Source organism: Caenorhabditis remanei, chromosome III, assembly GCF_010183535.1.
Source record: "Caenorhabditis remanei strain PX506 chromosome III, whole genome shotgun sequence".
NCBI lineage: Eukaryota > Metazoa > Nematoda > Chromadorea > Rhabditida > Rhabditidae > Caenorhabditis > Caenorhabditis remanei.
Window position 1 is genome coordinate 17,111,961 of NC_071330.1, and position 143,316 is coordinate 17,255,276.

General features: G+C 39.2%; 23 protein-coding genes across 23 annotated transcripts; 8 read left to right on the top strand and 15 right to left on the bottom strand.

Moving 5' to 3' along the window:
* Positions 1-2,972: 2,972 nt before the first annotated feature.
* Positions 2,973-3,747, bottom strand: GCK72_011775 (uncharacterized protein; the record flags this gene model as incomplete). The annotated part of the gene is made up of 3 exons (XM_053728666.1): positions 2,973-3,200; positions 3,524-3,643; positions 3,691-3,747. 3 exons carry the CDS (start codon positions 3,745-3,747, stop codon positions 2,973-2,975), a joined length of 405 nt encoding a protein of 134 aa, XP_053588243.1.
* Positions 3,748-8,478: 4,731 nt separating this feature from the next.
* Positions 8,479-9,015, bottom strand: GCK72_011776 (uncharacterized protein; the record flags this gene model as incomplete). The annotated part of the gene is made up of 3 exons (XM_053728667.1): positions 8,479-8,664; positions 8,736-8,804; positions 8,851-9,015. The coding sequence occupies 3 exons, from the start codon at positions 9,013-9,015 to the stop codon at positions 8,479-8,481; spliced, it is 420 nt and encodes a 139-aa protein (XP_053588244.1).
* A 1,636-nt stretch (positions 9,016-10,651) lies between these two features.
* On the bottom strand, positions 10,652-11,173 carry GCK72_011777 (uncharacterized protein; the record flags this gene model as incomplete). The annotated part of the gene is made up of 3 exons (XM_053728668.1): positions 10,652-10,873; positions 10,948-11,067; positions 11,117-11,173. 3 exons carry the CDS (start codon positions 11,171-11,173, stop codon positions 10,652-10,654), a joined length of 399 nt encoding a protein of 132 aa, XP_053588245.1.
* Positions 11,174-11,796: 623 nt separating this feature from the next.
* Positions 11,797-12,197, bottom strand: GCK72_011778 (uncharacterized protein; the record flags this gene model as incomplete). The annotated part of the gene is made up of 3 exons (XM_053728669.1): positions 11,797-11,922; positions 11,974-12,093; positions 12,141-12,197. The coding sequence occupies 3 exons, from the start codon at positions 12,195-12,197 to the stop codon at positions 11,797-11,799; spliced, it is 303 nt and encodes a 100-aa protein (XP_053588246.1).
* Positions 12,198-24,172: 11,975 nt separating this feature from the next.
* GCK72_011779 (uncharacterized protein) lies at positions 24,173-27,854 on the top strand (the record flags this gene model as incomplete). The annotated part of the gene is made up of 10 exons (XM_053728670.1): positions 24,173-24,352; positions 24,409-24,528; positions 24,628-24,690; positions 25,032-25,430; positions 26,245-26,345; positions 26,394-26,613; positions 26,821-26,895; positions 27,206-27,466; positions 27,520-27,630; positions 27,723-27,854. 10 exons carry the CDS (start codon positions 24,173-24,175, stop codon positions 27,852-27,854), a joined length of 1,662 nt encoding a protein of 553 aa, XP_053588247.1.
* Positions 27,855-31,149: 3,295 nt separating this feature from the next.
* On the top strand, positions 31,150-36,719 carry GCK72_011780 (uncharacterized protein; the record flags this gene model as incomplete). Its single annotated transcript, XM_053728671.1, has 8 exons — positions 31,150-31,272; positions 31,375-32,224; positions 33,330-33,537; positions 33,926-34,294; positions 34,624-34,795; positions 34,841-34,977; positions 36,259-36,533; positions 36,580-36,719. 8 exons carry the CDS (start codon positions 31,150-31,152, stop codon positions 36,717-36,719), a joined length of 2,274 nt encoding a protein of 757 aa, XP_053588248.1.
* Positions 36,720-37,024: 305 nt separating this feature from the next.
* Positions 37,025-42,388, bottom strand: GCK72_011781 (uncharacterized protein; the record flags this gene model as incomplete). The annotated part of the gene is made up of 8 exons (XM_003100858.2): positions 37,025-37,084; positions 37,142-37,215; positions 37,494-37,676; positions 37,722-37,821; positions 41,330-41,425; positions 41,502-41,724; positions 42,124-42,242; positions 42,326-42,388. 8 exons carry the CDS (start codon positions 42,386-42,388, stop codon positions 37,025-37,027), a joined length of 918 nt encoding a protein of 305 aa, XP_003100906.2.
* Positions 42,389-46,022: 3,634 nt separating this feature from the next.
* Positions 46,023-48,768, bottom strand: GCK72_011782 (uncharacterized protein; the record flags this gene model as incomplete). Its single annotated transcript, XM_053728672.1, has 7 exons — positions 46,023-46,263; positions 46,310-46,448; positions 46,494-46,642; positions 46,877-47,446; positions 47,705-48,027; positions 48,274-48,649; positions 48,698-48,768. 7 exons carry the CDS (start codon positions 48,766-48,768, stop codon positions 46,023-46,025), a joined length of 1,869 nt encoding a protein of 622 aa, XP_053588249.1.
* A 1,155-nt stretch (positions 48,769-49,923) lies between these two features.
* On the top strand, positions 49,924-51,550 carry GCK72_011783 (uncharacterized protein; the record flags this gene model as incomplete). The annotated part of the gene is made up of 5 exons (XM_003100833.2): positions 49,924-49,973; positions 50,026-50,115; positions 50,161-50,467; positions 50,525-50,838; positions 50,962-51,550. The coding sequence occupies 5 exons, from the start codon at positions 49,924-49,926 to the stop codon at positions 51,548-51,550; spliced, it is 1,350 nt and encodes a 449-aa protein (XP_003100881.2).
* A 32-nt stretch (positions 51,551-51,582) lies between these two features.
* On the top strand, positions 51,583-52,087 carry GCK72_011784 (uncharacterized protein; the record flags this gene model as incomplete). Its single annotated transcript, XM_053728673.1, has 2 exons — positions 51,583-51,825; positions 51,878-52,087. 2 exons carry the CDS (start codon positions 51,583-51,585, stop codon positions 52,085-52,087), a joined length of 453 nt encoding a protein of 150 aa, XP_053588250.1.
* Positions 52,088-52,198: 111 nt separating this feature from the next.
* Positions 52,199-53,326, top strand: GCK72_011785 (uncharacterized protein; the record flags this gene model as incomplete). The annotated part of the gene is made up of 4 exons (XM_053728674.1): positions 52,199-52,205; positions 52,649-52,745; positions 52,796-52,928; positions 53,132-53,326. 4 exons carry the CDS (start codon positions 52,199-52,201, stop codon positions 53,324-53,326), a joined length of 432 nt encoding a protein of 143 aa, XP_053588251.1.
* Positions 53,327-54,145: 819 nt separating this feature from the next.
* GCK72_011786 (uncharacterized protein) lies at positions 54,146-57,771 on the bottom strand (the record flags this gene model as incomplete). Its single annotated transcript, XM_003100852.2, has 4 exons — positions 54,146-54,196; positions 54,243-54,476; positions 56,725-56,958; positions 57,439-57,771. The coding sequence occupies 4 exons, from the start codon at positions 57,769-57,771 to the stop codon at positions 54,146-54,148; spliced, it is 852 nt and encodes a 283-aa protein (XP_003100900.2).
* Positions 57,772-58,175: 404 nt separating this feature from the next.
* GCK72_011787 (uncharacterized protein) lies at positions 58,176-61,587 on the bottom strand (the record flags this gene model as incomplete). Its single annotated transcript, XM_053728675.1, has 7 exons — positions 58,176-58,415; positions 58,466-58,571; positions 58,629-58,725; positions 58,968-59,754; positions 59,992-60,504; positions 60,710-61,129; positions 61,483-61,587. 7 exons carry the CDS (start codon positions 61,585-61,587, stop codon positions 58,176-58,178), a joined length of 2,268 nt encoding a protein of 755 aa, XP_053588252.1.
* A 429-nt stretch (positions 61,588-62,016) lies between these two features.
* GCK72_011788 (uncharacterized protein) lies at positions 62,017-64,198 on the bottom strand (the record flags this gene model as incomplete). The annotated part of the gene is made up of 6 exons (XM_003100816.2): positions 62,017-62,214; positions 62,335-62,689; positions 63,136-63,380; positions 63,480-63,673; positions 63,721-63,907; positions 64,094-64,198. 6 exons carry the CDS (start codon positions 64,196-64,198, stop codon positions 62,017-62,019), a joined length of 1,284 nt encoding a protein of 427 aa, XP_003100864.2.
* A 2,085-nt stretch (positions 64,199-66,283) lies between these two features.
* On the top strand, positions 66,284-66,655 carry GCK72_011789 (uncharacterized protein; the record flags this gene model as incomplete). Its single annotated transcript, XM_053728676.1, has 1 exon — positions 66,284-66,655. One exon carries the CDS (start codon positions 66,284-66,286, stop codon positions 66,653-66,655), a length of 372 nt encoding a protein of 123 aa, XP_053588253.1.
* A 2,356-nt stretch (positions 66,656-69,011) lies between these two features.
* On the bottom strand, positions 69,012-70,321 carry GCK72_011790 (uncharacterized protein; the record flags this gene model as incomplete). Its single annotated transcript, XM_053728677.1, has 5 exons — positions 69,012-69,126; positions 69,195-69,256; positions 69,306-69,422; positions 69,472-69,560; positions 70,156-70,321. The coding sequence occupies 5 exons, from the start codon at positions 70,319-70,321 to the stop codon at positions 69,012-69,014; spliced, it is 549 nt and encodes a 182-aa protein (XP_053588254.1).
* Positions 70,322-72,507: 2,186 nt separating this feature from the next.
* On the bottom strand, positions 72,508-73,237 carry GCK72_011791 (uncharacterized protein; the record flags this gene model as incomplete). Its single annotated transcript, XM_053728678.1, has 5 exons — positions 72,508-72,611; positions 72,661-72,770; positions 72,825-72,905; positions 72,951-73,023; positions 73,192-73,237. The coding sequence occupies 5 exons, from the start codon at positions 73,235-73,237 to the stop codon at positions 72,508-72,510; spliced, it is 414 nt and encodes a 137-aa protein (XP_053588255.1).
* A 1,062-nt stretch (positions 73,238-74,299) lies between these two features.
* Positions 74,300-75,747, bottom strand: GCK72_011792 (uncharacterized protein; the record flags this gene model as incomplete). Its single annotated transcript, XM_053728679.1, has 12 exons — positions 74,300-74,345; positions 74,395-74,504; positions 74,559-74,646; positions 74,691-74,763; positions 74,818-74,867; positions 74,920-75,026; positions 75,072-75,156; positions 75,205-75,274; positions 75,321-75,370; positions 75,418-75,524; positions 75,570-75,652; positions 75,699-75,747. 12 exons carry the CDS (start codon positions 75,745-75,747, stop codon positions 74,300-74,302), a joined length of 918 nt encoding a protein of 305 aa, XP_053588256.1.
* A 165-nt stretch (positions 75,748-75,912) lies between these two features.
* GCK72_011793 (uncharacterized protein) lies at positions 75,913-79,933 on the bottom strand (the record flags this gene model as incomplete). Its single annotated transcript, XM_003100768.2, has 19 exons — positions 75,913-76,099; positions 76,146-76,212; positions 76,266-76,508; positions 77,629-77,710; positions 77,755-77,815; positions 77,865-77,971; positions 78,022-78,106; positions 78,156-78,225; positions 78,322-78,374; positions 78,427-78,533; positions 78,586-78,670; positions 78,714-78,830; positions 78,878-78,981; positions 79,028-79,112; positions 79,157-79,226; positions 79,276-79,328; positions 79,378-79,572; positions 79,620-79,689; positions 79,741-79,933. 19 exons carry the CDS (start codon positions 79,931-79,933, stop codon positions 75,913-75,915), a joined length of 2,034 nt encoding a protein of 677 aa, XP_003100816.2.
* A 3,863-nt stretch (positions 79,934-83,796) lies between these two features.
* On the top strand, positions 83,797-84,249 carry GCK72_011794 (uncharacterized protein; the record flags this gene model as incomplete). The annotated part of the gene is made up of 1 exon (XM_003100800.2): positions 83,797-84,249. One exon carries the CDS (start codon positions 83,797-83,799, stop codon positions 84,247-84,249), a length of 453 nt encoding a protein of 150 aa, XP_003100848.2.
* Positions 84,250-101,056: 16,807 nt separating this feature from the next.
* On the top strand, positions 101,057-103,259 carry GCK72_011795 (uncharacterized protein; the record flags this gene model as incomplete). Its single annotated transcript, XM_003100775.2, has 5 exons — positions 101,057-101,252; positions 101,297-101,607; positions 101,920-102,589; positions 102,869-103,020; positions 103,071-103,259. 5 exons carry the CDS (start codon positions 101,057-101,059, stop codon positions 103,257-103,259), a joined length of 1,518 nt encoding a protein of 505 aa, XP_003100823.2.
* An 86-nt stretch (positions 103,260-103,345) lies between these two features.
* On the bottom strand, positions 103,346-105,415 carry GCK72_011796 (uncharacterized protein; the record flags this gene model as incomplete). The annotated part of the gene is made up of 6 exons (XM_003100819.2): positions 103,346-103,519; positions 103,564-103,994; positions 104,043-104,145; positions 104,817-105,002; positions 105,049-105,210; positions 105,311-105,415. 6 exons carry the CDS (start codon positions 105,413-105,415, stop codon positions 103,346-103,348), a joined length of 1,161 nt encoding a protein of 386 aa, XP_003100867.1.
* Positions 105,416-119,443: 14,028 nt separating this feature from the next.
* GCK72_011797 (uncharacterized protein) lies at positions 119,444-120,370 on the bottom strand (the record flags this gene model as incomplete). The annotated part of the gene is made up of 3 exons (XM_053728680.1): positions 119,444-119,598; positions 119,648-119,774; positions 120,143-120,370. The coding sequence occupies 3 exons, from the start codon at positions 120,368-120,370 to the stop codon at positions 119,444-119,446; spliced, it is 510 nt and encodes a 169-aa protein (XP_053588257.1).
* Positions 120,371-143,316: the final 22,946 nt, after the last annotated feature.

A 143,316-nucleotide genomic window follows, 5' to 3' on the forward strand; every position in this document is an offset into this window, starting at 1 on the left:
GGTGACAAGCGGGAGGGAATTGATAGCAGGCGAGAAATTTTTGAATGGAATATTTGATATAGAAAAATGGGTGACCGAGTTTTCGGGATTTCTAGGTTATCAAATGGGATTTAGGGACTAAATAAGGGAAAATAATGAAGATAATATCAGTATTTTAAATATTTTACACCTAAACTTTAGAAAATAAGTTAGAAACCTCTTCTTGAATTTCCCACGAAAAAAAAGTGAGGAGCCTCCAGCGAGTAAATCTATTTGGCAGGTCCAATTGCCGATTTGCGGTTACTACTCCGAGAGAAAGATAGACAACGGCAGGCGAAGAGAGAAAACAACAAAAATCAAAAGTGATTGATGGGAGGTGGATATCAGTGAAGAAGTAAGAAGTTATGAGTCCAAGAGATAAAAATAGATTGATTTGGGTCTGCTTAACATGATCCGGGTCTGCTTAGTTGGGTGTAAGCAGACCTATACAGATCGTGCTACAGAGCGGATTTTCTCCGGCTTCTCACTTGCTTCACCTACGATTCCGGGTGGGTCCAAAAAAATGTTTTTAGTACAGATTTTTTTTGGTCTCTCCAATGTTTTTTTGTTTTTTGTGAAAAACATAAAAAAATACGTAGGCAGGCTCAGAAAGTCTTAATTAGCTAAAACTGAAAGCTCTGGCGCGCCAGTAGCTTAGAAGAAAGAAGATGAAAAAAGTGTCTAAAATTGTTGAAAACCGTCAAAACTCCGATTTTCAAAGAGAAATCCGTAAAAAAACGGCAAACCTCGAAACATACGGTCCTAAACCTTGAAAACCTTGATTTTCAGAAATACCGAAAAACGCGCCAAAGGCACGCCAAGGACCCGCTGGGTGAACGTTCGATAGGTTACCAGTTACGCTGAGAGCAAAAAAGCGGCAAAAATGTCGAAAACCGTCAAAATACGGTTGAAAACGTTGCGAATCGTAAAACTCGAAAAAACCGTAAAATCCGGTAAAACGCGCCAAAGGCACGCCAGACCAGTTACACTGTGATAACTTCAAGTATTCAAGGGCAACGACTTAGAACAAGAAGACTAAAAAAGTGTCAAAAATTATTTGAAACCGACAAAACTCCAAATTTCAGAAAGATATCCGTAAAACCCAAAAACGCGCCAAAGGCACGCCAGGGGAGCGGCTTAGCTGTGAGCACCTCCGTCTGCTAGGGACCTAAAACTGACATAGCTGGTGTAAGCAGACCCTGGCAGCTCCGCCCACCCATCTATATTTAGCACCATTTGTGTTTTGTATCATACAACAAAAAAAGCAAAAACTAAGAAAAAAAAGACGCCTAGCATAAGTAAAGATGATGAGTTGTTTGTCTCTCAGAGGCCCCCTTCCGAAAAAGTCGAGGGGGGGCTATGAAGAAAAAAGAAAAAGACAGAAAGAAGATGTGCAATGCTACTTGGATGTCGTCAGAAGAAGAAGATGTTTGCACTTCTTCTTCTACTTCCCCACGCTTCTTTTCCTTCCTTCTTAAAAAGAGAGAGAGATAGGCGCCCCTTTGGCTCAGAATGGGATGGGATTTTCTCTCCGTTTTTTCTTTCACTTTCTTGTCTCATATCTCTAAACTCTTCTTATATGTGTGTTCCAGTTGCAATGAGAGGAGATTGGATGACGGCAGTCGTTCTCATTTGATGGATTTGCAAAATTTGAGATTTCTTGCAGGTTCTGACGGATCGGACACAACTTTTGGAGTCGATGTCTTGAGACTTCTGTATAAAAAATAAGTAAAAAATCTGAAGCAATGTGAGGTAAGGTTTTTGGTGTCTTGTTACTGTCGAAAGAGTGTCTTGGTAAATATCTGTTCTGAAATGCAATGTTATTAGGTTGTCCCATAAGTTTTCGAACATTATTGAAATAAAATTTATTCAACGCCAGAATATTACAAAAATCAAACATAGCGAGCACCATTATCCACGACTGTTTGCCATTTAGTAGGTAGAGATTCAATACCTTTCCGCCAAAACTCAGGCTGCTTCGAGTCAGCCATTTCTCGACCTCTGACTTTTTTTGAAGTCCTGGCCTTCGAGGGATCGATGCATGTCGCTGAACAGATGTTAATCCGAAGGAGCGAGATCAGGGCTGTACGGAGGGTAAGCAAGGAGTGTCCAGTGGAATGTATCCAGGAGAGACTCGATCGTCTTTGCGGTGTGTGGTCTTGCGTTCTCATGGAGGTAGTGCACTCTGTGACCGTGTAGAGCAGAGTTGAGCGGAATTCCGCCTTCCGCTTTCCGCCACTTTTCTCTTTCCGCCTTCCGCTTTCCGCCCAAAAAATGTTCATTCCGCTTTCCGCCATTTCACAAACCGCATTCCGCTCAACTCTGGTGTAGAGGGGGAGGTTTTCAGTTTCGACCTCACCTTTTGTAATGGAGAAGAATAGTAGTCGGCGGTGATAGTTTTTCCCCTCGGGAAGCAGTTCCCAATAAAGCACTCCATGAACAGACCACCAGACAGAGAGCACTATTTTCTTAGAGTGTAACTCCTGTTTGACGACATCCTCTTGCTGTTTATCAGCATCAACCCACTGGGCTCTCCTGTGGTGGTTTTCGTATAAGACCCACTTCTCGTCCGACGTAACCAAATGATCCAGCCAGTTGAAATTAGGATGGAGGGTTAGAAGTTGCAGTGACATGTCCACTTGGCGCGTCAAAGTTAGACAATTTGTGTGGTATCCATCTTCCCTTTTTTCAACTTGCCAAGAGCTCCCAGTCATCTTTCTACCGTAGAGTGAGTAGAGCCCATTACTGTTTCCAGTTCACCAATGGATTGAAGTGGGTCACTTTCCACTACCTCCCGTAACTTGTCAATGTCGAACTCCACAGGTCTTCCAGAACGTGTTTCTTCGGCCAAAGAAAAATCATTATTTTTGAAATGATGGACCCAGCGGCTAATTGTCTGCCGTTGACGTCATAGGGGACTGGTGACATATTTTTTGTGAATCACTCCCATAGGGTTATATGCTGTGAAAATAGTTTGGATTGAAACAACTTTTTGCAACTGTGCCAAGAGTCTTACAGACAACGCCTCTTAATGACATCACAGACATCAAAAGTCTACTCACCTGCAGATTTTGGACTGTAATTCCAGCTTCTTTGCGATTGAGTGCCCCCCATCCTAAAGTTGCTCGCAACTCGCACACACGAATGGTTCCGCCACAACCGAGAGTTGGAACCCAATCGCACTGTAATTGAATTAAAATTTTTAAAAGATAAACAGAATTTGCCTTACTTCATAATATGCTGGGGCGACCCACTTAGGTATTGAAGTAAATAAATAAATGAACAGGATCTTTATTTTTTTTATGTTTGACAAGTAAAAACATTTATCCTCAAATGAATAATTCGCAGCAGAAGTTTTTTCCTTGCACGAACGGACCAGTATGCAAATTGTAGGAACATTTTTTGCCAAAATCTCCAACTCTGCGTATGGGTGTTCCCAACAGTTTGTTAATATTCTAAATTTTTTTAAAGTTTTGTTTTTTTCTTAATGGCATCACAGACTCACCTTGTGATAAATGACTAGGCCTTCAGCCTCTTCGCGGTCGAATACCCCAAATCCTACAGTGGAACGCAACTCGCACACATGAATGCTTCCGCCACAACCGATAGTTGGCACCCAATCGCACTGTAATTGAATTAAAAATTTTAAAAATTAACAGCATTTTGCCTTACCTCGTAATATGCTGGGGCGACACAGCTGACCAGCGCAACGAAAATAAGAAACTTCATTTCGCACAGGATGGAAATGATTCTTTACATGACTATGTATACTACAGAATAGAAACAAAACAACGGGGGAAAGTGAATCAAAGACAAAACATCTGACATAGAGTTGAATCACCTTTCCATTTCATTCGATGTGTCAAGCCGCGTGAGTCACTATACATCGCGGGCTGGGAAAATGTATCAAAAACGCGAAAATGGTCAACAAATGGCCGTCCGGCCCGTCGTACCATATCATAGTCAAAAAACCTAGGGAGGGGTATCAAAAATTTGAGAAGTTGGAGCCATACGAGTAAATTTTAATTGGGTCAAAATTGTAATTTTTCAATTCGACAAAATGATACGAACAGCTGACAGAAGTGGACTGAAACCGTCCAAACTTTTGTAAAGGAAATCTTTCCGTCGATTTTTAGATCAAACAAGCTTTATTAAACATAAATTTTGTGGAAATTTCAAGCTCGTCCATTTTTTAATAAGCAGGTGTCAAAATCTGACCGGTGAAGCATTAAATGACAGAACTGACCGTTTTGAGGTATTGAAAATTATTTTTGTACTTTATGTACTTTTTCTAAATTTCACAATTATGGAATGACGGATGTAAATATCCGAGAACGGAAGTCGGAAGTCGGAAATCATAAAACGTTACGGGCTGTTTTCAAAAAAGTGACGACGTGAAAGATTTTTTGATTTCATCGGATTCAGAAAAAATAGAGGAATCTAGACGTGCTGTTCGTTTCCGGATTGATCCACGTCATAAGAAATTATTTAATAATCGAACGTTTAAAAATCAGGTGCAAACGTGGGCTGAAAAGTGTGTCAGAAAGGTACTACTAATATACGACTATATATGTACTAGTGATAGGTTGGATGCAAGTAAAAACCCAACCCATCTAGTCCTGTTTTTCTTCTTGACCACAGAATACGAGCGAGTTGGGTGAAAGACACCCAAGCCATCAAGTATTCACCCAAATTACGAGCAGGTTCCGTAGGCTCGAGAATAGTTTCTCCGCATTCTGGGAGTGGTTTTCTGGAACATTCAAATCACCATAATTCGAGTTGATGCACGGAGAAGATGTTTGATTGTCCATCTGATTCTTCCCACTTGATCTCGATGTCTTCTGGGCACATCGAACTGTGATGAGTCTTCTTCCAGTGGCACTTCTCGTTGGAAGTGCATGGGATGTCTTCCTCGTGTGGAAGCAGACATTTGATGCAGAGTAGATCCTTCTTCAGCTTCTTCTTTCTGTCCTTGTGTTCTGGGTCATTGAAGCAACAACCTATATACTGAGAACTAGTTCTAAAAGTGAACAGCCTTCGACAAGCATTCAACTTGAGCTATGGTAAATCCCGAAGGATCCAACCCACCACTTTCCGCCAAATGACCCATCTTGACTGAACGTCCCTAACACACTATATACTGAGAATCAATTCTAAAAGTGAACAGCCTTCGACAAGCATTCAACTTGAGCTATGGTAAATCCCGAAGGATCCAACCCACCACTTTCCGCCAAATGACTCATCTTGACTGAGCGTCCCTAACACACTATATTCTGAGAATCAATTCTAAAAGTGAACAGTATTCGACAAGCATTCAACTTGAGCTATGGTAAATCCCGAAGGATCCAACCCACCACTTTCCGCCAAATGACTCATCTTGACTGAGCGTCCCTAACACACTATATTCTGAGAATCAATTCTAAAAGTGAACAGTATTCGACAAGCATTCAACTTGAGCTATGGTAAATCCCGAAGGATCCAACCCACCACTTTCCGCCAAATGACTCATCTTGACTGAGCGTCCCTAACAAACTATATACTGAGAATCAATTCTAAAAGTGAACAGTATTCGACAAGCATTCAACTTGAGCTATGGTAAATCCCGAAGGATCCAACCCACCACTTTCCGCCAAATGACTCATCTTGACTGAGCGTCCCTAACACACTATATTCTGAGAATCAATTCTAAAAGTGAACAGTATTCGACAAGCATTCAACTTGAGCTATGGTAAATCCCGAAGGATCCAACCCACCACTTTCCGCCAAATGACTCATCTTGACTGAGCGTCCCTAACAAACTATATACTGAGAATCAATTCTAAAAGTGAACAGCCTTCGACAAGCATTCAACTTGAGCTATGGTAAATCCCGAAGGATCCAACCCACCACTTTCCGCCAAATGACTCATCTTGACTGAGCGTCCCTAACAAACTATATACTGAGAATCAATTCTAAAAGTGAACAGTATTCGACAAGCATTCAACTTGAGCTATGGTAAATCCCGAAGGATCCAACCCACCACTTTCCGCCAAATGACTCATCTTGACTGAGCGTCCCTAACACACTATATACTGAGAATCAATTCTAAAAGTGAACAGCCTTCGACAAGCATTCAACTTGAGCTATGGTAAATCCCGAAGGATCCAACCCACCACTTTCCGCCAAATGACTCATCTTGACTGAGCGTCCCTAACACACTATATTCTGAGAATCAATTCTAAAAGTGAACAGTATTCGACAAGCATTCAACTTGAGCTATGGTAAATCCCGAAGGATCCAACCCACCACTTTCCGCCAAATGACTCATCTTGACTGAGCGTCCCTAACACACTATATTCTGAGAATCAATTCTAAAAGTGAACAGTATTCGACAAGCATTCAACTTGAGCTATGGTAAATCCCGAAGGATCCAACCCACCACTTTCCGCCAAATGACTCATCTTGACTGAGCGTCCCTAACAAACTATATACTGAGAATCAATTCTAAAAGTGAACAGCCTTCGACAAGCATTCAACTTGAGCTATGGTAAATCCCGAAGGATCCAACCCACCACTTTCCGCCAAATGACTCATCTTGACTGAGCGTCCCTAACAAACTATATACTGAGAATCAATTCTAAAAGTGAACAGTATTCGACAAGCATTCAACTTGAGCTATGGTAAATCCCGAAGGATCCAACCCATTAATCATGGTTATAGGGAATATTTTAAAGATGACCAAAAAAGAGAAAATAGATGAGCCATTATACAGTACGGAGAGATAGTGGACGACTGATGTGAGCCAAGAAAATGAGGTAATAAGACTGGGAGACAGTGAGAGGGGTCTAGAAAGAAAGCCGCCATCTGTTGGTCTAATAGGGAACAACAAAAAATTGATTCACCATGGAGATAAGTGAACAGGTGGTTTGTGTTAGCATTAATGAGACAATAGGACAGTGTCTATCTATTTCTTGTTGTCTAAAGAAAGGGCATGGGAAAGAGTGGACTGCTTGGAAAAGGGACAACTGGCTGTGTTCCACCAGTCTGACGTCATTACCACTCTTGGTGTAGTCTCGGCTCTGTTCCAAAATCGGAGGCCCATAAAAAAATCGGAGGCCCATGGCAGAATCGGAGGCCCATGGCAGAATCGGAGGCCCGTAAAAAAATCGGAGGCCCATGGCAGAATCGGAGGCCCATGGCAGATCAGCGTTGCGCATCATGTAGTTACAACATGGTTTTCAGACTTCTGCACTCATTCAGATGCTTATAAGGTAGTTTTTCATCATTTATAAACGATGAAATTCTCTATCTACCATGGGCCTCCGATTCTGCCATGGGCCTCCGATTCTGCTACGGGCCTCTTATTTTTTTATGGGCCTCCGATTCTGCCATGGGCCTCCGATTCTGCCATGGGCCTCCGATTTTTTTACGGGCCTCCGATTCTGCCATGGGCCTCCGATTCTGCCATGGGCCTCCGATTTTTTTATGGGCCTCCGATTTTGGAACAGAGCCGTAGTCTCTTCTCGTCATCATCTATTCGATTTCCCAGGAAGATAAGTGACAGATGGCTGTCAAGTGAATGTCTGCGCACACCAAATAGATTTTTAAAAAATGTTTCTTACAAAAACCACTTTACCCAACCATTCTGAACTTCAAAAACACTATATTCAGGTTTCAAATCCCAAATTTTGAAAAAAAAACTTCTTTCAACTACTCGACTCCATTAAATCCTAAAAACGCTCCCACGTCACCCCAACCATTCCCTTCTTATGCAAAGTCCATATTGGCACCTTGCCAACATCATTTCCCATCATTATTCATATTCATATTATTACTATTATCTACCTACCTATGTGTGTGTGTGTGTGTATTCTATATCTGTCCAATATGGCCCCGAGTACCTAGGTGAATGACCTCTCTCCTCACAACGGGAGGGTATATGCATAGTCGGGGGTAAGCAAGAAAACAAGACGCAGATGGCCTTACGATAGTGAAAAGTGACTAGGGAAGACCAGAGATAGGGGGAGGAATAGATGGTCGAGCGGAATTTCTCAAGGGCGCGTCTAAGGTGCACCAAACAAAGATACATTATTATTAGCTCTGCACAGTTCTTACACCTGCGCTCCACTGAAATGCTATTGAAAAAATGTCTCTTTTTCTCTGAGTATATCAATTTCGCTCAAAATTCTTTCCGGTTTCATTAGAGCGCGATTGTAAGAAGTGTGCCACTCTAATAGTAATAGAGAATAAGCCTTCCGTATTTTAGCATTGTCCTGAAGGTAATTTGCTATTTAGAAAAGAGCTCAAGGTGCGCCAGACAGGGAAGTTGGGAATTGAGAAACACAGCAATCCTTATTCTAGCACCAACTTGTTCGAGGCTTCTGAAGAAAATCAGTAATAAACAACAAAAGTGTTATTTTTATTTATTCGCAATGCAATACTGAAGTAAAGGGACAAAAACAACAACATAATTACTTAGAATTAGCAGTGAAGCTTTGGTCTGAGTTCGATGGGTACGCCAGGGCTTAGAAGAAATTCGAAGAACATTTCGTAAGCTCTTGGACCACCATACTGGTTTACCACATTGCACCACAGTCGTCTCCCCTTACACATCTCACCCAGTTCAGCGTTGTTCACGATCATAAACGTATTTAGAGGATGACGAAGCTGAAAGTTTCTTTTTTTTAATTTCTTCTGGTGGAAGAGTTTTATAGCCTATCTCTACTATTTCTGCTCACCTTTATGCGAGTGAGAAGATCGTTATCTGACTCGTCGTCTTTAAGAAATTCGAAATAATGTCCATAGTCCTTAAATATTTATGTTGATATGATAATTAAAAGTTGGTTAGCTAACCGTTTCGAGGACCGTGGCAGATTTGCATTGCTTCCCTACTCCTCGCCACTCGCAGCGCAGGTTGACGCACTGAGAATCATCAAAGAATACGTGTGGAAGAGTTGGAACGGCGGCAGATGGGAGTGAAATAGTAAGAAGCAACAACAGCAATCGACCTCCCACCATCACACTCTGGCCTTGTATTATGGACATCTAGATCTATCTAAATCTAGGCGGGGCAAATTACTTTCCTTTTCACCAACTGACCTTCGTCTCTCTTTCTTTCTTAGGCCGAAGGGTAGATGATGAATTGCAATGATAAGACACAACGGAGAGAGAGAGAGAAATGGTGAGCAAAAGAGGTATTCTAACGAGAAATACCGTAAAAACTGTAATATAGGCGCATGCACCTCTATTTTTCAACCCCCTTCCGAAAGTGCGCCTCTATTACAGGGGCGCCTCTAATAGAGGGTGCGCCTCTATTTTTCAACCTGGCTATTTATTTTTCAATTTGGCTATTTTTCGAGCCCTCAAGTCATCAATTTTCAACCAAACCAAGATTTTCGCTGACAAAATTATACGAAAACCCCACAATTTGCAGTATTTTGAACGAAAAAATTGGGTTTTTCTTTGTTTTTTTGACAAACATTGAAAAATAATGATTGAAAACCAGAAAAAATATATCAAACATATTGAGGGGGCGCCTCTATTAGAGGGAGCGCCACTATTATTCAAAGCGCCTTTCAGGGTGCGCCTCTATTACAGGGGCGCCTCTAATAAAGGGGCGCTTCTATTACAGTTTTTACGGTATATGATTTTCGACAACCAAACATGAAAAATCAAGTTTTATCAAGCAAAAATTTTGTTTTGAGTACGAATTTATAAAAACGGATTTTTTTCTATGAAAAAGTGGAACTTTGTCAAAAACCTTTCAAAACCTTCCCAAATTTGCCTGGTACTTCAACCCGCGGTACTTCAACCCAAAATACACTGACCAAGATACACTGACAAACAGGATTGAGTCGAATGCGGTGTGGTCACTGTAGTTTGGTCACCGTATTTCAATTATGACTACTTTTCCAGAGTAGTCTTCTGCCGTTATTAAGCCCGTCCCTCGACTATTTTCCCGTCCCTACACATTAACGAATAGTCATCCGGCCCGTATTGCAATACAGAGATAGAGCTAGCCGAGATCTACATTTTGGTATATTTTTCAGCTCAGAACATCCATGTATGCCTTCCAAGTATGGATAGATAGCGGAATTCCGCCTCTCCCTTTCGCCATTTCAAAAATCGCATTCCGCTCAACTCTTATCCGTATAACACAGCTCAGTCAGTGGTGACGATCGTTTTCAACAAAAACAGTTTCTGGTATACTTATAGTAGTTACTCAGAAACGTCACCCACAGAAAATTCAACTAAATCTGATAAAAGCTCCTAGAATAATTATTTGATTTCCCAAAAAGGAACTTTTTAAATGGAGATCATAAAAATGTATTTTGCCGTTCTAACGCACCTTTTCGCACCATCCTCAATTTTACAAGAATTATCATTGGTTTTGTGTTTTAACTCTTCATAAATATGTCATTTTAAACAATTTTCAAAATGGGGGTCGAAATGGTCGAACTATTGCGATTTTTGAATAAAAATAAAGCTCGAATAAATGGCGAAGCGAGGAAAAGATCTGAAACCACTAACAAATCTAAATCGGATGAGTAGAGTTATTGAGAATCAATAATTTCCGTGGTATTTTTATGCGAGACACTTTGCCGAGTGAAGGAATTGGAGAAAAAAAAGTTGGCATTGCTAAATCTAGTTTCTTCTAAAGGTAAACGTACTCATTGGGACTCTTTCTCTCTCCCGCCAACGACTTTGTCACTACTGTTGCTGTATAATACACTGTATAGTACATGAAAAGCACTTTTATTCGAACAGTCATTAATATGGTAATTTTGCAGCACAGGTTTTTTCCTTGAATCAATGGGCAGTCTTCTCCAAACTTGGGGTTTCCGACGATTCGTTCTCCGAACAGTTTGAGTATTTTCTGAAATTTTTGAAAATGTTTCTTTATTGCTATTTTGATGCTAAAAGCAGGTGATAAGAAAAAAGTCTACTCACCTGCAGATTTTGGACTGTAATAGCAGCTTCTTTGGGATTATGTGCACCCCATCCTACAATTGCTCGCAACTTGCAGACATGATGCGTTCCGCCACAACCGATGTTCGGAACCCAATCGCACTATACTTCAATTAAAAATGTTTAAAGATCAACAGAATGTATGCCTTACTTCATAATATCCTGGGGCGACAAAGCTGACGAGGGCAAAGAAGATAAAAAATTTCATGTTTGCACACGATGGAAATGATTCTTTCCATGACTATGTATACTACAGAATAGAAACAAAACAACGGGGGAAATTGAATCGAAGACAAAACATCTGACATAGAGTTGAATCACCAATTGTTTTGTGTTTGAATTTGACAAATAAATAGTAGAAAAGTACAAAAATGTGTAATCTTGTTAATTATTGTGATTAATGGGAAAGAAAAAAGGGAGCTGAATGCTGCGCGTTGAACCGAATTTCGGCACTTTGCCCACGAAATGGGCCATGTGGCCCAGAATATGGGCATGATGGCCCGCGTAGGGCGGGCCATACTGCCCATTTGGTGGGCCACATGGCCCATTTCGTGGGCAAAGTGGCCCAAAAATACCTGAGTAGGATACCAGTCGGTTAACGCAGCCTAACAGCTGTTCAACCTCCTTTTCTACACCACCCTTTTGGGTGTTACAGCGCCTGCGGCGCTTCTAAACTGGTTTAGACTGTCGAGGTCTCAGCATTCCCTTTACTACTGGATCGTATGAAGTATTCACATCATATGGATAAATCAGTTTCTGACTAGTAAAGATAATATATGTAACTTTATTTTTTTTGTTAGACGAGTAAAAAATATTTGTTGTCGTCATCCCTCAAAGGAACAATTTGCAGCAGAAGTTTTTTCCTTGCACGAACGGACCAGTATGCAAATTGAAGGAACAATTTTCGCCAAAATCTCCAGCTCTGCGTATGGGTGTTCCCAACAGTTTGTTAATCTTCTAAATTTTTTTTAAAAGTTTTGTTTTTTCTTAATGGCATCACAGACTCACCTTGTGATAAATGACTAGGCCTTCAGCCTCTTCGCGGTCGAATGCCCCCCATGCTACAGTGGCACGCAACTCGCACACATGAATGCTTCCGCCACAACCGATAGTTGGCACCCAATCGCACTGTAATTGAATTAAAATTTTTAAAAATTAACAGCATTTTGCCTTACCTCGTAATATGCTGGGGCGACACAGCTGACCAGCGCAACGAAAATAAGAAACTTCATTTCGCACAGGATGGAAATGATTCTTTCCATGACTATATATACTCAAAAAGTCCTGTGACGACACAGGCCTCTTGCCAATATACAATGCTGAAAGGTACTTTCTAGAATGCTAACAAGATGTTTAATTTGCCTCACCTTGTAGTCTCCTAAGAAGATAACCATAAGACGACAAGAATTAGCATGACTTCCATGTAGGGAGACAATGAAGGAAGCGTTCTCTGTAAAACTCGAGCATTGGCATAGTACATAAAGTACCGGACAAAAAGGTATCATTTTGGCTGTTTTCAGAGGAAAATGACCAAATTTGAGAGTGTATTTCGGTGTCACCTGATTGTCCGATAATCTCAAGTTTATATGGGTTGGACAGAGCAAAAATAGTAAATCATTTTTGTAGTTGATCATTTTTTTGCAGAGACACTACCATGAAAGTTATAGGTTGTCAAAGTGAAAATCTCCAAAATTTCGCTTAGGGAGAAATTATTTTGTAACTTTTTCGGTTGGGTCCCTACGAAAAAATGGTCAACTACAAACATAAAGTACTATTTTTGCTCTGTCCAACCCATATAAACTTGAGTTTGTCGGACAATCAGGTGACACCGAAATATCCTATCAAAGTTGGTCATTTTCCACTGTAAACAGCCAAAATTGATACCTTTTTTGTCCAGTACTGTAGGGGCCTAGAGTTTCTAAAGAAGTTAGTGTCTTTCTTTTTTTACAAACATGTACTATAGGTCTCTAGTAACCCACATGCACATTATTGGCTCCCAGCTCGCAGGTACGGTAGTACATACGGTCACTTACATTTTTCCTGTTCATTTCCTCAAAATTCCAAACATTCTCCGTCTTGTTGAACTGATCCATAATAATTCCATAAAAAGCAATAATCGTTGTTGTTCGACATCCATTCCGTTAGGATATCTGAAAATTATTGCTTTAATTCACCCGATATTCCTCGAAAATGCGTCCGAGGTACGCCAAATGAAAATTTTTCAATTATGTCATAGAGAACATTGTAAAAATTGCAGCTGTCTATATATAATTGAAAAATCACCTACCGTACCTTTGAGCTGGAAGCCAATAATAAGGTTACTAGAGACCCATAGTACGGGTACACGTTGCTTCTCTTACAGAGAACGTGCTATATACCACAGAATATAAATAAAACAAAATTGAAGCGCCGCGTTGAATCGAACACAAAACATCTGACAAAGTGTTGAATCACCCTTCTAGGGAATTATCGTCGTCCCATTCGATGTGTAACGTAAAGTTGTCAACTACAAAAATGGAACTTGTAAATACACTGACATATTATCGGAGTAAAAAAGTTCCGACATTTTTTCTCGTTGCGGACTTGAGATTTCGGCGACGCCCACTTTTGCAATCTTGCGGCGCGGTGTTTCGCAAGGTAAGCGCACAGTGGCGGTTTATAGTTTTTTCACGAGTAAAATATATGGAAAATGTCAGTTTTCTGTCAATTTTAAAGAATTTTCTCTGAAATATCATTCTGAAAAGCAATATTTACAATAATTGCGTGTGTTTTATAAGTTTGTGTCAGTTTTTCAACAAAACTCGTTAGATTTTCGCCGTATCTCGTTGTCCCTTTTATTTTTCCCTTTATTGCATGATTTTTGTTATTTTTCAGGTTCCAAATGACTCTCAAACAACGTCTCTACACGTGCATGTTCCATAATCCCCAAGTTTTGTGTTAGTTTGATTTCAGAACTTTGTTTTCTCTCCGCCATTCTTTTGTTTCAGAGTGATCGCTTCCAATGGACAGCCGCCGGACATGTCGCCAAGAAGTCAACGATGTCACCATCGCCAGCTATAAATTGGAGTTCAATTTTTGTTGTCGTGTTAGTTGCAGAAGTAGCTTTTGTTGTTCTCTCCGCCTGTATTCTTTCAGATCACCAACAGCACCACAAGTTCGGAGAGGAGTCAAAAACGATGAAGAAAGAAGGCTTCAGTGTGAAATGAAGGAATCAAATCTCAAGTCCGCAACGAGAAAAAATGTCGGAACTTTTTTACTCCGATAATAAATACACTGACCAAATTGACGTTCCGGTCATAACTCGCTTCAACATGAATATTATGCGTTGAAATATACCGCAAACTGTAGATCTCAGTGAGTTCTACCTCTGTAATGTAATACGCTATTCGAATTGAATATTTTTTTGCATGAATCGACGCAGAATTTAGGCTGGACAAAAAAATTCTTTTGAAGGTAGGTCAGGAAATTTGATTCAAGAGAGTTATGAGCTGTCAAAGTTGTCAAATCGCCCCTTATACTTTTTCGTTGAATTTTTCATTGAATTTCTTCATGGTGCACGTGAAAGTATAGTAAATTTCGAATAAAAACGTCATTCTTTTTTATAAAAATTGTTTTATTGGCGAAACTGAGAAATCTAAATAAGTTTACTCGATATTCGACCTAAATGTCACCTTCTGAAAAACGCTTACCAGTTTGATTTACTGTGAGATTATGCAGAAGAGAGCATAAAATCTCGATGCTCTCAGTTTTTTCGGTTTGCTTTTTTTCCTAACTTTTTTTCGATTGTGACCCACTGATTTGTATAAAAAAAATATGGTCGATGAATTGAAGAACTGAAAACACGTGTTACTTACTTATCTGGTACCTGAAGATATCTCCACTTATCACATTCTGTTGCTTTTTCACGTTCACTGGTACGAGATAAGTAAAATGTCGGAATTTGTTATGCTCGAAGGGTAGTTATACCTTTAATTCACCAAGTTAAGCAGTTTCATACTGTCGAAAAATATTTCACTTCCGCACAGCTCAGTAAACAATACAAACACTGATTTCTCTGTTACAGATGTTACAATATGTATCTCAATATGAGATAAGAACTAGCAGACCAATGAAAAACGCTAGCAGACCAATGTCAGGAGTTAGCAGACCAACGGTAGAGAGCTAGCAGACCAATTCACCCTGTTGTGAAAGAACTTCCTGTGCAGTAAGACCTGTAGAGTCCCCTGCGTCTGGATTGAAAAGAAATTGGGCTTTTACAGTATTCTCGAAAATATCTTCTTTTTTTGTTGTCGAGATGAAATTAATTCCGAATAGAAAAGCTAACAACTGAAATATGTCTCTGCAATAAATGCGATTTTTCGGAATATGGTCAGTGTAACATTTTTTAAACATTTCTGACATTATGGTTAAAAAATGGGATTTTTGGTCAGTGTAAGTTACACTGACAATTTTTTTTCAGATTTTTTTTCAGCCAGTCCTTTGTAGTTGACCATTTCTGGGAATCGAAGGTTTGGCGACATAATTGTTCCAGTTTTGTAGTAGAAGATTTAGCAATCTGAAAAATTCAAAATACCCCGTCCTCCATCGTCTGAAACTGTCTGTTTATCTGTAACTTCTAAGATTCCATTCCATATTGCTCAATACCCTCCTCCATTCGTCTTTCTCACCATCCCCTCTTTTCTTTTTTCTCTAACTTCCTGATTCTCATCGGTCTCGATGATTTTCTGGTGGTGAAGAGGATTAGACGTCAGATTATTTATTGTTATGAAGAAGAAGAGACTGAGGAGAAATAGATGGGGAAACAAAGAAAATAGGGGAGATTTAGGGATTCATTGGGCTAGATTTTATTTGTAACAGTTAGAATCCGGGGACGGCTCTAATTCGAGACAGTTATTATCTGTCTTGAACCGCTAAACTTCAAAACTTCGGGAAATTCCGAGAACCTAGGTGATGCTCCGTCTGCTACTAGAGGGTTCATAAACTTTTACAAGAGTCTGGCGCGCCTTAGGCGCTTTTTCTTGTTATATTCATCAGAACCCAATCAATTTTCCTAACTAAAATTGGCTAAAATGTAGGTTTTTACAGACATCTTTCACAATATCATTTATCATAATGTATTTTCTATGCATAAAACTGTATTATTTCTACAAATGTCAATTTAATTTGGTGCCCAGAATGACTGCCTTGCAAAATCCCCAAAATATCATCTAAAATACGCCGAAAAATATGTGTTAGATATCTACCGTACCCAAGCTCTCTAAACTTCAAAAACTCCGAAAAAAGTTTCTACATCTCGACTCTGTAAAACCCTAAAAACGCGCCCACGTCACCCCAACCAACCCCCTTAACCAATTTCTGTCCATATTGGCACCTTGCCAACATCATTCCCCATCATTATTCATATTCATATTATTACTATTATCTACCTACCTATGTGTGTGTGTATTCTATATTTGTCCAATATGGCCCCCCGAGTACCTAGGTGAATGACCTCACAACGGGGGAAGAGGAGACTATATGTATAGTCGGGGGGCAAGAAGACGCAGATGGCCTTACGATAATGAAAAGTGACTGGGGAGGAAGGCCATAGATAGGGGAGAAATAGATGAGCAAACGGGGCATTTCTCAAAACGCGTATAGGGTGCGCCAGGCAAAGTTTAGCATTGTCCTGAAGGACGTTTGCTAAATAAAAAAAGCACTCAAAGAAATGAAGAAACAACAACCCTAAGCTAACCAACCGGTAAGTTCAAAAAATGACTCAGCTGATATAAAATAGATACCAACAGTCCTAAATACATCAGGTTCAGTGTTCACGAGGACTTTAACAATGGATTTAGTGGGTTTATGAAATTTTTTGTCAGATTCTGGGTGTTTGGATAGGTTTAGTGACTGTTTAGTACAACAGACATATCTTGGTATCTGCAGTTCCATGAAAGTTCTGGGCTCTTGGTATACGTAAGTCTAGCTGTGCGGAAGTATAATTTTTGAATAGGAAGTCGGAAGTCGGAAGACGGAAATCAAGTGAAGGAATTTCCCGGCTAGTCATGTACCAGGAATCCTGTAGGGATTTCCAAAAAAGCTAGGAGAATTCTACAAAAACATTTCCATAAGTTAGCTATTCATTTCAGGAGTTGTGAATCCGTTCAAAACCCCATTCGATCCCCGCTCTCTCTCCTTCAATATAATTGCGTAGTAGTAGTACAACACTTATGAATGACCTTCGCCTTGCCTCTACAAAGAATGTGTTTTATGGGTTTTTAGAATGCAACAATTACACGCCCTTGGAGACACTTTTTTACGTTGAAAAAAAGGAAAAAAGAACTAAGCATAACATGAGGGCACCTGGGAAAGTGTCTCTGGGAGAATTTAAAAAATTTAAACATCAAAACTGCGCTCTATTGACAAAACTCATCGAACTAGCTACACTGACCAAAATTCCATAGTTACACTGACAAAGTTACAGTAAGATACAGCGAATTCTCTTGTAGACTGGCACTTGTACCTGTCTAATGAAGTGTCTAGGCTTATGGTGTAAATTACTGTAAGACACTGATAAGAATCTTTTTAATTTGAAAATCAACAAAAAACTTTTTTAAAAATGGATGACTAATAAGTTACATATGTACCTAGGTACTTATGTAGAAGGGCAGCAATTTCGGTTAATCATGAAAAAACACAAAAAAATATAGACTAGTTTTGTGGAAAATAAGTTTAATTGGATTAGGCCAGTCAAATGGGAAATATACGATTCATTGGAACAGGTTTTGAGTGGAGTGGGTTGTTGCTAAGCAGTCCACAGAGGAGGTCTGAATAAGACCAGCACTTTCAGAATAGATACGGTTTTTGTTAGGTTTGAAGATGGAAGATGAAGAAAATTAATGAAAAGGCCGGAATATTTTCTTGGTCACTGTAACTTTGTCAGTGTAACTATGGGTTTTTGTCAGACTTGCAAAATTCCGGGCCGGCCCGCCGGCCCGGCCCGGATTTGAACTTTTGAACTTTTTTCACTACAATTTTTTGTCCAAAAATTTATTTTCTGAAAATTTTTCATATTTTTCCTCAAGTATATTTTTCAAAAACCTTCGAAACCTACAAAAAATTGTTTTTAAGAAATATTTTTCAAAAAAAATCGGGAAATTTTCGAAAAAAAATTTGAATTTTTTTCAGTACTGAACTTCCGGCCCGGCCCGTTGCAAGTCTGGTTTTTGTCAGTGGAGCGCATTTCCTTTAACTTGTTGGGATCTGAGGTTTTGGAGTTTGTGTGCCTTAAAATGGTTAGATTCTGAAGGAATTTTGAGATGTGATGTCAGAAATCAAAATACCGATTGAATTATGTACTAACCGTAATGCAACTTGATTTTTGAATTAATGGGCTGGAAATTTCGCAGTTTTTGACGAAAATTTTATGTGGAATGGTAGAAACCGCAGATTCGAGACTTTGAAGTACCAGAAATCACTGGATGCGATATTTATTAAATTTCAAAGTAAAGTCGATACTGAAAAAAGTTACACTGACAAACTACACTGACAATTTACAGTGACCAAAATTTAAGCTCGCGGAAATGCGCTCCATCGCACAACGGTTGGCACGGTGCCACGGATTTTTACGGTCATTTGTCGTACCTTTCAACACAATCCGCGACGCAAACGCAACGCAACTCGGAAAAAATTTAAACCTTTTCGCTCTGAGGCTTGTAACTTATCAAAAACAGGGTAGTCTTGGTCACTGTAATTTTGTCAGTGTAACATTGGTTATGCCGGTGAAACTTGGCGTATATGGTTAAAATAATATTTGGAGTCGGGCCGAGCCGCCAGGAAGCCAAGATAAGCCGACTAAGGACGGTATTTCACACGTATAGTCAAAATGAAGCCAGAAATCCGATAGTCATGTCAAAATCTCAAAAATTGTAATCTCAAGCCATTTTTGATCGCTAAAAGTCGTTCTAGGCCAAAAAATGAGTTCTTAAATCGGTATTCAGTATAGCGTACCAGTTTCCGATTTCGAATGAAAAAATCGATACCAGCGCGCTTCTAACAACGTTTTTCAGAACTCTGTACTATGGGAACCGCCTGAAATTAAATTCGGTCTAAAATTAAACGTCTTCTCTACACGCACACATAAAATAATATGAAATGGTATAGTGAGTGAGTGTGTGCTGTCTCCATGTATATATTCCTCTCGTTTTGTTTCTTGTCTCCTCTCCTATCTCCTCCACATACAACTATATACCAAAGAATGGAACCCCAGACATATCGAAGATAGAGAGGTGACTGACCAGAGAAGCACTTTCTACCCCTAGGTCCCCCCCAATCTCTATTCGCCCCCTTTTTCCCTTCCACTTTTCTGACGTTGATGAAAAGGAAGGGAAGGAGTCGACAGAGAAGAGCGCGTATCTAAGCGCAGGACACACAACAATGAATCGATGTGGAGAGAGTGTGTGAAGCTAGGAGAACGCAGAGTACACATTGAGTCATAGATCATGGCAGGAGGAGAGACGCAGCGAATTCTCTAGTCGGGTAAACAGACACGCGCGCCGCCCCAACGAATCGACGGAGTATCGAGGCCATACGAAACGAGAGAGTGTTGGAAGTTGGGAGACGCAGACATCGCCTGTCGTGTGACACTCTTAGTCTTTGCCGGTCTGGCAGCCCTCCATTTCTTTCGCTTTTTCGTTTTCCTTTCCCCCCACATCTCTGTTGTCTCTGTTGAATAGAAAGAAGAAGAAGAAGAAGTGGAGAAATAGAAAAAAAGAAAAACGCCTACCGTACCCCCTCGCGGAGAGGAGCGCGGAAGGAGAGAGAGTTTAAGGAAGCATTGGAAATGTATTTGAGAATGATAAGGGGATAATTGTGGAAATTGACTGAAAGAATCTGAAAGTCCGTACAGAGACGTAGGAAGATCCATAGGTCGCCTGGAAACGTCTGCAGGATGCCAGGGACAGTTATGATCTACCGAGAGGTGGAAGATATGTGGCTATGGTCCCAGATAGTGGCCTACCAATTTTAGCATGTTTTGACTAAGTTTGCTAGTTAAAGTTACATTTGGCAAACTAGATAAGGCTCAAACTTTCACTTGGTTTCCCTCGAATACCAGACCTCCATAGCAAAAACTGAATGTATATTTGAAATCAGCGTTTTCTCGCCTTTCCAATGATATAGGTTACGCCCGATGACTCCACTGTCTTCCAACGTTTTTGAACAAGATATGACTGACCTACTTTCAAGATTCCAGATTGTCAGTGACACTGACTAGAACCCATAGTTACACTGACAAAATTACAATGACCAAGAAAATATTCTTCGCTAATCCCTAGTCCATCTGTCTGTCTATTTATCCAGATGTAAGGATTTTTTGGATTCCGTGTACTCCTCTCGGAAAAAAGCCAATCCCAACCGTTTTAGACTCTAAGTTTGTTGAAACCGACCTGTAGATTCCTTATGACTGATTATACTGGGCAATTTTGCTCTGAAATTGGAAACGAAGGTTCAGAGCAAATTTAGACAGATTTTGAGATCAAAATTGGTGAAACTGAGTTGCAAATAGTTGCAGACCAGGACTTTTTTTATTTTGACAGAGTTTTATGGCTCTGAAACGTTTCTGAACTAGTTGAGGGGTTCAAAGTAGTTGAGGAGGTCAAAATTTCCACAAAAAAAGTTCCTTAACCGTCTCAAACTTCTCTATTTTTGACGGGTCCAAACGGCCTTTTTCATGCGAAACTGAAAAATCCGTATTGAAAAACTATAAATTTTTTGAAAGCAATGTGAATAGCTAGCAGACCAACGTTGGTCTGCTAGTAATTTTTGTTGGTCTGCTAGCGATTTTTGTTGGTCTGGTAGCGATTTTCGTTGGTCTGCTAGCGATTTTCGTTGGTCTGCTAGCGATTTTCGTTGGTCTGCTAGTGCCATATGCTGGTTTTCTACAGATCCCTAAGCCTAAGCCAGGCCCTTTATTGAAAATTCAGAAATCCAACCTTTTTTTTTTCCAAATGCCAAAAGCCTCTAAGCAGACCACGTTTGGTCTGCTATTGCAATCCTCTAAATCGACTCATTCCCTCATTCCCCTGGGTCTGCTCATCCTCTCTCTAAAAAATTACATTAATTTCATTTTTGATGTTCTGCGTCTCTTCGTCTTATATGCACTTTTAATCTCCTCCCATCTCTCGAATACCTTTTCTCGAAGGTTCTAAGCAGACCCCCTGGTCTGCTTGGACTATGGGACTACCTAAGCAATCCCTAACCATTTCGGTCTGCTTAAATTTCGGTCCAATGAATTACTCTGCGTCTCCGCCCCTCCCACCTACCGTACTCTATTTCTCTGTTTGTTTTTCGTTCCATCACCCTCCGATACCTTGCTGAATAATACCCTCCCATATTTTTTTATTGGAAAACAAAAAAATGAAATTTGTTGAAATTCCACTTGATGACGTCAGAAGGAATTGGGAAATTATCTGGAATTGGAAATTCTGATCCGCCATAAGTTCTTGGGATAGATTTTTTCGTGGGAATCTGAAAAAATTTTGGTCACATTTTTTTCTCAAAATAGATGTTTGGTTACAGTGACTAATTACACGGGCGCTATTGGAACTGAGAATGTGCGCTCTGTTGACATATGTATCATTTCTGAAAAAGTGCGCTCCATTGACAAAACTCATCGAACTACCTACACTGGCCAAAACTCATAGTTACACTGACAATGTTACAGTGACCAAGAGTTACAAGGACCATATGTCTGTTCATTTATCCAGATGTAAGGATTCCCGTGTACTCCTCTTGGACAAAGCTGTCTGTCAGTCCGCGCATCCAGATGTCTCCGATCCCCCCGGTCACTCCTGTGGAATATGCAATCTTCTAGATCGCGTTATCACGGGACTTCCTGATTTTACCTAATCCTAGTTTTTACTTTTCAATTTTCAAATTTCCTGTCATGGACCTACTCGGAGGTGGCTTAAGTCTAAGGCCTCGTACCTTTTCCTCCCAAAAATTCAATTTCCTCTCCGCCACCAAAACTTTAGTCAGTAGTCAGGAGACACCTGGCTTCTCACGCAAAGAGAGCAGGTGTCCAAATATATATATGGAGAGTTTGCGTGTTTGTGGACTTGAGGAGACATCTGGATAGACAGGAGGACAGGAGGACACTAGATAGCTCTGGAAGGGGGCGGAGCTAGAAGACATCTGGATATCCCGATGAGCACAGACAGACATCCGGACAAACAGAGTCACAGACAGACATCTAGGCAGGCAGGACAACCCGATAACCGGAGAATTTGCGAAATTCCGACATCTGGAAGCACTCTGATCCAGACACACAGATTTTCGTCACTGTAACTTTGTCACTGTAACTTCGTCACGTTTTGGTCAGTGTAACCGCTCATCAAAAAATAGGAAATCTGACTCTTCGGAAGGACATCTGGAAACACCGACAGACGGGAGATAGATCTCGTGCGAGATAGGGTGAACTATGCCTCTGGGAAGACGGACATCTGGACAGATTCCCACAGGCCTTCTGGAGCCGACGTCTCCAAGAAGACTGACTACACCTTATCATTTCCTTCCCAACTGAAAAGACTATCGGCGTGTTTTCGTCCTCTTCCCTTCCCAATCTATTCTCATTCTTTTCCCCCCTTCATTTCTCTCCGCCACTTGTGCCCAACCATCACCGCCGACACACCCAGCACTCTCCACGATCGATATGCTGTCGTCACGCCCGGCGAGCACAGCGTCTCTCCGTCCCGCCCACTATTTAGGCCCCCAATACCCCGTACTCTCCGCTCCCCGCACACTCACTCACCGTGCCTCCCACCCTCTCAATACATCGTTGTGTATACGTGTACGCGACGCGTCTTCGCGTCGCGGTCGGCCTACCCTCGTACACAGTGTTGTTGTCGACCGACCGCCCGTCTGACTACCCTCCCCTCCGCGCTCATTTCTTCCCCTCCACCAATGTGGACGCCTGCGCGCTTCGATTTTCGCTTATGTTTCGCCGTTTCTCTTCTTCTTATTCTTCTTCTTCCTTCTTCCCCTCGACTACTCTTCTTTTCGTCTTCTTTATACCCTCTTCCCCTGTATATACTTGCGTTCGGTCTCGGTCTCTCTATTTCGACTGATTTTGGTTGAGAGTATCTGGTTGGTGAAAGGAAAGGAAAAAAGGACGAAATAGAAGACAAGAGGGCATAGAGACGACAGGAAGCCGATGAACGAAATTTTTTGGAGGGAAAAATTTAGATTTGAAAAAAACTATTTTCCCCCAAGAAATTTCGTAATTCGGAAAGGAACAACGAATCTGAGCGAAGAAGATCGGAGCACGGGCACTTTATAGGGAAATTGGGGCTTAACAGACCTTAAGGGGACACCTACAAAAGGAAATAGGCCAATTGAACAGTCGGAAAGCAAGAAACTCTGTGTTAGATAGCTAGCAGACCAACGTTGGTCTGCTAGCTCTTGCTTTAGAATCGCTTGCAGACCAATTTTGGTCTGCTAGCTCTTTCCGATAAGCAGCAGACCAATGTTGGTCTGCTAATTATCTCGTTTGAACTATGGGAGATAGCAGACCAACGCTCAATAGTGAATTTTCCTATTTTACCGGTAAAAGTTGAAAATTTTCCTTATTTTTCACGTCCAAGATCAATTTGATCCCGAGTTTTTTGCTATTTTTCTCACCTAAAACATAAAAATCGGCTAAAATCAATTTTAGGCCTACCACCTGGCTGAATAGGTCTGCCTAATCCTTATGCAGACCCCAAACGCGGTCCCATGACCCCTGAAAACCTTGCAACGGTCCGTTCAGTCTTTCCTGTCGATAGGTGCCAATTATACGGCCATCTGCACATAATGAGGCGTTAAGACACAGACGGAGATGAATTAATTTTGAATTTTTTTGATTTTTACGAAAAACAGGAAAAAATCCTGTATTTAGACCTGCAAACGCCGAAAATTCTACTTGAAAATATCAAATTTCTGGAAAGTATGCAAACGCGCTCTATTGAGACTCCGCGAGATTAAATTATTCAAAAAATAATTTATTTATTTTCGGCGTTTCGCTGGCGATTTCCTGTGTTTCCGACAGAAAAACGGCATTTTCGACAGAAAAAAAGTTTCTAAATTCAATCTTCAATGTCTAAATTCCTATATGTCATGTTTTAATCCGCAAAATTCCTTTTAAAACCTCCCGGCACTGCAAAAACCCAAAAATTCTCTATTTCAGGTCAAAATGCAGCAAAATCTACAATATTCATATAGTTCGGATCCCCGATCGGGTGGTAATCAAAACCAGCAGCTCCATGGAATATCATTTCAACAGAATTCGTATCAGCCGACGTCGTACTCGAATTCGAACAGCAACACATTCCATTCATCGTCATCCGCTGCTTTCATACCAAATACAGTGACGGTAAGCGAATTCTGAAGACTCGAATTCTTCTAAAATTCTAAAATTCTCATTTTCAGCAGGCACCCCAACATCGGAGGGGAGAAGAGAAGAATCTGGTGAATATGCTCGATGCATATTTTATAGATAGTACGACACCGTCCACGTCATCTTCTTGGAATAATCAGCAGCCCGTACAGGTGAGAAATCGATATATTCGTAAATTTATAATAAATATATTTCTATTTTTCGTAAAATTTGTGGTTGTGATTCGTGGTTGACTAGTTTTTAATATTTAGATGTCGTCAATACAGCAGTCCGTGAGCACGTACAACCAGCAGATACCGCCGCTGAAGGATGTGGTAAATTCGTTGTGTTTTTTGAGAATTTATTTGTATTACATCATTTTGGTCTGCTAGTTAGCTAGCAGACCAAACGATTTCCCACGTGGAACCAGCTTTGGTCTGCTAGTTCGCTAGCAGACCAATTTTGCAAAACCACGTGGATTGCATCATTTTGGTCTGCTAGCGAACTAGCAAACCAATCGATTTTCCACGTGGCATCTGTAACAACGTCGTTTTCGTCTGCTAGCGAACTAGCAGACCAATTTTGCAAAGCCACGTGGGTTGCATCATTTTGGTCTGCTTGCTCACCGAATTTTAAACGTTTTTTTCGTGCAAAATAGTTTTAATTTTCATTTCAGGACCTGCGAGATGACAGTATGAGTATGAAAATGGGCGGATCACCCGATAAAAGTGAAAAAGATCGTGTAAAGAAAGCGCGTCAGGCAGAGGCAGCCCGTATGCGTTACCATCGTCTATCAAATGAGGAGAAGCGAGAACTTAATCTGAAAAGAACGCTAGCACAGAAGCGAAAACGACAACGTGAGAAAGAGATGGAGGAATTGGAGTCAATCCTTCGTGAGACCAACGACATTCAAGAGGATCCGGATATCACGGAGCAGTTGAGAGAGAAACGGATGCGTGCCAAGTGGGCTGAGGCGGCACGTACACGTTACGCTAGAATGACGCCGGAGGAGAGAAGAGCTCATAATACAAGACGACGAATGCGTCAAATGCAGAATGCAATGAGCGCGATTAAGGTGAATATTAGGAGAAACGGCAGTGATTTGGTGATTTGGAGAGTCTTGGAAGAAGCAGAATTGGCGGAAAATCGTGCGAAACAATAGCAGACCAATCTTGGTCTGCTAGCTCTTGAGCATTGCAACGTGGCAATCGCGCGAGCAGACCAACAGTCCATTTTCCGCATATTCTTGAGAATATTGCATTTATTGAATTAAAAAGCTCGAATATTTTCTCAAAATATAGCTATTGTCAAGTCAAAAACGACGAAAAAGAGCGAAATTTTTATGTTTTTCGCGAGTATTACCATTGGCCTGCTAGCTTTTCAGCGTTGGTCTGCTAGATCTTGATCATTGCAACGTGGCAATCGCAAGCAGACAAACAGTCTATTTTCCGCTTTATCGAGTAAAAATCTCGAATATTTTCTCAGAATATAGCTAGAGATTAAAGTTTTCCAGTCAGAAACGACGAATAATTCGAAATTTCTCTGTTGTTCGCAAGTATTGGCATTGGTCTGCTAGCTTTTCAGCGTTGGTCTGCTAGCTCTTCCGCATTGGTCTGCTAGCTCTACCATGGGTCTGCTAGCTCCAGAGATGGTGCCCGGCGTCACTGTATTTTCCAGCGGCGGCGGATTTTTTTTTTCTCACACTCGGCAGTGGTGCCGCGCGGCTCTCGTCTATTTTTTCCGCCGCCGCCATCAACAGTTTTACTTGTTTCAGTCGGCACCATCTGCTAGTGTTTCATTTCCAATATTCTCCAAATTCCCAAACAAAAAATATATTTTACGTTACTCTCTGCTATCGTGACGCAAAATTCCAGAATTCGGAGTTTCAGGCGTGCGGAATGGCAACTGGTGATCCACAGAAGGATGATGAGGCTGTCCGCCAACACATCAAGAACCAAAATGCGAAGAAAGCGGAAGCGGCACGCCAGCGGTGAGCTTGCCGGAGAGGACTTGACATTTTTTACACTTATTTTTCTAGTTACCACCGAATGAATGATGACGAGAAGCGCGTCTACAACCAACGACGTACCGAAGCATTCAGAAGACGTCGCATGGAAGAGGAGATGCTTCTCGCGATGCCAATCGGAAGAATCAACGGAGAAGCTCTCGATCGTGCTCAACAGATAGTCGTGCGTAACGCGAAGAGAGCGGAAGCCGCACGTCTTCGCTATCAACGAATGACTCCGGACCAGCGAAAGGTAATTTTGTGAGAGAGAACTGAGAGAGAGGGCCAGGGCTTCTTGATGTTATCGATTTTTTTTTCGCGCTTAAGAAATTCTAGAAATTCTCGCCTCCTTTGAATTTGTGGACTCTGAAAACTTTTTCTCAATAGCACTCAAAATTTGTCAACTAGTTTCCCTAAACTCTCCGAGATCTCACACGTACTTTCTAAACTTTTGTTGTAGATCGCGAAACAAGAACCCAAAGATGAGTCTTGGCCCTCACATGAATCAGACACCCACGACCATGATCTCGGAGACGTTAGTGAAACTTTTTTCTTCTTTTAATATTCATTTTTTTATCTCTCTCATTTTTCAATAGAAGTGCCTTTTTTATTTGAGAATGATTGTGAATTCCCCAATGCGTGTGTTATTTATGTGTGTGAAAGTGTGGAAATGCTTGAAAAATTACTAGCAGACCAACGTTGGTCTGCTAGCTCTTGCTTTGTATTCGCTAGCAGACCAACTTTGGTCTGCTAACTCTTGCTTTAGAATCGCATTTTCAATACGGATTTTCTCCGTTTCGCATGAATTCCAAGCTCGACAAAACTCACCGCTTCCTCATTTTCAGTCCTACAACCAAAAGCGCTACACACCAAAGCGTCGTCGCAACGAGATCGACGATATGATGGCTGCCGGACAAATGGCTGTTGGGTCCTCTGGAACCATTGCTATGGGCACCGGAACTCCATCAAAGAAGGACGATATGGATGCTCTCTCCACGTTGGAACGTGACGTCGTCAAGCGCACACAACACGCTCAACAGATTCTTCTGAGACAACGCGCCAACCAGGCGTCGACTCCACGATCCGATACTCCACCACCACAACAGGTAAGATGAAACGTCGGTTCAGGTATTGCTTATTCACGGTGTCGGATTTCCAGGCGTACATCGTTAACAGCAACGGCCAGCCACAGCATCAGCAGCTGGTCAGCAATAATGGACATCAACAGATCTTGCACGGTGGACACATGCAACAACAGCAGCAAATTCAGGTAAAAAATACTGAAAATCGGCAAAACCATAGCTAGCAGACCAACTTTGGTCTGCTAGCTCTCTTAACCAACTTTCACCGTTATTTTTCCAGCAATCCTCTCAATCGATTCCTCCAAACATCTACACATCCGGTATGCTGATTCAAAATCAAGGCCAACAGGGACAATCCCAGCAACAACAACAACAGAATCAACAGATTCTAAACAATCCATACAGAAATTAATCGTCTCCTTTTCCTCATCCTGTTTTGTTATTTTTCACTCTCATTCTCACTTTATTGTTGCTACTACCTCCAAGAAAATCGTCGCTTTTCTCATTTTGTCACATAATCTGTCTCTTTTGCTGCTTTTTGTCATTATTTTGCCTCTAATAATCATTTGCTTTTTTCCCCAAAACCCCTCTGCATGTCACATTCCGTCCCTCTTTCCTCAAACCCCTATCTAGATTTCCACAGGTGGAAAGTTTAGAACCCCCCCCCCCCCCCTGATATTCAAAAAAAAACATAAAATGCACCGAAAAAACAAAAAAACTTTCCCAAAATTTTCCCCCCGAAAAAATTCATTTATTGGAACTGTTTAATTTTGATTGCTAACTGTCTGTCACCCTCATTTATTAATTGTTTATTGTCATTCACACCACTCAATTCTTTCTCTTCTAATAATCCACGTATTTTTTTGTTTTTTTTTTCTATTCGTTTTTGTCACTCGGCTCTCTTCAATGACTCATCTCTCTCCACCCAACAACAATCTCTGTGCTCTCATCTCATTATTCCGATTCTGTCTATTTTTTTCAGAAACATACACAAAATATGCCTCGTTTTGTGTATGTGCGTTACTGTTTCTTTTTTGCTGAAACCACCCACCCACCACCATCCGACTTGTTCATTTTGACCTAATCTCTCTTCCCAACCACTGAAAAGTACCTCAAAATATTATTGATTTGCTTGCCACGTGGCTCCGGTCTTTTTTTGATTTTAAATATCACTGAAGCCACGCGACAAATCAATAATGTTAACATCTCCCACACTATTCCCATGAAACCAGACGGCCTTAAAATTAGAACTACCTTCATCAAATTTACTCCATATTCCACTCTCTTTTTGACCTATCTATCTCCCTCAATTCTGTCAGATATTCTGATTATTAGTTAGTCGTATTAGTACTGCAATATTAGAACAATCGCGCTCTACCGAAAACAAAAATTACTGACATTTTTTTGGTAAAGCTCGATTGTTTTAAATTATTGTCGAACTAATTGCGACTTTCTCTCTCTCGTTTAATATATATCTTCATTCAAGAAAAAAATCCCAAATAATACTCCCCGAATAAATAAGATGTTTAGATTGTGTCTTGTTTTTCGACTCGATTCACAGCGTGTTTTTCATCAGCCTTATGCTACTTTCTTTGTGAATTTCGAAGAATGGAGAGGACTGAAAAACAGCAACGACAAGAAAAAGAAACTAGAGAGGAATATTGGTGAGCTAGCAGACCAACGTTGGTCTGCTAGCGATTTTTGCCACGTGTCTTCAATTATTCCTTCTTTTGAATAATACCTCCACTTTCCCACGATCAAAAATCAAAGTCTTTGTCAAAAAGCAAAAGTATTCGTTTCGATTCTCGAAAAATGTTCTTCTTTTCTGAAATCCACGTCAACGAAGCATGAATTTCGATGCTTTCTTGGAAAACGTGTCTCCCGAGAATTGTCGATTAAATCAGAAGTTTAATCTTTCGATTCTTTACGCTAGACGTCATTTGAGTTGGAATTTTGAGAGTTTTCTCGCGGAAAAAGAGCGAAAATTTAGTTTTGGCGTGATTAATAGCTAGCAGACCAATGTTGGTCTGCTAGTGATTCACATTGGTCTGCTAGTGATTTTCATTGGTCTGCTAGTGATTTTCATTGGTCTGCTAGCTTTTTTTTAAATTCTCAGCTTTTTCCCTCGATGAAATTCAGAATTTATCTTTTTTTTTTACTTCCTGTTCCTTCTATTTACTCTTGCTATACAAATTTTATAAAAATAAACCACAACCACATATGCATTACGACATCAACAACGCTACAAAAAATCCGACGAATTTAAAGCTTTTTTTCCTTTCTAAGCTTCTGATTCATAGCAGAATGACGTCATTTGTTTATGCCTTGTAATTTTCCACGAGTAGAATACGCAAGTCGCTCAGTGATGTAATCAATAACAAGTACACCGACATCGGTCTGCTAATTATTCAAATTGGTCTGCTAGTGGCAATAAGAATGCTTTTCTTGTAAAACGCGTGTTCCTTTCATTATAAAAATCTGAATTTGTCTTCTATTTATTGTTTTTGTGTCGAAAAACCATGAGATCGTGCAAAGTTTTTGATTTTAACGACGTCAACAAGAATACAAAAAATCCAATTCATATGAACCCAAATTTGTAGTTTTCTGACATTATAATCTTACGAATCACGTCATTTGTTTATAATTCAACAGAATTTCGCTTTTTCTCACATTTTGAATTGAAAATGAGGAGGACATTGTGAGCTGACAAGAATATAGCTAGCAGACCAACGTTGGCCTGCTAGCGATTTCAAGTTGGTCTGCTAGCTATATTCATCCTTTTTTCGTTCAAAAAATCATTTTCGCTAGCAGATCAACTTTGGCTCTTCGAGTGGATTAACTAGCAGATCAATTTCTTCTTTTTATTTTGAATTCCCACAATTTTTCCCTCTCCTTTCTCATCTTTTTCCATTTCCACTCAGTTTTCACACCAAACTAGTCCAAACATCAAATTATGAATACAAAAATTGTTTTTCTCGCGAGCCCCTCACTAGCGGAACGCATTCTTCTGACATTAACGGCGCACGCGCCTTCTTCTCGCCGAAAAATCGATATTTTTCTCACTTTGCTCAGATGCCGTGTTGTTGTGTATTCCTCCGCTGAAATAGAGACATGAGTCTCTGGCGGTTTCTGAATTTTACACATTTTTTTATTTCTTCCATCAGTCTATAATTAAAATTGTACTTTTAAGCGAGATAAGTTGGGAAAAGTTGTACTTTTAACAAGTTTTAAACTCATAAATATAACTAGCAGACCAATATTGTTGACTTTTTTTTTCGAATTTAGCAGACCAACGTTGGTCTGCTAGCGATTTCACGTTGGTCTGCTAGCGAGTTTAAGTAATAAAATTGTATTTTTAAGCGAAATAAGTCGGGAAAAGTTGTACTTTTAACAAGTTTTTTTGAAAATGTGCACTTTTATTATATAAGAAATACACGAATCGCCGTAATCCGTGTCGACACGGGATCTGAGCAAAATCAAGAGCAAAAGAGCGCGATTCTCGCTCTAATAATAGTGTATTCAATTTCCGCTTTATGGAATTCAGCCTACTCACGTTTTTATACTTCTGAATTTATCACCTGATTTCGCTTTCGAAGTTGGCGTCAGTAATGTGTAACTTGTTTATTTATGCGTTTTTTCTCGAATCTTATGATTCTTAGCGTCGAATCTTGTCTTATTCACTCACTCAGAAATATTTTTTATTCCAGATGAATCATCAAAGTGAAGACCCATATTATCATGAATCGACGTCATCATCTTCCACGGCTCCTGGTGGAACTTACACAGTCTACACACAAAAGTTGTCGAGCGATTCGAATGAGGAGGACAATGTGAGTTGGCGAAAATATAGCTAGCAGACCAACGTTGGTCTGCTAGCTATTTTCATCCTTTTTCGTTCAAAAAATCATTTCAACATTTAAATGTTTTTTCAGAATCCTCACTCCATAGATGAAAGCGACAAATTGGATGACTTCATGGAAACGTACTTTGACGACTCCGTCACTTCTGACAAATCTCAGTCCTCCTCTCCAAATAGCAAAAAGATGGCTCGTGCCGAGCGAGATCTGGAAGAGTTGATGAAGGAGACGGAGGGAATGGAAGAAATTCAAGAACAACTTCAAATGGGACGACTCGATTTGGGTCGGGCTCTCCAGGAAGAACGTACCCGACAAAGACGGGCGGCCGCTGCGAGAGATCGCTACCAGCGAATGACAGAGGCCGAGCGTCGTCTTTATAATCAACGTCGCCGTCTCCGCTCACTCGGAGTCACTTCGGAAACCTCCGATGACAATGAAGTCATCAGAAATCAAGTGAAAACGGCGAACGCGAAGAAGGCGGAAGCGGCGCGCCAGCGATATCATATGATGACGCCAGAACAGAAGAAAAGCTATAACACGCGTCGTATGGAAGCGTTCAGAAAGCGACGTGAAGAAGAGGAGAGGATTATGTCGATGCCAACAGGTAGAATAGAGAAAGAAGATTTGGCGAAAGCAAGTCAAATTATGGTGCGAAACGCTCGAAAAGCGGAAGCGGCGCGACTGAGATATCAGCAAATGACACCGGAGGAGAGGAGAGCGTATAATGAGAAACGGGCGAGAAGGCCGAAAATAAGTAGAAAAATACCGACGAAATCTGTTCAAACGGTAGCGGTGAATGAGATGGATGAGTATGGCGTTGCATTACTGAAATCGTTGGATGGGAGGAATGATGACGGGGAAATGAAACAATTTATGGAGATTGATGGAGGAAAGTATATGGAAGTGGATGATGAGGAAATAGATGGTTAGTGGTTTTGAATTTCAAAATTTTTTAAAAGCATTTTTGGGGTATATTTACTTTTCGTCCCCCCCTATATTGAAGAATGACCCCCCAAAAAGGACCTGGGAAAAGCCCCCCACCTGATTGATTATTGACCCCCCACGCATTGAACATTAGCCCCCCTCCCTTTTCTTTTTTTCGCTTATACTCGTGAACCATTTAGTCCAACATAATTCAACTATACCCGAATCTTCAGGCTTAGGAAAAAAGACCCGGAAAGACACTTTCGGCATAATTTATATTTATGATGTTCAAGCTTATAGTCTGAAAACGTGCTTCCATTTGTTTCATTCATAGTGTGGGGTTCAATAGTGGGGGCCTGATGTTCTATGATGGGGGTCTATTGTTAAACAGTGGGGGTTTTAAAGTCATTAATGGGGGACTGATATTCAATGATGGGGGTCTAATAATCCATAGGTGGGGGACCGATGTTCAATGGTGGGGGGCTGTCAATAAATGATTACAGCTAAAGATAAAAAGTAAGAATTACAACTTCACTTTCGGTGGGGGGCTCTAGGGGGGTGGGGGCGATAAGTCATGAATACCAGGTTCTTGAACAATCGTCCCCCACTTTGTACTGGTGGGGGGTCATTGTTTCACACCAAAATAGAAGTAGAGCCCCCCGCCGTGAGGAAAAAGCCCCCACCTGTTTTGTACTGGGTGGGGGGCTCTTCCTAGGTAAATTTCAACGTGGGGGACTCTACTGATGTGGGGGGCGATAAGTAAAGAATCCCCATTTTTGAAAGTTTGGTTTAAAAAAGCATTTTTGAAAGTTTGGTCTGCTAGCGATTTCCAATTGGTCTTGAAAAATAGGTATTTCTACTATGAAAAACTGGATTTTTGATGTTTTCCGGCAAAAGCCGAATCTTAGACTAAAATCAATTCAAACACCGGGATTTTCGATCGAAAAAATTCAAAAAACATCGAATTTCTGGCAAAAAACCCCAATTTTCCGCCCAAAAACCCCCAATTTTCTGCCAAAAAACTGAAAAAACCCTTTTTGGTCTGCTAGCTTCATTGGTCTGCTAGCTCCGTTGGTCTGCTAGCAATTTTTTATCTTTTTTTTCAGATATCCTTCACCGCTCCACCCTTATCACTGGTCAAAGAGCTAACCTTCCCTTAGAAATCCTCGAAGTGAGAGCCAATTTAGTCAGCAACGTTCAAATGGCCGAAGTCATCGACAGTGTCGCAGCGTCGCGTCGCAAGGACGAGATTTACGTCGAAATGGAGGACGAAGTGTTGAGACAAACGAGAAAAGCGCATGCTGTTATCATGAGGTGAGGTTTAGTATAGAAGTATACACAATCATAGTCAATTTCCATCAAAACTCTGAAATTTTAATAAATTCAGCACGTCACGACCCTCAAAATGAGTATAATCATTACCAACTTTGCACAACGATTACTTTATGGTGAGACATATTTCGGCCATGATTATACTCATTTTGAAGTTTTGAAAACAAAAAACAACAATTTTTGGTCTGCTAGCTCCTAGGAAATAACTAGCAGACCAATGTTGGTCTGCTAGCTCCATTTTGGTCTGCTAGCTCTATTTTGGTCTGCTAGCTCCATTGGTCTGCTAGCTCTATTTTGGTCTGCTAGCTATTTTGCAGCAATTTTCTCCTAAAAACGCCTATTTTTCAATTATTTCATTCATTTTTTTCAGAAATCTGGGACTAACCGGTCCTTTGCCACCCAATTTCCCTCAACTTATTCAACAATTCCATGGACAGCCTCACGCCTCTTCTGATCTACGTCCCGATTCCAGTTTCTCCGATTACCACGACGAGCCAACGTCATCGTCACCTATCCCCGAAGATACCCATAACCCAGAGTACACAAATCATATACCAATCTCTCCAAAACACTCTCCGATTCCGTCAATTCCTGCTCCCGAGAAGGAAATCGGCGAGCCTGATGTGATCGACATGCAATCTGTCTACAATATGGTCTTGAATGGATTTGATGCACAGGGTACTCCTGTCGAAGTTCGTTCACAAAGTGGCGTTTTGATTACGTCTATGGAGGAATTCGAGTGAGTTTTTAGGGGAATTCGAAAAATGTCTAAAATATAATATATAAAACGCGTGTGGAGTCTGTCCATCTGTCCCAATGTCCGCAAATTTTGAGAAATGAGAAAGAAAGGCGGCCGGGCCCAAAATCGAACTTGCGCTCTTTGCGCAGAGATCGCCGCCTTGGACCACTCGGCCACGCGGACACATTTCTGAGAAGGTGAACACGTAAATAAGGAGAGGCCAGCCGGATGAAGCGCTGAAGGCGCGGCAGCCAGGCTGGTGTCTAAAATAATAGATTATTATTGCCGTTGGTCTGCTAGCGATTCCAACTCATTTTTCACGTTTCCAGACGCTTCGCACACGAAACGATTGTCATCACGCATCGCCCCGAAGAAAAATGCATCACATTCGATGAAATGCAGCAACCCACGTCGTTATCAAGCGACATGACTCAAGACAATCACGTCGGCTCCACCACTTCCACGTCATCTCATCCTGATATGGATTACAGTGATATTACGGTAATCGAGGATTACGGAGAGGTATACTCATTGAATTTTTACCAGATCGGTAGCTCCGAGTACGGTGATTACGATGAAGAGGATGTGGAAGTGGATATGGTGGAGTTTGAGGAGGCACCTGTTCAGAAAGGGAGAAGAAGTCAAGCGGTGCGAGCGAGACGTGCTGAAAGAGCAAGAGCAAGGTATGGGCGAGAATTTTTTTCGAGAAAAGTTGGTCTCCTAGCTCCGATTTCGGTCTGCTAGCTCCATTGGTCTGCTAGCTGTATTCGACCCGGAAAAATTTTTTTGTTGTCCGGAAATAAAACCGAAATACGAAAAAAAAACTCGTCAAAAAAAACGAACATTTTCATTCATTTAAAAATCGAAAAATAAGTGATGATAAACGCACGATGATTCAATCGTAACCTATGCAAACACGCTTTGTTGAGACTACATTTTGGTAATATTATTTGACGCCTAAATTGGAATTTTTTAATATTTTTTGTTCTTTCAAAAAATTTGCCTTTCTCGATTATATTTCTCCTTAAAACTATTTCTTGTCAAAGTTTTTCAGTTTGAACAAAAAAATTTAGGTAAGCGATTTTTCTCAAAAGGGCGCGTTTGCATAGGTTCACTTCAGAGCTGTGCGGAATTCCTTCCTTCGACTTCCTTCTTCCTTCTTCCGGGTTTTTTTCACGTTTTTATTCCTTCTTCCTTCTTCCTTTTTGAAAATTTCACTTCCTTCTTCCTTCTTCCTTCTTCCTTTTCAAGGAAATTTTATTTCCTTGTTCCTTGTTCCTTCTTCCATTGAAAACTTTACTAAAAAATTTTAATTTTCGACGGAATTTTGGCGGAATTTTGGTGGTTTTTAACGGAATTTTGTATGAAACAACATCAAAATTCGTTTTCAGAGATGACTAGAAAAAAGTTTCCACAAATTTGTCATTTTCAAAATTAACTTCCGATTTCCCGGTTCGGAACTCAACTTCCTTCTTCCTTCCTTCTTCCTTCCTTCTTCCTTCTTCCGGGCTTTTTTCACTTTTTTCTTCCTTCTTCCTTCTTCCCTTTTGAAAAATTTACTTCCTTCTTCCTTCTTCCTTCTTCCCTTTTGAAAAAGTTACTTCCTTCTTCCTTCTTCCTTCTTCCCTTTTGAGAAAGTTACTTCCTTCTTCCTTCTTCCTTCTTCCCTTTTCAAAAATTTTACTTCCGCACAGCTCTGGTTCACTTTGAATTATCGTGTAAACGAGTAAAATGTCTGAAATTAGTATATTACAGAAACTGTCTGAGCGAAAATTTGAAGTTTTTTGCCATTTTTGCCTATTTTCCGATTTTGGTCTGCTAGATCCATTGGTCTGCTAGTTCCATTGGTCTGCTAGTTCCATTGGTCTGCTAGTTCCATTGGTCTGCTAGTTCCATTGGTCTGCTAGTTCCGATTTTGGTCTGCTAGCTCTCTAAATCTCCCATAACCTCTTTCAAAGTTTCAGATACCACCGAATGTCAGTCGAACAACGACGCGAGCAGAACGCTCGTCGCGCCCATGCTCTCCGTGTCGCCAGAGCTCGCGAAGACGAACTTCTGAGACTTGGCGAAACGACTCCACTCGATCATCTTGATGAGGCGACGCAACAAGCGATATTCGATGCTCAACAGAAAAGAGCTCTCAAGGCGGAAAAAGCGAGAGCCAAATATCGAAATATGACTGAAGAGGAGAGAAAACGATACAATTCGGGAAAGGAAGGGAATCGAAATAAGCGAAAACGTAAGCGCTGAAGGCACGCCAGGTATTTGAAAAAAACTATTTTCAGGCCAAGAACCCGAGTTTCACATCGAGCCAGAACCTGTTTCTGAAGATGTTTCTGTTGACGTAGATTTGGAATCTGCCTCTTCACCAGTCCACGATCCGGATGATCCTTCCAGCTTTTTCTTCGACCCGAATGAAAATTAATATACTTTTGTAGAATTTAATTATATTCTCCTGCATGTAATTTTCTATTTATTTATTTTTTCTACACAAAATCTCATCGATTTCTACCGATCTCTAAATTGACCCCGCCCCCCGTATTGGTATCCGGATGAAATTGAATTTCATTTTTTGCTGTGATTTAATTAATCGATTCGCCATCAGTAATAAAGGTCAAACGTTTTTTTTAATTACAAAAAATCAATAAATTAATTAAATGAGGTTTCTTCTTTCGATGAGCAAATTAACACAGATTTTTGGTATTTTGACAGCATTCAACGCCAATATTTTCAGAATTTCGAGTCGAGAAGATCGTCGTCGATTTCGTCGATGTCGCGCACTTCGATGTTCTGGAAACAAAAATTATTTTATTTAATTAAGATTTATAATTTTTAAAAAAATTTTACCTTCGACACGCCGCACTCGTTTACTATCGAGTTGCGGCTACCTGCGTAGAGCATCTGGAGTTCCGGACTGCTTCCTGGAAATTAATTAATTAATTTTTTTTAATCGATAATTTTCAGAAGGACGATAGCTAGCAGACCAACGGAGCTAGCAGACCAATGGAGCTAGCAGACCAATGGAGGTAGCAGACCAACGGAGCTAGCAGACCAATCGCTAGAAGACCAGCGTTGGTCTGCAAGCTCTATTTTGGTCTGCTAGCGATTTTGCTTTTTAAAACACGTTTCACAGTTTTCAACGTTGGTCTGACACAGCTATTTTCCTGCATTAAATCCAATTTTTCTCAAATTTTCTTACCATTCGGACAATAATAAATCAGAAGCATCGGGTACGATACCCTCTCATCCTCATGCTTCTTACTCCAACTGAGCAGAACGAAACGTGGCTGTTGCGAGGGCAGCTCCTCTTTGAACTCCTCAATTGAGCAATCATTGAGCGTTTGCTCCGTTTCGAGTTGATGCGATTCTCTGTCGATTTTCACTAAAATTTTGAGAATTTAGGTCTGCGATAATACAGCTCACTTACTGATTAACGCGTTCATCGCGCTGGATTTCAAGAATCGAAATTTCTTTAATTCATCCTTTACACTGTCCGGAATGTAGCAAATTGTAAGTGATGACGTCATCTGAAATTAGTGGAAAAATTTAAAATTTTTTGATGTTTAAGATTTTTAACTTTCTCCCCAAACAGAATGCGTAAAATCAATAAACCGGTCATATTTAGATTCCTTATAATACCACGGGCCCGGGTTGTAAGTTAAAATAGCGCGATAGGGATTTTTGCACAATCCATAGGCTACGTTCAAAACCGGAGGGTTTGTTGAAAATTATTTTAAAATTGTGCCAAAAAAAAATGAAGTGTTGACCTAACATTAGCAACATAACAATAATAGCTGTTTCAAACGCGCTCTATCTGCACGTGAGAGAGAAGAGAGACGCAGATATAAAACGAGTGTCGCAGTTGTAAATACCGTGTACCAGGTCTCCGTAAAGACTCCTCGCCCTTTTTCCAATGTGATCGAACTTACCAACTAAGTGATTCCGAGAAAATCATCGTGTGCCATGTATTTCGATTTTATTTTATTTTAAATAGTCTGATTCTCTCATAAACTTTCATTGTTTAACGATATAAATTGAAAAAACTCGAAATTTTGTTGAAAAAAGCAAGAAAACGAGAAATCGAGAAATAAAAAGAAATAATGTTGTCCGAGAGGACTACACGGAGGAAGAAATTCGCGTCTTCCACGAATGCTCAATTTGAGCGGGGAAAACGTGAATTTAGTGTGTTTAGAGCGATTTTTAGCACATGCTCTAATGATGAAAGTTGCTCAGAATTTTCTGACGTATCAGAATATGAAATAAAAAAATATGACTTCAGTCCTTCTTTAATTTCAGACAAACTATACTACTTTTGGGTTGGGAAGAGAATAAGAGGAACAGAGCGAATATGTCCAGAAAATACTACTAAATGGAAATTCCTTCACTAGTCACTGGTTTCCCTCTTCATGCCCTACGCTTCTCCTCTTCGTCGTTTTTCGATTGCGATGTCACCGGATGGATCAGCTTAGTATTTCGATGCAGCACAGTCTCCCAGACTCCGAGAAAGAACTGCAAGGAAATTTTTGATCTACCCTCATGAAACGAAAAATTTGAGAAATTAGCAGGTCTAGAACATTATTTCTATAATTTTTAGCGTGAAGCTCAAGGTCAGAAGTAAGAAATTTTCAGTTTTAGAATTATTCTGAGAGCATTATCCACCGATTCAATCCAAAAAATCCTGGTTTTATATATTTTTTCAGGTCGAAATGGCAATTTTTCATTTTGATTTCAGAAAAATCTACGGGATTTGTTCAGTTCTCAACATTATCCAACGAATGATATCTCAAAACGTGCTCCAGAGATTTTTACACATTTCTGTAGGACGGTTTTTTAATTTGTTCATTAGTTTTCGAGAAAATAACAAAAAATTGAAAAAAATACAGAATTTGATCGATTTCTCGAAAACTAATGAGCAAATTGAAAAACCGTCCTACAGAAATGTGAACAACTCCCCGGAGCACGTTTTGAGCTATCATTCGTTGGATAATGTAGAGAAATGAACAAATCCCGTAGATTTTTCCGAAATCAATATGAAAAATTGCCTTTTCGGCCTATAATAATAATATATAGAACCAGGATTTTTTGGATTGAATGAGTTGATAATGCTCTCAGAATAATTCTAAAACTTGAATTTATCATTCCTGACTTGGAGCTTTATTCTAAAAATCAAAAAATAAATTTGTAGACCTGCTAATTTCTCATAATTTTCGTTTCATGAGGGTAGATCAAAAATTTCCTTGCAGTTCGTTTTCGGAGGCTGGGAGACTGTGTGCAGTTAAATTTGTAATCCTCACTTTCACGATCTTTTAGTCGTTTGCCCACTTTCCAAACGGCCTAGGGCTCCAAAAAACATCTTTTAATAATGAATTAAAATTTTCAAATTATTAAATCAACTTGTTTTCTATTTCTCTATTTTCGTTACCATCGTTATGCGATGATTAAAGATTTGTCGAGAACACTGTGCTAGCCAGTCTTCGTTACACGTTAATTCCTTTACACTACGCGTGTCTATAAAGAAATATTGAGGGAGGATTCTCTCTAAATTTCCTTTGGTGTTTGGGCAGAAAGAGGTGTGTGCTAATTAATAACTTTATCTGCAATAACACCAAAAATGACCAAGTGAAGAAGAATGAAGATGTGATGTTTCAGTCCTCCTTTAATCTCCTTCTTCGATTTGTGTTTATTTTTTGTACCAGAACTCCAATTGGAAAATGTTTTAAAAAATCGTTTTGTTCCTTTTATCAGATTTCTCGGTGGAAACCCAATTTCGAGTTTTTTTTTACCTAAAATCCCCATAATTTCAGACTTGTTTAGATTTATTGCCAGAAAACCATGGTCTTTCGATGTACCCTCAGGTAAGAATAAATTTTCCTCTTTTGTGATCTAGGTAAGAATGAATATCCACATCTCAGAACTTTATTATTCAGTGTAAATTTCAGTTTTCATTTTTTCCGTATCATAAGACAACATTTTTAAATTTTGTTAAATGAAAACGCGACGATAGGAGAAATCGTATTCATTTACTCTTATCGCTTGTGTAGAATTAGAAAACGAGAATAGAACAAACATAAAAAACTTTATTCTCAAATGTATATTGATAGCGTTCAAAAAATTTCAAAAGTAATTCACAATTTTCAATCAATCTTCATTACATCATCATTTTTTCTGTGTAAACCGCTCATAACTAGAACAATTTTCCGGATCCCGTACTGAAGCCGTATCACCGTATGCCGATAATCATCGCGATTTGACGACAGGGGGCCTAAGACACCCATCAAGACAGTTTCTAGGGTCATAATGCAAGCTGTTCCTAAAGGCCCGAACCCGCACACCTGACCTCAGCCCCCATCAAGACAGTTTCTAGGGTCATAATGCAAGCTGTTCCTAAAGGCCCGAACCCGCACACCTGACCTCAGCCCCCATCAAGACAGTTTCTAGGGTCATAATGCAAGCTGTTCCTAAAGGCCCGAACCCGCACACCTGACCTCAGCCCCCATCAAGACAGTTTCTAGGGTCATAATGCAAGCTGTTCCTAAAGGCCCGAACCCGCACACCTGACCTCAGCCCCCATCAAGACAGTTTCTAGGGTCATAATGCAAGCTGTTCCTAAAGGCCCGAACCCGCACACCTGACCTCAGCCCCCATCAAGACAGTTTCTAGGGTCATAATGCAAGCTGTTCCTAAAGGCCCGAACCCGCACACCTGACCTCAGCCCCCATCAAGACAGTTTCTAGGGTCATAATGCAAGCTGTTCCTACAGTTTGAACAAAGTTACACTGGCCAAAGCAAAAAACAAAACTATAGACACGCGCTTAAGCCCCGCCCACTTTTTTTGGCCCAGCCATACCTACTACCCATTGGGAAAGAAGGTGGTGGAAATAGGGACGGAATTCCTGATAACACACGCCGTCTTTCCACGTGAGTACGATACCCGGCACGGCGCACGAGAGATAATGATGAGAGAGCCACCATCCTTTGATTTTCGATCCATTCACACGGAGAACCGACTCGCGGATTGTCATTGTACAGTAGTACCAGGTCATCAGGAAGCACAGAATCGAATCGAACACTCGGAATTAGTGCCAGGGCGCAGATGAGGATTGTGATGTTCCATTTGAAACCGTCGTATTCCTGAAAAATAGGGATTAGCAGACCAAAATGGAATTAGCAGACCAATATCACAGCTAGCAGACCAAAATCCACCAACCTGTTTATACTTGAACTTCTCGGTCCTTGTGAGAAGCGACACGTTGAGATTCGATCCCAGAATCAGATTCAAATAGAATCCGTTCGATTGGGCGGGCAGTTCTCCTTGCATATCACGGAGTCGCAGATTCGACACCTCCATTTCCTCGCGCATTTTCGCGATTTGTGCGACGATCGACGACTTCTCTTCCGACGGCTCTTTCTTCTCGAGTGATTGCTGTGTTCTGCAAGAAAATCGATAAATTTTGGGGATATTTAGGCGGAAAATTTGATTCTCTAGTGATAGAAAAATAGCAAAAATGCCTTAGATTGGTCTGCTAATTCCTAGATTGGTCTGCTAATTCCTAGATTGGTCTGCTAGCTCCCATATTGGTCTGTTAGCTCTCAGATTGGTCTGCTAATTCCTAGATTGGTCTGCTAATTCCTAGATTGGTCTGCTAGCTCCCAGATTGGTCTGCTAGCTCTCAGATTGGTCTGCTAGTTCTCAGATTGGTCTGCTAATTCCTAGATTGGTCTGCTAATTCCTAGATTGGTCTGCTAGCTCCCAGATTGGTCTGCTAGCTCTCAGATTGGTCTGCTAGCTATCAGATTGGTCTGCTAGCTCTCATTCAGACAAAACTCACTGTTTCATGGTCTCTTTGAAGTTTTTCAGCAGATAATTGTGATGTTTCATCGCTTTCACGGCCGTATCTTGAAATTTACTCACTTGTCGAGACTTTTGAATGTACTCGTCGTGGATTTTCTGGAATTTTTTAAAAGTTTGGATTCTTTCTGAAAAAAAAATGCTGGAAAATGCATTTTTCGAGAAAATGACGAAATTCTCACCTCAAGCTTCTGAAAATCATCTTGTATCAGCTTCCAATCGTTTTCCAATTTTTCTGTTGTCATCTGGAATAAATGAGTGAAAATCAGGACATGCGGACAGACGGAGAGAGAGAAAAAACGAATACACTTTTTTTTTCAGAATTTTTTTTAAATTTTCAGATAACTTTCAGCCGAAAATCAGGATATCCGGATATCAGGACACACAGAAATAAGAAAATCAATGAAAATATAGAAAATTATCGATGTAAACCGATTGAAAAAAGAAAAATTTCGAAAAACTTATCAGAAATCGGTTCAATTTTATTGAAAATACATACAAACTATATTGCGATTCGAGATTCGTGAGGTTGGGGAAATTATGTAAATAAAAATTTTAAAAATTCGAGCAAAAATGAATGAAAAACTGACAAAATGACACCGTATTTTGATAGGATTTGGGGAACACTTTTTCGTGAAAAAATTTAAAATAAGGAAAATCCCAATGGGTAATACTTTAAGGCAAAGAGAGCACCATTATTAGACAAATGTTTTAAAAATTTACAAAGAATTGAGGGGTTTTTAGACGGGAAAAGTGGATTTTTGATGAAGAAATTGTGATTTTCGTCCGAAAACCGAAGAAAATAGCAAAAAATAAAACTTTTATCTGGAATTTGTAGTGAAGAAATCGCGCTAAACATCAAACTTTCTGCTGAAAATCACTTTAAAATTGCAATTTTCAGTCAAAAATGACTCTTTGGTCTGCTAGCTCACATATTGGTCTGCTAGTTCTCAAATTGGTCTGCTAGCTATCAGATTGGTCTGCTAGCTCTCAAATTGGTCTGCTAGCTATCAGATTGATCTGCTAGCTCTCAAATTGGTCTGCTAGCTATCAGATGGATCTGCTAGCTCTCAAATTGGTCTGCTAGCTCTCAAATTGGTCTGCTAGCTCTCAAATTGGTCTGCTAGCTCTCAAATTGGTCTGCTAGCTCTCAGATTGGTCTGCTAGCTATCAGATTGATCTGCTAGCTCTCAAATTGGTCTGCTAGCTCTCAAATTGGTCTGCTAGCTCTCAAATTGGTCTGCTAGCTCCCAGATTGGTCTGCTAGCTCTCAAATTGGTCTGCTAGCTCTCAAATTGGTCTGCTAGCTCTCAAATTGGTCTGCTAGCTCCCAGATTGGTCCGCTAGCTCTCAAATTGGTCTGCTAGTGAATGAGCGATAGTTTTGTTTTGTTCAAAATTCCTCGAAAAATAGGTATTTTCATCATTGCTTTTTTCATTAAAAACTGATAGTTTTGCTGCAAAAAACCTCAAAAAACATCAGTAAATTGGAGTAGACGAACAAAGTTTTCAAAATAATATCCTCTAAAAATGATAATATGGAAGGCGGAAAAAATCTTAGAATAGCGGAAAGCGGAAGGCGAAAAGCGGTATAAAATTGTTTTGACGGAAAGCTGAAGGCGGAAAGCGGAATTCCGCTCAACCCTGATAAGCAACAACTAGCAATTGACAGCTAAAATGATGACAAACTTGTTTTTTAACAATTTTAAGATCAGATGATGAAATTTAAGAGAAATTTTGGTTGGAAATGGATAAAAAAACAGTAAAAATTGTATTTTTAAATAAAAATCTAGAAAAAACCAGTAGCAAAATCAATATTTCCGACATTTTTTGTCAAAAAAACAAGAAAAATCGATTAAAACGGTCCGAAAAACTATTTCCGCCAAAATGGGGTACGGTAGGTTTAAAGGCGCATGACGATATTTTGTGTTCAGTCTCGCAGCGATTGTATTATTATTTTTTCACAAATTTGTTTTTTTCGCAGATTTAAATGAATCTTTGTCATTCGACAATATTTACTTTTTCTTTTAAGCTAATTTTTTCAGAAAATTAAAACTGGCATAAAAAAAGAGGAAAAAAAACAGTTTTTTTGGAAAAAGCTAGCTCATTAGTCGGACTGCCATGTAATTCGACACCTGAAATTGCTCGTCCGAGAGGAGTAGACGCACTTTTTACCATTCAAAATTTGAAAAAAAAAGTAAAAAGAATTTTCTCGCCGACTTTTTTCAAATGCACCGCCTTTTCAAGAGTCCGCATTCTGATGTGACGGTGTTTGCGGACAATGCCTCAGATCTGACGCAGGTATGTGCCCGGGGGGCGTTGAGCGCCTCGCATTTTCTGAAAGTGTGATGAAACAAATCGAAAATGCGACGAGAGTGCGCGTGCGATTTCGAGAGACGCAGAGACAACGGGTCTCGCAACGAAACCGCTGTTACAGTTGCGCCTTTAAACTTTATTTTTGCTGCGAAACTCAATTGTTCCTAATTTTTCCCTTTTTTCAACAAAATTGCTGGTTTTTATTGATTTTTTTGCTTAAATATTGAATATTTATCAAATAAGAACAAAATTTGTCACATTTTTGAGTTATTTCATCGATTTTTTTTTGCTTTCAGGATGCTGTATTCTTCAAAACTGCCACAATCGTCATTTTTCCCCCGTGTTTGCCGTTTCGTTTTGTTTTTGTTGCGGTTAGTTTAATTTCAGAGCAGTTATTTTCTTCTCCGCCAAACGTTTTTGTTATAGATTTCGCCTGTCCACGTCGCAACGAAAATGAGATCACAGTTTTCATAGTTAGCTAGAAATTCTTTTCTAATGACATTCTAATCAGTCTTCCTCTTGGCCCGTCAAACTATATCCAACCGAAATTTGAGAATTTAACTTAAACAAACTATGACAACATTTTCCGCGAAACAACACGGCTTAATTCACTTTCATAGAGACATTAAAAAAATCAAAACATTCAGTGTCACACATAAATTTATTAAAACAGGAAACAAGGATAACAATTGCAAGAAATTGAATATAAATAAGTTTTCACTGAGATTTGTGTTCCTTCCGAGAGAAGAGTAGTCGTCTTGACCGGAGAAACTTCGGCGACGAAACCTGTAACGAAAACTTTTGGCGGAGAAGAATGCACCTGCTCTGCTAAAAAAACTAACCGCAAAAAATCTTGTGATGGATGAAAACGACGGAGATGGCACTGGGACGACGATGCTTCGGATGAATTCTACATTCCATCTCATTTTCGTTGCGACGTGGACAGGCGAAATCTATAACAAAAACGTTTGGCGGAGAAGAAAATAACTGCTCTGAAATTAAACTAACCGCAACAAAAACAAAACGAAACGGCAAACACGGGGGAAAAATGACGATTATGGCAGTTTTGAAGAATACAGCATCCTGAAAGCAAAAAAAAATCGATGAAATAACTCAAAAATGTGACAAATTTTGTTCTTATTTGATAAATATTCAATATTTAAGCAAAAAAAATCAATAAAAACCAGCAATTTTGCTGAAAAAAAGGGAAAAATTAGGAACAATTGAGTTTCGCAGCAAAAATAAAGTTTAAAGGCGCAACTGTAACAGCGGTTTCGTTGCGAGACCCGTTGTCTCTGCGTCTCTCGAAATCGCACGCGCACTCTCGTCGCATTTTCACACACTTTGGATTTTTACAGCGCCCAAAGCGCCTTCATACGCACATCCCTGATCTGACGACGGAATCATCGTCACATATTTAAAAATAAAAATATTTCATCGGCGTTTTTTCTGATTGTGAGGCGTTACCGCTTGGGGAGAAAGAAACACTACACAATATATGACAATTGTTTGAAACAGATAGTTAATTTTCAGTTAATTTAAAAATTTAAAAAAGCAAAAACATTTATTGTTTATTTGACGTATACAATAATCTTTCAATAGCTTCTTTCTCCTTCTTCCTTGAATTTCTTGGTGACGTGGGAATTCTGGAGACGGGCGTCATTAAAACGGACTGTCCCATCCGTTTCATGGTCACGTTGAATTTGACGAGTCCGGCGTGCATTATGACGTCATGATGTGCTCCGACAAGCGAGAAATCGCGAGTTTCCACAGGAGATGGGTATTGCATGGGTTGTACCTTCCAACTGAAAAAAATAAATATATTATGATCTACTTAGCTGACACGCTTACCGTAACACATTGAAATCTTCGATTGCCACGTTGGAATCGATTTCTGTCACGTAGAGCGAAAGGCGTTTCAACAAGCTGTTTCGCGTGGGGACACGTGGCGCCAGTTGCTCCATACGACCCGATTGGTAGAACTTGGAATCTGAAAAAGAGATTGAGTGTTTTGTCACAAATTTGCTTAACTCACGTAGCTGATTTACAGTCGTTTCTATACGTTGGCGTAGTTCCCATTTGTCAAAATCGTCGGAATTCAAAATTTTCGGATTTTTCTCGATTTCATCGATTCGAACTCGCACTTTGAATGAAGGCGCTCCGTGGCGGAAAACTGCTGAACATCTGAAAAAATCATTTTTCGGTTTAAAATCACACACACTAGCAGACCAATGGAGCTAGCAGACCAACGGAGCTAGCAGACCAATGGAGCTAGCAGACCAATGGAGCTAGCAGACCAACGTTGGTCTGCTAACTCTAGTTTGGTCTGCTAGCGTTTTTAGATTGGTCTGCTAGTGATTTTTCACTCAAAAAAAGAATTTTCTTGCACTTTTTTCACCGTTTTTCCTCACAACTCACTCTTGTTTAGCCAAAAAGCATCCATCGATTCGACACTTTATATTCTGATATTCGAATACAGCACTCGTCTTCCTCAACTGTTCAGAATCCGGTGACATCGCATGCAGAACCATTCTATTCTCAAATTCCGCCTCCAGATGTCGATTCAACTGACGACAGAATTCAGTATAGTGGGTTTGAAGATTGTCATAATCCTTGCGTCCTGATGTACGAAGCATATGGGAAGTCTTTTCGACGCTTCCCAATGAAACCAATCGTACCATTCTCGAATTTCGGACTTCGGCGATTTGATGAAAGTCGTAATTCGGCAGTGAGCAGTTCTCCACTGCATTCATTAGCTCTCTTTCTTGTCGTAAATATCCGTGAAGTGGATGACGTGGATCTCGCCAATCCTTCGGTCGCCACCATCTTCCGATCGTTTCGATTCGTTTCCATTGCCACGTGGCAGTCACATCCACCGGGTCGAAATCGATCAATGCCGAGGAGCCGTAATCTCCGGGTAGCAGCTCTCCGGTGAGTAGAAGCAATCCTTCTCGAATCAAAACCAGCTTCGTTTTTCGCCATTGGAATCTGCAAGATTGATTTTTCAAATATTTAGTTTAAAAATGTTTGAATTTCGTGAAGGTTTGTTGATTATTAACCCGAAAATCACAAAAAAAAATTACAGTATCCCCTCGTAAATCGACACTTAAAGGCACATGAATGAAAATTGTGCGTGCGTAGGGTCTCGCAACGAAAACTATTATTAAAAATTAACACGATTTTCTGCGATTTTTCGATTAGACAAATCGATTTTCAGTGTAGGTTTTGAATCTAAACAGTCAGTACTTTGGGAATTGCGACGGCGACTCATCGGGATCCTCTTCGATCGGCAGTTTTTGCAAATGAACTCGATGGAATACTTGTTCTCGCAACTCAACCACAAAAAGTGTTTCGATTTGTTCTTGAGTCGGTTGCTCGAAGAATCCTCCATACATAATCATGAAATTCTCGGTGACTACTGCAGAGTGACCGCCGATTGGCATTAGGTCCGGCGAGAAGTTTCCGCGATTCCACGTGGAAGTTTGGACGTCGAAAAAGTGGATTTCAGAGAAGAAGGTGTCACGTCCGTCATGGTGATAAGCACGACCACCGCAGAGGATTAGTTGGTCCTGGAAAAATTATATTATATTTTTGAGCTTTAAAAGAGAATTGGTCTAATTTTCTATCAAAAGCCGTTTTTTTCTAGAATATTTGAGAATTTTCGTTGCCCAACGATAAAATAACACAGACGAAACATGCAGACCAAACTTGAAATGCAGACCAACTTGAAATCACTAGCAGACCAATTTCAAATCGCTAGCAGACCAACGTTGGTCTGCTAGCTATTCAGTCATTTTTTCACACAGAAATCTCACCTTCCACGTCACAAACGACGCGTGACACTTTGGCGATGGATACGGTGCAGACGTGATGATGACTCGACTCCATTTCATCGTTCCCGTATCCAATCTCCACAAATCGTTGAACGTGGCACGTGGAGCTCCATCTTCACGCACGCCCAACGTCTCCCCTCCAAACAGATAAACCGATTGATTTCCCGGATAGTACGTGACGGAAGCATTCTGACGTTCTGGCATTATCTCCACGTCATTCACACCATCTTCTAGAACACATCGCTCGAATTGGAAGAACGGGCGGGACGTGAACTCATTGTCGAGTATACGGATTTCTAGGTCGCATAGATCGGCGAGGTCCGGACACGTTTCTTTGAGAGTGGCTAGGTCGGGAAGTCTGGAGAAGAAGGAAATTGAATTGACACATAATCCGTACGATAATTACCTCAAAAAGTGTAAGACATGCTTGATTGCAGGTTCCGGAAGCTGGAGGAAGTACTTCTCATAGTCGAACATGACGCGGGTGGGAGCTGAAAGAAAATAAAATGTTACTAATTAAGTCTATAGGCTAATTAGCTAATTTTCAGTGCTTTCAGATGATTTGGAGAGCTAGCAGACCATTGGAACTAGCAGGCCAATGGAGCTAGCAGACCAACGGAGCTAGCAGACCAACGTTGGTCTGCTAGCTCCATTTTTCAATGTTTCGTCCACTAATCAGACCCATTTTTCGGTCTGCTTAACACTAAGCATACCCGGAAACCCATCTCACATCACTAATAATTTATTATATGTATTTAAAACTCCCTTCATCACAAGTTTCCTGTTCTGAAAACGGAAAATTCCGTCTCCACCGGGGTCTCCGCTAATCTGGTGTACTTTGGCTATTTGATAAGACGATAGTGATTGGTGGGTTTGAAGACAGAACGAGAAAGAGAAAAAACTGATAAGGAGGTTCTTTTACATACATACACACATACAATGGTCACAGTGTAGGCACCACGGAGAGCGACGAGGTGTTTGATTGATTTTAATACTTTTTGTCCCTATTTTAGACTCTTTTTCGTTTTTTTTCCTGACAAATTTGACCGATTTTTACACGTTTTCATCGTGATGAACTGTTTTAAATCGGGATTTTTGTGTCTTCTGATGAGAATAACTGGATTACTGTAGAACTACAGACCAAACTAAAATCTCTAGCAGACCAATTTCAATCGCTAGCAGACCAATTTCCCATTTTCTTTTTTTAGTGCGAAATTTTCAAGTTCCAAGTTTTTGCTAGCCGGAGGTCGAAATCGTTAAAAACCTGAAATCCTTGCAAAATCTCAAATTTTGCAGGGATTTTCTTTTTTTTTAACACTTTCAGACACCAAATTGATTCGATCATGATACCATGAGTCTGCTAAGCAGATCTAGATCAAGATCTCCTAGAACACAAACTCCCAAGATTTATATCCTAGGATACTGTACGGCTACTGTAGCTTTTGTGCATCTTCATCTAGAATTTATATTAAGATTCCATGATTTATGATTGTTCAAATGACTTTGCAACCGACTTCCATATGATGCTTGCGTTTTTGATAAACAGCTTAACCTGGCACTGTGCCAACTTTACGTTTAGAAAAACCTAAACAAAAGAAGATTCCAGAACTCTGCTCGACTTGTCTCCTCGAAATGTCGGCATCCTATCAAACAATCGAGCACGACGTGCCGCAGTCTTATCGGTAACACACTTAATAGCTGTCCATAATGTCTTCTTATTTTTGTCAATTCCAGTGACAAAATCCTCAAGTGGAATGGTTGGGGTTACACCGACTCGCAGTTCACCATCAACAAGGATGGACACGTCACGTTTACTGGGGATAAGTAAGTGGGGCAATACGGTACCGGCATTCTCATTTTATATTCCAGATATGACATCTCCGGCAAGGTGATGCCTCACTTCCGTCCGTGGTTCGAGAATTATTTGGGAATCGATTTGAACTACGTCAGTCCGGCTCAAAAACTCTCTGACGTCGTCATCGATGCACCAGTTGAGAATGAGGATCTTATCGATTTTTTGAAAGAGAACAATATCTCATTCTCTAATTCTGCTAGGATCCGTTTGATGCGTGCTCACGGTCATACCGTTCATGATATGGTCAACTTGCGAGAGGGCAAGATTCCACGTCTTCCAGATGTCGTTGTCTGGCCGAAGACTGAGCAGGAGATTGTTAAGGTTAGTTAAACATCTCCCAATTTTGTTCCAATTCTGGAATTCGTCGAGTTTTTCAAGATCATCGAAGGAGCCATGAGCCATAACTGTGCCATCATCCCAATCGGAGGCGGTACCTCTGTCACCAATGCTCTCGACACGCCAGTCACCGAAAAACGTGCAGTTATCTCTATGGATATGGCTCTTCTCGACAAAATTCTCTGGATTGATCGCGAGAATTTGACGTGTCGTGCGGAGGCGGGAATTGTCGGTCAATCGTTGGAACGACAACTGAATAAGAAGGGATTCACTTGTGGACATGAGCCGGATTCAATTGAATTCTCGACATTAGGAGGATGGGTATCGACGAGAGCAAGTGGAATGAAGAAGAATAAGTGAGTCGTTTATTATTGGTAGAGCTAGCAGACCAACGCCTAGAGATACCAGACCAACGTCAAGAGCTAGCAGACCAAGGCCTGGAACTAGTCAATTTTCACTCTTTTATTTTCCTATTTCAGATACGGAAACATCGAGGATCTCGTTGTTCATCTCAACTTTGTGTGCCCCAAAGGAATCATCCAGAAGCAATGCCAAGTGCCACGTATCTCTTCTGGTCCAGATATCCACCAAATCATTCTCGGATCCGAGGGAACATTCGGAGTTGTCTCAGAAGTCACCATCAAGATCTTCCCACTTCCAGAAGTCAAAAGATACGGTAGTTTTGTGTTCCCCAACTTTGAAAACGGAGTCAATTTCTTCCGTGAGGTGGCTAGCCGACGCATTCAACCAGCCTCGTTGAGACTTATGGATAACGATCAATTCGTTATGGGACAGGCGCTGAAAGTCGCTTCAGACTCCTGGTGGGCTTCGTTGAAGAGCTCCGTGAGCAAGATGTACATCACATCGTGGAAGGGATTCAAGGTTGATGAGATCTGCGCTGCCACGTGTGTCTACGAAGGAAGTCGTGAGGAGGTAGATCAGCAGGAGGATCGTTTGAATAAGCTGGCTGCCGATTTCCACGGAATCGTTGGTGGAGAAGAGAACGGACAATATGGATACAGACTCACATTTGCCATTGCCTATTTGAGAGTAAGTCGAAATCTCTAGATCCAGATCCATGCCTGTTACAGGACCTCGGCATGAACCACGGCGTGCTCGGCGAGTCGTTCGAGACGTCCGTTCCATGGGACAAGGTTCTCAGTCTCTGCAGAAACGTGAAGGAACTGATGAGACGAGAGGCGAAGGCGCAGGGAGTGAAACACCCCGTCTTGGCAAGTTGCCGTGTCACTCAGGTGTACGATGCCGGCGCGTGCGTCTACTTTTATTTTGGTTTCAATGCAAGAGGACTGCCAAACGGTCTTCAGGTTTATGATCGTATTGAGGTAACTCTATACAGGATCCAGGATCTCATACAACTCATCCCTCTCATTCCAGACCGCCGCCCGTGACGAGATCATCGCTTGCGGCGGAAGCATTTCCCACCATCATGGAGTCGGAAAAATCAGAAAACAATGGATGTTGACAACTAACGGAGCCGTCGGAATCGCCTTGTTGAAAGCGATCAAGAGTGAACTCGACCCGGCGAACATCTTTGCCAACGCTAATTTGATTGATATTATCGGATCGCCTCATTGCAAATTGTAACCGTTTAATTTTTTGGTTTAATAAATAAAATTGTTATTATCTCTTTATCAGTCTCCCTCTTTATATTATTCCCCCAATTTGAAGTATAATCAACTCGTCTTTCTCCAACCCATGGCAGGTTTCTTACGCAACGATCAAAACGCACGACACGATCCACGAAAAGGCGCGAGAAGCCGACGAAATACTTGATTTTATAGGAAGATCGACGATGAGAAAAATGAAGCGAAGAAAAACATTTGATAAAACATATGGGAGGGGAAGAACGAGAAGAAGGAGGAGAAGCATAACGACTTCTGGATTCTATTCCTCTTTTTTATTCCATTTATCTACACACACTATGCTATCATTTCCTTAATGTTTCAATTGAATTCGGATGAAACTTTTTCCACTAATTTTCTGCTATTTTTTATTGATAAAATTGGCAGGTAAGTGTTAGCAGACCAATTTCAAATCACTAGCAGACCAATTTCAAATCGCTAGCAGACCAATTTCCAATCGCTAGCAGACCAACATTGGTCTGCTAGTTAGTTGTAAACGCCAAAATTCTCCCGTTTATTCCAGAATGTAGAACTCTTCGTCGATGGACTCAAAAACAAATTTTGTGGAATTTCGCGGATCCTCATAATCTTCTGACCCACAAGCAATTTGAAGGTGTCAGGTATGTTAAGCAGACCAAATTTTCCACTAAGCAGACCCAAAACTCTTCAGATACACCGTACAAGAAGCGTTCGGCAAATGGGCGGTTGCTCTAGAAGGTTTGGTCGAATTCGAGGAAGTTTCCAGTGAAAAAATAGCGGATATCAGTGTATTTTTCGCGAAAAAGAATCATTCTTGTTATGAAGTGAGTAAGCAGACCGCGATTTTTATTTATTTTTGGGTCTGCTTAAAACTAAGCTATTACCTCTCCATAATTCCGAATTTCTTTGTGATTGTTGAATCACTTCCAGTTGAGCATCTTCGCCAGGGACGTCCATTCTGAAATTTTTGAAAATAATTTTTTTTAGAAAAATGTTCTTAAAAATTTAAAAGTTTATTTTTCAACAGGAATTCGACGGGAAAGGCGGTGTAGTTGCACACTCCATGTATCCCCCGTTTGGTGTTTTGCATTTGGATGGAGACGAAGAATGGCATACGAGGAATAGAGAAAACGAAGGGGAAGAAGATGATGAAGAGAAGGAGAAGGGCAGCAACGACAAGCGGTTTATCGATTTGAGATTGGTTAGCGAAGGAGATAATTAAGGGGTTTTTGAGAGAAAAAAATACACGGAGAAAAACGAACCAGAAAATAGCTTTTTTGCACTTTTCGAGCTAGCAGACCAACGTTGGTCTGCTAGCTCCTAGAGATAATTAGCAGACCAAAGTTGGTCTGCTAGCTATTTTTCTTTTTTTTTTTCACTTCTTAACTGCATTTTTGACGCACTTTTCGCTTCTAATTAAAAAGAAAACTTATTCCCTCACTAATAACTCAAATTTCCGCTCTATTTAGGTGCTTATTCATGAAATTGGACACACATTGGGTTTGCGTCATTCGAGGCGAAAGGCGTCAGTGATGAGGAAACATTATGAGTAAGTGAAAAGCTATTTGAAGAGTTTTTTTTGGGAGGCGGAGGGATCAAAAAGAGGGGATTTAGACTACAATTAAATGTCAGCTGAAAATGAGATTAGTTATGTGGGAGGTAGGGATTTAGAAGACCAAACATCCAGAATGAAAATGTTTTTTGATTCCAGCAAAAACATTTAAATCACTAGAAGACCAACGCGTTGGTCTGCTAGCTAACTCCTCATGCCACGTGTCATCTCCAAAATGCATTTCTTCCAGAAAACCATCAAAAAGCAGCAAAATCCAACCATCAAAGTACGATGTTCGAGCTATCCGGGAGCTGTATGGTTCAAAAATATAGGAAATAATTTTAAAAATCATCAAAAATTGCTTTATTACTAACAAAACAGGTTCAATAAAGAAATTTAATAATCATCAAAGAGAAAACACAACGAAGAAATATATATATGAATGACCTATCTAAATAACAAATAAGAATATAATTCTGAAATAAAAATCTACTCGTCTGCTGAGATGTTGTCGAAAATTTGGCGCACTTGCTCGTCCTCCTCAAAAATTTATATTTAAAAAAAAGTTTTTGTGTATTTTTTTCACCTGCAACATCTCATAAAGCTTCTGAATCTTGACCGACTCCGCCTCAGGACACTCGATTGGATGGACGGCTCGGAATTCGATTTCTGATTGCAAAATCGAAAATCCTCCTTTTCCTAATTGAGATTCGAGATTTGAAAGTGATTTCGGTTCACAGATGAGCTCGAATTTCTTTGTATTGTCTTCTTCAACGAGGAGAACTTCTTCCACGTCGAATTCTAGCCCAACTTCTTCCATCTGGAAAGAGAAAATATGAGAAAACCAGCCTATCTGCCTCGCCTTCGGCGATTCAGTCGGCTGGCCTCTCCTCATTCACGTGGCCACACTCTCTCAAACGTGCCCGCACACAGGTAAAACGGGGAAGCCGAGAAATGAAGTGATCGGCAGCCCGGGGGAGACCTGCCAGGGAACAACTGGCAGTTCAAACCCCGGGCTGCCGGCAGCCTGCCTTTGGGCTGCTGGCGGTTCAAAATTTGGGCAGCACCTACCCCCTATTATTGGTATTATACTTCGTTCTGAATACGATTTCTACCTAATTAGTCCTATATTTAGTTATCAATGTGTTTTAATGTAGTATTGTAATTCCTTCATCGTTCATTTTCCCATATTCTCCGGACTTGTGATTTTTTTTCGATTTTCACTCAATCTTTTTCACATGAAAACAAGTTACGGCTGATAAACAGAGTTGATTTTAACTAATTTTCATTTGAAACGATAGCCTACCGTCTTACCTCATTTCCAACTGAAAAATATTAACTTCGTTTCAATAAGAACATTAGCGAAACAACCCCGTTTTCATTTTAAAGTGAGCGAAAACCGACTTCCGCCACAAGGCCCAAAAAATAAGAATTTTCAACCGATTTTCATTTCGGAGCAGTTCAAACTTACTTACTTACCTTTTTATCCACCTGAAATCATATATTAGACTGTTCCGAAATGAAAATCGAGAGGAAACTCTATTTTCATTTTCGAAAAGCCGATTTTCGTTGCCAAAGTCCAAATTTTGTTTCGAAAATAGCTTCCGACAATTTTCAATAGATAAATGTAACTTTTCTCTACATTTTGTAACTTGTTTTCAGTGAAAAAAGTCGAGTTTAAGCGAAATACGCTTCGAAAATGGGGAAAAATGACTGCCGGCGAATAAAATAAATGTGATGTGGATTTACGGTAAACAACACGCTCGGCCGGGATACCGGAGTGTCGTTGCGCTTTCCAGTAGAGGCTTCACTGCTTCCCTGTCTGTGAGTCAATTAGTAATTAAAGAACAGATTTCAAACCGAATTTTTCACAGAAAACACCAAAAAAATCAGAGAAAGAACAGATTGTTTCGAAAAAAACTTTTCTACAAGTGTCGGAAAACATAGAGTAGTTCCATTGTTCTAACACTTATCAAGATTTCAGAAGTGTAACTAGAAACGTTATGTTGATTCATGAGTCATTTAGCACTCTGGCTAAGATTTTCTAACATTGGGAATTTGGAAAAACTAAAAAGAATTGAAAGTGACAGTGTATAATTTACCGTAACACCTCTAATGAGGTGTCCACAAAGAACTATGTTCAACGCGGTATATCTTTTTCCTTAAAGGAGATATCAAAAAGTTGCCAACAGACAAAACATAGCTGAATACTTATAAAATATTTCTTCAGTTGGAAAAAATGTGATAGCTCATGAAGCAGTTGAGATATTGAGCTCCAAACTCTTCCTACTGGGAGCACCTATATTATAGGTATTACTGTATTTAATCTTGTTATCCTAATCTACATTCTATGAAAACGTTATCTTCTTATCTCTTTTCTTCACTCTATCGAAAATCTGATTACAAGAACTTGTTAAAATCACTATAGACATACACCCTGAACCACCATTCGGCCGCCACTGGCCTGCCAACAAGCAACCACTGACCAACCCGCGGTTCTTCAGCCGCCGTTCAGCCGCCAATCAGCCACTTTATCAAAATTATTAAATTTTTAGAAATAAAGACTGTCATTAGACTAGAAAGGATTCTGAGGTATCGTACATAAATTTTTTTCCACAAAAGTTGCGGTTTTCTATAGAACTCTAACAATTTTTACTTTGGACCACTTTTGGACTGTTTGCGGTCTGCCGGCCACCAGTCGGCAACCCTTCAGCTGTTCGCGGTTTTTCGGCTGCCGACCGGCCATCCTTCGCCTGTTTGCGGTTCCCAAGCCGCTGACCACCCCATTTCTCGGCATCCCCGTTTTACCTGTGCGCATGGCCGAGTGGTCTAAAGCGGCTGTCGCTGTCCAAAGCACGGCAGTTCGGTTTTGCCCGCTGGCTCAGTTTCTCTTCTCTTTCCAAAACCGTTGCGGACAGTGCCTCAGACAGACAGACAAACACCACTTGTCTTTTATATATAAGAATGATAGCTAGCAGACCAACGTGGAATATCTAGCAGACCAACGTGGAATAGCTAGCAGACCAAAGTTGGTCTGCTAGTGATTTTTTCTATTTTTTTCCACTCACCTGCTCCGTAGTCATTTCCTTTCCATCCTTCTTCACATCCACATGAACGACTCCTTTCTCCTCAAACCAACTGCGAACACCACCGTCGGCCACCAATCGGAATCCGCCAATTTTGTTGAAATACTTCCGTAAATCGTTCTCCAGCGCTTTTTTGTTCGATGTTTCGGCGGTGACGATGAAAAATGTTCCAGCTGGACCGATGATATCGAAGGTGTACTCGACTTCTGGTTTGTCCTGAAAAATTGGTTGAATTGAAGGGAAAGTGAGAAAAATAGCTAGCAGACCAACGTTGGTCTGCTAGCTATTTGGAGAATCCACGTGGAATAACTAGCAGACCAATGTACAAACTTGAATAAAATGACTCAATTTTGGTCATTTTTGCTAGTTTTTTGGAGTGAAATGGAGAAAAATACAATTTTCAAGTGAAAAATTCGCAATTTGATCAGTTTTTTGCACACAATTAATGGTGCGTCCAAAGTTGCTACAAAACAGCAAAAACGACAAATCTGCGGTGTCCAAAGTTTATTTGTAGATTTGCAGGTTTGCAGTTATGCGTTATTGCTCATCCTTAATTTTTCAACTGCGAAACCTGCAAAACCTACAAACCTACAAATCAACTTTGGACGCCGCAGATTTGTCGTTGTAGCAACTTTGGACACACCATAAAAAATTGTTGCTAGCAGACCAATATTTATTCTTTTCGCGAAAAATCACCTTCATCTTCTGCAAAAAGTTCTTGAAAGTGTCCAACGGAAGCCCCTGAGCTCTAAACTCCGTCTCCAAGTCAGCCAACTCTCTGTTCAACTTCAAATCGAATCCACCGCGAGATACCGCCCCTTTCACTTTTCTCAACAAAAAATTCGTCGCTTTCGACTTGATCATATCGTTTTTTCCCTTCGTCGCCTTGATATTCTGCCATTTCGAGTGTCCCTTGAACTGATACGCCGTCAAATGCACCAATCGATTCGGCTGGAACTGCTGGAGATGTTGGAGTTGTTGAAGAGCAGTGGGACAGCAACCAGCTAGCCGCCGAAGTGGCGAAAACATCTAGACGCGAGAATTAGAGTGAATATTGGCAGAAATTATAAGAAAATAAGAAAATATGTACAGGCAATGAGAGCCAATTCTTTTTTTGAAAAAAAAGTTTTTAGAGGTATAAAAATAAATAAATAGTAGGCATTAGAATGTATTAAAAATATTTTTAGAAATGAAACCAGTGATTTTTTTTCGACAGTTAACAAAAAATGAGATTGAGAAAAGAGAAAAATGGGAATGAGATACAATTGGAGACACAACGACAAAAATTAAAGAAGAGATAGCTAGCAGACCAACGTTGGTCTGCTAGTGTTTCACAGAGACCACCTGGAATATTTAGCTAGCAGACCAAAAAGTCGAGATTTTCGTTTAAAAAATGATAAAAACAATGCAAAAAACTAAACAAAAATAATAATTTAATCAACATATTCAACAACTCGTTCAAATCGTCTCATCATCTGCTGATCCTGCACCATTTCCTTATTCAACAACGACACACCCAACTGATGTTCCTTCTGGAACGGCTGAGCCATCAGTGTCAACCATCGTCTCGCCACCTGTGCCGCCTCATCGATACTCAAATTAGTGGAAGCCGGCTCCAGATATTCTTGCATCCAGCGAGGCAGCTTGCCGCGTTTGTCGTTTCGGGAGAATCTCTGGAAACGATTTTTTAGATTCTGTTTGATAATTTTTTGGATTTTCTAACCTTATCAGCAAACACCATCAATCCATAGTCTGTCTTAGAGCGAAGAGCTCTTCCCATACACTGCGCGGTGTGTCGCATTGCATCGAACGTCAGAAAGTCGTTCTCTCTGAAAAATAGAAAAAAATCAACATGGAATAGAAGAAGTGGAACTTTTCCGCCCTACCTGATACCAAAAGTGTCTCTGAGATACTCCAATCTTGCTCTGAGCACGCGACTCTCGGTGTACATATAAGGGATTCCGAGCATGATGACGCAACGTCCTGGAAAATTGATGATAAAGAGCTAGCAGACCAACAGTGGAAGCTAGCAGACCAACGCCAAGAGCTAGCAGACCAACGCCAAGAGCTAGCAGACCAACGCCAAGAGCTAGCAGACCAACGCCAAGAGTTAGCAGACCAACGTTGGTCTGCTTGCTAAATTTAGTTTCTTTCAGCTATTCTGACAGTATTTTTCTAGTTTTCCCGATATTTTCTCATTATAAAAATGAGTCATTTTCACTAACCCAAATGATGACTGAAATCGATTCCCTCCGAAACTTTTCCTCTCGCCACAGAGAACAGCACCGCTCCTCTTCCACTATCGCAAGCTTCCACGTATTTCTCGAGCGCCGCCGACGTCTCCAACGCATCGTTTGTCTCAATAAACAGCAGTTTGTACTTCATCAACTCATCGATAATGTGCTGCTCATACCAAACGCCAATGACATTCTCCATATATAGATAGCTGGTGAAAAATACAACCATTCCATCTGGTACTAGAGAGGCCATTTCCAGAACTAAGTTTCCATAATTTCGAATGACCGCCACGTCGGCACGTTGTTCGAATCTCGAAGTCATCGCCACTTGGTCATTTCCGCGTGCCACCACTAACGGAGCCAAGCAGGGTCTCGCCAGAGTCATAGTGAACGATGCGACGACAGCAGGGTCGAAATCCAAAATCTTCGGATACATTTCCAGTGGAGATAAGGTTCCAGAAGTGATGATAACCGATTGATGTCGTTTCAGTACCGGCCGAATAGCAATCGAAGCGTCATGACATGAAAGAGTGATCATTGCCATTTGACTACCATCTTGTGGCTCCACAATAACCGAAAATCCTTTAGAATACGTGGAGACCAGCGTACACATTGTTGTGACTTGAGAGAGTGCCCAGACGTCTCCGTTATCTGTGATTTCAAGGGTACGAACGAGATTCGCGAGACGTTCGGCACAGAATCTCATTGGACGACGCTCGATACACATTCTCTCTTGAATGTCTTTCATGAAAGCGGCAGGACTTTCGATGAGTACCTGGAAAGTGTAAATTGAGCAAAAACAGCTTGCAGACCGATGAAAAATCGGTAGCAGACCAACGTTGGTCTGCTAGCTATTTGGAGAATCCACGTGGAATAGCTAGCAGACCAATTTGGGTGAAGAGGCTCAATTTTGGTAATTTTCCCGAGTTTTTGGTAGTGAAATAGAGAAAAAATATTTCAAGAGCTTTGCACAAAATTAACCAATTATTTGACTAGCAGACCAATACCATACCTGATGAGTTCTCAGCCGATGCCTGACATATTCCACGAATCTTTTCAAGAATAACAAGAAATGATTAGCTTGTCGAATATTTCCGGGCACCGCCTCTTTCAAAATATCATCCGGAATACATGGATTCGCAAGTCTCTCGTCGTTGGCTCGTTCTCGTTCAGCCCTTTTCAGCCCCTCCACCAATTTGTCGTATTCTGATTGTAGTTTTTCAGAATTTGCACTTTTCATCCTTCCAACCACTCCTTCGAGGTTTTGAAGCTCCTGAAGCGCTCGATCCGCATTTTTCTGTGAAATCGCCACTGACATTGACTCAATGCAAACATTGTCGATGTTATGTGCTTCGTCGAAAACGACTACTGACTTTCTACTAAAATCTTTGGAAACGAGTTCAGCAATTTTCGGATCCAGAATATAATGATAGGAGTAGACGACGATGTGAGCACGATTAATGGCGTTACGGGCAGTGAAGTATGGACAGATTTTGCGCTCACGTCCCAGTTGGCGGAGGTCTTCCTGAAATTGTTTTAATTTTAATAAAACATCGGAAAACAATGTAGTAACGATAATTAAAACAACAGGTGGGAGCTAGCAGACCAACGCTAAATCGCTAGCAGACCAACGGAAATCGCTAGCAGACCAACGAAAATCACTATCAGACCAACGCTGAATCGCTAGCAGACCAAGATTGGTCTGCTAGCTATTACGAAATGCTCCTTACCAAATTCCAAACTCCATTCTGCATCGGAAAACTGTTCGCCTCGAAATTCTCAAAATAGTCGCATCCCTCAATTTCCGAATTCTCCTTTCTCTTAGCTCTCACGGACGACGCCGTCAATTTCTGACACGCCGAATCGACAGTATTTCCGAATCTCAGCGCGGCGACCTTTTCATTGATACACAAATTCTTTCTGGCACTCATTGCCACTGTGATTTTGGCGACTGGCTGTCCGGTCTCCTTCTCCCAGTAATCATAGAGAACTTTCATCTCTTCGACACATTTTTCAATTTCTGGAATTGTTCGAGAGCAGTAGACGAGTTTGTCGAGCCGGTCGGGGTATGAGATCATATAAGCGAGGACTAATGAGAGGAGTGAAACGGTTTTTCCAGTTCCCGACGGCATTTCGAGGAGGCCATGACCCTGAAAACGTGAAATTTAGCTTTTATAAGAGACGCTATTCAAATATTTGGAAAATTTGTTGATTTTGTGGAAAAATTGATTAAATTGCGAATTTCTCACATGAAAAGTGTATTTTTTTCTCAATTACATTTCGAAAAACTCACAAAAATTACCAAAATAGAGTCATTTTACCCAAACTTGTACATTGGTCTGCTATCTATTCTACGTGGATTCTCCAAATGGCTAGCAGACCAAAGTTGGTCTGCTAGTGTGTTTATAAATCACAAGCAGACCAAAATCAGCAAATCGAAAAAAAAGCACAATTTGGTCACTTTTACGTGATTTTTTAGTTGCAAGAACAATTTCGTACTTACATTCGCGTCAAGCGCCTTCTTGACCTCTTTCATATACAAAACCTGCTCCGGATACACATAATCGTAAGGGAACAGGACTTTTAACCCGTCTATATCCAACTGCATTGTTGGACGGTCTGAAATTTTTGTTTTTGAGGCCTGCTTATCACAGAGAAATACAAACGGTTCGTCTGGAAAACCAAAACCAAGTTTGCAACAAAAAAAAGAACCCTAAAACACAAAAATTTATACAAAGAATGAATGCTCGTAGAAGGGCAAAATGCTCTAAAGGAGAGTTTGGGTCGAGATCTGTACAACGACTTTCTTGGGGGCGTAACTAGATAACATGAAGACTTTTTCGTGAATTTTGATCTAGAAAATTATACAAAGAGACGAGATTTTCAACAGAAATTGAAAATTCTGATAAGTACAACGAGACAAAAATGATAGAAAAGTAAAGAAACAGGATGGGGGCAAGAAAACGATCGGGTGGCGAAAGCATTAGGAATGGGATACATTTTTGAAATGAAGAAAAAATTTACAAAATTGGTACAATTATTTTTGAGAAGCGGGAACTTTTAATTGCTCAGTGGTGTTAGCTGTGGCAGCAGCTCCTGGATTCGCTTCAACCGATTTTTTGGCCATTTTAGGGCGTGGCTTGTTGGCGAAAAGCATATCACGAGAGTAGTAGAATCCACGGTTGACCCAGTGGCCGTAGACACTGAACATTGACGATTCGGCTTCGTGGCGGATCTGAAAATATGAAAAAATTAGCAATATTATCATAGAAGTTGGTGGTGAGAGGGACCTAGCAGACCAATGAGATCGCTAGCAGACCAACTGTCACTTTCATTTGAAAAAAAAAACACTTACATCTCTATCCCTGAATGGTCTCTTTCTGAGTACATCTCTATCGATAACCGTCTTGAGATATTTGTATTTGGCAAGTCTTTGGAAGAATCTAACCCAAATAATCGCAGTCTTGAACCGCTTCCTGGCACGCTCTCCGCTTTGATCTTTGACTTTCTCGATTTCAACAGTTGGTACTTGCTGAGCAATTGGGATCATCCATTCATGTACCAGACACTCTTTCGAGCTGATTCTCTTCGTTACATCTACTTGAAGCAGTTGAGCTATGAGATTCTTCGCTTCACCGGTGATGTTGTTCCATTGCTCATTTCGAAACTCATACTTTCCTTGTTGAATTATTCGCAGCATCATTAGTTGTCTGAATATCAAAATATTAATGAAAGAGGAATGTCGAAACCCCATGTGGATAGAATTTGTGTCATTATGTACTTGTGGAAGTCAGGTGGCTAGCCAATTTATTTTTATGATAGGGAATTGACTGATGGACTTTTTTATTGTATGAACGTGTGACTGACAACTTCCTTGACCGGAGGAAAAAATATTGTGGAGGCAAGAGGCAGCAGGAAAAGGGAAAATCGCTAGCAGACCAATTTCGATTTTTCTCGATAATTGGATTTTTGTAAATAAAAAACCTAGAAAAATATTTCAAACTTACTCTTCTAAACCGGTATCAACCGCTTCCGCGACGCTTTCCGTACTCATTTCTTCTAACTAGAGTGCACTAATAAAAAGAGTAAATGAGCCGCGTTTGGCTAGGTGTGAATGACAGCCAGGGGCAAAGGGGAGGAGCAGATGGTCACTCACTTCCTATGATAGAATGGTGCATATCCAGCCAACAGCGTGTACATAATGACTCCAAGTGCCCATTCATCCACTTCCAGTGAGTATCCCTCGGCGTTATCGTACATTTGGCATCGAATCGTTTCGGGTGCCAGGTAACCAGGCGTTCCGCAGAGATCTCGCAGTTTTTGGCCTGGTGGGATACGGGTGGCGAATCCGAAATCAGAGATAACGATTCGCTCATCGTCGATACATAGAATGTTTTCTAGCTGGAAAAATGAAGATATTAAATTCCTATGAAAAGAGCTGGCGATGAGCTAGCAGACCAACGGGGCTAGCAGACCAACGGAGCTAGCAGACCAACTCACTTTCAAGTCCCTATGAACAATATGCCTAGCATGCATATACTCCACTCCGTCAAACAACTGTTTCATCAATCGTCTCGCCTTCTTCTCCGACACCGTCACCGTCGCATTCAACTGATCGAATAGCTCTCCTTTCGGAGCCATCTCGAACACGGCGAACAGAAACGAGGGAGTTTGATAGAAATCGTGGATTTTTACTGAAATTTTTCTAATAAGAATATCAAAGGCAGCAGAAATAACAAACTAATCGAAGGATGCCCTATAAGTTGTCGTAGAATCGCTACTTCTGATATCGTCTCTTCTAGAAGCCGTTTCGCTTCGTTTTCACTCTGCTTCTCGGTGGAGACGTCGACTATTTTAACGGCAAAGTGCTGGCCACTTCCTTTTTCAATACATCGGCGGACGGTTGAGGCGAGACCGCGGCCAAGAACCTGGAATAAGGAATTTTGGAAAGAAAAGGAGCTAGCAGACCAATGTCGTGAGCTAGCAGATCACCGTGGTGAGCTAGCAGACCAACGTTGGTCTGCTAGCTCCCTTGGCTTGACGAGAAATAATTAGCAGACCAACATTGGCCTGCTAGCTCTCGAATTCTTAATACGAATTTTGTGTTTCCGCACCTCTTTCGACTCATAGGCGGCATTGAATCCCTGCTCTTCTTGATGACTATAATGTTGTGAGTCATCGGAATCCTCGTGATCCGTATCCACCACTAACACTCCCATCTTTTCCGCCTGCAACACCTGATTGACACATGGTTAGAGCAGTGTTAGGAGAGTGAAAATATAATGGATTCGGCGAGAAAACCAAGAGGATAAAAATTAAGAAAATATTTAGAAAAAAGAGATTTAGATCGATATCATCATTATTTTTAAAGTGGGGTCACATAGAGAAAATTTAGAGGAAATTTCAAAGGGAGAGACAAAAAAAAACAAAGATCGGTGGAGGTAACAGCAGCAGTCTTATAGATGGTGTGGGGAAACATTATAAATTTAATTCTTTAACAGAAAAAAATTAAACAAGAGAGCAATAAAACAGTCTACTAAACCTAAAATTGATATTTTTGGGTGTGGGGAACGAAAAGACAAGAGGGAAATATAAATTACCAAAAAAAAACACAAAAATACTAAACTCTGGGGAAGAAAGAAAGAGAAAAAGGGCAAACAGGATGCGTGTGAGGTGAAAGGAGGACCTAGAAATGAAAATAAAGATGATGAAAGAGTCGGGAAAAAAAACAACGGTAAACGAGTTTAAAATATGGTTTATTTCGATTCAACAGTGGAGTTGTTAGTCGATGGTGATTTGTGTGGTACACCGCCACCGAAATCCAGAGCCAATGGGAACAGTCCATTGACAAGTTTGCGGAGCTTCTCGTTCTGGAAATGTTCATGTTGCATATATAATCATAACGGGATAGAGCTAGCAGACCAATGACTGAGCTGGCAGACCAACGGCTTAGAACTAGCAGACCAACGTCCGAAAGCTAGCAGACCCATTTCCCCCAACTTACATCATCTCTGCTCCATTTTCCATATTTTCCGTACTCAATTCCATCCTTCAACTTGAGCATCATTTTCAGCGATCTCTCGTTGACTGTGGTGTCTTCTACGGACTTCAGAAGCCAATTCACCACAGACGCCGATGGATCGATAGCGCATTGAGCTTCGGCGTCTGAAAATGAGGAACTATAGACAAAACAAAAATGCTCTGAGACTTACAAGCTAATCTAGCCGGGAATTCGTGTTGATGCTCCATCTTGTATTTGTCATTGTGCTTCACAGCGTCCAACTCCGCACCGAATACCGTTTCAATCAACGACAACGCAGTATCCTTCACAATACCCGTCAGATCATACGTTGGCCAGGCTTTTAAGAATTTAACCTTCTGGACGTGAAGAAGTGGATGGTGTGGATCCTTCTTCGTTCCTTCATTCAAACATTTCAACACCAGAAGTACTTTTTCTCTCCGTTGATAAACCTCAGCGCACAGAGCGTATCCGGTGACTTTCGGTGTTCCAAATGTGTGGATATTGTGGCAGAATTTGGCAGCCTCACCCAATGGATCCTCCGTCTTCAGAAGAGTCTCCGCATCAATCTGTGGTCCACGTTGGAGTCCTTCTTCCTTCGTTTCTTTCTCTTTCTTCTTCTTCTCCTCCTCTTCTTGCAATTCCTTCTGCTTTTTCAGTTTCTTCTTCATTTTCTTGATCTCCTGATCAGTCATTCCTTCCTTAATCAACGCAGAATGCTCGTTCATATCATCGGGTCTATCGATCATTCTCAAATAGATCTTGATAGCCAACTTGGCTCCTTGATAGTAATAATCCGCATTACGAAGGCGATCCTCCATCCGAAGAAGACGAATATAAGAGCAGAGAGTCATTTTACGAAGGCAATACGTGTGGAAGTCGTATTGATCTTCGATCCAAGTGTTGAAATGGAACTCAATGTGATGTGCCTTCCGGAGTGCCTCACCATACTTGTTCACCGATCGGAACGCTCTTCCACTCTCCAATTCATACCACATACATTGCATATCTGTCAGATGACTCGCAGCGTTCTCTCCTTCTCTCGTGAACTTTGCCAACATCTTGTTAGCCTCGTCGATACGCTTCGCGCGGAGCATGTACTTTCCGCACTTTCCATTGATATATCGATCGGCTGTGTCGAGAGATTGGGCTTCCTCCATCCAGCTGGCAGCCTCATCGTAATCACCGGCGTGCTGAAATAAACGGTAATTTCGTCAATTACTACTTATATAATAACCTTGTAAATTCTAGCTTTGAGCATATAATTCTCGACAACTGTTGGTGTATGTTGAATAGCTCTATCGATATAATGAAGAGCCAAATCCGTCTTATGACACCGATCGAAATGGTAGGCAGCCAGGACGTACAACCAGAGAGCCGTCGTTGGTGGCTCACACTCTTGAGATACTCCGCTCAAATTCACTTTGTCATATCCCTCATCGTCCATTTTCTTCACATATTCCGAGATGAGCGACTCGATGACAGCGATCTTTTGTGGGAATTTGTAGAGTGGCACGAGAGAAGCGAAGAGCGATGGAGCACCCTTACGAAGCATCGGTACAATCCATTCGTGAAGACGACGACGGAGTTCTTCACCTTCTACCAGGTAGAGAGCGAGACGTCGTGGAGCGGCGGCCTTCTTGAATTTCTCGGCTAGAGCATCGAGCATGAGCAGTTGTGGTTTTGGAGACTCTAAAGAATCTGGGGAGAGATTAGTGGTTGTTTGGAAAAGTGGAAATGTAAAGGGGATTCACTGCGGAGCTAGCAGACCAACGTTAGGAATTAGCAGACCAATGGAAATCGCTAGCAGACCAACGTCAGGAGCTAGCAGACCAACGTTAGGAATTAGCAGACCAATGGAAATCGCTAGCAGACCAACGTCAGGAGCTAGCAGACCAACGTTAGGAATTAGCAGACCAATGCAAATCGCTAAAATTATTCGGCGTTTTCAACCAAAAAATTACCTTTTATTCCCATACACGTTTGTAACGCATCGTAATACTCCAGACACTCTGGATTCCTGTCAATCAACACTCTCCACACGTGTTCCGCCTGTTTTGGCTGATCCAAATCCATCAAAAGATTGGCGCGAGTCTCCATATAGGCGACTTTATCAACTATATGTGTCGAGTTCTCCTCCAACTTTTGGAGAGCAACATCTGACTGACCGGCTTCACGCATGATAAGATTCTGGTACAAAATCAGCTCGGAGAATTCGAAATCGTAACCGGGTGGCTGGAAAAATTAAATTCATTTAATTTCTTTATACATTTCTCACTCACCGTATTATTTTTAATGTACTCCGCCATGATTGCGAGAGCTAGAGTGTGCTCTTTGAGCAAGTGATGAGCAACAATGTAGCCTAGCCATGAGACACGTTGATTTTGGCGAAGACGAAGAAGTTCGTATTTCGATGACTGAAAAATTTAAATTTTGATTTTCAAAAAATCTCGGGAATCTTTCTTACCAAATACCCGTCAAAATCGCGAATATGAATTTGAAGAAGCGACAAATCTCTCAAAATCTGGATATTATCTTTTTCAAGCTTCAACGCTTGTTTGTACGCCTTGATCGCCTCGTCGTACTTCTTCTCGGTCTTCTGAATCAGTCCATAGACATGCCAGCACACGTAGGATCTCAAATCGGATTTGAGTCCTTTTCGGACGCATTCTTGAGCCTCCTGACATTTTCCCATACAGTTGAGAATTAATCCTTTCATAGCGAGGGTTTCTGGAAAACAGATAAAGAGTTAGTTTGAAAGAAGATAGCTAGCAGACCAAAGTTGGTCTGCTAGTGATTTTGATAAGTTAGCAGACCAAAACGTCAAAAAATCTCACCTCCATGCTCACTGAACCCTTGTGTTGCAAGAATTTGCTTGGCAAACTTCAATCCCGTTTTGTATTGCTTTTGCTCGTAGCTTTTCTGCGAATAGATAAATTTTTCATATAACTTCTAATGAAAATCAATACATACCACAATTTTCTTAAAATATCCCAGCTCCTTTGTCGGCAGTGGCTGACTACTCGATTGTCCAGGTGGCGTCGGCATTTTTACCTGGAAATTTTGGGATAAATTGAGTGAAAAACAGATTTAATTGAGTTTTTCGCGATATTAAAAAAGGCAGAAATTTTCCAAACAATCGGAAGTAGCAGAAAATTATTTTTTTTTACCTGGGAAAACGAAAAAAAATCGGAAAAATCCAGAAAATTGCTCAGAGTTTCTACTAATTTGCAGTTTGACCCGATGATTTGGAATTCTATAAATGAAACGTGGCGATTCTCGTGGAATTTCTCAATTTTTCCAAAGAATTCTCAATTCTAAACCCCCAAAAATCCAGCGTGAACCAATAAAAATCAGTGCAAAACGGCCGAAATTCTCGGAAAACTTTTTAGTCCGCAAACACCGCCACGCGCAAATGCACAGATTTGTTTCTCGGCGTCTCTTTGTTTCACACACTCTCTCGTTTTGGGAGAAATGTTGAAATTTTATAAATGTTGTGTTGAAAATTAGGGGTTTTGAGTGAAAAATAAAGTTTATCGAAGGTTTTTAGAGTAAATAAATGATAGAAAAAATTCTAGAAATAATAAGATTCTATAGAAACACCTAAAAATGGGTTTCTGTCATCTCTCAGGTTTGGAGGTTTTATTTTCCAGTTTTTTGCACTTTTTTGCGCTTTTCCCACTCAAAATATTGAGTTTTTAGTCGAATTTAGCTTCAAAAACTATTAAAAGTCATTGAAAAAGCTGCAGAAATGCTCAAAATCGTCCAAAGTCTGAAAATGGGCGGAGCATAGAATCTGAAACCTCTAGAATCTTAACAACATTGAATTTTGTGAGCGTTGATCGTAGAAATTAGAAAAAAAGTCAGTTTTGAAAAAAAATCCTTCAAAAAACGTCGAAAAACTCAAAAACCGAAAACGTCTGAAAATGGGCGGAGCCAATATTAGAAGAAATGTTAACATTGCAATTTATTCCGGGAGATTTTCAAATTATGGTTATCAGAGGAAATAGAAATCAAGTTCGACGAATTTTTCGGCTAAAAACTCGTTTTTCATGACGGAGCGAGAAGGCGGCGTTCTCCACAGGATTCAGAAGGTCGTAGGTGCACAGGCACACTTGGGCGAGACCACTGAAACACCATTTAGTTAGGTAGATCAAATATTCCCCCGAAAAATCAATAATCAATAATAAACTCACGCAAAACGTGGACTCCGTTGGAAGCAAATCGGGGCGCTGCCAGGCATACAGTTTTGGCAGATCTAAATAGTGAAGTGTGTGGCGAAATTGCAAAAAGTGGGCGGGACTCACCTCTGTACAAGTGTACTGATAATCAGCGGAAAGAATTGTTGGAGAGAACTCGGCAGCATCGCAGATGTGATCAGCGTACTGCTTTTCAGCCAAATCTTGGATTCTCATTTGGAGGCGCTGGAGTTGTTAAAAAACAATTTTTGTGCGAGCGGGTAAGAGAACTCACTGCGTATTCCTCCTGAAGTTTCCAATCGAATTGGCTTTCCAACGCATCTGCGATCAGCTCACGGTTGATATTATCGAGCTTGAGTTTGGCTGGAAATGAAAATTTAAAAAAGATAAACGTGTGAATTGGTTAAGGTTGCCATCGCTCAACAGGTCCGGGGTTCGATCCCCACGGTGGTCCAAACTTTAGGTATCTTTTTTGCTTGTTTTTTTTGGATTCTACATGTCAAAAAACCTGGGAATTAGGAATTTTTGAGTTTTCTTTACCAAAAAATCGCGATTTTTTTACTGAAAAAACTTAATTTTTGGTCTTAAATATTTCAGTCAAAATTTTGCGGTATTAGAATCTGGTATATTTCAAATTTTGAGGGAAAGTGGCCAACTATTAAGATGTGCAGAATTTTAAGGAGATCACTCTTGTAGTTGACGGTTTTTTGATAGCTCAATTGGGTAGTGAGTTATAGGCGGTACAGTGTCTGCGTCTCTTGGGGCGCCCGTATCTCCTCTTCCAGATCCCTTTCATTTTGAGAATGACTAACTCTCAAATAATTTTTGATTTTTCTGATTCTTTCTGACACCACATTGTGACCGTAGAAAATGGAGTATTCTGACCATCAAATAACAAAAAACAATACAAAACCCTCGATTACGACATAGAATCTGTTTGTCCCGATGTCGCCCTTACCCGATGAGCTCTCAAAGTACTCCATACAGAAGTCGGGCACACGTCTACCCATGAACACTTCATTTTTCACAATGAAACGACGCATTGAGGCGGATGACGTGGCTGCGGCAGTCGAGGTGACGTGGATGACGGACAGGACCAGAAGAATCATTAGGGATGTCTTCATGATTACCTGCAAGAGTTTGAGATACAGTAGTCTTAAGTCACGGGGGAAGATCAAAGCTCTAAACTGGAGAAGCTAGGGTAAAAGTATATTCAATTGAAAGATCTTGACAAGCTGAAATTGAAAATCTAGGTGGAAAAGAATCGGAGCAAAACTGATGGAGTTACAGTAGTCTTAAGCCACCCGGGTTGCTCATAGCTCCAAGCCGGAGAAATCTATGAGTATACTCATTTGGACGGTCTTGACTCCCTGAACTCGGAAAATTGGTAAAAATGAACATTGGAACAAAATTGACAGAGTTACGTTAGGTTTAAGCAATTTCGCCGGTCTCGTCTGCCTGATGGAACTTTTCTAAAAATTCTGCTGCTACGTGTCGCCTATTGATGCGAAATGTCTGAAAAAGTTTCTAAAGGTTACATTCCTTTGGAGACCGTGAGAAACAGCGAGAGTTATAGAAAATTGGAGGCAGACTTTTCCGGTTGAACAAAGCGGCACAGAGATTCGGCTAGTCATGAGAGAAGTATGCAAAAGCTACAGTAATCTATGGTAGAGAAGCTGATGAGAGACAAAAAACGGATAATCCAGCGTCCTTTTCGTTCCCGCGTAAAACTGGTCATGTTGTCGGTCGTTAATATGTATATCCCATTATATCAATAGGTTAGTTGACTACTTTTTGACACTTTCCTAGGTAGTCATGGAACGAAACGAGAGAGAGTGATATTTCTGAAGGATCAATGACATCGTGGGAAGGATTCTGACTGACAGATGGAGGAGTTCATTAATCCAAGAGGCGGGGCTAGAGAAGCATAACTATAAGGAAAACGGCCTATCAGCTTACGAGCTCACTTTTTAAGTTCCGGAGCAGAAAAGGGCGAAAGATTTTGTGACCATCGTGTTAAGAATGGTCGAACCTATGTATGAGACAATTTTCAGCAATTTTTGTATGCTCAAAACAAAAAAAGTTTGAACTTCTTGGAATGTATGAATAGCTTAGAGAATCGAGGTATAGTTATAGTTATCGTGTTATAAGTTTCTACGGTTCGGGGATGTTTTGAAACCAGAGTTTGGAAATCGAAACATTTGGCAAATATGACATTTTCAAACTTTTGGTTTCAAAGCATCTGGTGTTGGAATGTTGTAAAATGTCCCGTTTCAAAACGGCCCGGAGCAAATTTATAATACAACCGGTATTCGTTTACCGTGGCATCGGTGCAGGACGGGAAATTGCAAAAACCAGTGACTTACCAATGAGCTGCTTGCTTAGTTAGTGTAGAGCGAGAAATTGAAATTCGATAAACAATTTTTCGAATAACAGAAAAAAATGCTCTGACTTTGGGATTACCTAGGTGCAGTCTATCCAGTTTGTATTTTTGACTAGTGAGTCAAGCCGAGAGCCGTGTCTATATGGATGGTCGAAGGATAATCGAAAAAATGTAAAAAGTAAGAAAATCTAGCAGAAATGATTCGTATAGGAGCCAAGACTCCTTGCTCCTCCCAGAATTGGAGCCAAATCTATATAGTTGATAAGAAAAAGTGAATAAATATATATATACGGATTGTTGTGTGGGATGAAGGAATCTGCTTTCTGACGAAGGCAGTCAACGAATTGTGGTGAGTACGACTGAGAGAGTACAATCATTCTCTTCTTCATCTTTCTTTCTTGGATTATAAGAGAGGAGGAATACTCATCGCTTAGAGATTTCAGAGGGAGTCAGAACACTACGGTAGTTTGTTAGCAGGGGGGAAAGAGGTGAGGGGGCAGTAAGAAACATGTCATTTTGAATTATAAGGATTGACGGTTATCTGAGTTTATTGGAGGGACGTCATGTTACGGAAAAGAAAATGATTGCTACATCAAGAAGAATATCCGAGTGATTGACAAATTAGGTCCGCACGAATTGACTGGCAGTGAGAAAATGCGCTCTAATGGGATTTCTAGGAAGGTGATACAAACGCGCTCCAAGGAAATGTGAAACATGTAGATCCTGAAAGAGCTGATTCCATTCATCCCCATTTGGTATTGATGTCCGAGAATTGCAAGTTTTCCTCCTTCCTATTCTTACATGGGATTTCGGCAGTATACAGAATGCAGATAAAACACACAAAACCAAAAGAGATTTATTTATCAATTTCAATTTCGATAAACTGGGAATCGATTATGCAAAAATGCAAAATGCCAGCATGTCGTTTCAAACGAATTCATTAATATTAAAACTCTTGAAGACAATTTGGGTATGAAAATGTTCATACTGCACAACTCGTAAACCTTGCAATAAATTTTGTGATTCCCGTCCTGAAATTTGAAATTAAATCAATGAAAAACTGATCCTTGTTATACTCACCGGGAACCCAAATTGTACGTTCCGTCGTCAGCACAGATAACATTCCGCTCATCAGATGGTGTGTTAGAATAAGTACCAATGCGTCATCATGTTCCTGTTGAATCATCAACCTGCATATTTTACATACATTTTACCACAACTCCCTCTCTACGAAACTCACAAACGTTTCGATAAATTCGAAAATTCCACCATTAACTGTCTTAAATGAAATCCTTCCTTCAGTACATTCGGCGCCCATAAGTGGCCTGAAGATGTTAATTATTGAGAGAGAATTCTGAGAAAAAACATACGAGAATGTAGACTCGTAATCGGCTGTCGGTGGGTCTAGGACAATTAAAACATCATGTTTACACGTTGTACAGGCTGAAATAAATGAAAATCTGATCGCCAGAAAAATATAGTGGTAAGACTTTTTCGGATCTTTTTTATACCAGAACCGCTTTTTTCCATCTTTACAACAAAAAAAGATAGTACATTGTGGGCTGTAAAATTGAATCAGTATTTGCAAGAACAAAAAAGAAATTAACTTACACTTAACTGGAATTGGTACGTCTTCTGGAGTTAATTGAGGAATCATGTCAAATAGAAGGGAAGTAGAAAAAGAAATAAATGATAGGAGGAACAAAATTTTCGGATATATATATCTCAAACAAGAGATAAAGAGAGGTCAGATATTATGATAGGAAAACCCTGCTAATTGAAACTGAAACGTTTCGGGTACAATGGAAATCGAAAAGAGATAAGGATAATGGAATTTAACAATCAACAGTCTATCTGGAGTGCAAAACATTACGGATTTTTTCTTCAGTTCGTTCGACCAAAATACATTTTTATTTTTATTCATTTATTTATTACGATTTCATGAATAGAAGAAAAAGAACAAATATACAAATACTAGTAAAGAAAAAAAGAAAAAAAAAGTATACAATAATGGGAACGAATCCGCCGAATCAGTGTCGCCGCCTCTGCTACTTCAGGACATGACTATTTCTATATATCCTTCAATTTTATCTTTTGGTTCTTCATCGAGGAGATTAGATCTTCAATTAATGGGTCAATGATGCTACTTTGTGTTCTTTCGTCACATTGCCTGTCCTCATTCAAGAATTGAGGGGAAGTAAGCGTCGAAATGACGAGACAATTAATATCAAACGACGGAATGTCTGTCTGTGTGTCTGTTACCATATGATCTTGTAAATTGAATCAGTCTGGGAAATGTATATTTCAATATCTGTTGAACAATGGAAATCAAAAAGAGATAGGGATACTGGAATTGTACGATCAACATCAATGTCTATTTTATATAAGGATTTTCGAACGTTACAGCCTATCTGTTTCTATACTTGGAGTGCAAAAGTTTACAGATATCTTCTTTAGTTTGTTTGACCAAAACATATTAGAGATCCGATATCACTTATACATACATCCGCCTTCTAATGTCTGTACGTCCGTAATGAATCTGTGTCTTGTCTGTCGTTATGGATGTTTCTTGATTTACCAGTTTTCTCGTGTAATTAGTTTGATCTCAGAGTGCGGAAGTGTAAACTGCATAATGCAAAATGCCAGCATGGTGTTTCAAATGGTACTTATTAATATTGAAATTCTTAAAGACAATTTGAATTAAAAATATTCAAAACATTCATGCACAATTATTAAACCGACAAACGATTTTTGTGACTTCCGTCCTGAAATTTGAAATTAAATCAATGAAAAACTGATACATAAGATACTCACCGGAAAAACGCATTCCACGTTCCGTCTCCACTACATGCAATATTCCGACCACTCACTTGAGCGTTGTAATTAGCACTAATGATTTGTTCTATCCCACTCGAACTATCGATCTGGATAATTTACATTCACTTCACAGCAACTTTCTCTTTACGACAAAAACTCACCAGCCATTCGATTGATTCACATACTTTACCACCAAGTGTCCTACATGTAATATCTGCCTGAATACATTCACCGGCGCCACTAGTTTCCCTGAAAAAGCCAATAATTAAAAAAGAATTCTGGGAAAAACAAACCTGTATGTATAGTAGTATTCGCCTGTTGGTGGGTCTACGAAAATTGTATCTTCAGGCTTACACGATGTACATGCTGAAATAAACACGAACCTTTTTTTGGAAGAACAAAAAAAGATAATTAACTTACAGGGTCGTGGACACTGATTGAAGTTACAGGATAGTGCAGTGACTTCAGAGCTAAAAAAAGTTTAAAAGTTGACAAGAAAAGTCGAAACAAGAAAGACCGTACCCGGTTCCAGTAGTGTACTTGCTATCTACAGAACATGTTAATTCAGCAGACGCTAAACCCGCGCCCATTGTTGATCTGATATCTGAAACTCCAGAAGAAGTTGTTCCCTAGAAATTTCAGATTAGTTATCAAATAGAATTGAGCACCCGTACCTGGACTGTAACAGTAGTACACACTTGACCATCATCTCTTTGGCATGTAACAATTGCAGCCTTACATCCGTCAAACGTAGCTTCACTGAACGATAGAATAATTCAATATAAATTTGAAAATAAATAAACGAACTCTGTATTTAAACTGGTTCCCGCTGGCGGTGCGGTCAGAGGAATTGTCCTGATATCACACGAAGTGCAGGCTGAAATTAAACTGCTGATACCTAATTGGAATGATGATGGGCTTACACGGAGGTGGGCACTGATTGAAGACACAAGACAATTCAGTGATCCCGACGCTGAAACATTGATAGACAATGAGGGATCGAAGACTTAAAAAACTAACTTTCTCTCATACGTAAATTGACCATTTTCATTACATCCCATGGTTAATATAGATACATCACTATTCTCAGTTGTTTGAAGTGAGGTAGTCCCACCTGCTGTAATTCCCTAAAAACCAAAAGAAAAACATGAAAAAGTTGTGTAATATGGTACCTGAATAGCTACAGAACTGCAAGAAAGACCATCATCTCGTTGACATCTGATATTTGTTACTCTACATCCATTTATCGTTGAGACTATATATAAAAGTTATTCTAATCAGTTAAATTTGGAATAACTAACGTGGGTACAAAACTGGTTCCAGGAAGAGGATTTGTTGGAGCAATGTCATTTATGTTACATGTTTGACATGCTAGAATATATTAATATGAATTTCTGGAGATTTTCTTACCAGGTACAGATTCACATCCTTCGAACTGACAAGACAGCTTACTGATTCCAGTTCTGTAACGACTTATGGGTTAAAATGATTGTTTAGAAAAACTTACATAGTGCCCTATGAGACTGTTCCATCATTTGCACATGTGAGTGTTGCACTAACTTTTGTTGTAGTAGTTGAATCTGTTATTGATACTTGTCCGGTTGCAGTCGTTGCGAACATCTTTATATCTGTACATATCATTGTATCCGTTCTCTTACATGTAACTTTGTTTGTTGTACATTGGCCGGATTCCGTGGTATCTCTATGAATTGTTTGTATTTGCAATTGAAAATGAAACAAATACATACAGGAACTCAAACTGGACATCTGGGATGGAATCTCGCATAATGGCTCCGATATCACATTCCGTGCATTCTGAAATGTCATGCTAGTGAATTCTAGAAAAGCTCTATTAGGAAAAAACTCACGATCCGTTGGATCTTCTGTGACAGGTTCATCAGTAACAGGAGTATCTGTCACAGGAGTATCTGTCACAGGAGTATCTGTCACAGGAGTATCTGTCACCGGGACTCCTGTACTGGGAGAATCCGTTTCTGATGACGTGGCCGTTCCTTCTGTGGTGACTTCTACAGGTTCATCTGTCGGAAGACTAGAAGCTGTGGTACTAATTGATACTTCTTCTGGAGGTATCATCCTCACACACATTTCGACTAGGGATAAAGTGAGAAGAGTGAAAACAATTAGTCGAGGATTCATGTCAAATAAAATGAAAGAAGAAAATGAAATAGGTGATTAGAAGGACTAAATGATCGGATATATATTTCAGAAAGTGATCTAGACAAGAGAGGACAGAGATTAGGAAAAAAAAGGAAGAAAAGATAGGAAAAACCTGTTAAATATAAAAATACGGGAAACGGGAGGATATGAACTGAAACGTTTCGGGTACAACAAGATCTTTGTTATTTGTTTGCGTATCGCCTAGAAAAATATGAGAGATGAGCTCTTTTTATAATTTCACAATGTTTGTGAGGTACAGTTGAACTAATTCCGGCTACCTTTCAAGACAAAAGTACATGAAAGATATACTGGTATAAAAAAAATGCATGAAAAAACTTGCGCCGTTTCAAAAACTTTAGCTAACAAACTTTTTGAATTTTGCTTCTGCTTAATCTGTTCAATCAAATGATCTTGATCAAAACTACACAATCCCCCTTATCTCCGAAACGTGAGAATTGTTGGTCTGATTCATGTATCCATCAAGGTGTCTGTACGAAACACGAATATCCAGTTGTCCGGGATTTCCCGTTGAATAAATCAATTAGTCTCTAGTTTGGTATGTATATGAAATCGGAGGACAATTGTTGAATATAAACTTGAACTAAACTAACAATAGGAAACAAGGAAGCGAAAAAACGGCAAATCATTGGAAGTGTGATTTAGGAGACGAGTACAAAATGTGATAAATGAAGGAAAGATCAGAAACAGAGATCAGAATAGAGAGGGTGAGACAGGTTTGATATCAGGAGAGACGCGCTTTCGGAGGACAATTTATATCAAACGACGGATTGTCTGAGAAAACGAGAACCCACAGTCCATGGACAATTGATTATGATTACACAGAGATCCAGAATAGAAATCAAATAGAAGGCAAGTCTTGTATAGTTTGCGAAAGCAAGGCAACGAAATGATACAAAATGATATGTGTGTTGAAAAAAGTTGTTTTGGCACAGGATCACCCGGAGAAGATATTTCAAAATATAAAAAGTGAGAGTGAGTAAAGTTTATTTTAAATAGTATTAATATTATTAAAGTTAATATTATTAAACCAACCGAAAATTATTTTGTAGTAGAACAAGCACAACTGATAAGTTATCATGAATAACATAATCGTCACTAGGATATTGCGAGAATTCTGAAATAGAACCATTTTGGAAACATTTTTCTTCAAAAAAAGACCGAATTAAACTTACATGGTGGGCACTGATTGAACACACAGGAGATTGCACTGATTCCAGGTCTAAAACATAAATAATAAAGATTTTATGTAATTGGAAAGTGGAACTAACAGCATTGGAGCACTGTATATTCCATTTGCATTGCACGTTATCGTGGTTGCAACGTTATCGTTATTATAGTTGGTGCGCAGTGCAAAAGTTCCAAAGAGACTAGTGACCTAAAAATAAGGAGATGTTCACGAAGAAAATAAAATGGAAGATAGTATACCCAGACTGCAACAGAACTGCAAATTAATCCATCGTCTCTCTTGCATGTGATAGTTGTCAATCGGCAGTTATTCAATATAGTTGTTCTGAATTTAATAAAAATACTTTTAAAAATTGAGTTGCTGAAGCACTCACGTTGAAGTGAAACTGGTTCCCATAGGTAAATTTTTTGGAGCAATTGTGTTGATGTCACAGGTAAGACAAGCTGAAATTATAGAAATCAGAATCAAGTTTATTTATTTATACTGAAAAAGAACTTCCGCCACTTATACTCCAATATAAAAAAACCAGTTTAACTTACAGGGTGGTGGTGGACACTGATTAAAGTTACAGGAGAGTCCAGTGATTTCAGTGCTGAAAATAGTTTTAAAGTTGACAAGAAAAGTCGAAACAAGAAATACCGTACCCCGTTCCAGTAGTGTACTTGCCATCTGCAGAGCATGTTAATTCAGCAGTGGCTACTCCTAAACCCATTGTTGATCCAATCTCTGAAACACCAGTAGAAGTTGTTGCCTGGAATAGTCAGGCTAGTTATCAAACTTCACTTTAATCAGAGCTCCGGTACCTGGACTGCAACAGAAGTACAAACTTGACCATCTTCTCTTTGGCATGTGATAGTTGCAGCTTTACATCCGTTAATTGTATTTTCTCTGAATGATACAATTTAACAGAAACTTGAGTTTATAAACGAACTGTGGTATTAAACTTGTTCCCGCCGGCGGAACGGTCAGAGGAATTGTACTGATATCACAGGAGGTGCATGGAGGTGGACACTGAATAAAGTCACAAGATAATGCAGTAATTTCTATTCTGAAATCAATTAATTCAAATAGTGTATAATTGAAGACAGTATTAACCCTCTGTATGAGTACTTTCCATTCTCATTACACTCTATTACTGAAGTAGCCGAATCGCCGTTCATTGTAGAACTGAGTTCTGATATCCCTGTGGGAAATTCCGCCTGAAAAACTGAATAACAATAAAAGGAGACAGACACATGGACTCACCTGGACTGCAACAGAACTACAAATTAGACCATCATCTCGTTTACATGTGACAGTTATTACTTGGCATCCATTGACTACATTCTCCCTGAATTCAAAAAATGTACTTAGAATTTGAATATAACAACGTACTCTGACACAAAACTGGTTCCAGGGAGTGGATTCGTTGGAGAAATTTTACTGATGTCACATGTTTGACATGCTGAAAGAAATTTGAAAATATAATAATGAAATAATTCAAAAATGCTTACGAGTTGGAGTAGTACAACTTTCGAATTGACAAGCCAGCTTGGTGATTCCGATACTGTCATAAAGAATGAGATGATTCGATTATCTAGAAAATGCTTACTTACGTAGTGCCCCATGAATAAGTGCCATCATTTGCACATGTCAGAGTTGCACTAACTTCTGTTGTAGTTGTTGAATCTGTTATAGATACCTGCCCGGTTGCAGTCGTTGCGAACATTTTGATATCTGTACATATCATACCATCATTTCTTGTACATGTCGCTTTGGTTTCGATACATTCTCCATCTGCCGCATTCTCCCTGCAATAATCTTATTTTCATAAATGAATTTCAAACCTTAAACATACACAAAAGAAAATACAACACCAGTTGGGATTGGATCTGGTTTTATGGTTTGGATGTTGCAAGTGGTGCACACTGAAAATATATTAGAAATTTAAAATCCAAATCTATATAAGAAAAACTCACGATCCGTTGGATCTTCTGTCACAGGAGTATCTGTCACAGGAGTATCTGTCACCGGGACTCCTGTAGTCGGAGAACCCGTTTCTGATGACGTGGCAGTCCTTTCTGTGGTGATTTCTCCTGGTGCATCTGTCGGAAGACTAGAAGCTGTGGTACTAATTGATACTTCTTCAGGAGGTATCATCCTCACACACATCTCGACAAGAGAAATTGTGAAGAAAGTGGTTATAATTAGTCGCAGAATCATTATTTTTTCAAATCAATACAGGTGATATAAGATTGAAAGAAGATGTATGCAAAGACTAAATGATCGCGGATAGAAAAATTCGAAAGCAGAAAGTGATATAGACGGGAAAATACATAGATTAGGATAGGAAAAACCTGCTAGATGATAAAAATACGGGAAAACAAAGAGAAGAAGAATTGAAACGTTTCTAGTACAAGATCTCCGCTATTCGGAATTGTCTGTCTGTGTGTCGGTTAATATATATCAATGTGTTTCTATGCGTTCATAAGATATATGAATGTTATTGGATTAAAAACAAGACATAACGAGAGTGTGTCTGATATAGAGAGAATTAGTCGGAGAAGAAAATTGGTATGAGAGTAACGAAAATCAGTTTATCTATAGCTGAAGAAAGATAGAAAATAAGAAGTTTACCCATCAATATTCTGACCAGATGGTGAGCGGGGTCTACATACTTATTAAAAATGTTTCAATTGGATGATCTCGATCAAAACTACACAATTCTCCTTATCTCCGAGACGTGAGAATCGTCAGTCTGATCCAACGGGGGTCTACAAAACACGAAAATCCAGTTTTCTGGGATTCCTCCGATTGAAAGATCAATTAGTTTGTAGTTTGATATGCATATCAATCTCTGAACTTTTTAAAAATATTTGTTTGACTGTTCAAAAAAATCTGAAAAAAAATTTATTCAGGATTTATTTCTTGATACAGTTGATCTATAAATCGAAATTGTGGAAAAACCGGTTCAGCTCCTACTTGCCACGATTCAGTATAATTTGATATCAACTTTTTTGAAATTATATATACATATATATTAAAAAAAGAAAGATTTTTCCTAAACAATGAGTGTCCGCCTGTTTGGGTGCTTGAGCTGAAGCGGTATATGCCAAAAATTCACATTTGAGCTGTTAGAGAATATATCTGTAAACCAATTAACAGAATAATTAAAACCGGGTGATGGCAGTGTCAAGAGAAAAAATTTTCTTGACACTGCCATCACCCGGTTTTAATTATGTACTTTTCCTGGTCTTTTCGTAAAATATATTTCTTTCTTTTTTCCTTTTTTTTAGCCTTTGTTACGGTTTTCTCTTCACCCTTGCCATTAAGTCTGTATTTTCCACCTTCCGCTTTTTCTTCCTCTTTTCCTCGATTCTACATTTCATGTCCCCCTCTATTTATTTACTCGAAACTGTCTCGTGAGGGACCGTTTCCAGTCGTTTGTATCTATTTTTTTTTCTTCTTTCGTCCCAATAAATAAATAAACAGAATTGTTAAATATTCATAAAATACAAAACAAAAGCTAGAAATCTATGCCTACCCGTATTATAACACAGACTTAGAACATTCACTTACTAGGGACGGATCTGATGGAGTAATAGGTCGAGATATATATCACTAGAACTGAAATTTTGCGCTGATTTCAAATTTGTATTCCGTTTTTGCTAAACGATCTCGTGAAAAAAGTTATTTGCGTTTTTGAAGCTTTTTAGTGCAAAAATAAGCATTTTGAAGACTCATGCAAAATCATGTAAATTGTATTGTTTGTGTGGAAACTTTAAAACATTTTCAGACAAATGTTTTGTAGATGCGTCATTTTTGAAAATTTAGGAAACTCCACAAAAAAGGTTCTGAAAGCTAACTCTGAGATCAAACGTACAAAACAAAAAATATATGAAAAAAATAAGAAAAATGTTAATATTGGGAGTCTTGAAAATGCTCATTTTTGCACTGGGAAGCCATAAAAACGCAAATAACTTTTTTAACGAGATCATTCAATTTACAGATTTGAAATCAGCGCAAAATTTCCGTTCTAGTGATATATATATCTCGACCTGGAACTCCATCTTGACTCGGGATCCTTCTCTAGTTAGATCTTAATTTTGGTACATATTTTTTTGCGTGAAATGTATGCAGTACCCTGGTTGAATTGACATAATAATAATAATGCTTTTCTGAAAGTCTCTCATTTTACAATGCAACATTTCGAACGCATGTTGAATTCTCCTGAATTCCTTTTCTCTTTCCTCTCCCCGTCTACCCGTCTACCTGTCATATTCTGATGTCTCATGGACTATTTGTACTAGTCCTTGACCCGTCCCGCCCCTCATGGTCCACGATGCATCATAGATAAGAACACACACTGTCTGTTTGCCCATATACGGTCGTACTTTCTTTTCCGTTTTCTTTTACGAAAACTTTTTTATTTCATTTCTTTTATTTTATAGATGGATAATTTAATCACTTGTCTACCATTGTTATTCCGGAAGAAAAAGTGCAAAATCAAGTTATCAGATATGCCACTTCTTGTCAAATTACTTATAGTAAAATCAATGGAATTGAGGGATTTGTGAGTTTAATTTTTCATTATTAGTTAATCATTATTATACCTTCCAGAATAATGCTGTCACTCTGCTCCAAAAAATTCGCTAAACTTGTCGGGAGTATTCCAAACTTTCCGAATAAGATGCATTTGCGACTTGATCCCTTTCCAACCATTAGTCTTTTCAATGGAGACTGGAACGATCGTAGCTCAATTGTTCAGTTTCAATTTTTAATGGGTTCGGGATATAGGATGAAGCATTCGTATAGTTGGAGGTTCAACGGGATACATTTTGAAATTGAGTAAGTTTAAATCATAACCTATTATCGGTTCGGAATTTCGCGGAATGTTCTCGTGCTTGAAAAATATCAAATGCCGTGTTTTTGAGCTTTGTAGGTCTGAAAAGAACTGCAAATCACGTCTTCCGCTTCGAGATCATTACAAACAAATTAGATGAGCCTTTAACACCCCCGGTACGAGTTTGTGAACCGATAATATACATAAACTAAAAAACATTTAGAAATTGCAGTTTTTTGTGGTAATACTGCATATTTTTAAAATAAAACATATAATTATGTACTAAACCTAATTTTCGAATATTTTTTCTAGTTTTGCAGTCAGAACTGAAAATAATTCAGCATTCGAATTTCATTAATTGAATTCCATTAATTAAATTTATTTAATCCATTAATCAACAAAAAAATTATATAATGAAGTTTTACCCTACTAATAAGCCAAAGTCTATCATCAGACATATTCTCGATGTATTAAATGCTTTTTTGATTAAATTCCACGGTTTCTAATTAAATTCAAAATTTGGCTTAATTCAACGGTTTAAAGTTAGTTTTCAATGACCGGGATGTTATTTCTAAGAATATGGATTCGAATTTATTGGAATTTCTGCCACTTGCAATGTCATAGTACCTACTTTTGTAGACATTGAATAGTTTAAAAAGAAAGGGTTATATATTTCAATCAAATATAAATCAAATCTGAAAGCAGTCGATTCGTATAAATCTAAATATGATTTAACAACACGCAAAAGGAATCTTTACATTAGTAAAATTAAAGTATGAACTCGTTGAATTCAATGGAATTATTAGTTTGGAAAATTGCAAGCCTCTTATATGACAACAGGGAATAATAGTTAGGTAGAGTGATGTTAATTAGTTATTACATTGATTTAGAACAAGAAATGTGTTAAAACGATTTGAAGTTAGTTTTGTATGACCGAAATTGGAATTTATGCTTCAAAATTATACATGTCTTATGTCCAACCAACTTCCAACCTGCATAATTACATAACTTCTTTACTTTCAGACAACCAACCCCAGATTCCCGGAAAGAGTATCCGTGCATCAAAGCAAAATGCGGGAACAAGTCTGATGTAGCAATGGCATCTATTCTTACTCATCTGTTATCCGTCTTCCCTAACTGCATTATTGAAGAAATTAGATTAGGAAAAAAGAAAAAGGGAATAAAGTTCAACATGGAAAAAGTGCTCTCTATGGTCCCAGAAGTGAAGGTTTTGGATGTTGAAAGAGAAGTTGATCCGAAGATATTTGAATTTGTTATGAATAATGTGAAAGTGATGAGAAACTTCACTAAACACTATGATCAAGGACCGGTAGTACCGGAGCCATTTTCCACACAACTGCATTGTACTGACTCAATTCTAAGCCGTGGTTGCGAATGGACTCTTCCTGATATTCTTCTCAAATTGAATTGCCGCCACTCGGTATTCGAGTACCATAAGTTTGTGACGGCGGACCTCATGGCGTTCCTGAAGAAATGGATGAGTTCAGAGGGAGAAGAAATGAAGAATATCGAGTATTTGATGATCGCAAAGGGAACAAAGTTTGATGATATGGCAGAAATTGAGTATTTGAAGAAGGAATTGGGTGTGGTGCGGTGCGATCAGAGTAGAGGAGATAGAGAGTGAGTTTTTATAAAAACTATCCCGAATTAGAACTCGTACGACTTAGAACCGTCATAACGCTTCTTATTGGTTTATTGGTTTTAAAGCGTCCCAGTTTTGTGACTTTTCCGCAAATCACAACATTTTCAGCACATCAAAATACCCCGACGTAGACTTCACTACTGGATTTGACATTGAGAGATCCGATGGCTTATTGGGAACAATTGTATTCGAATACTGGAATTTTACGTTTTGTTTTTATACCTGGCATAACACTGGAGAGTTTGTAATTAATTTCTATAATTTACCTGATTGAAAGTAATTATTAATTGTTTAATCAATAACTGTTAAAATTTTCCATTTTTTTGCAATTCTTCGTGATAGTTTCCTTAAATGAAAATATTCGCGTGCCGGGAAAAAAGTACCAAAGAAGACATAAGTACACTGACATAAGTAAACTGACAAAATCTCTATGTAACTAGCCTGAAAATGAACATTTTAAGCTGAAATATATATCAACATTTTGAACTTGGCGTGTTTGAAATAATACAGACAGGCTGAAGCGTCATTTTTGATTTTTAGACCATTTTAGCTCGGCCGTATTAAAACAGAGACATAGAACTTGCGTTACCTGTATTTTTAAACTCATAACATTTATTTTGAAACGAATTATGTATGTGTTGGTCCGAACGTCTCCAGTTTTTTAAATCGGCGGCTTATGAGGGTGTTTCGACTACTTTGAATGCGATGAATATCGAAACAAGACATTAGTTAGGAGTACTGTGGTGTAGATTTACTAATAAACTTTACTTTTTATAGTAAAAGTAGCTACTATTGAAATTGGTATAAAAAGAAGCAATGACCTCAGATCCGTGAACTCAGCCACTGTGGTATCGCACCACGAAAACAACATCATTCGACACAGTTGGAAACGAGTGTTACCATAATATTTTGTGCGTAAATTTGAATTTTATTGAATTTAATCGATTTTCAAGATATTTTCATCATTACTTTTTATCGATTTCTGAGATTATGAACTTTTTTTAAACGCTTGAAATTCTGATTAGCGGCTCCCGCCTGCGGGCGGCGGGATCCGCTAGGCATCGAGAGTTTTAGGGCTTACGGCCCTGGCCCAGAGTAAAACCGGATCTCCGGCACGGTTGCCCAGTGTCCAGAATCCTTCCCGGGTCACACCCCACTGATTTGGAATGTGATTCCACGGTTAGAACAGAACGGGGGAGATCATGAACTTTTGACATTACTTACTCTCCCCTAATTAAACTAAATGGAAATTAATTTGTCTTGGTCACTGGTCTTGGCCTTGGTCATCGAATGTTTTTACTAAAAAATAACAAAACTTTTCAATACAAAATAAATGACTTTCACTTTACGGCTCATATCACATCCAAATTTTCCAGCAATGACGGGACAGCCTAATTCTAATTGTCAAAAAAAAATTAGGTGAAAATGTAAAAAACGGACAAAGTTATTAACGGTCAACAAAGCGTGACATTTTGGCTAGTGAGAAATAAAAATTAATACTAAAAGTGAACAGTGTTCGACAAGTATCCAACTTCAGCTATGGTAAATCCCGAAGGACCCGACCCACCAGCATCCGCCGAATAACCTATCTTTACTAAACGTCCCTGACAAACTATAAAACTAAAAATCAATACTAAAAGTGAACAGTGTTCGACAAGTATCCAACTTCAGCTATGGTAAATCCCGAAGGACCCGACCCACCAGCATCCGCCGAATAACCTATCTTTACTGAACGTCCCTGATAAACTATAAAACTTAATACTAAAAGTGAACAGTGTTCGACAAGTATCCAACTTCAGCTATGGTAAATCCCGAAGGACCCGACCCACCAGCATCCGCCGAATAACCTATCTTTACTAAACGTCCCTGATAAACTATAAAAATCAATACTAAAAGTGAACAGTGTTCGACAAGTATCCAACTTCAGCTATGGTAAATCCCGAAGGACCCGACCCACCAGCATCCGCCAAATAACCTATCTTTACTAAACGTCCCTGATAAACTATAAAACTTAATACTAAAAGTGAACAGTGTTCGACAAGTATCCAACTTCAGCTATGGTAAATCCCGAAGGACCCGACCCACCAGCATCCGCCGAATAACCTATCTTTACTAAACGTCCCTGATAAACTATAAAAATCAATACTAAAAGTGAACAGTGTTCGACAAGTATCCAACTTCAGCTATGGTAAATCCCGAAGGACCCGACCCACCAGCATCCGCCGAATAACCTATCTTTACTAAACGTCCCTGATAAACTATAAAAATCAATACTAAAAGTGAACAGTGTTCGACAAGTATCCAACTTCAGCTATGGTAAATCCCGAAGGACCCGACCCACCAGCATCCGCCAAATAACCTATCTTTACTAAACGTCCCTGATAAACTATAAAACTTAATACTAAAAGTGAACAGTGTTCGACAAGTATCCAACTTCAGCTATGGTAAATCCCGAAGGACCCGACCCACCAGCATCCGCCGAATAACCTATCTTTACTAAACGTCCCTGATAAACTATAAAACTTAATACTAAAAGTGAACAGTGTTCGACAAGTATCCAACTTCAGCTATGGTAAATCCCGAAGGACCCGACCCACCAGCATCCGCCAAATAACCTATCTTTACTAAACGTCCCTGATAAACTATAAAACTTAATACTAAAAGTGAACAGTGTTCGACAAGTATCCAACTTCAGCTATGGTAAATCCCGAAGGACCCGACCCACCAGCATCCGCCAAATAACCTATCTTTACTAAACGTCCCTGACAAACTATAAAACTAAAAATCAATACTAAAAGTGAACAGTGTTCGACAAGTATCCAACTTCAGCTATGGTAAATCCCGAAGGACCCGACCCACCAGCATCCGCCGAATAACCTATCTTTACTAAACGTCCCTGATAAACTATAAAACTTAATACTAAAAGTGAACAGTGTTCGACAAGTATCCAACTTCAGCTATGGTAAATCCCGAAGGACCCGACCCACCAGCATCCGCCAAATAACCTATCTTTACTAAACGTCCCTGATAAACTATAAAACTTAATACTAAAAGTGAACAGTGTTCGACAAGTATCCAACTTCAGCTATGGTAAATCCCGAAGGACCCGACCCACCAGCATCCGCCGAATAACCTATCTTTACTAAACGTCCCTGATAAACTATAAAACTTAATACTAAAAGTGAACAGTGTTCGACAAGTATCCAACTTCAGCTATGGTAAATCCCGAAGGACCCGACCCACCAGCATCCGCCAAATAACCTATCTTTACTAAACGTCCCTGATAAACTATAAAACTTAATACTAAAAGTGAACAGTGTTCGACAAGTATCCAACTTCAGCTATGGTAAATCCCGAAGGACCCGACCCACCAGCATCCGCCGAATAACCTATCTTTACTAAACGTCCCTGATAAACTATAAAACTTAATACTAAAAGTGAACAGTGTTCGACAAGTATCCAACTTCAGCTATGGTAAATCCCGAAGGACCCGACCCACCAGCATCCGCCAAATAACCTATCTTTACTAAACGTCCCTGATAAACTATAAAACTTAATACTAAAAGTGAACAGTGTTCGACAAGTATCCAACTTCAGCTATGGTAAATCCCGAAGGACCCGACCCACCAGCATCCGCCAAATAACCTATCTTTACTAAACGTCCCTGATAAACTATAAAACTTAATACTAGAAGTGAACAGTGTTCGACAAGTATCCAACTTCAGCTATGGTAAATCCCGAAGGACCCGACCCACCAGCATCCGCCAAATAACCTATCTTTACTAAACGTCCCTGACAAACTATAAAACTAAAAATCAATACTAAAAGTGAACAGTGTTCGACAAGTATCCAACTTCAGCTATGGTAAATCCCGAAGGACCCGACCCACCAGCATCCGCCGAATAACCTATCTTTACTAAACGTCCCTGACAAACTATAAAACTAAAAATCAATACTAAAAGTGAACAGTGTTCGACAAGTATCCAACTTCAGCTATGGTAAATCCCGAAGGACCCGACCCACCAGCATCCGCCGAATAACCTATCTTTACTAAACGTCCCTGATAAACTATAAAACTTAATACTAAAAGTGAACAGTGTTCGACAAGTATCCAACTTCAGCTATGGTAAATCCCGAAGGACCCGACCCACCAGCATCCGCCAAATAACCTATCTTTACTAAACGTCCCTGATAAACTATAAAACTTAATACTAAAAGTGAACAGTGTTCGACAAGTATCCAACTTCAGCTATGGTAAATCCCGAAGGACCCGACCCACCAGCATCCGCCGAATAACCTATCTTTACTAAACGTCCCTGATAAACTATAAAACTTAATACTAAAAGTGAACAGTGTTCGACAAGTATCCAACTTCAGCTATGGTAAATCCCGAAGGACCCGACCCACCAGCATCCGCCGAATAACCTATCTTTACTAAACGTCCCTGATAAACTATAAAACTAAAAATCAATACTAAAAGTGAACAGTGTTCGACAAGTATCCAACTTCAGCTATGGTAAATCCCGAAGGACCCGACCCACCAGCATCCGCCGAATAACCTATCTTTACTAAACGTCCCTGACAAACTATAAAACTAAAAATCAATACTAAAAGTGAACAGTGTTCGACAAGTATCCAACTTCAGCTATGGTAAATCCCGAAGGACCCGACCCACCAGCATCCGCCGAATAACCTATCTTTACTAAACGTCCCTGATAAACTATAAAACTTAATACTAAAAGTGAACAGTGTTCGACAAGTATCCAACTTCAGCTATGGTAAATCCCGAAGGACCCGACCCACCAGCATCCGCCAAATAACCTATCTTTACTAAACGTCCCTGATAAACTATAAAACTTAATACTAAAAGTGAACAGTGTTCGACAAGTATCCAACTTCAGCTATGGTAAATCCCGAAGGACCCGACCCACCAGCATCCGCCGAATAACCTATCTTTACTAAACGTCCCTGATAAACTATAAAACTTAATACTAAAAGTGAACAGTGTTCGACAAGTATCCAACTTCAGCTATGGTAAATCCCGAAGGACCCGACCCACCAGCATCCGCCGAATAACCTATCTTTACTAAACGTCCCTGATAAACTATAAAACTTAATACTAAAAGTGAACAGTGTTCGACAAGTATCCAACTTCAGCTATGGTAAATCCCGAAGGACCCGACCCACCAGCATCCGCCAAATAACCTATCTTTACTAAACGTCCCTGACAAACTATAAAACTAAAAATCAATACTAAAAGTGAACAGTGTTCGACAAGTATCCAACTTCAGCTATGGTAAATCCCGAAGGACCCGACCCACCAGCATCCGCCAAATAACCTATCTTTACTAAACGTCCCTGATAAACTATAAAACTTAATACTAAAAGTGAACAGTGTTCGACAAGTATCCAACTTCAGCTATGGTAAATCCCGAAGGACCCGACCCACCAGCATCCGCCGAATAACCTATCTTTACTAAACGTCCCTGATAAACTATAAAACTTAATACTAAAAGTGAACAGTGTTCGACAAGTATCCAACTTCAGCTATGGTAAATCCCGAAGGACCCGACCCACCAGCATCCGCCAAATAACCTATCTTTACTAAACGTCCCTGACAAACTATAAAACTAAAAATCAATACTAAAAGTGAACAGTGTTCGACAAGTATCCAACTTCAGCTATGGTAAATCCCGAAGGACCCGACCCACCAGCATCCGCCAAATAACCTATCTTTACTAAACGTCCCTGATAAACTATAAAACTTAATACTAAAAGTGAACAGTGTTCGACAAGTATCCAACTTCAGCTATGGTAAATCCCGAAGGACCCGACCCACCAGCATCCGCCGAATAACCTATCTTTACTAAACGTCCCTGACAAACTATAAAACTAAAAATCAATACTAAAAGTGAACAGTGTTCGACAAGTATCCAACTTCAGCTATGGTAAATCCCGAAGGACCCGACCCACCAGCATCCGCCGAATAACCTATCTTTACTAAACGTCCCTGATAAACTATAAAACTTAATACTAAAAGTGAACAGTGTTCGACAAGTATCCAACTTCAGCTATGGTAAATCCCGAAGGACCCGACCCACCAGCATCCGCCAAATAACCTATCTTTACTAAACGTCCCTGACAAACTATAAAACTAAAAATCAATACTAAAAGTGAACAGTGTTCGACAAGTATCCAACTTCAGCTATGGTAAATCCCGAAGGACCCGACCCACCAGCATCCGCCGAATAACCTATCTTTACTAAACGTCCCTGATAAACTATAAAACTTAATACTAAAAGTGAACAGTGTTCGACAAGTATCCAACTTCAGCTATGGTAAATCCCGAAGGACCCGACCCACCAGCATTCGCCAAATAACCTATCTTTACTAAACGTCCCTGACAAACTATAAAACTAAAAATCAATACTAAAAGTGAACAGTGTTCGACAAGTATCCAACTTCAGCTATGGTAAATCCCGAAGGACCCGACCCACCAGCATCCGCCAAATAACCTATCTTTACTAAACGTCCCTGATAAACTATAAAACTTAATACTAAAAGTGAACAGTGTTCGACAAGTATCCAACTTCAGCTATGGTAAATCCCGAAGGACCCGACCCACCAGCATCCGCCGAATAACCTATCTTTACTAAACGTCCCTGACAAACTATAAAACTAAAAATCAATACTAAAAGTGAACAGTGTTCGACAAGTATCCAACTTCAGCTATGGTAAATCCCGAAGGACCCGACCCACCAGCATCCGCCGAATAACCTATCTTTACTAAACGTCCCTGATAAACTATAAAACTTAATACTAAAAGTGAACAGTGTTCGACAAGTATCCAACTTCAGCTATGGTAAATCCCGAAGGACCCGACCCACCAGCATCCGCCGAATAACCTATCTTTACTAAACGTCCCTGATAAACTATAAAAATCAATACTAAAAGTGAACAGTGTTCGACAAGTATCCAACTTCAGCTATGGTAAATCCCGAAGGACCCGACCCACCAGCATCCGCCGAATAACCTATCTTTACTAAACGTCCCTGATAAACTATAAAACTTAATACTAAAAGTGAACAGTGTTCGACAAGTATCCAACTTCAGCTATGGTAAATCCCGAAGGACCCGACCCACCAGCATCCGCCAAATAACCTATCTTTACTAAACGTCCCTGATATACTATAAAACTAAAAATCAATACTAAAAGTGAACAGTGTTCGACAAGTATCCAACTTCAGCTATGGTAAATCCCGAAGGACCCGACCCACCAGCATCCGCCGAATAACCTATCTTTACTAAACGTCCCTGATAAACTATAAAAATCAATACTAAAAGTGAACAGTGTTCGACAAGTATCCAACTTCAGCTATGGTAAATCCCGAAGGACCCGACCCACCAGCATCCGCCGAATAACCTATCTTTACTAAACGTCCCTGATAAACTATAAAACTTAATACTAAAAGTGAACAGTGTTCGACAAGTATCCAACTTCAGCTATGGTAAATCCCGAAGGACCCGACCCACCAGCATCCGCCGAATAACCTATCTTTACTAAACGTCCCTGATAAACTATAAAAATCAATACTAAAAGTGAACAGTGTTCGACAAGTATCCAACTTCAGCTATGGTAAATCCCGAAGGACCCGACCCACCAGCATCCGCCAAATAACCTATCTTTACTAAACGTCCCTGATATACTATAAAACTAAAAATCAATACTAAAAGTGAACAGTGTTCGACAAGTATCCAACTTCAGCTATGGTAAATCCCGAAGGACCCGACCCACCAGCATCCGCCGAATAACCTATCTTTACTAAACGTCCCTGATAAACTATAAAAATCAATACTAAAAGTGAACAGTGTTCGACAAGTATCCAACTTCAGCTATGGTAAATCCCGAAGGACCCGACCCACCAGCATCCGCCGAATAACCTATCTTTACTAAACGTCCCTGATAAACTATAAAAATCAATACTAAAAGTGAACAGTGTTCGACAAGTATCCAACTTCAGCTATGGTAAATCCCGAAGGACCCGACCCACCAGCATCCGCCAAATAACCTATCTTTACTAAACGTCCCTGATATACTATAAAACTAAAAATCAATACTAAAAGTGAACAGTGTTCGACAAGTATCCAACTTCAGCTATGGTAAATCCCGAAGGACCCGACCCACCAGCATCCGCCGAATAACCTATCTTTACTAAACGTCCCTGATAAACTATAAAACTTAATACTAAAAGTGAACAGTGTTCGACAAGTATCCAACTTCAGCTATGGTAAATCCCGAAGGACCCGACCCACCAGCATCCGCCGAATAACCTATCTTTACTAAACGTCCCTGATAAACTATAAAACTTAATACTAAAAGTGAACAGTGTTCGACAAGTATCCAACTTCAGCTATGGTAAATCCCGAAGGACCCGACCCACCAGCATCCGCCAAATAACCTATCTTTACTAAACGTCCCTGATAAACTATAAAACTTAATACTAAAAGTGAACAGTGTTCGACAAGTATCCAACTTCAGCTATGGTAAATCCCGAAGGACCCGACCCACCAGCATCCGCCGAATAACCTATCTTTACTAAACGTCCCTGATAAACTATAAAACTTAATACTAAAAGTGAACAGTGTTCGACAAGTATCCAACTTCAGCTATGGTAAATCCCGAAGGACCCGACCCACCAGCATCCGCCGAATAACCTATCTTTACTAAACGTCCCTGATAAACTATAAAAATCAATACTAAAAGTGAACAGTGTTCGACAAGTATCCAACTTCAGCTATGGTAAATCCCGAAGGACCCGACCCACCAGCATCCGCCAAATAACCTATCTTTACTAAACGTCCCTGATAAACTATAAAACTTAATACTAAAAGTGAACAGTGTTCGACAAGTATCCAACTTCAGCTATGGTAAATCCCGAAGGACCCGACCCACCAGCATCCGCCAAATAACCTATCTTTACTAAACGTCCCTGATATACTATAAAACTAAAAATCAATACTAAAAGTGAACAGTGTTCGACAAGTATCCAACTTCAGCTATGGTAAATCCCGAAGGACCCGACCCACCAGCATCCGCCGAATAACCTATCTTTACTAAACGTCCCTGATAAACTATAAAAATCAATACTAAAAGTGAACAGTGTTCGACAAGTATCCAACTTCAGCTATGGTAAATCCCGAAGGACCCGACCCACCAGCATCCGCCAAATAACCTATCTTTACTAAACGTCCCTGATAAACTATAAAACTTAATACTAAAAGTGAACAGTGTTCGACAAGTATCCAACTTCAGCTATGGTAAATCCCGAAGGACCCGACCCACCAGCATCCGCCAAATAACCTATCTTTACTAAACGTCCCTGATAAACTATAAAACTTAATACTAAAAGTGAACAGTGTTCGACAAGTATCCAACTTCAGCTATGGTAAATCCCGAAGGACCCGACCCACCAGCATCCGCCAAATAACCTATCTTTACTAAACGTCCCTGATAAACTATAAAACTTAATACTAAAAGTGAACAGTGTTCGACAAGTATCCAACTTCAGCTATGGTAAATCCCGAAGGACCCGACCCACCAGCATCCGCCAAATAACCTATCTTTACTAAACGTCCCTGATAAACTATAAAAATCAATACTAAAAGTGAACAGTGTTCGACAAGTATCCAACTTCAGCTATGGTAAATCCCGAAGGACCCGACCCACCAGCATCCGCCGAATAACCTATCTTTACTAAACGTCCCTGATAAACTATAAAACTTAATACTAAAAGTGAACAGTGTTCGACAAGTATCCAACTTCAGCTATGGTAAATCCCGAAGGACCCGACCCACCAGCATCCGCCAAATAACCTATCTTTACTAAACGTCCCTGATAAACTATAAAACTTAATACTAAAAGTGAACAGTGTTCGACAAGTATCCAACTTCAGCTATGGTAAATCCCGAAGGACCCGACCCACCAGCATCCGCCAAATAACCTATCTTTACTAAACGTCCCTGATAAACTATAAAAATCAATACTAAAAGTGAACAGTGTTCGACAAGTATCCAACTTCAGCTATGGTAAATCCCGAAGGACCCGACCCACCAGCATCCGCCGAATAACCTATCTTTACTAAACGTCCCTGATAAACTATAAAACTTAATACTAAAAGTGAACAGTGTTCGACAAGTATCCAACTTCAGCTATGGTAAATCCCGAAGGACCCGACCCACCAGCATCCGCCAAATAACCTATCTTTACTAAACGTCCCTGATAAACTATAAAACTTAATACTAAAAGTGAACAGTGTTCGACAAGTATCCAACTTCAGCTATGGTAAATCCCGAAGGACCCGACCCACCAGCATCCGCCAAATAACCTATCTTTACTAAACGTCCCTGATAAACTATAAAAATCAATACTAAAAGTGAACAGTGTTCGACAAGTATCCAACTTCAGCTATGGTAAATCCCGAAGGACCCGACCCACCAGCATCCGCCGAATAACCTATCTTTACTAAACGTCCCTGATAAACTATAAAACTTAATACTAAAAGTGAACAGTGTTCGACAAGTATCCAACTTCAGCTATGGTAAATCCCGAAGGACCCGACCCACCAGCATCCGCCAAATAACCTATCTTTACTAAACGTCCCTGATAAACTATAAAACTTAATACTAAAAGTGAACAGTGTTCGACAAGTATCCAACTTCAGCTATGGTAAATCCCGAAGGACCCGACCCACCAGCATCCGCCGAATAACCTATCTTTACTAAACGTCCCTGATAAACTATAAAACTTAATACTAAAAGTGAACAGTGTTCGACAAGTATCCAACTTCAGCTATGGTAAATCCCGAAGGACCCGACCCACCAGCATCCGCCAAATAACCTATCTTTACTAAACGTCCCTGATAAACTATAAAACTTAATACTAAAAGTGAACAGTGTTCGACAAGTATCCAACTTCAGCTATGGTAAATCCCGAAGGACCCGACCCACCAGCATCCGCCAAATAACCTATCTTTACTAAACGTCCCTGATAAACTATAAAACTTAATACTAAAAGTGAACAGTGTTCGACAAGTATCCAACTTCAGCTATGGTAAATCCCGAAGGACCCGACCCACCAGCATCCGCCAAATAACCTATCTTTACTAAACGTCCCTGATAAACTATAAAACTTAATACTAAAAGTGAACAGTGTTCGACAAGTATCCAACTTCAGCTATGGTAAATCCCGAAGGACCCGACCCACCAGCATCCGCCAAATAACCTATCTTTACTAAACGTCCCTGATAAACTATAAAACTTAATACTAAAAGTGAACAGTGTTCGACAAGTATCCAACTTCAGCTATGGTAAATCCCGAAGGACCCGACCCACCAGCATCCGCCGAATAACCTATCTTTACTAAACGTCCCTGATAAACTATAAAAATCAATACTAAAAGTGAACAGTGTTCGACAAGTATCCAACTTCAGCTATGGTAAATCCCGAAGGACCCGACCCACCAGCATCCGCCAAATAACCTATCTTTACTAAACGTCCCTGATAAACTATAAAACTTAATACTAAAAGTGAACAGTGTTCGACAAGTATCCAACTTCAGCTATGGTAAATCCCGAAGGACCCGACCCACCAGCATCCGCCAAATAACCTATCTTTACTAAACGTCCCTGATAAACTATAAAAATCAATACTAAAAGTGAACAGTGTTCGACAAGTATCCAACTTCAGCTATGGTAAATCCCGAAGGACCCGACCCACCAGCATCCGCCAAATAACCTATCTTTACTAAACGTCCCTGACAAACTATAAAACTAAAAATCAATACTAAAAGTGAACAGTGTTCGACAAGTATCCAACTTCAGCTATGGTAAATCCCGAAGGACCCGACCCACCAGCATCCGCCGAATAACCTATCTTTACTAAACGTCCCTGATAAACTATAAAACTTAATACTAAAAGTGAACAGTGTTCGACAAGTATCCAACTTCAGCTATGGTAAATCCCGAAGGACCCGACCCACCAGCATCCGCCGAATAACCTATCTTTACTAAACGTCCCTGACAAACTATAAAATTAAAAATCAATACTAAAAGTGAACAGTGTTCGACAAGTATCCAACTTCAGCTATGGTAAATCCCGAAGGACCCGACCCACCAGCATCCGCCGAATAACCTATCTTTACTAAACGTCCCTGATAAACTATAAAACTTAATACTAAAAGTGAACAGTGTTCGACAAGTATCCAACTTCAGCTATGGTAAATCCCGAAGGACCCGACCCACCAGCATCCGCCGAATAACCTATCTTTACTAAACGTCCCTGACAAACTATAAAATTAAAAATCAATACTAAAAGTGAACAGTGTTCGACAAGTATCCAACTTCAGCTATGGTAAATCCCGAAGGACCCGACCCACCAGCATCCGCCGAATAACCTATCTTTACTAAACGTCCCTGACAAACTATAAAACTAAAAATCAATACTAAAAGTGAACAGTGTTCGACAAGTATCCAACTTCAGCTATGGTAAATCCCGAAGGACCCGACCCACCAGCATCCGCCGAATAACCTATCTTTACTAAACGTCCCTGATAAACTATAAAACTTAATACTAAAAGTGAACAGTGTTCGACAAGTATCCAACTTCAGCTATGGTAAATCCCGAAGGACCCGACCCACCAGCATCCGCCGAATAACCTATCTTTACTAAACGTCCCTGATAAACTATAAAACTTAATACTAAAAGTGAACAGTGTTCGACAAGTATCCAACTTCAGCTATGGTAAATCCCGAAGGACCCGACCCACCAGCATCCGCCGAATAACCTATCTTTACTAAACGTCCCTGATAAACTATAAAACTTAATACTAAAAGTGAACAGTGTTCGACAAGTATCCAACTTCAGCTATGGTAAATCCCGAAGGACCCGACCCACCAGCATCCGCCGAATAACCTATCTTTACTAAACGTCCCTGACAAACTATAAAACTAAAAATCAATACTAAAAGTGAACAGTGTTCGACAAGTATCCAACTTCAGCTATGGTAAATCCCGAAGGACCCGACCCACCAGCATCCGCCAAATAACCTATCTTTACTAAACGTCCCTGATAAACTATAAAACTTAATACTAAAAGTGAACAGTGTTCGACAAGTATCCAACTTCAGCTATGGTAAATCCCGAAGGACCCGACCCACCAGCATCCGCCAAATAACCTATCTTTACTAAACGTCCCTGATAAACTATAAAACTTAATACTAAAAGTGAACAGTGTTCGACAAGTATCCAACTTCAGCTATGGTAAATCCCGAAGGACCCGACCCACCAGCATCCGCCGAATAACCTATCTTTACTAAACGTCCCTGATAAACTATAAAACTTAATACTAAAAGTGAACAGTGTTCGACAAGTATCCAACTTCAGCTATGGTAAATCCCGAAGGACCCGACCCACCAGCATCCGCCGAATAACCTATCTTTACTAAACGTCCCTGACAAACTATAAAAATCAATACTAAAAGTGAACAGTGTTCGACAAGTATCCAACTTCAGCTATGGTAAATCCCGAAGGACCCGACCCACCAGCATCCGCCAAATAACCTATCTTTACTAAACGTCCCTGATAAACTATAAAACTTAATACTAAAAGTGAATAGTATTCGACAAGTATCCAACTTCAGCTATGGTAAATCCCGAAGGACCCGACCCACCAGCATCCGCCGAATAACCTATCTTTACTAAACGTCCCTGACAAACTATAAAACTAAAAATCAATACTAAAAGTGAACAGTGTTCGACAAGTATCCAACTTCAGCTATGGTAAATCCCGAAGGACCCGACCCACCAGCATCCGCCGAATAACCTATCTTTACTAAACGTCCCTGATAAACTATAAAAATCAATACTAAAAGTGAACAGTGTTCGACAAGTATCCAACTTCAGCTATGGTAAATCCCGAAGGACCCGACCCACCAGCATCCGCCAAATAACCTATCTTTACTAAACGTCCCTGATAAACTATAAAACTTAATACTAAAAGTGAATAGTATTCGACAAGTATCCAACTTCAGCTATGGTAAATCCCGAAGGACCGGACCCACCAGCATCCGCCGAATAACCCATCTTTACTAAACGTCCCTGACAAACTTAAAACTAAAAATCAATACTAAAAGTGAACAGTATTAGACCCCGACCCCTTCAGCGTAATTGACTATCATGACAAAAGATTATTAGAAACCTAGGTTCTAAATAGCAATACGAATTTGCGAATTCACTAAATACCCCACTCACTCTTTTTCGCTTTCTTCCGAACCGCATCTCGTACTCGACCTCTCCCTATCCTTCACGATGGTTGACTTTCTTTCGATTCGCTTCACCTCAGCACTGAAAAAGAAAACATTAATTTGTGAATTTAGTGAGCAAATGTGGAATATGAGTGCGAGATAATACTTGGTTATAAGGATATATCAAAGATGGTCAATAAAAAAGAAAAAATAGATGAGTCACTATCCAGTACGGAGAAATAGTGGACGACTGAGCCAAGAAGATAATGTGAGGAGACTGGGGACAGTGGGAGGAGTCAATAAAAACAACCGCCATCTGCTGGTCTAATAAGATAGATTTCCCATTGAGATAAGTGAACAGGTGGTTTGAGTTAGCCTAAATGAGACAAGAGGGCAGTGTCTATCTATTTCATATTGTCTTAAGAAAGAGCATGGGAAAGAGTGGACTGCTCGGTTGCGAGAGAGAGAAAGGGACAACTGACTGTATTCTACCAGTCTGACCTCATTTGACCTGGCGGTGTGGTCTATTTGTCATCCTCCATTCGATTTCCCAGGAAGATAAGGGACAGATGGCTGTCTAGTGACTGTCTGCATAAGAGAAGAACAATGGGAACACAGGCCGACTTTTTCACATATATGATTAATGACGCGCTCTCACCTGTCCATATGAGTATTGTTTGCGGACCGCTCGTGGATCACCTGAACGAGTCTAACTGGTAATAATACGTTTAGGGTAAAAATGATGGGGTGAGAAGAATGGAAAGAAAGTATACTGTTTTTGATACTATTTGATACATTAGATTATCTGTAACCTTCATTGAGTTCTACTGTGATGAAGGCTGGTATCTTTTTTCAGATTGATTCTGTTAGAAGGGTTCTATCGTATCTTGAGTTATCTATCTTCTGATGAAGCCAAAAAGTGGTTATCAAGTGAAATCAAAGACGTATTCTCAATTTGCTTCAATAACTCCGTAAGAATATCACTTTTTCCACTAAACATATTCATTCCCCATGCCTAGTGGGGTTAATAAGAGAAAAAGGCAGAAAATTCAAATTTCCAGAGCAATTTTTCTATTCTCCTGAAATGTCACGCCAAACACATACACGTCAGAGTTGAATGGAATTCCGACTTCCGGCCTTTTTTTTACCTCCAACTTGCGGATAAGAAATATCACATAAGACTTCCAACTTCCGACTTCCGGATAAGAAATTTTACTTCCATCTACAGTAACGGCCATATCATTATTCCGCAAGGGTTTTTTGGCCATAATGTTAATTAAATAGGTCAATATGACAAATTTAAAAAAAGTTATGGTCAAAACACCCATGCGGAATAAGGTTATAGTCGGTGCTGTAACTGCAGAGCAACTACTCTATCTTCCTGGAATGTCATGAATACACGTACTAATAAATAGTTCAACATGTTCTCTAGTTCATACCCTTCTCTTTTCTATTTTATGACCATTCCCCATCTCTGATAACACATAACACATTTCATTCTCCCCCAATTCCCTTCTCTCTCTCGAATCAACCAAAAGAAAAAAATGCTACAGGGTTCGGTTCACAGAATACATTTCTCTTCCTCCTCTCATTTCTTCTCTGTACCTCTGATCCCCCTTATCAGTACGTCTCTCCTAAAGATACACACAAATCGCGAAGACGCAGACAATCGTTATCAGCTCGACTACTCTGTTGCGCGGTTGTCGTTGTCCTCTCTCCACTTTTTTGTTGATCATCATCACCCCATTCAACTATTTTTCCGTTTGTTTTTTGAAATTTTTGTAGGAGTTTCCTCGTTTTGTTGATTTGTTAAGATCAGGATCAATGAAGGGCGACAAGGCGAAAACAAATGGTGAGTCGGACATCTGGACAAACAAACAGGCTGATTGACACATTTGCCTAATTGGTTGTTTACGTTTTAATTGTTAGAGTATTTGGACAAACATGCATACAGACAAACAGACAGACCGAATCCAAAAATGAAGATAATTTTCAAATGTTTTTAAAACTTCGACATTTTCCATTTTTCACCTCTCTGAACATCTGGACAAACAGACACATAGAAAGACATAGAGATCGATCGGCACAAAGACACACGGACACACAAACATACATACAGACAGTATCATCCGGACCTGGGGTGCAGTCTTTTGAGTTATCTTTCCAGTTTTTGAATTTTTTGTAGTTTTTGATGAGATTGAGTTAGATATTTGACTTCAAGCACCTCCTCCCAAAACAGAACAACGAAGGGGCGGTGCACACAGACTCATAGGTTGATTCAAAGGTACATGACACATAGACATACGGATATTCGGACATACAGACAGACATATAGACAGAAAGTGATACGGTTATATATTTCCAGCAAATCTAAAATAGCACCGCTAAGAAGGCATCCCCTTTTTTTTTTTACGGGCGGTGCACACATTTTGAGTACAAAGACTTGTTTGGGGGTTCTGAAGTGCAAAAAGTATGGAAAAACAGTTTTTTAATGTTTCTAGGTTCCCCATCGTCCACCCAAGTGACACCCGCCTCCACTAGATGTCTGATTTGTGGCGCTCAAGCAACTGGTTTCCATTTCGAAGCCCAATCCTGCTCGGCGTGTGCAGCCTTCTTCAGAAGGACAGTCGCATTGACGAAGAGCTTTAAATGTATCACTACTCTCGATCAATGTGTTGTTCATTATAGTGAGTTTGTTTCAATTTGGAAAAATCTTTATTTGTGATTGTAGGTATGCACCAAATCTGCCGTAGCTGTCGATACAAAAAATGCCTTGCATCTGGAATGAAACCTGCCGGTGTTCAACCCAAAAAGCCTAACGTGGAGACTGGCAGAGCGTTTTTCACAAAATCTGGGCTCAAACGGAATAAGAAGTTTGCTAGTGTCCTGCCACAAACCGATGATGAGCAGAAGTTGGTCGTGGAGGTATCGGTATCGTCTCCCAAGGTGCCGAAGATGGAGTCGGAGTCGGAAGGGACACCGTTTTCAAATAGTTCATGTGGTACTTCAGATATTGAGAAATTGGATTTGGAAGATTTCATAGTGAGTTATGGGGTTTTTTAGAGTTAAATTATTTTTTCATTTTTTGAATATGATCCCAAGTATTGCGGAAAAAGAAAAAAATAAAGATTAATCACAGGGTCACTAAAATCAACCGCGCTCCGCTGGAATCAGCGAAAAATTTTGCACAAAATACAAATGTTTTTTTAAAAGTTATAAATATATGTTTACCGTGCTAATAGAGTACTCACCCGCGGTCCCCGAGATTAATAAAATTAAAAAAAAAAGGATTTTCCCTTTCTTGAAGGATGCTTCTCTACGCCTTTAAACTCTACGTTCTTTTCTTATTTTCAGAAAATCCCAACACCTCGCAAATTCTCGTCAGCCACCTCCATTACATCCAACGTCACCAACTTCAGCTCCCCCGGTCCATCCCCCATGACTTCCGAGTTTGCAAGTCCAGCGCCTCCAACCACAAAACCTCAACCAAATACTTTATCGGTATTCATTAAACAAGAGATGAAATTGGGAGAGCAAAGGAGGTTGTTGTTTAGCGGACGGGCGGTCGGAACACTATTAGGGAAAACAAGACAGTGTCCATATAGGAAAGAAGACATCAAGCCGTTGATTTTTCATGATTTCCGAATCAGTATTAAAACTCATATAATGCTAGTCCATGAGTGGCTGGAAATCTGGCCGGAGTTCGAGGAGCTAGACGATTTCGACCGGATGTCCCTTCTCAGAAAAGCTGTGCTTATTCACTTTCTCCTTGACCCAAGCTTCCTCACCTTTCAAATCGGAGAGCCCGACAAACTGATTATGCAGAATGGAGGTTTCATATCCACTGCTGACCATAAAGGAGTGGGATGGGAGGATGAGCCGGATATTAGTGGAGAGAATAAGAGAAAGTACTATGTGCCGATTATGAAACAGATCACTGACGAGATTATGCCGGCGATGCAAGCCATGAATATCACTTTTGAGGAGTTTGTCGCATTGAAGGCGTTGGCTAGTTTTCAGGGAGGTGAGTGGTTTATGTAGTGCTAGAGCCGGATAGCCCAGGCCTCAGCAGTGCGAGGCGTAAGGTTTCTCCGTCACACAATGGATGGCACGGTGCCAAAGAAAGACTTGGCTGAGTGCCAAAGATTTTCAAGTTTATTTGTCGTACCTTTCAATATAAACCGCACGCAATGTGACTCGGAAAAATTCAAAATTGTAAAAATTGTCAGTGTGGTTAGTGTAAGCAAAAATTGTCAGTATTGTGCATTTTTCACCCGTCCAACTTCAACCCTTGATCTTTAAGGATTCGAAAACGTGTCTGAAGCAAAACGCCATTTGATAACCCAACAAGTGAACCGTGTTCTCAATTCTCTTCATGCTCACTACACGGAGAAAGGAGAGGAGAAAGCGGCAGAGAGATTCGGAGCAATTGTATTGATGCTCAGCAATATTTTTGTGAGTTCATGGATCAATCTGTCTGTCAACTGAACTCTATTTATTTCCAGACAGCCGGCAACGATTTCGTCAAAAATCACCGTGAAATCGATATTTTCCACATCTGGGACCTCGACGAGTTGGGTCTCCAACTTCTGAATCTTGACAAGATTCTGGAGACAGAGGCGAGGAATGAGGCGGAGAGACGGGCGGTGCGGAATGGAATTAATGTAGTAAATACTAGTTTGCATCATAGTTAATTATGTGACTTGAAAACCATTTTTTTTTGTAAAAATTGAACTAAAAAAAACGACCCGATTTATATAAAATTCTACAAAACCACAAATTACAAAAAGATCTGTGTAGTCGGTGGCTCTTGCTCTTCTTCATCTACACAGACTTTAGACACGCCCACACTTCCAGAGGAGCTCCAACGGGGACGGATTATAGTAGGTGCCAGCTGACCGTTGGTGTCATCTCGGAGCCATGTTTGTACGAAACCAAGTTGCGCGGTTATCATCTGAAAAAATGAACATTTTCGGTGTGTATGGAGGCGTGGCTTACCTGATAAGCACCGGCACGAATCGTCATAAACTTTTTTTTCTGGCTGGAGATAATTGAGGTGTGAGCACTCCGGATTCCTTTGTTAATTGCGGTAAGGATGACTGGATAGGCGGTACATGAGATATACGGTAGGAGGTGAGTGAACGTGGAGAGCACAACCATCCAGTTATTAGCGATTGGAAAGAATGAGAGAAGCCAGAAGAGGCACCAGTAAGGAGTCCAGCATACTAGGTAGACGATGACGAAGGCGGTTACGGTACGACGGATGCGAAGGATCGAGTTGCAGTTGATACGGTTTGAGCTGCTCGAAGTGGTCTTGATCGATGAGTATCTTCTTTTTAATATCATCGGTACCCTCAGGTAGAAATAGACGTAGGCGGCACTAGTGAACACATAACCGAACACAAATGCAAGGACGTCGAAGATGGTTGCTGGAAAGAAAAAGAAAATCATTTTTATTATTGTTTTTCTTCACTTACCATAAGGATGTGGAGGGTGGAAACTGCAAACGGTGACCTCTGTAGGCGTTCCTTTTCGAGGAATGACGAAGGTTCGGATGTCAGCGAAGATTAGCACGGAGATCTGGAAAGAGGGTACATAGAGAGGTGCAGGGAAGCTAACGTTATGGAAAAATCGTCAGTGTAAAGTCAGAAATTGTCAGTGTAAGCCAAAACTTTGAAACTTTCTAACTAGGAACGGTCATGGAGTCAGTATGGAGGCGTGACCTATACCATTGGAAAGCTGAGAAAACGCTGATTCCAAATATATATGTCTTCACATTTTGCCCTTAATGTCTGCTGTTCGAGATAAAAGGTAAAAGTTCAAAAAAAAAATTTCCCGTGTGTCAGAAACGTAATAAATTGTCATTTAATCGAACTTTGACCTAGATTTTCTTGAATACTAGGTCTCGATTGGAATCTGACCAATTCGAAACAAGGTATGGATGAAAACGAAAAGTTGAAAACGTTCTTAGCGCTTCTGTAGGTAATAGGGAGGTGTAATGACGCAATGACTTGCCAATGGTCCAAACTTTGACCCCATTTTTCTCGACTACTATGCCTCGAGGGCAAAAACTGAATATATATTTGCAATCAGCGTGATCTCAGCTTTCCAATCAAATAGGTCACGCCCCATAACTCCAAACAGGCTCCAACCTATGAAAACGTTGTCAACTAAGAAATTGCACTACAAGTACATTTTTGTCATTTACAATTTCCTTGCAGGTTATGAGACTTTTTGAGATAGAAACTCACCAGCATCATAACAACAGCGCAAGACGCCATCCCCGCATACATCCTAAAGAAAAAGAATCTGGGGTTCAACCCCTTCTTCGCACATTTGTGTGACGTCATCCGTACAGATTCATAGGATTCCCGACTGATGAGAAGTAGAGCCAATGGGATGACTAATTTGTTGACCACCTCGATTATGAAGAATGACTGAAATTTTTACAATTGTTTAGTTCAGTGGCTAATCGGGACTCACTTTGCAAACATAGGTCCCAAAGATCCATTGTTGGTGGAATTGAAAGTGTACGTATAGAATTAAGTGGAGGAGTACGAGTAGATCAGCAACACAGATGAAAAGAATAAGCATGACGATGTTTCGAGGCACTGAGGTTTTGTCGAATAGGAATACTACACCGACCTGGAATTTGACATATTTAATTGGATTCCTGAGGTCATGGGCATTCAGAAAAATATAATCATGTCGGGTACCTATGCGCCGTTAAACTAGGATTTCTTACCTTCCAAGAAACCCAAAAATTCCCTCCAATTCCGATTATAATCGTGACAACATAGGCGATTGTGTTCACGGTTTGGATAGCAATGATTATGTCGTTCTTGTTCATGGTTACTTGTAAAAAGTAGCCTGCAAATTCAAAATTAGAATAAATATGTGGAGGAATGAATAAAATAACAAAAGAATGATCTGGAGGAGGGATGAAAACGGATCAAAATGAGTCAGGCAATGACGAAAATGGATACAAATAATCAGGTGAAGCGGATAAAATGATGTCGAAGACCAAGAATCTTGAGGCGTATAGATACATGATGATGGGAACTTGGACAAAACTGAATTGATCACATTCTCACTCCAAAAGTGACAAGAAGAATATCAGTCTGATCTAGAAACCGGGTGACTCCGCCCACAAGCAGGGCACGCCAATTATAGCATCAAAAAATGTAAACTATAAACTCATTTGGTTATGGTAATCAAGGTTGAGCGGAATTCCGTCTTCCGCCTTTCGCTCAACTCTGATTGGGAAAACGTTATCATATACGTGGGCGGAGCCTAGGTTGTCTGATAGTTTCAAAAAACGGGTTTTACGGAGGTAAAAGCCGAAAATATTTGAAAGGTTCATTTCAAGAAAGTTAGTCTCTCCATATCTTTTTTATAGCTAGAAATATTGTTAAGAAGAGAAATTGACAACTTCTTCTAACGAAAAAAATCCAGAAATCGTAATTTTTCGAAAATTTATGGTTCAGGCCAAGTGGTTAAGGTATGGTTCAAAATGTCGGAAGTTCAATCACCGTGCTGGTCAAAAGTTATCGAATCTATCTTTGATTGTTTTTTCGGGTTCTACGTGTCAGCTAACGTATGTTTTTGAAAGTTTATACCTCTAGATTTGGAGTTTTTGAGTCGAAAATACACAATTTTGATTTTAAGCTACCAGTGACTGTAGAAGTAACTTACCTTTCTCGATGATTGAGGTTCTGCAATTTTATACCCGATGAGAGAGATAGAGACGCAGAGAAGGCAGACGCTCTAACTGTCTGCGCTTTCAACTCTCTATCTCATGCATATTATGTAATTAAATCTGTTCATAAGGTTCACGACACCTTGTCGGGTTGGTGTTAGCACCGCACACTTCGAAGAAAATTATGTGCGAAATTGAGAGACTCAGAGAAAAAGAAACATTTTTTCAAGGGCATTTTGGTGGAGCACAGTTGTAAGAACTCTAGAAAGATTTTCTAGAAAGCAAGTCAACCTACACATACTTTCAAAACAAAATATCTCATGTGACTCCTCTAACCTTAAACGGACTAAGAATGAGAAGTCAAGTGGATTTCTGCTCAAGCACTCTCTCTCTTCTTAAAATCCACCCACAAAATTCCAAAGGATCAGACATTTTTTTCCTTCTGCAGCTTTTTTTTCTCTGATAATCAGAAAATGATTCGTCCTGTTTCAGACAGGGAATCTGATCTTGCATATAGTAGACAGGAAATAGAAAAATAAATGGCGGAGAGAGAACATAATAATAAAATAATAATCTGGTTTTAGGAGGGGGGATATCCGTTCCGATATGACATAGACAGGGAAGGGGGAGCAGGAGGACACCCATGGTGCCTAAAAGAAGATTCTTAATAATAATAAGACAAATGAAAACAATTTTCTAAGAAGGATTGGCTGGTTTTTTGGTAAAATAATCGGATTTTTGTGAAACACAAGGTCATGTATGTAGAAGACTTTTTCTCCGGAACTGATTTAAAATTTTATAAAGTTTGACGGGTCATTACTCGGTTCACAGAATGATTTAGCAGAATTTCATTTCAAATTCGGAATCTACGGACTCGAAAGTATAATGAGCCGATTTCTTCAGTTGTTTGGCATGTTTACAGACTTTAAATATGCCAGAGAAACAAAAAAAGGTATTATAACGAAGCCTGCGAAACCGCGGTACCGTTTTAAACAACCTTTTGAAAAATGTTCCTTCTGCGAAAAGTTTTCGGGTTAACATCGAAAATTAAAAAAAAAAAGATTATAAACCTGTAGGATTATTCAATATGGTTATTCTTACTGTTTATGGTTCTGAGCGATTAAAGCGTCAAATGTGCGCCTACGTCATCTGAAAGTACAACTCGATGCAATATGTACAAAATAGATGCCAAATAAGAATGAAAGTAGAATGAGTCAAAAAGAAAGAAATAGTACGTGTCAAAACAGAAAAATGCAAAAAGAAAGATACAAAAATATTGGACTTTTGCATATACAAAATTTTGATGATCAGAGACGAAAAATATATAAAAACGACAAGATAGAAAGAGTGCAGTGGGATCAGAAAATATTTATGGTTTTCGATATGGAAAGGGCGTAATAGGTGATAAGCAGACACATACTTTTGCAAAATTGGTCACTGTAACATTAAAAATGGGCACTGTAGAAAATGTTAGTGTAAAAGGGGAAAATTGTCAGTGTATCTTATTGTCAGTGTAACTGTCATTTTCTAGACCTTTACAAGTTGATATAACTGTAAATTTATGTTTTCAGGACTATGGTTCAGAGCTTTCCAATGCTATCATAAGTTTGCAGCCCGTAGACTAAAAAAACCTAGAAATCTAAATTCTTACTAGTTAGTCATCACCCTCACACTGAACAATACAACACAAAAAAATCTGAGAAAAACAGAAGAAGTGAATAAAATAGAAGGGGTCCCCTCCCTGTGTCCCTCATTGTATCTTGTACATACACATACACACTACCAAATTGTTCATATCTTCCCCCATGAAGACACTACACAAAAAAAGGCTCGTAGAGGGGAGGGAGTGACTAGACGACTCTCTCAGGCTGCTGGAACAACAATTTTCTTTTATTTTCTTTTTAGAAGAAGAAGAAGAAGGAGATGACAGATTTATTTGCTGCTGGTCGTGACTCTTTTCTGGGATTTGGATGAACATGGGAAGGAGGAAAATATGTGAAAATAAGTCAGGTTTTGAAATTGAAAATGGAGATTTGGTTGAAGAGTAATTGGGTATCCAATTGGTATCTAATTGTCAGGGCCTCCGTATTAGAACCATTAGAACTACAGATTCTGGAAATTTCTCTCAAGACTAGTAGCCAATACGTAGGAGTTCAAATTTTTCAAAGAGTTCTGGTCACTACCAGACAACAGACAAAAGAACAAAGGGTAATCTAATTTCACGGATGTGATTTTAGACATCTGATCAGGCACAAGGCTAAGACTTGGTTTAGACTTTTCTGACATATTTTGAGTCTGAGAACCGTTTTATTGGTCAGCAATTTTAATAAATTTGGTTCTTGCAGATTAAACTAAAAAGGGCGGTCTCTGTGATGCGTGGGATGAGCTTGACTCATTTCAAACTATGCATTTGACATGAGAACGGATAGAAAAGCGGGAAAATTATGTTTTTGATAAAACATGGGATAAAGATAGTCAACTTAATCCATGAATCAAGAATTCTTGGTGAGAGTTAGTATAAATGTTAAACAATGCAGTTTTTTTCGACTGACTTCATTATCCGAACGAAGTTTTTGGGATTTTTAGGAAATTACCAGTTAATTAGTGTCTTGGAACCAATATGTAGATAATTACAGTCACCTCAAAATTATCAGGCACAAAAATCTATCCTTGCAATTTTTCAAGGTTCGGCTGCTTCAAGAAAAGGTACCTACTTCTTAACCAAATTTTTTTTGAATTTTTTTGGAAATTTTACATCAAAATTTTTTATTTTTGATGCGTAACTAGTTTCTGATTGAATTTTGAAGCATAGTCAAAAATTCGACGTTTTCGGATAAAATTCAGAATATTTCAAATTTTCATTCACCTTCGGGCCGTTGCAAGTATGGAAAAACCACATGAAATTTATATAGATTTTTTTCAAAACTGATAACAATTAAATCAAAATGATACACAAAAATATAAAAAAAACACGGACAATATTCCCAAAATTTCATTTTAGACCCTAGACCACCTGGTTACTCAAAAGTTGAATTTTTAATCCTTTCACTATCTTTAAAAGTTCTTTTTTATTAAATGACCAATTTTATTCCTAAATATCAAAGACCAAAACTTCCCGAAAAAGTGCTTCCGAAGAAAAGAAAAAAAGAAGAAGGAACCTAAAAAGAGAAGAAAGAATGGAAAATCTTCCTCAAATCAGGTCGTAAATCAAGATCAGTAGAGTATATGAGAGTAAGAGAGTGCCTTCCGATGACTCCACTGAACAAAAAAAAATGGAAAAAGAAAGAGAGAGAGGAAGAATTGTGGACTCAGGAGAGGGGGGACGTCTTCTAGGTTTTTGAAGTTTTGAACGTCATCAGATAGAGTGTCGAAGAAAGGAAAAATTGTATTGGTTGTTGGAGAATACAAAAGATTTTCTGATACGACAAAAAAGAAATAATACAAAATAACCAAGATTGGGGCTGCTAGACTAAAAAATGTTTGTTCTGCTTATGACCTAAGCGCTCTTTCTGTCCAAAGGTCATGGCGTCCGTTTGAAGTCAAGGGACGTGGCATATACCATTAAACAGCTAAGAAAACGCTGATTTCGAATATGTATTCAGTTTTTGCACTCGAAGCCTGGTGTTTGAGAAAATCGGAGTCAAAATTTGGTAAAATAGAGAATTATTACCTTTTTAACTCGCGAAAATTGTAAAAATTGCAAATATTTCTTCGCCAAATTTGGCATTTTCACAACTTTGACCTCATTTTTCTCGATCACCAGACCTCGAGGGCAAAAACTGAATACAGTAGCGATCATAGGTGAGTACACCTGCATACTTTCATATGTATCTCAGCTGAAATAACACCGTTTTGCACAAACTTTTTTTTCAAAGATAGCTGAAACAATCAGCAATACGAAAATCAGTTTTTTTTTTTTCCAATTCGAATTTTTTTTGATAATCGATTTTTCCTGATCGTGATTTGAAAATTCAAAAAAAAACTTTTTATCTTTCTCTTGGAGTTATTGAGGTTTTGATGTCAAAATGTTGGAAAACACTCAAATAAACAAAAAATTATGTTGAATCAACATTCTACCTTCTGAGCATCGTGCCACAGCTCCAGAAGTCAAAAGTAGCACCCTCGGTAAAACAACCATAACTCATCAAAAAATGTTCAAATTAGTCGAAACAAGTACCAAAAAATGTGTCTTGAGCTTTTCTACAAAAAAACATTAAAAAATTACATTTTTAGAAAAAATAATTTTTCTAATTTTTTTCACTCAAAAATTTTTTATTCCCATTTTTTCCTAATTTTCGATAGTTTCTGGCTACAAAACGAACATACCTCTCACAAACTGGATACAAAGCGTTTTTTCACGCATAATCAAACACATTTCTGCATTCTTTCTTTGTTTTTTAGCCAGAAAATATCGAAAATTAGGAAAAAAATGGGAATAAAAAATTTTTGAGTGAAAAAAATTAGAAAAATTATTTTTTCCTTAAAATGTAATTTTTTGAAGTTGGCTTGTAGAAAATCTCAAGACACATCTTTTGGTACATTTTTCGACTAATTTGGAGCATTTTTTGATGAGTTATGATGACTTTTCCGAGGACACTACTTTTGACTTCTGGAGCTGTGGCACGATGCTCAGAAAGTAGAATGCCAATTCAACATAATTTTTTGTTTATTTGAGTGTTTTCCAACATTTTGACATTAAAAACTCAATAACTCCAAGTGAAAAATAAAAAGTTTTTTTCGAATTTTCAAATCACGATCAGGAAAAATCGATTATCAAAAAAAATCAGAATTGGAACTATTTCAAAAAACTGATTTTCGTATTGCTGACTGTTTCAGCTATCTTTGAAAAAAAAGTTTATGCAAAACGGATATTTCAGCTGAGATACATATGAAAGTATGCAGGTGTACTCACCTATGATCGCTACTGTATATATTCGAAATTAGCATTCTCTCAGCTTTCCAATGGTATAGGTCATGTCCTAGAACTCCAACCTGACTACATGGTCTTCTCTAGTAAGGTGGTCTGCTAAAAACGGGTTTCCTTAAGGAAGCACAGAAGGAAAATCGGAATATAGATCTGCTTAGGAAAACCGAGTCTGCTTATACCGTTGATTCTAGTATAAATAATTCTTTTTCCTGAGAAAACTCATGGGCGCACTGGGACAGTACTAAAACCATCCACGCTCCCTTGAAGTCAGCGAAATTTTTAATGCGATGTTCTAAATATTTAGAAATTTTAATAATTTTTAGGTAGAATTGATCTCAAAAGTCCTTGCGACGGTCGAAAAACTGTCCAAAAATGCGGGAAAACTGACATAAATTGTCACAAAAAGTGGTCGATTAAGCTGCGTATCAAAATGCTACAGTAAAACAGCGAATTGAAAAATTAAACATTTCAATTTGCCGCCAATGTCTAGTGGAGCGCCAGAGCCCGTAACGGCCGGACCCCGGTCTCTGTTTGAATTTTGAGACTTTGTATTTCGGGTCTGTCTGGCATTATAGATATACTTGAAAAATTGGGATTGCTCCAAAAACTATAAGTTCAAGTATGCCAGTGACCACGAGAACCTAAATCTCCAAAAACTCAACTTCCCTCCTCAAAAAAAACATTTTGAATAAAAAATGACTTCCATGTAGATAAAGCACCAAGAATCAAAGAATTCTATCACCTTCTCACTTGAAAAATGAATGAGTAAGTTTTTGATTAAAAACTAGTTCTGCTAGCAAAATAAAGAAAAACATATGAATATTTCACGACAACCAAGAAGGTGGCGTACTTGGAAAATAGGTAGTTTCTTACAAGAAATTTTACTAGAAAATTCATATTCTTGAGAATTCCATATACAAAAAAGAGTAGTAATAAATCAGGAAGTGCCGTGTCGTTAAGCCTAATCCTAATCCTATAACTACTTAGAATGAAGACCTATGTGTGTTCTAATAAGGAACACCGCTCCACTAGGTGTTCCAGAAACCGATTAGATCAGATTTATTTCTTATTTTTCATCAATAATTCAGGGTCATGGTGGCATTATGACGGATGGTTTTTGAACTTTTTGGAAATATGTTGATTGTGAATAGAAGAGAGAATGAATAGGTGGTGATAAAGGTATGTTTGTTTGCACGGAACCTTATGAACTTGGTTATTTTGGAGTACAAAAACTGTTTTCGAAAAAAAGAGAAAACAAAATTGACAGCTTCAGAAGGATGACACAGATTGTGGCCGCAACTGACCAAAATAAGTCGAGTATTGACTTTTTTTTTCAAGAACGAGCGGTGGTTACAAATTGTCTAAAAGCTTATTGGGTCAGGTTGTGCATAGTAAACTTTTGAAAACCTCAACCGACATTTCGATATGACATTTGTATTGTCGGAGGCTGTAATTTAGAATAAAGGTTTAGTAGTATTTTCTGATTGTTCTAGAATGAAATGGGGGTTGAACATAGGTTAAGGATCTTGAAAATACATAGAAGTAATTAAAATAGGTAATTAACTAATTATGACAATTGAATAGGCAATTAAATCAGATTTTTCTTATAGTCTACTGCAAACAGGTTTTCAGGTCTATGATTTCAAAAATACCACTTATCTTGAAGGAAATTACTCAACTTTTTTTTTACAAATTTCAATAATTCAACATTTAAAAAAATTGGTGGAAAGCGGAAGGCGTGAGATGGAATTCCGCTCAATCCTGTTTTAGAAGTATCACGGCTAAAACGAGTCAAAAAACCCGAATTCAGAAACCCGAATCCAAAAACTAATAAACAAATCATGCTGCCGTATTTCTATATGATATTGCATAACTCTAATCTAATTTAGAAAACAACTTGCATAAGCAAAATCACGAAAACTAAAAACCTTTCTAGTTTCATTATATTTAGAACCGAATTTTTAGAAATTGGTTTTCCACTAAATCTTCTTTTTCTCTTTTCCGGTTCAAATTATTTCAATATGAAAAAAAGAGAGAGATTCAAAATAAAATCCGGATAGGAAAAGGAGAAGAAGAAACCGAACACATAAAATTGAATAAACAAGAAAAAGGGAGGGATGAAGAAGAGACAATTTTGTTTTTGTGCACTTCTCACACAAAGTACATTTATTTTCTCCGGAGATGCCTATTTTGTAGTTTTTTGACGGGTCATATGGACGAGAGACTTTGGAATTGAGGTGGAGAATGGACTGGCCCGAGTAAGAACCGCCCGGGTTAGAACCGTCCTAGTTAGAACCGCCCGAATAAGAACGCCCGAGTAAGAACCGCCCGAGTTTTATCCCTGCGGTTCTTGTTCGTACCAGTTCTAATTCGTACCAGTTCTTAGCTACCCCTAGCATCCCGAAGAAAAACATCAATGCCTTTCAGTGTGTCGGTGCATCCGGATTTCCGAGAAAAAAATCAGAATCTTCTAGAAAATTGTGGAACAACCAATTTTGAGTAAAGCTGATCCTTACCTTTCTACATTTATTTTAGAGGGGTAAGCAAGTTGAGAGACGCAGAGAAGCTAGAGTGTCGAAATGTTTGCGCCGCTCTCTCTCCGGCATTAAAACGGGAAGTTGGCGTCAAAATTCAAATTTAAATTTTTTTTTCAGAAAAATTGAATTTTTTGGCGAAAATTAAAAACTGGAACATAACTGTTCATTTTTTTTTAAATTTTTAGCTTCCAATATCAGATTAGTTATCTTAAAAACTTGAAGAGCTATCTTGATTTTGAAAAACGCGCTCACGACACGCCAGCCAAATATCAACACACACGTTTGTCTATGAACGCGCCAAAGGCACGCTTGATATGAGTAAAAAGGAAAGTTCAGGAAGAAAAGAAGAGATAGAAATAGTTGAGAAATGTAGTCGTGTAAAAATCAAAAAAGAATTTCGAGAAGGACCCCACCTTCTTCTGATTAGAAAGTGCTCCTTCTCTTCTCCGTTATTCGACGACACGAGTAGAAATTGAATTTTGTCCCTACGAGACCTCTACAACTTGTTTTATGATCTCTCTTGAGAGAGGGGGATGGATAAGTTTAGAAGAAGAAAAAAGAAATGTTTGAAGAAAACTTCTAGAATTTGAAATTATAGGGAAAAAGGGTATAATTATTATAAAATATGGAGGATAACAACAATAAACCCTCCTCCTCATTTGCCTATTTTCAGAATGTCTCAAATTTTGAAATTTTGGATTTCAGATGGGGAAGCTGAGACTAGAAAGACATCTGGACACATAGAAAGGTTCTAGGACATCCGGAATATCAGAAGAATAGATAGTCAGATAAAATGAAACGTATTAAACTAGGTGTCGATTTACGTATCATAAAACGGATTACGGTATAGATGGTCCTGCTTATTGTTATTGTTATAAGCAGAGCCGAATATTTATAGAATATTTATACCAAATCTGAGGCGTTCCGCCCACTGAACAGGTACAAAATCTCCAGGGAGCTATAGTGATGAAAAACAACCATATATTTTTAAGACCCGTTCTAATTATTTATCAGGTACATACATACCAACTACGAAAAAAAAGAACTATACGATTTTTTGGATAAAAAAGGAATAATAATAATAATAATAATAATAATAATATATATGGAAGATACGTTCCAGAATGTGGGGAACTGTCTCCTGGGAGGTATTGAATTCTGACAAATCTGACAGTTAACCTAAATTCGCTTTTTAGTCTCGGTTAAACAATTTGATACTGCTGTAGATTTTTAAAGAAGGGATGTTCGTGACGAGTCAAGTTACACTTTTTTATTTAAATTTGACCATAGGTACTTTTGACCCTGTTGATTCCAAAACTGCAAGATAAATCAGCCAAATGTTTACGTGGACCGAGTTACGAGCCGTCAAACTTTCACTATTAAAAAGCTATTATACCGAATAGTGTAGTAAAAGTTTGACGGTTCACAACTCGGCCCATGTGATCATTTGGCTGATTTATCTTGCAGTTTTGGAATCCTCAGTCAAATTTATAGAAAAAGTTCAACTCGACTCGTCATGAATTTAACAATAATAGTGGTTTGAAAGGACACTCACACATTTGGATTGCAGACTACAGTTAACGCAAGAAGGAAATTATAAAAACTAGTCAGACACTGCGCATATTCAAATAAACTGGTCTAGAATTATTTGACCGCTAAATAAAAGAATTATTTGGTTAGATTCATGACTTACGTTCCAGATGCTACTAAAATCTTTTCAGCGTAATCCAAAACTGGTTTCAAAGAAAAACTGTGCAGAACGGAGAGATATATCTTAGAAGTCAGAATTCTCTGGAAAAAACTAATAAGGTAATATCTACTAATAAAAATAATCGTAGCCATGCACCCCCAGAGGGAGTATACTCTGTCTAGACAAGTGACTCCAGAAGAAGTCATCTGGAGGTAATATGTGAAACATGTATAGTTTGGAATCTGTTTTTGAAAATTTTTGAACTCTAGGACTCCAAAAAGGTACAAATAGATGTTTGGATTTTTAGAAAACGTTGTATATATTAGCACGACAAAATTCTTACAACCGCGCTCTACCGAAACCAAAGAAAATTATGTGCGAAATTGAAAGACTCGGAGAAATTGAGCGCAGCTGTAAGAACTGTTCCAAGCTAGTAGAAAACTTTTAACAATTTTAATCCAGAACAGGGTATACATATATAAAAAATGAAACTAAAAAATCGACTTTTGACTTTTTCTTCTTCTTCCTTCCTCAAATTCATATTCCCTTTCCTGAAGAATAGAAAGGGAAATACATTTTGATTCCTTCCACATCAATGATTCGATTGTGAAGGGTCCGCGAGGGGAAGGACACCTTGAGAAGGGCGGATAATACATATTTCTCTCAAAAACGAAAAAAATGAAGAAATCTTTGACCAGATAGAAAAACTCAATAGCACAAAAAGATGAGCACAGCACTTCACTTCCCTTTCCTCCAATTGACACTTAATTTTGAATAGGTATATATTTGAATGGAGTAGAGCGGAGTGACTCGTCTCGTTAAAACCTTTAATGAGGTATTCAGGAAGATGAGGAGGTCCAAAAAACTGAATAGACACGTCATCAAGTTCTGACTCAAAGAAGGGGGAAGAGATTGGCTGGGAATCAGATTTGTAGCGGAACACAGGGGAGTGGACGTACAAAAAAGATGCTCACTATAAAATTTGAGATCAGTGTTTAATATCTATATAAATTGACATATATAAACAACGTGATGCAGTTTGAAAATTTGGTCGTTTCAATCATACAATTTTTGTGTCCGGTACCGTACCGCTTTCTATGTCCGTGACCTACTATGGGCCGGATGACTATCCCTCAATGTGCCTCGGGCCGGGCTAGAATGGCTTTTTTGATAATTCTTGCGTGTTTGGCACTTTTTCCCGGCCTGTGGCTCAATAATGAATAGTCACCCGATTCGTAGTATCTCAGTGAGATAGAACTCGCCGAGATCTACATTGCGGTATACGTTTCAGTTCATAATAATGAGTTTTAAGCCAGGTACGCAAAAACTTTTGTTCTTAGTGGCAGATATCTTGTTTATTGAAAGTTCAGCATGTCTTTGTTCATTTCTGTAATTTTCCATAACTGTTTGGGTAGTCATTTCGGAATCACGCGGAAAAACTTAACCATCGGAAAACCTTGACGGGTTATAACTCGGCTCACAGAAGGATTTAGCTGAACTTTAATTCAGATTCGAAATCTACGGACTCGAAAGGACCAAATTCTTTATTCTTTTGAAAGAAGACACTTTGAAGACTTCAATTGTGAGAAGTTTCATGCAATTTTTTAAATCGAATTTTATTTTCAGCGAGATCACTTAAATTTTCAGATCATCCTCCTACAACCAAAAGTCAATTCTCCTTTTCATGTTCCCCAATTAGATAATTTCAATTTCCTCGCAGTGGTCAGATGGATATTTGATTCGATTTATGAGAGACATCCATTCACTCTATTACTCTTTTCTCCTTGACTCAATGTTTGGTTTGTTCCTGTTGCTTTCCCTTCTGATGTCAGTAATATCTTACAATGATTTTTTCACAACGAACAGATTTTAATTTTTCCGAGACGTGACGTTCAGTTTTGTCGCGTATGATTAAATTTTTTAAATAAGCATTTTTTTGAAATTCCCGCTAAATTTTTCGCACTCACTCCCAAAATCCGTGCCAGCAAATAAAGTATCTTCCTATTTTTATTTTTCCGGGTTTTTCCTCAAATTCCTGGCTCCTCCAAAGTATACTTCCTTTAACATAATCTACATCATTTATCATCCATTCCATATTCTCCTTCCTCCTTTTCCTAATCCCCCTCTTCCTTCCAATTGTTATTTCAATATTTCAACATGTTAACATGCTAACAACACATCTAAAAAACAACGATTAAATATGTACTGAAAACAGAAAAAAAACAACACATCCTTCTCTTTAACAATTCTGAGGTCTTTTGGGAATCAAAGAAATCCCAAAAAAACTGGAAGAGGGGAGAAAACTCAAGTTATTTGTTCCTCTTGTTTAACACATTTTCCGGAACATTTTCAAATTTTATTTTGAATGGAAATTTATGGATTACATGCTTTTAGATGGATCTCTCTAAAATTTTTGTCTGGGGTAACGTTGACGCGTTTTTTTCCGGTCATTTCTCTCTGGAAAGAATAGATATTGTGAGCATTTTGCATTCCCTGATTACGACTAGTTGGAAGAATTTTTGTATTTTACAAACCTAAATCTATAAAATTGCTATTAGGCACCGTAAGTTATCAATTAATCTTGAAAATCCCGTAAATCTCGTAAAAGCTACATACATTGAAGGAAAGTACCGTAAATCTAGAAACAAATTCAGTGAATCGACACGAAACTCCGTAAATCTACACAGAGCTTTCGAAAATCTACACCTCAATTTTTTGGTATTTCTTCACTTGTGACTCTGTAAATACATCAGCTCGTAAATCAACATCGCAAATTTTTGTAACCCTTTTCCTTATCGTTTACAATAAAACATTCTCTTTTATATATAAACCACAACCCATAAAAAATTCTCGATTTGCGGAATAAAACGAGGGGTCGGGGGGTTGCAGAAATTCATTACAGATGAGAGGAATGGGTTGGTGCTTCTTGAAACTAGGTATCATTAGAAAAATGCAGTTCTGATACGGTAAGTTTTTATTCGGGTGGTTATGATTTGGGAGACGGATTATTTGCTAACTATAAGTTTTCACCTCCTGTGACTTGGATGAATCCGATTGTTAGAATAAAAAGAACTAGAAAAAGACGATAAGACACCATGTCTCAGTTGTTTTCACTTCTCCATCTCAATTTCACTCTTTTTATACTCGGAATATTGATTCTCGTTGGTTATAGACACCGATAAAAACTTTCCAGTGTTTCTTGAGACATATGATTGTCCGATTTTTGACAAGTCTAATAGTAACTAAATCCACAGCGCCCAATACCGTTCAGTGACACCCAGAAAGACAGTATTGAAATTAAAGGAACAACACGTTTCTCTCATCTGCAATGAATTTCTGCAACCGTAAACCGAGTCAGTAAACCGTTCAAAATCGCACTATTTTGTTCTGAAATACAGTTCTACCCATAAAAAATGCGATACTTGCCGTTTTCGGCTGAAAATTGTCAACTTTTTGGAAGAGCTTCATTGATTAGTAGGATGTGCCTGAGCGAAAATGTTGCCAACTACAAAAATGAAGCTCTACTTGTGATCTATATATACACTCCATAAACAATATATATGTATTGTACTCTCAGGAAAGCCATTTCACACTCAAAAATTCGATAATCTCCAACTGAAAGCTCTAAGTGCCGCATTCTATGGCCAGTACTGTATGTTACTTCGAAAAAAAAATTATGCCGATCTGCATAATTGTTAATGCCCGGTCCGCCTATTTTCAGCTGAAAACAGCTAAAATTAATAAACTTTTTGACCGCACTGTAAGAGGTCAAGTAGAATCAGCAGCTCATACAATCATATCGCGTATTTTCTATGAATAACAATTATATAATTCAATATTTAAAAGAATTCAAAAAAAATACAATGAATATTGTTTATTCCATGAAAATCAAAGAAAGATTTTAGTTAAAACTGTATTCCAGGGGCACCACACAAATTAGCGTTCACTTTTGGAGTTCCACGACCAGATTTTGCAACAACTCTATAATCTCCGTAACCAGGTACACTTGAATTCTTATTCAGAAATCAAGCAACACGACCATTGGGGTCAACAACTGTCGGTTGGGGATCCAAAAGTCCAACTGCATGCCCATCGTCCCAATAGTATTTCTGATCAGTTGTGTTGAGACTCGCTGCTACCCAGAGCGCTGTGAGGTCATAGAGAACCGTTTCTTCGACCACTGAAAATCACAAGAGTTGTAAGGTAGAATATTGATCTGACGGGTTTACACTTAATATATGCAGCTTTTTCCTTGTCCGTTTCCAAACTGCCCAAAACCAAATTATTAAGATTACAGTCGAAAAAAGCATTGTCGTATTCATAGATATTAGTACTGTTTGCGCCGTATACAAACATCTAAAATAAAATACACGTTCGAGAGTAAGAAAATTAAAATATCCTACCATTGAACACCAGTATCCATTCTTTCTTCCATAGTTGTCAAAGCCCGGCCCGGCCCGGGCCTTGTCGGCGAAATCAGGGCCCGGAATTAGAAGAAAATCTGAAAAAAATTTTTCAGAATTAGAAGAAAATCTGAAAAATAGTAAAAAATGGTCACATTTTCGATAAAAAATTGAAAAAATTTCGAAAAAAAATTAGGAAAAAAAAGGGTCATTTTTTGAAGCCGGGCCTTCGGGCCGGGCCGGGCCTTGAAAATTTTCTACCGGGCCGGCCCGGCCTTGACAACTATGCTTTCTTCGGTAAGGTGTTACAGGAGCATTAACTTTTCCACACGGCCGTATGGTTGTAGTCTTTGGAACAGTAGTTGTTGTTGTGACTGTCGTTTCTTTTCCATTGTTGTTAGATGGTGTTGACTCATCTTCACAAGGAATTTCTTCTTGATTTTCTGAAATAGAAATCAATGAAGCCAACGACAAGTTCTCACCTCCTGTGACTCCGATTAATCCGATTGTTAGAATAAAAAGAACTGAAAGAAGACGATAAGACACCATGTCTCAGTTTTTTCCACTTCTCCATCTCAATTCCGTTTTTTATGATTGAAATATTGATGCTCTTTGTTTATAGACATCCATTGAAAATTCCCAGTGTTTATTGAGACAACAGGTTTTGGTTCCGTTTTGAAAAGTTACACAAGTGAATTTAGTCACAGGCACTCACGGTTAGAGAACAGGATAATTCCGAAGAACCACCCTGAACATCACATTGGAGAAACCCGTGTTTCAAAATGTATTTTATTGACTTACTATCTAATTGATACCGAACTACACAAGTGAATTTAGTCACAGGCACTCACGGTTAGAGAACAGGATAATTCCGAAGAACCACCCTGAACATCACATTGGAGAAACCCGTGTTTCAAAATGTATTTTATTGACTTACTATCTAATTGATACCGAACTACACAAGTGAATTTAGTCACAGGCACTCACGGTTAGAGAACAGGATAATTCCGAAGAACCACCCTGAACATCACATTGGAGAAACCCGTGTTTCAAAATGTATTTTATTGACTTACTATCTAATTAATACCGAACTACACAAGTGAATTTAGTCACAGGCACTCACGGTTAGAGAACAGGATAATTCCGAAGAACCACCCTGAACATCACATTGGAGAAACCCGTGTTTCAAAATGTATTTTATTGACTTACTATCTAATTAATACCGAACTACACAAGTGAATTTAGTCACAGGCACTCACGGTCAGAGAACAGGATAATTCCGAAGAACCACCCTGAACATCACATTGGAGAAACCCGTGTTTCAAAATGTATTTTATTGACTTACTATCTAATTAATACCGAACTACACAAGTGAATTTAGTCACAGGCACTCACGGTTAGAGAACAGGATAATTCCGAAGAACCACCCTGAACATCACATTGGAGAAACCCGTGTTTCAAAATGTATTTTATTGACTTACTATCTAATTGATACCGAACTACACAAGTGAATTTAGTCACAGGCACTCACGGTTAGAGAACAGGATAATTCCGAAGAACCACCCTGAACATCACATTGGAGAAACCCGTGTTTCAAAATGTATTTTATTGACTTACTATCTAATTAATACCGAACTACACAAGTGAATTTAGTCACAGGCACTCACGGTCAGAGAACAGGATAATTCCGAAGAACCACCCTGAACATCACATTGGAGAAACCCGTGTTTCAAAATGTATTTTATTGACTTACTATCTAATTAATACCGAACTACACAAGTGAATTTAGTCACAGGCACTCACGGTCAGAGAACAGGATAATTCCGAAGAACCACCCTGAACATCACATTGGAGAAACCCGTGTTTCAAAATGTATTTTATTGACTTACTATCTAATTAATACCGAACTACACAAGTGAATTTAGTCACAGGCACTCACGGTTAGAGAACAGGATAATTCCGAAGAACCACCCTGAACATCACATTGGAGAAACCCGTGTTTCAAAATGTATTTTATTGACTTACTATCTAATTAATACCGAACTACACAAGTGAATTTAGTCACAGGCACTCACGGTTAGAGAACAGGATAATTCCGAAGAACCACCCTGAACATCACATTGGAGAAACCCGTGTTTCAAAATGTATTTTATTGACTTACTATCTAATTAATACCGAACTACACAAGTGAATTTAGTCACAGGCACTCACGGTCAGAGAACAGGATAATTCCGAAGAACCACCCTGAACATCACATTGGAGAAACCCGTGTTTCAAAATGTATTTTATTGACTTACTATCTAATTAATACCGAACTACACAAGTGAATTTAGTCACAGGCACTCACGGTTAGAGAACAGGATAATTCCGAAGAACCACCCTGAACATCACATTGGAGAAACCCGTGTTTCAAAATGTATTTTATTGACTTACTATCTAATTAATACCGAACTACACAAGTGAATTTAGTCACAGGCACTCACGGTCAGAGAACAGGATAATTCCGAAGAACCACCCTGAACATAACATTGGAGAAACCCGTGTTTCAAAATGTATTTTATTGACTTACTATCTAATTAATACCGAACTACACAAGTGAATTTAGTCACAGGCACTCACGGTTAGAGAACAGGATAATTCCGAAGAACCACCCTGAACATCACATTGGAGAAACCCGTGTTTCAAAATGTATTTTATTGACTTACTATCTAATTAATACCGAACTACACAAGTGAATTTAGTCACAGGCACTCACGGTCAGAGAACAGGATAATTCCGAAGAACCACCCTGAACATCACATTGGAGAAACCCGTGTTTCAAAATGTATTTTATTGACTTACTATCTAATTGATACCGAACTACACAAGTGAATTTAGTCACAGGCACTCACGGTTAGAGAACAGGATAATTCCGAAGAACCACCCTGAACATCACATTGGAGAAACCCGTGTTTCAAAATGTATTTTATTGACTTACTATCTAATTAATACCGAACTACACAAGTGAATTTAGTCACAGGCACTCACGTTTAGAGAACAGGATAATTCCGAAGAACCACCCTGAACATCACATTGGAGAAACCCGTGTTTCAAAATGTATTTTATTGACTTACTATCTAATTAATACCGAACTACACAAGTGAATTTAGTCACAGGCACTCACGGTTGGAAAACAGGATAATTCCGAAGAACCACCCTGAACATCACATTGGAGAAACCCGTGTTTCAAAATGTATTTTATTGACTTACTATCTAATTAATACCGAACTACACAAGTGAATTTAGTCACAGGCACTCACGGTTAGAGAACAGGATAATTCCGAAGAACCACCCTGAACATCACATTGGAGAAACCCGTGTTTCAAAATGTATTTTATTGACTTACTATCTAATTAATACCGAACTACACAAGTGAATTTAGTCACAGGCACTCACGGTTAGAGAACAGGATAATTCCGAAGAACCACCCTGAACATCACATTGGAGAAACCCGTGTTTCAAAATGTATTTTATTGACTTACTATCTAATTAATACCGAACTACACAAGTGAATTTAGTCACAGGCACTCACGGTTAGAAAACAGGATAATTCCGAAGAACCACCCTGAACATCACATTGGAGAAACCCGTGTTTCAAAATGTAAACTATTGGCAGAGTATCTAATTGATACCGAACTACACAAGTGAATTTAGTCACAGGCACTCACGGTTAGAGAACAGGATAATTCCGAAGAACCACCCTGAACATCACATTGGAGAAACCCGTGTTTCAAAATGTATTTTATTGACTTACTATCTAATTAATACCGAACTACACAAGTGAATTTAGTCACAGGCACTCACGGTTAGAGAACAGGATAATTCCGAAGAACCACCCTGAACATCACATTGGAGAAACCCGTATTTCAAAATGTATTTTATTGACTTACTATCTAATTAATACCGAACTACACAAGTGAATTTAGTCACAGGCACTCACGGTTAGAGAACAGGATAATTCCGAAGAACCACCCTGAACATCACATTGGAGAAACCCGTATTTCAAAATGTATTTTATTGACTTACTATCTAATTAATACCGAACTACACAAGTGAATTTAGTCACAGGCACTCACGGTTAGAGAACAGGATAATTCCGAAGAACCACCCTGAACATCACATTGGAGAAACCCGTGTTTCAAAATGTATTTTATTGACTTACTATCTAATTAATACCGAACTACACAAGTGAATTTAGTCACAGGCACTCACGGTTAGAGAACAGGATAATTCCGAAGAACCACCCTGAACATCACATTGGAGAAACCCGTGTTTCAAAATGTAAACTATTGGCAGAGTATCTAATTAATACCGAACTACACAAGTTAATTTAGTCACAGGCACTCACGGTTAAAGAACAGGATAATTCCGAAGAACCACCCTGAACATCACATTGGAGAAACCCGTATTTCAAACTGTATTTTATTGACTTACTATCTAATTAATACCGAACTACACAAGTGAATTTAGTCACAGGCACTCACGGTTAAAGAACAGGATAATTCCGAAGAACCACCCTGAACATCACATTGGAGAAACCCGTGTTTCAAAATGTAAACTATTGGCAGAGTATCTAATTAATACCGAACTACACAAGTGAATTTAGTCACAGGCACTCACGGTTAGAGAACAGGATAATTCCGAAGAACCACCCTAAACATCACATTGGAGAAACCCGTATTTCAAAATGTATTTTATTGACTTACTATCTAATTAATACCGAACTACACAAGTGAATTTAGTCACAGGCACTCACGGTTAGAGAACAGGATAATTCCGAAGAACCACCCTGAACATCACATTGGAGAAACCCGTATTTCAAACTGTAAACTATTGGCAGAGTATCTAATTAATACCGAACTACACAAGTTAATTTAGTCACAGGCACTCACGTTTAGAGAACAGGATAATTCCGAAGAACCACCCTGAACATCACATTGGAGAAACCCGTATTTCAAACTGTAAACTATTGGCAGAGTATCTAATTAATACCGAACTACACAAGTTAATTTAGTCACAGGCACTCACGTTTAGAGAACAGGATAATTCCGAAGAACCACCCTGAACATCACATTGGAGAAACCCGTATTTCAAACTGTAAACTATTGGCAGAGTATCTAATTAATACCGAACTACACAAGTTAATTTAGTCACAGGCACTCACGGTTAGAGAACAGGATAATTCCGAAGAACCACCCTGAACATCACATTGGAGAAACCCGTATTTCAAACTGTAAACTATTGGCAGAGTATCTAATTAATACCGAACTACACAAGTTAATTTAGTCACAGGCACTCACGGTTAGAGAACAGGATAATTCCGAAGAACCACCCTGAACATCACATTGGAGAAACCCGTGTTTCAAAATGTAAACTATTGGCAGAGTATCTAATTAATACCGAACTACACAAGTTAATTTAGTCACAGGCACTCACGTTTAGAGAACAGGATAATTCCGAAGAACCACCCTGAACATCACATTGGAGAAACCCGTATTTCAAACTGTATTTTATTGACTTACTATCTAATTAATACCGAACTACACAAGTGAATTTAGTCACAGGCACTCACGGTTAGAGAACAGGATAATTCCGAAGAACCACCCTGAACATCACATTGGAGAAACCCGTATTTCAAAATGTAAACTATTGGCAGAGTATCTAATTAATACCGAACTACACAAGTTAATTTAGTCACAGGCACTCACGTTTAGAGAACAGGATAATTCCGAAGAACCACCCTGAACATCACATTGGAGAAACCCGTATTTCAAAATGTAAACTATTGGCAGAGTATCTAATTAATACCGAACTACACAAGTTAATTTAGTCACAGGCACTCACGTTTAGAGAACAGGATAATTCCGAAGAACCACCCTGAACATCACATTGGAGAAACCCGTATTTCAAACTGTATTTTATTGACTTACTATCTAATTAATACCGAACTACACAAGTGAATTTAGTCACAGGCACTCACGGTTAAAGAACAGGATAATTCCGAAGAACCACCCTGAACATCACATTGGAGAAACCCGTATTTCAAACTGTATTTTATTGACTTACTATCTAATTAATACCGAACTACACAAGTGAATTTAGTCACAGGCACTCACGGTTAAAGAACAGGATAATTCCGAAGAACCACCCTGAACATCACATTGGAGAAACCCGTATTTCAAAATGTAAACTATTGGCAGAGTATCTAATTAATACCGAACTACACAAGTGAATTTAGTCACAGGCACTCACGGTTAGAGAACAGGATAATTCCGAAGAACCACCCTAAACATCACATTGGAGAAACCCGTATTTCAAAATGTATTTTATTGACTTACTATCTAATTAATACCGAACTACACAAGTGAATTTAGTCACAGGCACTCACGGTTAGAGAACAGGATAATTCCGAAGAACCACCCTGAACATCACATTGGAGAAACCCGTGTTTCAAAATGTAAACTATTGGCAGAGTATCTAATTAATACCGAACTACACAAGTTAATTTAGTCACAGGCACTCACGGTTAAAGAACAGGATAATTCCGAAGAACCACCCTGAACATCACATTGGAGAAACCCGTATTTCAAACTGTATTTTATTGACTTATTATCTAATTAATACCGAACTACACAAGTGAATTTAGTCACAGGCACTCACGGTTAGAGAACAGGATAATTCCGAAGAACCACCCTGAACATCACATTGGAGAAACCCGTGTTTCAAAATGTAAACTATTGGCAGAGTATCTAATTAATACCGAACTACACAAGTTAATTTAGTCACAGGCACTCACGGTTAAAGAACAGGATAATTCCGAAGAACCACCCTGAACATCACATTGGAGAAACCCGTATTTCAAACTGTATTTTATTGACTTACTATCTAATTAATACCGAACTACACAAGTTAATTTAGTCACAGGCACTCACGGTTAAAGAACAGGATAATTCCGAAGAACCACCCTGAACATCACATTGGAGAAACCCGTATTTCAAAATGTATTTCATTGACTGACTATCTAATTAATACCGAACTACACAAGTGAATTTAGTCACAGGCACTCACGGTTAAAGAACAGGATAATTCCGAAGAACCACCCTGAACATCACATTGGAGAAACCCGTATTTCAAAATGTAAACTATTGACTGACTATCTAATTAATACCGAACTACACAAGTGAATTTAGTCACAGGCACTCACGGTTAGAGAACAGGATAATTCCGAAGAACAACCCTGAACATCACATTGGAGAAACCCGTGTTTCAAAATGTAAACTATTGGCAGAGTATCTAATTAATACCGAACTACACAAGTGAATTTAGTCACAGGCACTACCGGTTAGAGAACAGGATAATTCCGAAGAACAACCCTGAACATCACATTGGAGAAACCCGTGTTTCAAAATGTAAACTATTGACTGACTATCTAATTAATACCGAACTACACAAGTGAATTTAGTCACAGGCACTACCGGTTAGAGAACAGGATAATTCCGAAGAACAACCCTGAACATCACATTGGAGAAACCCGTGTTTCAAAATGTAAACTATTGACTGACTATCTAATTAATACCGAACTACACAAGTGAATTTAGTCACAGGCACTACCGGTTAGAGAACAGGATAATTCCGAAGAACCACCCTGAACATCACATTGGAGAAACCCGTGTTTCAAAATGTAAACTATTGACTGACTATCTAATTAATACCGAACTACACAAGTGAATTTAGTCACAGGCACTACCGGTTAGAGAACAGGATAATTCCGAAGAACCACCCTGAACATCACATTGGAGAAACCCGTGTTTCAAAATGTAAACTATTGACTGACTATCTAATTAATACCGAACTACACAAGTGAATTTAGTCACAGGCACTCACGGTTAGAGAACAGGATAATTCCGAAGAACCACCCTGAACATCACATTGGAGAAACCCGTGTTTCAAAATGTAAACTATTGACTGACTATCTAATTAATACCGAACTACACAAGTGAATTTAGTCACAGGCACTCACGGTTAGAGAACAGGATAATTCCGAAGAACCACCCTGAACATCACATTGGAGAAACCCGTGTTTCAAAATGTAAACTATTGACTGGTGGAAAGGTTTGAAAAATTACTGAAAACCGACAATTTTAGTGTTAAACGCATTTCTAATGCTAACGAAATTTGAAAAAAATTATTCAAGGAATCAAGAAAGAAAAAAGCGCACAAAACGAGAGTGCGAGGGAGAACTGACTGTATTCTATCTACCTAGCGTCATATGGGCATGGGGGCGTGGCCTATTTGTCATCATCTATTAGATTTCCCATCAAGATAAGTGACAGGTGTCAAGGAGAGCAATAAGTACACAGATCGCGGCAAAGAAAAAAGAATACGCGAACCATCATCTTCACATTTATAAATAAGAACATGTACCAAGTTGGGACACCTGTCAATATTTTGATGAATCACGTAACGAAATTCGGCTGTACGAGAACTTAAAATAGCTGTTAGGTGCTGTGTAAAATAGGGATACTGTATTATTGATCGAGAACAGTAGTCTGCGAGAAACCAATTAATTTGGTTTGTTCGAGCTCGGTCGATTTTAGTGAGATGTAGGAGACAGCGCAGAATATGAAAAATTGGAAATCTCGATACATTCAAGTTCCATGAGTTTTACACACCTAACAGCTATTTTACGTTCTCGTACAGCCGAATTTCGTTACGTGATTCATCAAAATATTGACAGGTGTCCCAACTTGGTACATGTTCTTATATATAAATGTGAAGATGATGGTTCGCGTATTCTTTTTTCTTTGCCGCGATCTGTGTACTTATTGCTCTCCTTGACACCTGTCACTTATCTTGATGGGAAATCTAATAGATGATGACAAATAGGCCACGCCCCCATGCTTATATGACGGTAGGTAGATAAAATACAGTCAGTTCTCCCTCGCACTCTCGTTTTGTGCGCTTTTTTTCTTTCTTGATTCCTTGAATAATTTTTTTCAAATTTCGTTAGCATTAGAAATGCGTTTAACACTAAAATTGTCGGTTTTCAGTAATTTTTCAAACCTTTCCACCAGTCAATAGATTACATTTTGATACACGGGTTTCTCCAATGTGATGTTCAGGGTGGTTCTTCGGAATTATCCTGTTCTCTAAACGTGAGTGCCTGTGACTAAATTCACTTGTGTAGTTCGGTATTAATTAGATACTCTGCCAATAGTTTACATTTTGAAATACGGGTTTCTCCAATGTGATGTTCAGGGTGGTTCTTCGGAATTATCCTGTTCTCTAAACGTGAGTGCCTGTGACTAAATTCACTTGTGTAGTTCGGTATTAATTAGATAGTCAGTCAATAAAATACATTTTGAAACACGGGTTTCTCCAATGTGATGTTCAGGGTGGTTCTTCGGAATTATCCTGTTCTCTAAACGTGAGTGCCTGTGACTAAATTCACTTGTGTAGTTCGGTATTAATTAGATAGTCAGTCAATAAAATACATTTTGAAATACGGGTTTCTCCAATGTGATGTTCAGGGTGGTTCTTCGGAATTATCCTGTTCTCTAAACGTGAGTGCCTGTGACTAAATTCACTTGTGTAGTTTGGTATTAATTAGATAGTCAGTCAATAAAATACATTTTGAAATACGGGTTTCTCCAATGTGATGTTCAGGGTGGTTCTTCGGAATTATCCTGTTCTCTAAACGTGAGTGCCTGTGACTAAATTCACTTGTGTAGTTCGGTATTAATTAGATAGTCAGTCAATAAAATACATTTTGAAATACGGGTTTCTCCAATGTGATGTTCAGGGTGGTTCTTCGGAATTATCCTGTTCTCTAAACGTGAGTGCCTGTGACTAAATTCACTTGTGTAGTTCGGTATTAATTAGATAGTCAGTCAATAAAATACATTTTGAAACACGGGTTTCTCCAATGTGATGTTCAGGGTTGTTCTTCGGAATTATCCTGTTCTCTAAACGTGAGTGCCTGTGACTAAATTCACTTGTGTAGTTCGGTATTAATTAGATAGTCAGTCAATAAAATACATTTTGAAATACGGGTTTCTCCAATGTGATGTTCAGGGTGGTTCTTCGGAATTATCCTGTTCTCTAAACGTGAGTGCCTGTGACTAAATTCACTTGTGTAGTTCGGTATTAATTAGATAGTCAGTCAATAAAATACATTTTGAAATACGGGTTTCTCCAATGTGATGTTCAGGGTGGTTCTTCGGAATTATCCTGTTCTCTAAACGTGAGTGCCTGTGACTAAATTCACTTGTGTAGTTCGGTATTAATTAGATACTCTGCCAATAGTTTACATTTTGAAATACGGGTTTCTCCAATGTGATGTTCAGGGTGGTTCTTCGGAATTATCCTGTTCTCTAAACGTGAGTGCCTGTGACTAAATTCACTTGTGTAGTTTGGTATTAATTAGATAGTCAGTCAATAAAATACATTTTGAAATACGGGTTTCTCCAATGTGATGTTCAGGGTGGTTCTTCGGAATTATCCTGTTCTCTAAACGTGAGTGCCTGTGACTAAATTCACTTGTGTAGTTTGGTATTAATTAGATAGTCAGTCAATAAAATACATTTTGAAATACGGGTTTCTCCAATGTGATGTTCAGGGTGGTTCTTCGGAATTATCCTGTTCTCTAAACGTGAGTGCCTGTGACTAAATTCACTTGTGTAGTTTGGTTTTAATTAGATAGTCAGTCAATAAAATACATTTTGAAACACGGGTTTCTCCAATGTGATGTTCAGGGTGGTTCTTCGGAATTATCCTGTTCTCTAAACGTGAGTGCCTGTGACTAAATTCACTTGTGTAGTTTGGTATTAATTAGATAGTCAGTCAATAAAATACATTTTGAAATACGGGTTTCTCCAATGTGATGTTCAGGGTGGTTCTTCGGAATTATCCTGTTCTCTAAACGTGAGTGCCTGTGACTAAATTCACTTGTGTAGTTCGGTATTAATTAGATAGTCAGTCAATAAAATACATTTTGAAACACGGGTTTCTCCAATGTGATGTTCAGGGTGGTTCTTCGGAATTATCCTGTTCTCTAAACGTGAGTGCCTGTGACTAAATTCACTTGTGTAGTTTGGTATTAATTAGATAGTAAGTCAATAAAATACATTTTGAAACACGGGTTTCTCCAATGTGATGTTCAGGGTGGTTCTTCGGAATTATCCTGTTCTCTAACCGTGAGTGCCTGTGACTAAATTAACTTGTGTAGTTCGGTATTAATTAGATAGTCAGTCAATAAAATACATTTTGAAACACGGGTTTCTCCAATGTGATGTTCAGGGTGGTTCTTCGGAATTATCCTGTTCTCTAAACGTGAGTGCCTGTGACTAAATTCACTTGTGTAGTTTGGTATTAATTAGATACTCTGCCAATAGTTTACATTTTGAAATACGGGTTTCTCCAATGTGATGTTCAGGGTGGTTCTTCGGAATTATCCTGTTCTCTAAACGTGAGTGCCTGTGACTAAATTCACTTGTGTAGTTTGGTATTAATTAGATAGTAAGTCAATAAAATACATTTTGAAATACGGGTTTCTCCAATGTGATGTTCAGGGTGGTTCTTCGGAATTATCCTGTTCTCTAAACGTGAGTGCCTGTGACTAAATTCACTTGTGTAGTTCGGTATTAATTAGATAGTAAGTCAATAAAATACATTTTGAAATACGGGTTTCTCCAATGTGATGTTCAGGGTGGTTCTTCGGAATTATCCTGTTCTCTAAACGTGAGTGCCTGTGACTAAATTCACTTGTGTAGTTTGGTATTAATTAGATAGTCAGTCAATAAAATACATTTTGAAATACGGGTTTCTCCAATGTGATGTTCAGGGTGGTTCTTCGGAATTATCCTGTTCTCTAAACGTGAGTGCCTGTGACTAAATTCACTTGTGTAGTTTGGTATTAATTAGATAGTAAGTCAATAAAATACATTTTGAAACACGGGTTTCTCCAATGTGATGTTCAGGGTGGTTCTTCGGAATTATCCTGTTCTCTAAACGTGAGTGCCTGTGACTAAATTCACTTGTGTAGTTCGGTATTAATTAGATAGTCAGTCAATAAAATACATTTTGAAACACGGGTTTCTCCAATGTGATGTTCAGGGTGGTTCTTCGGAATTATCCTGTTCTCTAAACGTGAGTGCCTGTGACTAAATTCACTTGTGTAGTTCGGTATTAATTAGATACTCTGCCAATAGTTTACATTTTGAAATACGGGTTTCTCCAATGTGATGTTCAGGGTGGTTTTTCGGAATTATCCTGTTCTCTAACCGTGAGTGCCTGTGACTAAATTCACTTGTGTAGTTTGGTATTAATTAGATAGTAAGTCAATAAAATACATTTTGAAACACGGGTTTCTCCAATGTGATGTTCAGGGTGGTTCTTCGGAATTATCCTGTTCTCTAAACGTGAGTGCCTGTGACTAAATTCACTTGTGTAGTTCGGTATTAATTAGATACTCTGCCAATAGTTTACATTTTGAAATACGGGTTTCTCCAATGTGATGTTCAGGGTGGTTTTTCGGAATTATCCTGTTCTCTAACCGTGAGTGCCTGTGACTAAATTCACTTGTGTAGTTTGGTATTAATTAGATAGTAAGTCAATAAAATACATTTTGAAACACGGGTTTCTCCAATGTGATGTTCAGGGTGGTTCTTCGGAATTATCCTGTTCTCTAAACGTGAGTGCCTGTGACTAAATTCACTTGTGTAGTTTGGTATTAATTAGATACTCTGCCAATAGTTTACATTTTGAAATACGGGTTTCTCCAATGTGATGTTCAGGGTGGTTTTTCGGAATTATCCTGTTCTCTAAACGTGAGTGCCTGTGACTAAATTAACTTGTGTAGTTCGGTATTAATTAGATAGTAAGTCAATAAAATACATTTTGAAATACGGGTTTCTCCAATGTGATGTTCAGGGTGGTTCTTCGGAATTATCCTGTTCTCTAAACGTGAGTGCCTGTGACTAAATTCACTTGTGTAGTTTGGTATTAATTAGATAGTAAGTCAATAAAATACATTTTGAAACACGGGTTTCTCCAATGTGATGTTCAGGGTGGTTCTTCGGAATTATCCTGTTCTCTAAACGTGAGTGCCTGTGACTAAATTCACTTGTGTAGTTTGGTATTAATTAGATAGTAAGTCAATAAAATACATTTTGAAACACGGGTTTCTCCAATGTGATGTTCAGGGTGGTTCTTCGGAATTATCCTGTTCTCTAAACGTGAGTGCCTGTGACTAAATTAACTTGTGTAGTTCGGTATTAATTAGATAGTAAGTCAATAAAATACATTTTGAAATACGGGTTTCTCCAATGTGATGTTCAGAGTGGTTCTTCGGAATTATCCTGTTCTCTAAACGTGAGTGCCTGTGACTAAATTCACTTGTGTAGTTTGGTATTAATTAGATAGTAAGTCAATAAAATACATTTTGAAACACGGGTTTCTCCAATGTGATGTTCAGGGTGGTTCTTCGGAATTATCCTGTTCTCTAAACGTGAGTGCCTGTGACTAAATTCACTTGTGTAGTTCGGTATTAATTAGATAGTAAGTCAATAAAATACATTTTGAAATACGGGTTTCTCCAATGTGATGTTCAGGGTGGTTCTTCGGAATTATCCTGTTCTCTAAACGTGAGTGCCTGTGACTAAATTCACTTGTGTAGTTTGGTATTAATTAGATAGTAAGTCAATAAAATACATTTTGAAACACGGGTTTCTCCAATGTGATGTTCAGGGTGGTTCTTCGGAATTATCCTGTTCTCTAAACGTGAGTGCCTGTGACTAAATTCACTTGTGTAGTTCGGTATTAATTAGATACTCTGCCAATAGTTTACATTTTGAAATACGGGTTTCTCCAATGTGATGTTCAGGGTGGTTTTTCGGAATTATCCTGTTCTCTAACCGTGAGTGCCTGTGACTAAATTCACTTGTGTAGTTTGGTATTAATTAGATAGTAAGTCAATAAAATACATTTTGAAACACGGGTTTCTCCAATGTGATGTTCAGGGTGGTTCTTCGGAATTATCCTGTTCTCTAAACGTGAGTGCCTGTGACTAAATTAACTTGTGTAGTTCGGTATTAATTAGATACTCTGCCAATAGTTTACATTTTGAAATACGGGTTTCTCCAATGTGATGTTCAGGGTGGTTCTTCGGAATTATCCTGTTCTCTAAACGTGAGTGCCTGTGACTAAATTCACTTGTGTAGTTCGGTATTAATTAGATAGTAAGTCAATAAAATACATTTTGAAATACGGGTTTCTCCAATGTGATGTTCAGGGTGGTTCTTCGGAATTATCCTGTTCTCTAAACGTGAGTGCCTGTGACTAAATTCACTTGTGTAGTTCGGTATTAATTAGATAGTAAGTCAATAAAATACATTTTGAAATACGGGTTTCTCCAATGTGATGTTCAGGGTGGTTCTTCGGAATTATCCTGTTCTCTAAACGTGAGCGCCTGTGACTAAATGCACTTGTGTAGTTCGGTATTAATTAGATACTCTGCCAATAGTTTACATTTTGAAATACGGGTTTCTCCAATGTGATGTTCAGGGTGGTTCTTCGGAATTATCCTGTTCTCTAAACGTGAGTGCCTGTGACTAAATTCACTTGTGTAGTTCGGTATTAATTAGATAGTAAGTCAATAAAATACATTTTGAAATACGGGTTTCTCCAATGTGATGTTCAGGGTGGTTCTTCGGAATTATCCTGTTCTCTAAACGTGAGTGCCTGTGACTAAATTCACTTGTGTAGTTCGGTATTAATTAGATAGTAAGTCAATAAAATACATTTTGAAATACGGGTTTCTCCAATGTGATGTTCAGGGTGGTTCTTCGGAATTATCCTGTTCTCTAAACGTGAGCGCCTGTGACTAAATGCACTTGTGTAGTTCGGTATTAATTAGATAGTAAGTCAATAAAATACATTTTGAAATACGGGTTTCTCCAATGTGATGTTCAGGGTGGTTCTTCGGAATTATCCTGTTCTCTAAACGTGAGTGCCTGTGACTAAATTCACTTGTGTAGTTCGGTATTAATTAGATAGTAAGTCAATAAAATACATTTTGAAATACGGGTTTCTCCAATGTGATGTTCAGGGTGGTTCTTCGGAATTATCCTGTTCTCTAAACGTGAGTGCCTGTGACTAAATTCACTTGTGTAGTTCGGTATTAATTAGATACTCTGCCAATAGTTTACATTTTGAAATACGGGTTTCTCCAATGTGATGTTCAGGGTGGTTCTTCGGAATTATCCTGTTCTCTAAACGTGAGTGCCTGTGACTAAATTCACTTGTGTAGTTCGGTATTAATTAGATACTCTGCCAATAGTTTACATTTTGAAATACGGGTTTCTCCAATGTGATGTTCAGGGTGGTTCTTCGGAATTATCCTGTTCTCTAAACGTGAGTGCCTGTGACTAAATTCACTTGTGTAGTTCGGTATTAATTAGATAGTAAGTCAATAAAATACATTTTGAAATACGGGTTTCTCCAATGTGATGTTCAGGGTGGTTTTTCGGAATTATCCTGTTCTCTAACCGTGAGTGCCTGTGACTAAATTCACTTGTGTAGTTTGGTATTAATTAGATAGTAAGTCAATAAAATACATTTTGAAATACGGGTTTCTCCAATGTGATGTTCAGGGTGGTTCTTCGGAATTATCCTGTTCTCTAAACGTGAGCGCCTGTGACTAAATGCACTTGTGTAGTTCGGTATTAATTAGATACTCTGCCAATAGTTTACATTTTGAAATACGGGTTTCTCCAATGTGATGTTCAGGGTGGTTCTTCGGAATTATCCTGTTCTCTAAACGTGAGTGCCTGTGACTAAATTCACTTGTGTAGTTCGGTATTAATTAGATAGTAAGTCAATAAAATACATTTTGAAATACGGGTTTCTCCAATGTGATGTTCAGGGTGGTTCTTCGGAATTATCCTGTTCTCTAAACGTGAGTGCCTGTGACTAAATTCACTTGTGTAGTTCGGTATTAATTAGATAGTAAGTCAATAAAATACATTTTGAAATACGGGTTTCTCCAATGTGATGTTCAGGGTGGTTCTTCGGAATTATCCTGTTCTCTAAACGTGAGCGCCTGTGACTAAATGCACTTGTGTAGTTCGGTATTAATTAGATAGTAAGTCAATAAAATACATTTTGAAATACGGGTTTCTCCAATGTGATGTTCAGGGTGGTTCTTCGGAATTATCCTGTTCTCTAAACGTGAGTGCCTGTGACTAAATTCACTTGTGTAGTTCGGTATTAATTAGATAGTAAGTCAATAAAATACATTTTGAAATACGGGTTTCTCCAATGTGATGTTCAGGGTGGTTCTTCGGAATTATCCTGTTCTCTAAACGTGAGTGCCTGTGACTAAATTCACTTGTGTAGTTCGGTATTAATTAGATACTCTGCCAATAGTTTACATTTTGAAATACGGGTTTCTCCAATGTGATGTTCAGGGTGGTTCTTCGGAATTATCCTGTTCTCTAAACGTGAGTGCCTGTGACTAAATTCACTTGTGTAGTTCGGTATTAATTAGATACTCTGCCAATAGTTTACATTTTGAAATACGGGTTTCTCCAATGTGATGTTCAGGGTGGTTCTTCGGAATTATCCTGTTCTCTAAACGTGAGTGCCTGTGACTAAATTCACTTGTGTAGTTCGGTATTAATTAGATAGTAAGTCAATAAAATACATTTTGAAATACGGGTTTCTCCAATGTGATGTTCAGGGTGGTTCTTCGGAATTATCCTGTTCTCTAAACGTGAGTGCCTGTGACTAAATTCACTTGTGTAGTTCGGTATTAATTAGATAGTAAGTCAATAAAATACATTTTGAAATACGGGTTTCTCCAATGTGATGTTCAGGGTGGTTCTTCGGAATTATCCTGTTCTCTAAACGTGAGTGCCTGTGACTAAATTCACTTGTGTAGTTCGGTATTAATTAGATAGTAAGTCAATAAAATACATTTTGAAATACGGGTTTCTCCAATGTGATGTTCAGGGTGGTTCTTCGGAATTATCCTGTTCTCTAAACGTGAGTGCCTGTGACTAAATTCACTTGTGTAGTTCGGTATTAATTAGATAGTAAGTCAATAAAATACATTTTGAAATACGGGTTTCTCCAATGTGATGTTCAGGGTGGTTCTTCGGAATTATCCTGTTCTCTAACCGTGAGTGCCTGTGACTAAATTCACTTGTGTAGTTTGGTATTAATTAGATAGTAAGTCAATAAAATACATTTTGAAACACGGGTTTCTCCAATGTGATGTTCAGGGTGGTTCTTCGGAATTATCCTGTTCTCTAAACGTGAGTGCCTGTGACTAAATTCACTTGTGTAGTTCGGTATTAATTAGATAGTCAGTCAATAAAATACATTTTGAAACACGGGTTTCTCCAATGTGATGTTCAGGGTGGTTCTTCGGAATTATCCTGTTCTCTAAACGTGAGTGCCTGTGACTAAATTCACTTGTGTAGTTCGGTATTAATTAGATACTCTGCCAATAGTTTACATTTTGAAATACGGGTTTCTCCAATGTGATGTTCAGGGTGGTTTTTCGGAATTATCCTGTTCTCTAACCGTGAGTGCCTGTGACTAAATTCACTTGTGTAGTTTGGTATTAATTAGATAGTAAGTCAATAAAATACATTTTGAAACACGGGTTTCTCCAATGTGATGTTCAGGGTGGTTCTTCGGAATTATCCTGTTCTCTAAACGTGAGTGCCTGTGACTAAATTAACTTGTGTAGTTCGGTATTAATTAGATACTCTGCCAATAGTTTACATTTTGAAATACGGGTTTCTCCAATGTGATGTTCAGGGTGGTTCTTCGGAATTATCCTGTTCTCTAAACGTGAGTGCCTGTGACTAAATTCACTTGTGTAGTTTGGTATTAATTAGATACTCTGCCAATAGTTTACATTTTGAAATACGGGTTTCTCCAATGTGATGTTCAGGGTGGTTCTTCGGAATTATCCTGTTCTCTAAACGTGAGTGCCTGTGACTAAATTCACTTGTGTAGTTCGGTATTAATTAGATAGTCAGTCAATAGTTTACATTTTGAAACACGGGTTTCTCCAATGTGATGTTCAGGGTGGTTCTTCGGAATTATCCTGTTCTCTAAACGTGAGTGCCTGTGACTAAATTGACTTGTGTAGTTCGGTATTAATTAGATAGTCAGTCAATAAAATACATTTTGAAATACGGGTTTCTCCAATGTGATGTTCAGGGTGGTTCTTCGGAATTATCCTGTTCTCTAAACGTGAGTGCCTGTGACTAAATTAACTTGTGTAGTTCGGTATTAATTAGATACTCTGCCAATAGTTTACATTTTGAAATACGGGTTTCTCCAATGTGATGTTCAGGGTGGTTCTTCGGAATTATCCTGTTCTCTAAACGTGAGTGCCTGTGACTAAATTCACTTGTGTAGTTTGGTATTAATTAGATACTCTGCCAATAGTTTACATTTTGAAATACGGGTTTCTCCAATGTGATGTTCAGGGTGGTTCTTCGGAATTATCCTGTTCTCTAAACGTGAGTGCCTGTGACTAAATTCACTTGTGTAGTTCGGTATTAATTAGATAGTCAGTCAATAGTTTACATTTTGAAACACGGGTTTCTCCAATGTGATGTTCAGGGTGGTTCTTCGGAATTATCCTGTTCTCTAAACGTGAGTGCCTGTGACTAAATTGACTTGTGTAGTTCGGTATTAATTAGATAGTCAGTCAATAAAATACATTTTGAAATACGGGTTTCTCCAATGTGATGTTCAGGGTGGTTCTTCGGAATTATCCTGTTCTCTAAACGTGAGTGCCTGTGACTAAATTCACTTGTGTAGTTCGGTATTAATTAGATAGTCAGTCAATAGTTTACATTTTGAAACACGGGTTTCTCCAATGTGATGTTCAGGGTGGTTCTTCGGAATTATCCTGTTCTCTAAACGTGAGTGCCTGTGACTAAATTGACTTGTGTAGTTCGGTATTAATTAGATAGTCAGTCAATAAAATACATTTTGAAATACGGGTTTCTCCAATGTGATGTTCAGGGTGGTTCTTCGGAATTATCCTGTTCTCTAAACGTGAGTGCCTGTGACTAAATTCACTTGTGTAGTTCGGTATTAATTAGATAGTCAGTCAATAGTTTACATTTTGAAACACGGGTTTCTCCAATGTGATGTTCAGGGTGGTTCTTCGGAATTATCCTGTTCTCTAAACGTGAGTGCCTGTGACTAAATTCACTTGTGTAGTTCGGTATTAATTAGATAGTCAGTCAATAAAATACATTTTGAAATACGGGTTTCTCCAATGTGATGTTCAGGGTGGTTCTTCGGAATTATCCTGTTCTCTAAACGTGAGTGCCTGTGACTAAATTCACTTGTGTAGTTCGGTATTAATTAGATAGTCAGTCAATAAAATACATTTTGAAACACGGGTTTCTCCAATGTGATGTTCAGGGTGGTTCTTCGGAATTATCCTGTTCTCTAACCGTGAGTGCCTGTGACTAAATTCACTTGTGTAGTTCGGTATTTGTTGAGAGGGCAGCGAAAGTTAGCGGTCGGAGACTAACTGCAATCTCAGGGGAAATAAGAATCATCCCAAATAATGTGTAAGCGGCATACATGTGAGATAAGCGGTGTAAGAAAGAACACAAGTGTATCAGTGACCCGTTTATTGAACCTTTTATCTCGGATTTCTCCTCGATAATACCAAAATATAGAGAAAGGGTAAATTAAAGGAATTTGTGCTGAGCGTCGTGTCCAAAGGAGCAGAAGAGGCGACGAAATGGACGACGAACGCGGCGGGAACTGATACGGCGGGAAAAAGAGACTGAAAGTCCCAAAAACCGGGTGAATGCCTGGACTCTAACGCGCGCTCGGTACAGATGGCACGGAAAACGTATAGTGCTGGCATCTGACCACCTCAACTACATTCTGCGGGACGTTCGAGGGAAAACCGAACGGAGACGGTCGAGAGCCGACCGTCCTCAAGCTGCCAGAATGAACACTGCTTTAGTCTGGCCTAAAAAGATAAGACTGAGCAAGACCACGCGACGCGACCGCACGCGAGTGACGGCATTGCGCACGTGGGAGAGAGAGTGGGAGAATGGAGAGGTGTTGGGTTTATTGGAGCGCAATTGCGGAGTTTTGAGCCTTTTGGGCGGTAATTTGAATTAGAATAATTTAGAATAATTAAATATAAACCAGATAACTGGAAATAACGACGATAATAGTGACATTGTTAATAAACAGATTGAATAAGATGTAATTAAAGGCTCCGATGGTCCTAGTTTTGTGGGGAAAACCAGAGGGGACCGTCGGATTGCCTTTGGTAGCCAAGTAAGGGGGTAACCGAAGGGGGAACCTTGGCTACACTCCCGGGGGGAGGGGACGGCGGGCTCCTGCACTTCAGCAAGTTTTACGCAGCCCGACGGGCACTACAAAACAAAAGCATCGGCGGGATTTCCCTGAACCTCCAGTCTTGACTGGTGGAATTCAAAATCTGCATCATCGAGATTCTCTAGTTGATCGGTGTTTGGGTTCAGTGGTAGTTAATAATTTAATAATTTTTGATAAGTTTTAGTAGTAATTTTTAGATTCTGTTATAGGTTGGCTGATCTTGTGATTATTCTCGTGTTTATCTTTTAGAACGGCGGGAGCTGGCAATTCTTTAAGACGATTGTCCTGTGCGTTATCTGTGCTATCCTCCGCTGCTGTATTTAGGCGGTTCAGTGGATTTAATTCCAGCGGAATCAGCAAACAGAATGCACGTGTATATGCATTGCTTTAGCATTAGACAATCTCAAGGCGAAATTGTCCGTCACGTTCACACAGATGATGATTGCCGATGACCAATTGTACCTTTTTTAGAATCGTTTTTCAATGATGACCACCTGTCCAACGGCGGAACGCAATGGCGTCAGCCGTTTTTCCTTCGGGTATGCTCTCTGGGTGGAAGATATCGATCAGATTTTTTGTATCAGTCAGATAGCTTGATGCGACTTATTCAGATGGGTTGTAGATAACCTCTGTGCTCGAGTGAAGAGTATCTGATGTGTATTTGTCGGCAAGAGGTACAAGCTTGACTTTAAAGAATGTAAAATCTTTCGGTATTGGAGCAGTTCTTTTTTTGGAAAGTTATATTGTGGAATCAAATTGGGTTAATTAGTGTGAATTTGTACAATTTATACAATGTATCGATATAAGTGCTCCTTGAGTACTTTGTGACTTAAATTTTTGTCAAAGTTTGATACTCGATATCCGGTGGGAATTATAGCTTTCTGATTCAGTCTTTGGGAGGCTCGTTGATGCTGAGCGATCCGTCCGTTTTAGATCAATTGATTGATACATCAGACTTGGTGAACCGTTTCCTCCTGTAGCTTACCCATTATCGGATTTTTAGTATTGCTGAACTTTGAATGTTTTTCGTATAATTTTAAATAATTTTATGAGAGAATTATGTTGCTGGAACGATGGTAGTTGATCTTAACGCCAGTGATGCCTACAGTCTTGACTGTTTCGGCGGGACTGGATTGTGTTTTATCATTTGAGCTCAATTGGCAGTTATTGAGTCAGATAGATGACTGTTACTATCAAGAAATGAAAACGAAGTGACAATTGGTGGTCTCTCATCCAAGATATAGTAGGCATAACAATCGACCGCACAGTTGTCATGTGACGCACTGCTAGACATATGCAAGAGTTGTTCGGAAAATTCGTTTCCGTCGTAAGCTGTCTAGGGATGACGATCACTCTGTCTGTGAAGGTGTTACACAGAGCTCTCCCATACGGGTAGCAGCTCATTTGGGATGAGACTCTTCCAATTATTGACATAACTGTATGTAAGTGCTCACCAGAGCAGTGAGATCACCATTTACGGTTAGACGTTTTCAGCTGATTTGGAAGCAACTTCTCTGTTTAGATGTTTACTTTGTTAGAGTTGTGCTCTTCTTCCGAGTTTTTTCATAAGCACTGTGACCATGTTTTTGAGCTGTTGCCTATGCAACCATCGGCGGGACTAGTGAGCCTAGTGGGCCTTGGTGACTGTTGAGCGATTTTGCAAAGGAGTCTTTGCCATTGATCTTCGAGTAGGAAAATTGGTTACGGTACTTGGATTGAACTTGAATCAAAATCAGTATACGCTTGTCAAGAACTTTTTTCCATCTTTTCACCGTGGTTTAATAGCACTGCACAGGTTGTGACTCATATCAAGGCCTGCGATCTTGATGGATCATTGGATCACTGTGGAATCGGAGAAGAGCTTTGAATACATTTTTATCGTTCTGGCTGATATTGTTGGACTTTTGGACTGATTACTGCGTTTGTTTCAAGATCATGAGATACAAGAGTTATTTAGTTGCTTTTTAGGAAGAGTGACAATCGAGCGTCCGATTCGACCATAGCCAGACGAGTTACTCACTCTGACATCTCAATGTAGGCGTAAAGTGATTGTAGTCACAATAAGGGATTAGCATTATACTCTTGTCAGAATTTCGATCTTGCCAAAAGGTTGGTAAACATCAGTATGTCCAGATTTATTGGATCCTCAGCTTCAGAACAGTTAGCTCGAGAAAACAAAAAACAAAAAACTATATATATGTATATAGGTAAAAATGAAAAATAAAAGAGCTTATTGGTTTGTTAGGGTAGTGATGAATCCACGGCGGGACGAGCGCAATTTCAGAAACGGAATTAGTAGAACAAGCAGGAAAATCTATCTTTAGCAATTAATTTTGCTGTTGGCAAGTTCTCTTTGTTTTCTGTAGTACTCTTTGGCTGGAAAGCCACCCATGTGGTGAAGATCGTCACAGTATCCGCAACTACTTGTTCGGCGGGAAGTTTTTTAGTTGCACTTTCTTCCGCTTCTCTGTCTGCGTTTAGCTGCGGTTCAACCTGCAGAGAGTTCATGTATTTGAAACTCTGTAATTTGCTGGTAAAGTCTTCTATGTATGTCTTCTCGTTGAGACTGAAACTGCTTTGCAGCTTCCATGAGAGACAGGTCGCTTGCTGCAGATGACGTGTCTGAACAATCTGAGTTCGACTGAGACCTGGCTAAGATTCCCGAACCGGCTCCAGTATGTGCTGATTCTATACGAGTGCGAAGGATCTTCGAGTCGTAGCGACTGTTCTCTGTATCGGCGGGATTACCGTCCGTCATAATGTCATCCGCAACTCTGACATTGCTGTGCTGGAAGCCGCTTAGCGGTTGTCCGCTGGAGATGCATTTGTCTATTCAGAGATTTTAGAATCTCTGGCGATTGAAATTGTTCGTAGATATATGTATCAAGTGTTTCGATCCGAGATGCCGTGTCCTTCGTGTTGAAGGCAAGTGTGGCTATGGATGATAGCATTTCTTGATCAATATCTTCAGGGATCTTATTGATGGGATCACACAAGATATTCAAAGCTGCTTCGAATTCCGCAAGGAGTTCTTCGGCTTTTGAACTTTTTGAAGG